Source organism: Punica granatum, chromosome 2 (assembly GCF_007655135.1).
Source record: "Punica granatum isolate Tunisia-2019 chromosome 2, ASM765513v2, whole genome shotgun sequence".
NCBI lineage: Eukaryota > Viridiplantae > Streptophyta > Magnoliopsida > Myrtales > Lythraceae > Punica > Punica granatum.
Window position 1 is genome coordinate 7,527,207 of NC_045128.1, and position 101,298 is coordinate 7,628,504.

Below are 101,298 nucleotides of genomic sequence, written 5' to 3' on the forward strand. Positions count from 1 at the left end.
GCATCACACATCAGCTCAAATGGAAGCTCCCAATCAGGTGCAACGATCACTGGTGCAGAAGTGAGCTTCTCCTTCAATAAATTGAATGCCTGCAAACAACTGTCATAAAAAACAAAAGCAGAATTTTTTTCAAGTAAATTACAAAGAGGTCTAGAGATTTTAGAAAAATCCATGATAAATCTCCTGAAGAAGCTAGCATGTCCTAAGAAGCTCCTGACTTTTTTTGCTGAAGTAGGTGGTGGCAACTTCTCTATTATCTCTACTTTTGCTTGATCAACTTCAATCCCTTTCTTTGACACCTTGTGACCTAAGACTATTCCCTCTCTTACCGTAAAATGGCATTTCTCCCAATTCAGAAGCAGATTAGTCTCCTTACATCTTTTAAGCACACAACCTAAATTCGTCAGACATGATTCAAATGACTTCCCAAAAACAGAGAAGTCATCTATAAATATTTCAATAAAATTCTCTAACATGTCAGAAAATATAAACATCATGCACCTCAGGAAAGTGGCAGGTGCATTACAGAGACCAAAGGGCACTCTCCTAAAGGCAAAAGTGCCATAGGGACAAGTAAAGGTGGTTTTCTCCTGGTCCTCGAGTGCTATATGAATCTGATTATAACCAGAATAACCATCAAGACAACAATAATAATCATGCCCTGCAAGTTTTTCTAGCATATGATCAATGAAAGGGAGGGGAAATGGTCTTTATGGGTAGCATCATTCAGTTTCCTATAATCTATATAAACTCTATACCCAATCACAATACGAGTCGGGATTAATTCATTGACCTCATTCTTGACCACAGTCATACCACCCTTTTTAGGCACTACTTGAATAGGACTAACCTATTTACTATTTGAGATAGGATAGATAATACATGCATCCAGTAGTTTAAGCACTTCTTTCTTTACTCCCTGTTTGAGAGTTGGGTTAAGTCGTCTCTGTGGTTTGCACTCAGCTTCCAATAATATCTTGTGAGTGCACATCAGAGGGCTGATCCCTTTGATATTTGCAATGGTTCATCCTATTGCCTCATTGTGCTCTCTCAACACGCTTATGAGCTATTGCTCCTGATCACTTGTCAAGGAAGAAGAGATATTTATTGGAAAAGTATCATCTATTCCAAGATGGACATATTTTAGATGGTTAGGATAGGGTTTAAGTTCTAGCACTGGTTTTGTCGCACTGGTGCCCAACTCTTCATAGTAGCAAGCCTTGATTTCTGACACCTTCTCCACAAATTCTTCCTCAGGTTCATCATCATCACTCCAATCATCTAGATCCCTAAGGACTGATTCCATTGTATCCACACCTGCTTTCTCCTCTACAGACTCAGAGATAAGCTCATCAATAATATCAATGGTGTAACATGATTTGCCATCATCAAATTTCTTTATGGCATCATAAACATTAAAAGTTATTTGTTCATCCATAACTCTTAAAGTGAGCTTACCTTGTTCCACATCTATTAATGCTTTACCTGTCGCAAGGAATGGTCTGCCAAGGATCGTGGACACCTCTTTGTCCTCCTCCATCTCCAGGACTATGAAGTTGACTGGAAATATGAATTTGTCTACTTTCACCAGGACATTCTTGACAATGCCCTTTGGATATTTGATACTCCTATTAGCGAGTCGCAAGGTAATATGAGTTCCCTTGCATTCTCCAAGTCTAAGTTTCCTGAAAGTAGACAGAGGCATTAAATTTATACTTGCACCTGAATCGATAAGAACTTTCTCAAAATGGAAATTCCCTATAGTGCAAAGAACAGTGAAACTCCCCTGATCTCTTTGTTTGCGTAGTAAGTTAGGTAAGTCCTTCTGGAGAATCATAGAATACTCCCCTGTAAGCATCACAAGCTCACTCCCATCAATCTTCCTCTTTTTAGTGAGCAGATCCTTCATGAATTTGGCATATGAAGGCATCTGCAGGAGTGCTTCTACAAATGAAATGTTGATTTGCAGCTTTTTAAAGACATCCAGGAATTTAGCAAATTGGGCGTCCAGCTGCTATTGCTTCAATCTTCCTAGAAAAGGGATAGGAGGAACATACGGTTTCACCTCTGGTGACCTCTGCCTTGGTTCCTCCACCTTTTGCTTCCCTTTGTCTTTTTCTGGACTCTTCTCCTGGGTTTGAGCTTTTCTGTTGACTGTGTCCAATTCCTTGCCATTCCTCAGCATTATAGCATTGACACCCTTGGGGTTCTAGACTGATTCTGCTGAGGCGGAACATTCTAAGTAGGGCCTGCCTTCTGGAATCCAGGTGGCGATTTTTTTGACACTCAGTAAGAATCATAAATGTGATTTACACAGTAACAAAAAAGAGAAGGGCTTGGGTGAAAATGTTCTTTTATTAATTAAGAATAGTTATTTAAATTATTGTGTATTTATTTTACGCATCATGCTTTTGTATAATAATTATGTATTATATAATTTTTAATTAAATGTGTGGTCCGATCCATCGAACCCCGATTGGACCCATCGAACCCGTGAACTCATACCTCGACTAGTTCAACATCCGGTCCGGTTCTAATAACACTTTTTCTGAGTAATATCATTTTTTCATCCATATTTGGTATTATAATTCATTTTTAATTATTCTGAATTTGTTATTATATGTACTAATATATGAATGCTTTCAATTTAAGAATATATATAATTTAATGAAGATTTCAATTGTGATGTCAAAATTTTTAAAAATCCATCTAAAGTTCACCACTTCAAACAATTACCTGTGCATCTCATGGACAAAAAAAAACTAGTAATAAACAAGGAAATGACTTATTTACATTTATTATATAAAATAATTGCATTATTTGAACAAAACTAATTAAGAGTTCTAACCTTAATGAATCTACCGAAAAGAAAAAAGTGTTCTAACCTTAATGAGATAAACAAACGAATGTAATGGCTTATTATGTTATTTATTTTGCTCTAGGATCTTTAGAAACCCAGCATTAGGGTAGTAACAGTTGCTCTTGAAATAGGAAAAGTGGTCGTGAATTCGATCCTCATAAGTGGTGTTTGTAAAATATCCAGTGAGCCTACAAGCGATTGGTCCATCTCAATCCAAAGGCTCGATCTTATAAACGATATGAAGAATAGGCTACGAGCTTGCGCGGTCCGCGGAAATATAACCCACTCTGATACCATATAAAAATATCAAGTGAGCTTATATGTGATTGGGCTCATCTTAACCCAAAAGCTCGAGTTGGTAAGCTGTGAAGCTCAATCTCTTATAGAAGCATAATTTTATATTCTATTTTTCTTGGGATTAACTCTCGACAATTGTGGTTCCTGTGCCATTTTAATTTCCCTCTGTATAGACAACTAGATTCATGAGCCCATCTCTTACTGCTGGAAAAATATTTACGAAAAAAAACCTATATCCTAGCTAGTACAAGTCTATATGTTTATTCTACAAATTTACCTCTTTAAATTTAATTTCCTTGTTAGTCTCAGTTCGGTGCAAAACTACATGCTACTGCATTTATCTTCGTCTTGTAGGGCGCGGCGAAAGTACAAGATTTTGCATATAAATATAGATGGCTTCCTCTTAGCATCATTCACCCTTCATCTTCTACAAGTTTCTCCTTGAAGATTCGCCTTCAATGGCTTTCAATGACACACTGAGAATTCTTCTTCCCTTCTTGTTCTTGACTCAGTGTCTCCAGAACTTTGTTCGAGGAGAGCCCCAAGTTCCCTGCTACTTCATCTTCGGAGACTCGCTTGTCGACAGTGGCAACAACAACCAGCTTAACACCCAAGCCAAGGCAAATTACCTGCCTTATGGGGTGGACTTTCCTGAGGGCTTTACTGGGCGGTTCACCAATAATCGCACCATCACTGATATCATAGGTTTCCTTTATTTCATGATTAAGCTTTACATATATATATATTCGAAGGTTCTGCTTCATCTGATTTATCATCATTTTACGAATTACTTCTTGAATGCTATGTGCAGAGAAATATTCGAAATTTGTGCAGGCCAACTTTTGGGTTTTGAAGATTTCATACCGCCTTTTGCAAATAAAATGGAAGATATAATAAGAGGAGTGAATTATGCATCAGCTGTGTCGGGGATTCGGGATGAAACCGGGAAGCAACAGGTACATATAGTAGTTCAAAATTCATAATTTATGATCAAGTTTACAATTCTGCTTAAATCATTAATTTCTGAAGTGTAAATAGGCTCTGGTTGTAGGTCATTAAAATTTGTTTTATTACTGCCAAACTTAATTAATACTTTCGCTTGCTTCTTCTTTTTTTTCTTTTTTCTTTTTTCCTTTTTCTTTTTTCTGCAGGGTGATAGAATACCCTTGAATGAGCAGTTAAGGAACCACCTCATCACAGTATTACGAATCACTAAGATAATGAAGAGTGCATCTGCAGCGAGACAGTACCTCCAAAAATGCATATACGTTGTTATAACTGGAAACAATGACTACATTAATAACTACTTCGTGCCGGATATCTATCCAACCAGCAGATTATACACTCCTCAACAGTTTGCAGACGGGCTTGCCAGGCAGTACTCCAACCAACTCAAGGTGATTTTTTCCCCTTTTCTGTTCGGAGCAAGTTATTTTGCCTTAGATACTTGTTACTCTTTGTTTCTACATGATTTTTTTTTTTCATTTTGGACCCATATATGTCCTAGTTAATGTAGATGGCATACAGAACCATAGACGTATTTCATAATACTCGTTTCTTTTCATTTACTTGATAAACTTTGGATTTTGTAGGTGATATATATACATTCTTTTTTCAGCTATTGGCAAAAATTTTGCCGATATTAGCAAGCAATTTTCCAACATAAATCGAGAATCTTATATTTTCTGTGCTTTTGCTTTCTTGAGCTTTTCAGTTGACATCTTCAAAGCTATAGTTTTTCATAGATCGATATTCACCGATTAGTTTCTCTGTGAAGTTGTGACCCCAGATATTCTAGGGCCATATGGGCAATTTACTAACTATCAACTATTGCTATTCATTTTTCTTTTTCGATCACAAAAGAGACCCATGGCAAAGTTGATGCAGTAGAAGACGTGGCAAATCGGTATCTCGAGAAAAACAGGTTTTGACGACCCTATCTCGAGGGAAACAACATCTGGAGCCAAACAGGAAATTTTAGGGTCTCAAATAGGCAATTTTATATTATTTGAGAGTTTTTGCAATTTTTGGAAAAAAATTTATTTCTTTCGTTGCAATTCCCTAAAATAGTTTATTTCCTTTGTTGCACTTTCGTTTCTTCCTATTTAAGCGACGTAAGCCCTAGGGCTAAAGAGAGTTGAGTTTTTTGGGATTATCAATAAAGTCTTGGAGCTATTGTGCTCTTTCACCCAATCTCGGATTTGATTTGAGTTTGATGCATATTTCTTAGTATTCGTAGAATTAACAGGTTGTAGAAGGTCGTTGTCTGATATTTGTGCGCGAATCAACATATCGTAATTAGTTTCGCTGCGTCAGTCAAACAACAACCTTCTACAACCTGTTGATTCTACGAATACCAGGAAATAGGTATCGAACTCGAATCAAATATGAGCTTGGGCGAAAGAGCATGGTAGCTCCAAGACTTTATTGATAATCCCAAAAAAACTCAACTCTCTTTAGCCCTATGGCTTACATCGCTTAAATATGAAGAAACAAAATTGCAACAAAGGAAATAAACTAATTTAGGACAAAGGAAATAAACTATTTTAGGGAATTGCAACGAAAGAAATCAACTTTTTCCTAAAATATGCAAAAATGCCCGACTAACATAAAATTGCCTGTTTGAGGCCATAAAATTTCCTATTTGGCTCCACATGTTGTTTCCCTCCAGACAGGGTCGTCAGAATCTGTTTTTCTTGAGATACCGATTTGCCACGTCTTCTGCTGCATCAAAAGTAAAGGAAAATAAAACGTAAAATAAAATGGCACAGGAGGTCTTATTGATGAGAAATGAACACTAAACCATCTCCGCTGCATATCTCATATCCATTCAATTTTATCTCTTAATTTCTTTGAATTGGTTGATGCAATATGTCAGGATCTATATTTCTCTGGAGCAAGAAAGGTGGCCATATTTGGTGTTGGGCTGATAGGGCTAACACCAGAAATTATCGGAAGATTTGGGGCTAACTACTCAATGGTGAACGATGCAGCTCAACTATTCAGCAACAAGCTGCTTCCCCTTGTCAATGACTTGAACAGCCATTTAACCGGTGCCAAGTTCACTTACATAAACACCACTGGAATCACGGTTACAAGCAACGATTCATTATGTATGTGGTGATGATTCTTCTAAAAGTTATATCAAGTTGGTTATAATTCTGAGTTCACTTCAATTATTGCTTTCTACTGCATTTAGCACTCGAATTGGAAATACTGATCGGATTTTATTGATTTAAAGTGATGCAGCCACTGCTCTTGGTATCAGTTTCTATCTTTTGGAAAGATGTATCGAATTGAAAGTACTGACCAGATTATCTATTCATTTGGTCTTGTTAGCTCTCTTGAATACGCAGGATACATGCTGCCCAGTGGTGCAGGATCTCGGCACATGCGTCCCTGGTAGCACTCCTTGCACTGACAGAACACAGTATGCATACTTTGATGGTTTCCATCCTACAGATGTGGTGAATGAAGGCTTCGCAGGAAGAGCATACAATGAGAAGTTACCATCAGATGCTTCGCCGTATGACATTAGTCGACTTGCGCGGCTCTAAAGAATGATTCAGAGCTACTTCAAAGTGTTATACATATACGAGAATAAGCCCCAAAATAAGGAAGCCACTCTATGTCAATAAGAATAAGTGCATCATGTGAGACCAGAATAAGGTATATGGTTTGCATTATCGTATCTGTTGAGCGTGTTCCACAGAGCTATTATACAATTGTATAATGCAAGTCCTACATTGCATTTCAATTTAAATTTGGCGAAACGCAGATGAGGGAGCATAACTGTTACAAGAATACCATATATATGTATATATCATCTTATACACCGAAAGACCATGCATATACAAAAAGACAATAACTTATTTAATATTGTCAATCCAATGGTCAGGCATACAGAAAAAAGATTATAAGTGCCTACTAATGCACATCCTAAATGCATATGATTGCAAATGGTTCCCAAAAGAGATATTGTTTCCAAACAAAACAAAGTTCCCAACAAAAGACTACTGATATGACCTGGTTCTACACTGCACTGATATTGTTTCCAAACAAAAGAAGAATCGCCAATTGACTTGCTGAGACTACTCTTGATCTTTGTGAGTTGGTTTTCTACTAAATGAGGTTTGAGTGCTGATATGCTTGCTGGAGTTGGCAGAAGATTCTTGACTTGAAGAACCCATCTTCTTCATCATGCTCCTAGTGACCCTGCTTGCTGCTAAATGAGTATGCCTTGTGACACATTCTTGCCCATTCCATAGAAAAGTTGCAGGGTTGATTCTTGCAAGAGCATTTGGTGTTGGAGAAGAAGGCACTAGTGGAGACAAGGCACTCCTGAATTGGGGCACTTGCAGTTGAGGAATCACAAAAAGTGGAACAAATGATCCAATAAAAGAACTTGCAGGCCTGCGTGGTGGTGGTCTCGTTGCCGGTGGAGCTGGGAAGCTCACATAAGGAGAAGGAGTAGATGATGCAAAAGCAAACCTTGGTGGCCTGCATGGTGGTGGTCTTTTTACAGGTGGAGTTGGGAAGTTAAGACTGCTTGATGGTGATGGATGTGATCCTGTAGGTACATCATGTGGTGTGAAATGAGGCAAAGTTGGTGCTACTCCAAAGCTAGGAGTTGGAACAAACATTGGGACTTGATCTACATACTTCCTTTGCACCTCAATAATGTATATGTATTCAGACTTGTGTTCCAATACTCATTCAAGCTGCAAATAATAAAATATATGCATTTTATTAGGGATTTTTACCCCAAATGGCTCATGGTTTACCCATTTTGTCAAATCTATCATATGTTTTTTTTTGGTCATATCGATCACATGGTTTACTTTTTGCATCAAATCTATCCCGACGTTATCTTTTCTGTCAACATCTAACGGCCGTGCTGACGTGCAAGTGGAGAGATAGTGAGCCACACTTGCCACGTGGGTGCCACGTCAGCACGACCATTAGATGTTGATGGAAAAGATAACGGTGTGATAGATTTGATGCAAAAAGTAAACCATGTGATAGATTTGATGCAAAAAGTAAACCATGTGATAGATTTGACAAAAAAACATATGATAGATTTGACAAAACGGATAAACCATGGGTCATTTTAGATAAATTCTCCTTTTTTTTAATACCTTGTCATGTGATAGTTTGATCTGTTCTGGTCCTTGGCCTTGAAAACCACTTAACCCATCGTCTTTGATAGATATTCCCTGAACAAAATCATGTTAAAATGCATTTATACCAATCAATTATACATATTAAATTCAATTAGACATAATAGAATAATACATTTTCCTCGGATTATTTTTTGTCATCTTTCCTTTCTTTCCTTTTACTGTTGTGTATTTGCACCTCCTACTGTTATGCCCCTTGGCACCTCACTTTCTGCATGTTTGAGGCTTGGTCTTCGTGGCCTTAAAAAGATTCCCTGGCACATCTTTGTTCTTTGTTCTTTTCTTCTTAGGTCTGCCACCACCACTGTTGTATGCTGTAGGTAAGATAGTCTCTTGGCCAGTCTTTTTCCATTGATCTTCTCTTCTATCTGGCAGAATGAATGGCATATATGTACTTTGCCATTTCTCCTTGGGTAGTATTGGCAGACATAGAGTTCATGGTCTATATTGTTGTGCTGTACACATGCTACTGCATGTTGGCATTGAATCTCATAGAGGTCCCATTCTTTACATGAACAACTCCTCTCTTTCAAGTTCCCCAAATACTTCTCATGTTGACAGAAAATATGTTGTACCTAAAACATTGTTTCATCTGGATCTCCAACCCAAAATGCATGCCATGAATTATTGTCTATCTTGCATTGCTTTAGCTTGCTCTGAGCAACAGGAGCGATAGGATCCTGATACTCAGCTAACTGGTTCATGCTTTTATTCATTTTTGTCATGAGATATGTCCTTATATCTTCTAGCATTGTAAGGATGGGCCTACCTCGAAACTTGACAATAGTCCTATTAAACTGCTCACACGTGTTGTTGAGCAAAGATTGATTCTTGCTTCCTATACTAAATGTTGTCCTTGTCCATAGGAAAACATGCGGTTTGCTGAAATAATCATGAGTAGCCACATTTAGTGCTTTAACCTCCCAAAAATTCTTTTTAAACTCCCCCACTATCTTGAATCTTACACAATCTCACACCTTCTTTTTCAAATCCGCGTTGGGCCAATGTTTCCATACAATGGCCTCCAGGTGCTTAACACAGAATCTGTGATTAGCTTTTGGGCATAGTTCATGCAGTGTTCCTTTGAAGTCCTTACAAAAAAATAACATAGGCAAGTTAGAGAAATAATCAAATCTACATTGAATATTAGAATAACATTGATAAATGAGCCAGTAGTTACCTTATGCATGTCAGAGATAAACTTCCATCCATGTACACCTGGGTGTCCTATATTCTCAAAAAGTCTTGTAAGAAAAATAGACTTAGCCTCATTTGTCTCTTGTTCCACTACGGCATATGCAATCACATAAAATGCATGATTTGCATCATGAGTGACCATTGCTAGAAGCTAGCCTCCATAATATTCTTTAAGGAAGTACACATCTAGACCTTTCAAAGGTCTGCAACCTCTTAAGGCCCCTCTCTTGGTTCTATCAAAGCAAATCCACAACTTGTCAAACATTTTCGGGAAAGAAAGATCTGGTCTCCCAACTCCTAGCTGAAGAGTAAAACCAGAATTGCTTCTCCCAAGTTCTTCACAATAATTCGAAAGTTTTGCATATTACTCCTTCTCAAATCTTTCTACTGCTTGGCAATATGTAAAGCTATATACAAGTTTATTTCTAACAACTGAATATGGTATGTGTCTACCATGTAGGCATGCGCATCAGTTATAGTAATCTTGGGTGTAATTCTTGGCCTATCCACAAGCTTATTTGCAATTCAGTTCCTAAATGTTTGAGGAACTTTTAGGCCCCATTTGTTTTCCCGAAATTTGATTTTAACTTTAACTTTAACTTTAACTCAACACACTACACAACAAAAACACACGTTTCCCAAGTCAAATTTATAACTACATCTCATTTGTCTTTTTTCACAATCAAAATCAAAATCAAAATCAAAGTAACTTTAACTCTGAATCCAAACGGCCCGTTAGCTTTCTACTACATTTATGGTTGGGATCAAAATACTTGACTTGGTAAAACCCACAAGCTTCTACCCAAGAACATACAATCTACCAGTCACACTTTTCATTAGTGCAAATGATCCTGCATCTCTATTTGTCATTTTTCGAAAATTTTATTGGTCTTCGTGATGCAGTAGCGTAGTCCCTTCTTAGTCACATCCTGGTTGGGGAAAAAAATGTACAACTCCAAGTAAACATTACCAAATGTTGCAGCTTGATTAAACTTTAGAGGCTTCAACTCTTACTCATCATCTTCATTACCCTTGAGGTTGTCAAGCTCTTTAGTGTGGTATTCCTTTTCTTGCTCAGAAACTTCCTCGGTTGCCTCATGAACCCTCTAAACTGGTATTGCATAGTCATCCCTTGGGCTTTAACCAGTAGATTCTTAGGCCTCTGATTATAAGCCATCCATTTATGCTTTTTCCCACGAGAACATGCTGCCTTGCTAGGTTCAGCTTTTGCTTTACTCTTCTCCAAACCAAACATCTCAGATTCAATTTTGGCATCATCATCCCCATCGCTCTTATTATTATCCTTATCACTGTCATCATCATCCCCATCATCCATACATGGGAAGGGACTGTTTTCACAACTGTCAAAATCATCATCATCACTATCTGACGCAGCGTACACGCGAGTAACCTGTCACAGACTCGTTGACTCGCACACGAATATCGAAATTACGACCTTCAATCCCTATTGATTCTTCGAATTCCTAGGAAATTGGCATCCAACTCGAGCAAATCCGAGAATTGGGCAAAGAGCACACAAGCTCCAATTTTTATTGATAATAAAAAAAAACAACCATTTCAGCCTTAGGGCTTACAAAGCTTAAATAGGGATTAAGAAAACCTAAATTGCACAAAAAAATAAACTTTCCTAAAATTGCCAAAACACCCAAATAACGATAAAATGCCCGTTTGAGGCCCTAAATGATGGAATTCACCTAAAATGTCGAAATTTCACGGCCTTTGCTCCCAAGGTCATTTCCTTCGAAATAGGGTTGTCAGAACCTATTTTTCTCCAAGTACCGACTTGCCATGTCTTATGCCGCATCATTCTCCCATGAGTGGAGAGAATTTGCCCTCAAATTTGCCCTAGGAGTCCAGAAATAAAATTATCCACACAAACATACACATCTTCCATACTTGATCAGAAACCGATGTCAGCCCATGCTTCAGAATGGATGAATGGAAAAAATTCCGACTCAAGATACTCTACCGCAGTGATTGGTTCGATAGAGACATCTGACATCCTCGTCCTCATCTCTTGATTCGTGGCATGGTACTTCTCAATTTCCTGCTCCAGCCTCGCCTCCCTCCTATCTTTTCTTCGCGAGTCCATTCTCTTGTCGATAGCCTCCCAGACCGCATCAACCTCCTTGTCGCCCTCATCATTAAGCAAAAAGACCCACGTCATTCCCTTCAAATTCATCGAATTTTCAATTCTCGTCATAACCCTTGTCATCTCCCTCATCATCCTTGTCAAAATCGGGCTCTCCATCGCCTCTCGCCATGAAAAATGCGTCATCATACGGATCCTCTTCGGAAAACAAAGTCGTGTTCCCTTCAGAATTGGAATCATACTCGATTTTCTCTCAATTAGGGTCAGAATTCAGATTAGGGTTTCTCTGATTCTGATTCTCCGTAAGTGCAGCCATCTGCTGTGTTAGCTGCCCCAGCATATGTTCCATCCTCTAATCCATCTGATCCAGCCTCTGCTTCAGATGTCGTAGATTTTCACGGTCATGAATATCTTTCACACGATCCCTCCTCTTGGGCGACATGGTTGATCAAGATCAAACCGTAGGCTTTGATACCAATTGACGCAGCGTACATGCAAGTAACCTATCATAGACTCGTTGATTTGCGCACGAATACTGGAACTACGACCTTCAATTCCTATTGACTCTTCGAATTCCTAGGAAATTGGCATTCAACTCGAACAAATCCGAGAATTGGGCAAAGAGCACGCAAGCTCCAATTTTTATTGATAATCAAAATAACAACCGTTTCAGCCCTAGGGCTTACAAAGCTTAAATAGGGATTAAGAAAATTGAAATTGCACAAAAAAATAAACTTTCCCAAAATTGCCAAAATTCCCAAATAACGATAAAATGCCCGTTTGAATCCCTAAACGATGGAATTCGCCTAAAATATCGATAAAATGCCCGTTTGAGGCCCTAAACAATGGAAGTGGAAATCTGTTTTGAGTAGTAAGTTGAATAAGTTGGATTGATAATTCGATATAGTATTTTAGGAGCTGAGTTTTGTAGAGGCAATTGGCTTGTCGTTACTGTGGTGCTGGAGTGTTTTATAGTTATTTTAATAAGCTAAAAATTTGGAGTTGTGTTCATGAGATGATAAGAACACTTGTCATTTGCTTAAAGTTGGTTGTATGAGTTCACTAAGGCAACGAATTGAAGAAGTTACATGTTTTTGCTTGAGGGTTAATTGGGTATGGAGGCCAACTTTATTGGGTTGCTGCTTAGCTGCTTATTAACAATTGAATATCGAGCCTCTTCGAATTTACTAATTCAAAATGATTATGAGATAATAACATGTTTTAATGAGGAATTGAGGAGTAAGGAGAACTGAGTAATGATTGGTGGATAATAAGGAGTAGACAGTGGGATGAACCTGTGTATGGAAGTAATTTTAGCTTTAATAAAAATGGAGAAATAGTTAAAGGGACTAGCATGCAATGTCATTATTATGCATATTATCTTATTCTTATGTGGGTGCTTGTGATTAATAGGAACAAGAGAGTTGAATTGATGTATATTTATGCTTTTATTTTGTATATTATCTAACATTTGTGCTTGAATATAAATAGGGGTTGAGGAGACCGAGATTATACAACCAAACAGCTCGACTCATTGAGTTATCATTTTGAGGGGTCTTTGTGAGTACTTTCTTTCATCGTAAAATGATAGTAAATATTTATATGTGTTGTTATAGAAGTGGAGGTGACTAAATGATTGAGGAATATAGTTGATATATGCGTTGAGTATGCTAGTATTATTGTGTGATTATAGCAAAAGGGGCACAAACGGCCGCTGGACCCGGCGGAATAGCAAAAAGGGGCACGAACGGCCGTTGGACCCAGCGGAATAGCAAAAGGGGCCCGAACGGCCACTGGAACCGGCGGAATAGCAAAAAGGGGCACGAACGGCCGCTGAACCCGGCGGAATAGAAAAGGGGGCCCCCTTATGAGATATGATGATGAAGATAGGCGTATAATTTACTTGAGATTTGTTTGTTGAGTTAGTTGTATGAACGGATTAGGTTGGTATTAGACTCGATATTGCGTAGAGTATATAGATACATATATATATTTGATTGACTGTGAATTATGAGTGTATTAATTCATTTTACTTTGGAATATCGTACTCACTGAGATGCAGCTCACCCCCTGCATATATTTTTCCAGATGAGCTAGAAGATAGACTAATCGCATAGGATATCTTTTTGAATAACGGGGATTAGCGCAGAGGATCTTTTGCAGTAGGGCCACTCCTAGTATAAGTAGTAAGTTCTTATAGAATGTTATAGTTATGTTACGACCTGAAACTTTTGTTTAGTCGGGCTAGTGATATGGCTGTAAGAAAGTACTCCTTGAGAGTTATATACCTATCAAAACCTGCTGAATTGGTTATATGCCTTTGTATAGGTTGCTGAATTGGTTAAATGTTTTGGGAGGTAGAAAGCATGTTATAAATGAATGGTTTATGTGATAATGGATATCGAGAAAACATAGGGGAACCTTTGCTGAAATTTCGGGTCGTGACATTTTTGGTATCAGAGCAAAGGTTATAGGATTCTGTAGACTTAGGGTGCCTGATCCCCGTTCTTTTTTATTAGTTGCGGTCTCGAGACAGAATATATCATATAATTGTGTCTGTTAAATGCTTGATTAACTAGTGTTTTGCTTAGGAAAAATTTGCAATGGGACCCAAGCGTATGGGTCGGGATCGATATAGGTACCGTGCAGTTTAGGGTTTAGCTGATCCGAATGCACCACAGCCTATGATAGAAGATCAAGTGTCTCAAGCTCCTCAAGAAGCTATTGCAGCTCCCATCGAACAAGATCTGCCAATCCATCAAACACTAGCAGCGATGACTCGCCTAGTTGAGCAGCAAGCGCAGTTAATTGAGCAACAAACGGCTTTCTTTCAGAGGCAAGCAGCACAGAGTGCATCCACATCTCAGACAGAGCTACAATTGACACCATACAAAAGGTTTAGGAAATATGGTCCACCTAATTTTTCAGGAAGTTTGATCCCATAGAAGCAGAGAATTGGATAGTTGGAATGGAGAGGATTTTCTCAATCATGGAGGTTTCAAACACCCAACGTGTGGCACTTGCATCATTTATGCTAGAAGGGGATGTTCAGTACTGGTGGGAAGCTACCCAGAGATGACTGGATCCGAACTCCTTACACGTTATCACTTGGGTGGAGTTTACACAAGCATTTTATAACAAGTATTTTCCAGCCTCTTTTCGACATACCAAGGAGCGAGAATTTCTGAATTTGAAGCAAGGGGAACTCAGCGTAGCTGAATATGAATTAAAATTCACCAAGTTGTCACGTTTTTCCCCTACATTGGTAAGTGATAAAACTTCCAAATGCAGTAGGTTCTTGGATGGATTGAACCTCAACATTAGGTCACACCTTTCAGTTTGGAGATCCCATTATTTTATGACCTATATAATAAAGCTATCATCACTGAAGAGGACTTACGAGAGGAAGTTTCTTAGAGGGAACAAAGCAGAACTCAGCCTAATAGCCCAGTTGTAGCGGGTTTCTACCGACCCCCAAAAAGAGGCGGGTTTACTCAGAGTTTCAATAAAGGGAAATCAACCTATCAGCAAGGTCCGCAATGGTCTCACCAAGATCAGGGCATGACAAGTCAGAATGAGCGAAGTTATGGAGAAGCCAATCCTTCGAGACGTTAGAATTGTCAAAACGGTGGTTGAATTCATTCTGGTGTTTTCCAAATACAATGTGGAGGTTTTTTTCATTGTGGACGTCGTGATCACTTGAGAAACAATTGCCCGCAATTAAAAAGTGAAAAGGTTACTTGCTTTAGATGTGGCATGAAGGGACATGTGCAGAGGGACTGTAGGCAGCCTACAATATCAGCATCTAGTAGTGCTAATGTGGGCAACAGGCCATTGACGATGAGAGGCCGTGGACAGGTGAGCAGTAATAAGAGTTTTCAAAGCCGAGGGGGTGGATCAATGGTGAGCTCAGCAGGCCAGGCTAGTAGACCAATAACGCAGGGTAGAGTGTTCACCTTAACGAAGCGAGATGCCGATGCTACTCCTACTGTAGTAACGGGTACGTTAAATCTCTTTAATAAGCCCGTACATGTACTTATAGAACCAGGTTCCACTCATTCATATATTTCATTATCATATGCTATGCATTCTAATAGACCACGAGAGTCATTAGATAGTTGTATGTCTATACCTACACTGACCGGGGAGAGCGTAGTGGTTGGGGAAGTGTATCGAAGTTGTATGCTACAATTAGAGGATAAGGAGATGTTAGTAGATCTAATACCCTTAAGTATTTGGGATTTTGATGTTATCCTCGGGATGGATTGGCTTGCCTCTCACCATACTTCTGTGGAGTGTTACAAGAAAGAGGTTATCTTTAGAATACCGGATGAGCCCGAATTTAAGTTTCATGGAGATCAGTTAAGTGTTCCGTTTAAGTTCATATCCTTCCTCAAGGCAAGTAAGCTATTGAAAAAGGGGTGTGAAGCATACTTGGCATATGTAGTTGCTACTGAAGTTGACTCACGGAAGCTTAGTGAAATTCCAGTGGTTTGTAAGTTTCCGGATGTTTTTCCGGATGAGTTCCCTAGTCTTCCTCCTGATAAAGAGATTGAATTTACTATCGAGTTAGAGCCTGGTACTGCCCCTATTTCTCGCGCACCGTATCGTATGGCCCCGTCAGAACTCAAGGAATTGAAAGTTCAGCTGCAAGAATTATTAGAAAATGGATTTATCAGGCCTAGCGTGTCTCCTTGGGGTGCTCCAGTTTTGTTTGTAAAGAAGAAGGATGGTTCACTCAGATTGTGTATATATTATTGACAGCTGAATCGGGTCACAGAGCGTAATAAATATCCTTTACCTCAGATAGACGACTTGTTTGATCAGCTCCGAGGTGCCACTGTCTTCTCGAAGATCGACTTTAGATCGGGATACCACCAATTGAAAATAAAGGACTCTGATGTGCCCAAGACTGCGTTTCGCACTCAGTATGGACATTATGAATTCCTTGTGATGCCTTTTGGGTTAACGAATCCTCCTGCAGGTTTTATGGATTTAATGAATAGAGTCTTCCAGCCATATCTTGATCAGTTTGTGGTAGTTTTTATTGATGATATATTGGTACACTCGAGAAACAAGGATGAGCATGATGAGCATCTCCGAGTTGTGTTGCAGATTTTGAGGGAGAGAAAACTTTATGCCAAGTTTAGTAAATGCGAGTTTTGGTTAGATCAGGTGGGATTCCTCGGGTATGTGATTTCAGGTGATGGTGTATCAGTGGATCCTGCGAAGATTGAAGCTATTTTGAATTGGAGTCGTCCTACAAGTGAACAGAGGTGAGGAGTTTTCTAGGATTAGCTGGTTATTATCGAAGATTTATAGAAGGATTTTCCCTTAATGCTGCTCCTCTGACTCAGTTACGCGAAAGAGTGTGAAGTTTGAGTGGACAGATGAGTATGAGCAGAGTTTCCATGAGCTGAAGAAAAGGTTGACTACTGCCCCAGTGCTTATTATTTAGTCTACTAATGAGGAGTTTGTGATATATAGTGATGCATCCCATCAAGGTTTAGGTTGCGTCTTAATGCAAAATGGCAAAGTGGTGGTTATGCATCTCGGCAACTAAGGAACCATGAGAAGAATTATCCGACACACGATCTTGAATTGGCAGTAGTAGTGTTTGCTCTCAAACTTTGGAGACATTACCTGTATGGAGCAACATGTGAGATTTATATAGATCACAAGAGTTTGAAGTATTTGTTCACTCAGAAAGAACTCAACTTGAGACAGCGGAGATGGATGGAATTAATTAAAGATTACGACTGCACGATCAACTATCATCCAGGGAAGGCAAATGTCGTGGTAGACGCACTGAGCCGGAAATCATTAGTAAGATTAGCAAGTATGTGGAGTATTCACAACACACTTATTAACGAGTATAGGTCATTGAAAGTTAAATTAGAGACGACCGGATCCGGGGCATTGATGGCTATCTATGATGTGAAACTAGTGTTAATTGATCGAATTCGAGTGGCGCAACTAGGAGATCCATTTTTAATAGAGATGAAAAACAAAATAAAGGAGGGCAAGGTAAAGGAAGGCAAGAAATTTGAATTTCTCTTGAAGGAGGATGACACACTTATGTTCGGGAATCGGATCTGCGTACCTAACGATATTGAATTAAAGAGAGAGATTCTTGCACAAGCCCATAGCTCACCATATGCGGTGCACCCGGGAAGTACTAAAATGTATTATAATTTGAAGGGAAGTTATTGGTGGAACAACATGAAAAAGGATATAGCTGAATTTGTTGCTAGGTGTCTGGTGTGTCAACAGGTTAAGGCAGAACATCAACACCCGTCCGAGTTATTACAGCCTCTTTCGGTTCCTGAATGGAAATGAGAAAAGATCACCATGGATTTTGTTTCGGGACTTCCTCGAACACGAAGGGGGCATGATTCTATATGGGTGATAGTTGATAGACTAACAAAAACTGCTCACTTCTTACCGGTTAGAGCGACATTTGGTGTTGATCAACTAGCACAATTGTTCATTAAGGAGATTGTGAGGTTGCGTGGGGTGCCAGTATCTATAGTATCAGACAGAGGCTCCTATTTTACTTCAAGGTATTGGAATAGTTTTGTTCGTGCCATGGGTACGAAGCTGAATTTGACCACTACTTTTCATCCTGAGTCAGACGGGATATGCTAAGAGCGTGCGTTACAGAATTTCAGGGCAGTTGGGATGACTATCTACCTCTGATGGAATTCGCCTATAATAATAGTTACCAATCTAGTATTGGAATGGCTCCTTACGAGTCACTTTATGGTCGGGCTTGTCGAGCACCTTTGTCCTGGAATGAGGTTGGAGAAAGGCAACTCACTGGACCAAAAATAGTTGACTTAACAATTGAAAAGGTCAAGGTTATCAAGGAAAGATTAAAGACGGCTCAAGGATGACAGAAGAATTATGCGGATAAACAAAGAAAAGACCTCGAGTTTCAGGAAAGGGATCGGGTTTTCTTAAAAGTATCACCATGGAAGGTTATTATGAGATTTGGCAAGAAATGAAAGCTTAGTCCCAGACATATCGGCCATATGAGATTTTGGAGCGCATTGGGAAGGTGTCATATCGGTTGGCTCTACCCCCTGAACTATCCCATATTCATAACGTGTTTCATGTGTCAATATTGCGTAAGTATATACCGGACCCATCCCATGTTCTGAGTTATCAACCGGTGGAATTAAATGAGGACTTGACATATGAGGAAGAGCCAGTGGAGATTTTAGATAGGAAAGAGCAGGTTCTTCGAACCAAGAGAATCCCATTACTGAAGGTGTTGTGGAGAAGTCATACGAGAGAAGAGGCCACTTGGGAACCCGAGGATTCTATGAGAGTTAAATATCCATATCTTTTTTCGATATCAAGTAAATAATTTCGGGGACGAAATTTTTATTAGTGGGGGAGATTGTGAGACCGGTCAACCGAAGATGCACATATATATATATATAACATATACAAATACATGCTTACGTAATATACATGTAAATTATACACCATAAATTTTTGTGGCTGTAAAAAAATAAAAATAAAATAAAAAGAGGGGTAGTGAGGGGCCCCACGTGTACTTCATTCTCTCCCTCAGTAACCCACCGCCATTGACCTTTTCTTTTCGATTTCTTGCTGTGTTCTCTGCTGAAATAGTTGAAGGAGAGAAACAGAGCAAAACAGAGGGGGAGAGAGAGAGAGCTAAGGTGCAAAGTTAGAGGAGAATTGAGGGAAACGAAGTAAGGAGAGTCAGGATTTGGGAAACAAACCTCAAAATTGAAGCTGAAACTTGCAATTGCGTAGATAAACAACATGGTTTGGTATGTTCAAGCTGAAATACTTGTGTTGGTTGTGTTTGTTTGTCTTATTTCTATTTGATCTTTGGATTATCTTGCACGTGGGTAATATAGATTGTTTTATGTTGAATTTCACTTAAGCAACTAGAGGAGTTTAAGTTCCTACGATTATCTATGCCTTCTTGAAAGTATATTTATATATATATATATGCAGGCGTATATATAAACATATATATGCATATATCTTGTTCTTTGAGCCAATTGCAAATTATAAAATAATTCCCAATAATGCCAATTCAATTTCTAACTTGGGGAGTGTTCTTGCATAGAATTTTTTCGTAGGATTAACTGAGGTTGCTTACTGTGAAGTTCAAGGGAAGTGTTGGAAGTGGAAATTGTTTTGAGTAGTAAGTTGAATAAGTTGGATTGATAATTCGATATAGTATTTTAGGAGCTGAGTTTTGTCGAGGCAATTGGCTTGCCGTTACTGTGGTGCTGGAGTGTTTTATAGTTATTTTAATAAGCTAAAAATTTGGAGTTGTGTTCATGAGATGATAAGAACACTTGTCATTTGCTTAGAGTTGGTTGTATGAGTTCACTAAGGCAACAAATTGAAGAAGTTAGATGTTTTTGCTTGAGGGTTAATTGGGTATGGAGGCCAACTTTATTGGGTTGCTGTTTAGCTGCTTATTAACAATTGAATATCGAGCCTCTTCGAATTTACTAATTCAAAATGATTATGAGATAATAACATGTTTTAATGAGGAATTGAGGAGTACGGAGAACTGAGTAATGATTGGTGGATAATAAGGAGTAGACAGTGGGATGAACCTGCGTATGGAAGTAATTTTAGCTTTAATAAAAATGGAGAAACAATTAAAGGGACTAGCATGCAATGTCATTATTATGCATATTATCTTATTCTTATGCGGGTGCTTGTGATTAATAGGAACAAGAGAGTTGAATTGATGTATATTTATGCTTTTATTTGGTATATTATCTAACATTTGTGCTTGAATATAAATAGGGGTTGAGGAAACCGAGATTATACAACCAGACAGCTCGACTCATTGAGTTATCGTTTTGAGGGGTCATTGTGAGTACTTTCTTTCATCGTAAAATGATAGTAAATATTTATATGTGTTGTTATAGAAGTGGAGGTGACTAAATGATTGAGGAATATAGTTGATATATGTGTTGAGTATGCTAGTATTATTGTGTGATTATAGCAAAAGGGGCACGAAAGGCTGTTGGACCTGGAAGAATAGCAAAAAGGGGCACAAACGGCCGTTGGACCTGGCGGAATAGAAAAAAGGCCCCCCTTATGAGATATGATGATGAAGATAGGCGTATAATTTACTTGAGATTTGTTTGTTGAGTTAGTTGTATGAATGGATTAGGTTGGTATTAGACTCGATATTGCGATAGAGTATACAGATACATATATATATTTGATTGACTGTGAATTATGAGTGTATTAATTCATTTTACTTTGGAATATCGTACTCACTAAGATGTAATTCACCTTTTGCATATATTTTTCTAGATGAGCTAGGAGCTAGACTAATCACACAGGATATCTTTTTGAACAACGAGGATCAGCGCAGAGGATCTTTTGCAGTAGGGCCACTCCTAGTATAAGTAGTAAGTTCTTGTAGAATGTTATAGTTATGTTACGACCTGAAATTTTTGTTTAGTTGGACTAGTAATATGGCTGTAAAAAAGTACTCCCTTGAGAGTTATATACATATCAGAACCTGCTGAATTGGTTATATGCTTTTGTATAGATTGCTGAATTGGTTAAATGTTTTGGGAGGTGGAAAGCATGTTATAAATGAATGATTTATGTGATAATGGATATCGAGAAAACATAGGGGAAACTCTGCTGAAATTTCGGGTCGTGACAAAAGCCATCTTGCGGCATGATCTGTTAAAAAATTCATATACAGACAAAAGATATAGATAAAAAAAAGTGGTTTTTAACAGAACACTCACCCACTCCAACAAATAACAAGTAGGGGACAAAACTCGCTCATGCTCCATAGCAGAAAGCACAGAGTGCGCTCTCAAATCACAAAACAACAGTGCATAAGCATTAAAGGAACACAACCACCGCATTGATAATAGCAAAAGTACCACAACCTAGACCCAAGAAGAATTAGGGACCACAAGCACAACTCCTTTATTCATTTTAGCAATAAAAGCTGAAAATGAACATGGATACTTCACTAACCTTGAAGCACAAACAAAGTGTCATATAACATATATCTTCATTTAAAAAGAAGCTCTAGATGGGAGACTAAAGTTTACACACGTTTATATATATGAAGTTTTTGCTTTAGCTTCTCGTCCCGCTTGCGCTTTCTTAGGTTCATTGACTACCAAATATACTTGTTGCGAGACATTGAGCACTAATGGCACTTGTGTTCCGTATGGCAAGTCATGTGCTAACAAATCAACATTTATTTTCTTTGATGGTGTCCATCAGACGGAAAAATTTAATCAGATCCTTGCCGATGTAGCATTCAATGCCAAGTACCCTCAAGTCGTTTCTCCTTACATTTTTGAGCAACTCATGGGGCTATGTGTACATCATCGGAAAGTCGAAATTTCAGCAGAGTTTCACCTATATTTCCCTCGATATCCCATTATCACATAAACTATTCACATAAAAAAACCGGTTTTCCATAAGTTTTCCAAAATATATAACCTATCTAGCAAGCTCTCACATATATACATACATTCCAAAAGAGTCACATCGCTAAAACAACTAACCAAAAGTTTCAAGTCGTAATATATTCAGTACATTCTATACAAAAATAGTATTGATCAACTAGCTAAGGTCTAACTGCAAAAATCCTTACGCTGATCCCCGATATCCAAAAAGTTTTCATGTGCTACTAGTCTAGCTCTTAGCTCATCCGAAAAATATATGCAGGGTGTGAGCTGTATTTCAGTGAACACTATATTTCAAAGTAAAATGAATTATTTTTAAATAATAAATATATTTTTAAACGACCAAGTATTCATATAGATAATATTAGCATATCCAAGTCCGTCATTTAATTCACTAACACAACATATTATACAATACATATTAGTAAATTCATTCTTAAACAATCAATTATCTTTATAACCATATAATAATATTAAAATTAACCATTAACTCAACACTACTTAACACTCATATACTGACTAGACCAAGCTCGAGTAATAAGACGGCTTTCACAGAATAACTTCAGACAATCTCAACAATCATCACATCTCCAACAATCATACCAGATAAACAATATACAACACAACCAATCAATATAGCCATAGGGTTGCATTTCATCACAATAGAGTTGTGTCGGTATCGTGACCCTGCACATCTCAAAAAATTATTCACATATCCTCATAAACATATCTCATAAGCGAGGCCGCTTATTAACCTCTGGCGGTAAGAGTTGACATTAATTTATATTCCGCCGCGTCTAGCTGTTGATCGGGCCCCTTTTTATATTCCATCGGGTCCAGCGGTCGATCAGGCCCCTATTTCTATTCCACAGGTCTGGCTCTTTTATAATCCGCCGGGTCCAGCAGTCCCATGGCTATAGTCAAGCAATAGCAGTATACATAAGCACATACCAAATCACATTACAATGTTATCGCATAATCATCACATATCGCATACACAATCACACTGCATATTTCAAGTCAAAATGAAACATAACAGGGCAATATCTCTCAAATATTTTCACACAGCCTAGCAAAACCCATTTCTTTATCTCTAACTATCATCATATTCTTCTTAAATAATTTATATAACTATAATGCATCATTTCACAGGGAAATAAAGTACTCACAGAACTCCCGAGATATAGTCCTTCGAATCGAGCCTCCCGAATGCCAGTATGCAGTTTCCTTAGTCCCTAGTAAAAGTAACATAACGAGAAACCCAAATTGACAAACATATCGTAACCTCGTATCATTCAATACACATCTTTTACCAATAATTCTTTCCCCCAAATAATTAAATCATAAGCAGAATCTTTGGTCTTTCGCATGAATAAATTATTAACAAAATTGCCTTAAGATATAAGTATTCGAACCTTGTACCCACTAAAGATTTCTAATAAGAAATTTAAACCCAATTCCAACATGTGCAAACCAAACAACCATTATATTCCTTCTCACAGGATCTATAGAGCAGCCTCATATAAACTGTTGTAATAATGAAACTTGATTCCAAGATCCATAGCAAAATGATCCCTACAGTGAAAAGAACCTCAAAGCAATCAAAAATAAGAAAATCAATGGTTTTTCATGCTCCTTAAAATAATGGCAACCAAATCTCCTAATGTCGGCTCCTATCTACTGACAAACAGGACAATTTAATAACTCCTGAACAATCATGAGAGGACGCCATCACATATGCACAATTCACAAATAAAGTAATACAATAACAAGCAATACAATCAAAACAACAAAACCAACCTATCACTGCGCAAGATCACTGAGAAAATCGATAGTTAAAGTAAAACCCTTATAATTGGAACTTCTGCACAGATATGGCCCATTTGCATTGATGCAAACCTTACAAGGCGAGTGTTCATGAATTTTCATTCTAGAAGCTGGACGATTTCTCATCGTCAGAAAAAAAAAAAATGTTCTTGGTTAATTATGTGCAGAAATCTTACAAGTAACTGTCAGAGTGTCCAAAGAATTAAATATGAAAATGTACATAAATTGAGTTGCTAATCACTAGCAGAAAGATTTTGGCGAGATTAGTACTAGCCTGCTTACTAAATTTTCACCTCAATTAGCCATCAATCCACAACTCCAAATTAACCCATTTCTCTAATTTCCCAAATTCAATAACTTAGCTAGCTCAATCACTCCCAAGGAACAATAAGAACAACACAATTGAATGAAAGAAGGTGGAAGAAAAGAATCAAGTATCAACCTAAACATGCCTATACTTGGCTCCAACTTGAACTCTAGCATAATTCCCTAGTTCTTCACTCCCAATTCTTAATCCCACGAACCAAATACTCTTACTTTCACAAGAGCACAATCAGATAAATTAAGCTTTAGCAAGAAAGATCAACAATATCAATTCTTCCTAACTTAATTTTCCAATGATTAAGAAAATTCGTGGCCCCGAGCCGTGTTACCAAGCTATCTAATTCAATAAACTAACTCGATGCCACCAAGGTAATAGGAATACAATCAAATGAAATCTTAAATAATCAAAATCACCATCTAGAAGCTAGTCGAGAGCAACCAACCTCTTCCTAGTGGATTCCGATTTCCCTATCTCAATCTAACATCAATCTTCCCTGTCTCGTTCATCTCTTTGTTCGGTTTCTCCACCCCTGGCCTTCTCCTTTCCCATCCCCTCCTCTTTCATTCCTCTTCCTCTTCATCGAGCTTCAGCTCACGCTCAAGCTATGCACCCACTCGCTCTCTTCCTCTCTTTGTTGTTTAATCCCAAACCGAGCTCTCTCTCTCTCTCTCTCTCTGATGCGGTAGAAGATGTGGCAAATCGGTACCTTGAGAAAAATAGGTTTTGACGACCCTCTCTCGAGGGAAACGATTTTCGGAGCACAACTCACTACCTTTGGTTGTGAAAAGACAAGATTTAGACCGAATTCCATCGTTTAAGGTCTCAAATGTGTATTTTTATTTTTATTTAGGTATTTTTTCAATTTTAGGAAAAGTTTATATCTTTCGTGTAATTTATGAGTTTTAATTCCTATTTAAGCTTTATAAAATCCTAGAGTTGAACGTTTTGTCTTTTGATCGATTAATAAAAATTGGAACTTTCGTGCTCTTTGCCCATCAAGTTGGATGCCAACTTCCTAAGAATTCGAAAAATCAATAGGGATTGAAGATCGTAATTTCGATATTCTGCGAAATCAATGGGTCTGTGACAGATTTTTTGTATGTACGCTACGTCATTCTCTCTCTCTCTTCTTCGACTCCCCAGCCAAAAACAGAGGAAAGGAAGAAAAGAAAGAAACAAATGAAATGGAGATATGGCGGTGGAAAAGGGGAAAAGATTGTGGGGGCTACGTGGAGCCCATGCTCCCCTTTCATTTTTTATTTATTTATTTAAGCTACAGCAACATGTGTATAATAAATGTATATATATATATATATAAGTATGTAAGTGTACGTGAATATATGCTATTTGAAATAAAAGAAATATCAGGTCTCACATTTTCGAAAACCTAGAGAGCCTACTTTGCTAGATCGTGTCCCGAGGAACAGTCCCAAACTCGAAAAATAAGAAGATTCATGTGCCTGATAGAGGCACTTGACTGCCTGATGTATGCAAATTTAGCTAATAAGGGACATTTTACTTTCGATATATACATCTAGGTCAAAGCCAAAAAAAACAAAAACAAAATAAAATAATAACTCCTGCGAGAGTAATCTATGTAAGCAGTATGTATCTCATTAGTGAACTATGACAGAAATGAAAGTTGGGCAAGTTTCAGCAGTTGTAGAATTTCATGTAATTCTATAGAGCTAGAAAAGGTTTATATCATGAAAATCAAATATATGAAAAGGCGAGGGACATTTTACCGGTTATTAAACCAATCTAATTCCATAGATAGGCTATACAGACTAATAAAGTAAGGACTTGGTGTTGCCCTCCTGTTACTCACGTCCCGGAAAGACCAATATTTCCATTAATTTTATTCCGCTAAAAACTCATTAGAAATTATTTGGGGATTAATTATCAGTTTAATAATACTTTTTCCACTCTCGAGTGAGTTTTACTATAGATATAAATAAACGGGAAGAAGAGAAGAAGATGAAATTTGAGGACCTAATCCGGGAAGAAACTAGAATTTCCTCTGAGTTGGGAAACTACATATATAATGCATCATATATGCTTCTTTGGTGAGGGCAAAATAATGACTCAACATCTTTATTACAGGTGCAACACCTTAAGAATAAGTACATGAAAATTGACCTAATGAATGAATGAAAGTCAATTTTTTACTTATTCATGCGTCCAAACTCTCCCATATTTACATGAATGAGTCATTTTTTGACTTATTAAAACTCTTCATTAATTATTAAAGTTTTACATTCAAACACCACCTACCCGGACTGATCCTTGGGACACGATCAAGCAGTCCCAAGGACAAGATCTTTGCTCGATCATGTCCCAAGGATTAGTCCCTCTATGTTAAATTACGGGAAATGTGAAGAATACAAGAAAAATTTAATTATGGAATCATTTTACACGATTTTATTGTGTTTGGTAAATATATTAGATTACATGAAATATGAGTGACAATATAATATATGGTTTATTTTTATAGAGATAAAATGAGAAACTCACGGTCTTTATATGAGAATATCAAGTGTTTCGACTGTAAAAATTTTCGCAACTACACCCATAAAACCTAACCGGAGAAAATGATTTCCTAACCACACTCGTAAAGACTTTACGTTCAAAGGACGTAAAATAAGTGGTAATTTTTGGATTTTTCCGGCAATATCCGGAGAATACATACCTGGCATATATATTTGGATAGGGGGATTTGGGGTTCTTTCGATTCCGACTGTGACGGCCTCAATTGCGTCATCGAGGGGGATTGGTCATCTCCAGCCTAGGGTGTCGAGAAGACCTATTGCTGACCATAAAGTAATAGTCGCAAGTACCCTTACTTTTTATCTTTACATTATTTTTTAGGGTCAGGTAGTAAATATCCATTCACTCGCGCTGTGGCGGTGGTTTTTTTGGTCGTACCATCACGAACAACTTACAAAAGAACAATTTTGTGGCAAAATTACAATAATGTAATACAATCGAATCCTCAAGCTAATGATTGACTCTCTTTTAGATACTTGAAATTCTAATTACTTAAAAGGAACGTGAAATTCCAAATTAACCTATAGCCTAAAGTGAAAAAAAGAATCAATTCCATCGAATTTTGTGATGGCGAGGGCCAATTGATGATTTTATCATAATGTACAATTTCTATAAGCATATATAGAAAGGTTTCATTAATGAAATGGTACAAAGAAACAAAGCTGTGTAGAGCACTCGATAGATTTCCCAGACAAAGTGGCTTCTAATTTGCCAGCTTCTTGTTAATTTGATGGATTGGAAGGTAAAACGATTTAAACGGTTACAACTCCAATTCGAGAAAGTAATAATGCCATAGTTTTCGGTTTGTGTAGTATAACCAACGGAGTGAAGATCTCTACTACTTCTGGTGGAGCAAGGCCGAGCCAAACAATATCTAAATAGAAATATAATATATATCATTAAAAGCATATAAATTAATCTTTTCATAATTTATTTCGAAAGAACTATAACAAAAGAATTTCTTTCATATTTTATTGATAACATAATTTTAACAAATTACAACATAATTTTCATAAATTTCTTTCATATTATAACAAATTATAACATAACTTTCATAATTTTTTCATAATATAAAAGATTTCTTTAATTTTCATAAATTATAAAAAATAGTTGAAGATCTAAATTAAAACAAAAATTTATAACAATACATGAAAATATATGAAGTTGTAGAGTGAAATGTAATTAAAATGAAAAATATACCTGCTATTGTGTTCTCTGCTGTCCTCTACTGACTGCATCTGTATTATGGAGAGAGGCCGATCGGATCGGGTCAAGGGATTTTGACCTGATACCGACAGCATACCGAGGGAACCAGTCCCTTTGTGCTGCCATTTTCTTTTCTTTTCTTTGGTTATGTACCAAGGGAATACCAATGCCGGCTCCCCTCGGTACAGTATCGATGGCATCTTTCGTCGGTACCACCATATATCTCGGGATTGATGGCATACCGATGGCATACCAACGAAATTTTACCGAGAGAATCGTCCCCTCAGTAAAATTCCGTCGATACGAGCACGAATTTTTGTAGTGCCAGTTCTCCCATTCATAAAGGGATCTTCCGCAACATAAACACAAAATCCACTCTACCCTTGTCAACACTAATTTCATATCGATGATGACGACTTGTTTATTGAGATAGAGACGGGCGAGAAGATGTGAAAAGACACGTCTAATGTCAGATACGGGAATTGGATCTATTATCCTCAGTAACATGAATCCCTAGCTAAACTAGATTTAATCATTTCGCCCTTATATCTCTCCCCTTATCTATCTAATTTTTTGATGTCATTCCACATATCAAACACGTTTTGTTCATTCAGGTCTCCTTAGCCATTTACTAAACAAGATTTTTATCCTTCACAAAAGAGATACCCTTGGCTTTGCCCTGTACCGCTGCCATTCACCTACACATTCCAAACCGAGGGATCCTCGTGGGAATAAGTGAAAACATATCAAAATTCTTCTATATTTGATGCTGATCCCGAAATGCACCTCACAGGCGCGAATATTTAAGGCTCATCAGCAAACTTATATAACATTGAGATTTAAATTTGTACTTGGCCTTTAATGAAACAACTCTTTCGATTGGAACTCTGTTAGTTAGATGGATAACTGCAACTGAATAATTGCACTAACAGATGGGATAATTTCTTTTTCTCTTTTTTCTTTTTTTTTCTTTTTTTTATCTCTCTCTTTTTCATATACAACCAAGGCGCATGGGCCTCGAGAGGATAGAGGAAGGGAATATGGCAAATTAAAAGGGCACATATAGCAGCACTGATGAAATACGAATGCAGGCGCTCTTTACCTCAAGTCTAAAGCAAATACCTCTACAACGGAGCCCCCCTTTCTCAAGGTAGAATATTTTTTTTTCTTTTTGTTATAAGGGAGACCTATGTGCTTAATACAAAAAAATTAAATTAAAATTATAGTAGCATTAGTAATCCCACCACGCGAATTAAGTTTGAAATATCTAGATTACCAGATGAGGAACTGTGCCACTGCCTATACCCTTTCTTTTTCAACGTATAAGTTGATTTTAAGAATTTATGTTGTAATCAAAAAGGGTGTAGCACAATGGTGTAGTTCTCGCTTGATAATCAAGAGGTTCCACATTCAATACTTAGTGGGACTACCAAGTTACCTTATAGTTCCACTTTTTACTCCGCATTCGACCAATATATTCCTCCACTGCAGAAGGCGCAAGGCAAACGACTCAAAGAAGCAAATTATGCATCGGCTGGTTCGGGGATTTTAGAGACCACATCCCAATTACAGGTTATATTCAACAGTGAGAGATTCAAAATAGTTTTATGAATGTGTTGGGATATGTTATCCCACACGGAACATTTAAGGAATAAACCACAAACTTATATGAAACTTGGGTTCAACAACTTATCAACTTAAACTTTTGAGTTACAGATGGGCTCAAGTCTATATAAACTAAGAGGGAATTTTACATGGTATAAGAGCGGGGGCAACCAAAATTGCGCCTCATGTTACTCAAGCCCAAGAGTGGCCCGGTCCAGTTCCGAGGTAGCTAAAGGTGCACATCTAATTATGAACCTAAGTGTGGAGATCAAGGCTAAGAAACCACAAGCTTATATGAGAAGTTTAGGATTTTGGATTGCAGATTGGCTCAAGTCTGTGTAAGGCAAGTGAGAATTTTACGCAATGGAAACCCAAACAATTGTTTATGATATATCAATCTTGATAATGTGTTCTTTGGCATACTTTCGTTGAAAAAGAGATTAATTTTTGGACCCTGCTGAAACAGGGTCAGAGGACATGGCTGGCCAAGCTGCTATTGCACCACGATGAAGTGGTAGCATGCATCAATATGCTCATCGATAATAACGAATCGGCATCCACCTACCTGAATAAATGCATTTACACAGTTGCAATTGGCAGTAACGACAACATCAACAAATACTACAAGCCCCCGTGGAAGACACCATCAAGCAGCTCTTCACTCACAATCAATTTGCCGACCTTCTCCTCAAGGATTTAAAGGCAGACCTCCAGGTATGCAACATATAGTAGGTGTGACACGTTCCCTTGCCTTGTTGTTTGCTGAACTCCCCGCCCAATCATATTTATGGTCACAACTTAGACCTGATGTGATCTGTGTGAATGGGATGACACAATGACACAATATGCAAGAGTCGATAGTACGTACACCGGTTTAATTAGGATATAACTGGTGTTCTGGCTCAGGCCGAACTGAACTTCGAGCTTTGATTTATCTTAGTTTGGTAATAGCTGAGCAGGTTCTCTTTGGTGTGCTCCCAGCTTCTATACCCTTATCGAGCCAGGAAAGTAGCAGTTATGGGACTGTTCGGTGTAGGATGTACCCAGCAAATTGTGAAGAAATTCGTAGGGAAGCCATACTCGCAGAAGGTTAGAAATGATGTACGTCCAATTATTCAATGACTGGCTCCCACCGATGGTGAAGGAGTTGAACCAAAACTAAGCAAATCGAGATCTACCCTCCTGAATGCTTCTTCAGTATATGAAACTCTTTACAAGAAAGGTAAGCAACGCTTTGGTCTAAAAGGAAACTCTCATAGGCCTGGAAAGAGATAGCATGACGAATTTAAACACATCTATATGAGGTTTTTGCTTTAACTTCTCGTCTTCTACTTCCGCAGGATCACTGAATAATGAAGATAGTTGTTGCAAGACGTTGAGAACCATTGGCACTTGTGTTCCGTTGGTAGTCCATGTGCGAACAGATCAACATTGCTGTATATTGAATTGATTACATCCGACGGAAATATCAAATCAGATACTTGGCAATTGGCAGTCTAGATTTCGATGCCAATTTCTCCTTACACTTTCAAACAGCTGATGGCTCTATGAGTATGCGGGGGAAAGATTTTCGAAACCAGAGAGCCTACTTTGCTTGATCATGTCTGAAGGATCAAGCTCAAGCTATGAAGATAATGTGATTTGTGGGTCCGATGGAGGTGATTGATGATATATACAAATTTAGCCAGGGGACACTTTATTTCGACATCTATATCTAAGTTGAAGCCTAAAAAATGACTAATCTATGTGAGAAGTATGTATTTCATTGGTAAACTATGATTGAAATGAAAGTTGGGGCAAAATTTAGAATTTATGGAATTTCATGTCATCTGTAGAGCAGAAAAGTATGTATTGGATTCAGAAGAAAATTAAATATAACGAGAAAGCGAGAGCAGAGACATTGAGACATGGTTAATTTCATGGCATCGTTTAGTAAATGTGAACCATCCTTATATCCCCTAATGCAAGAAAGGAACGCCCTTTCTTTAGACTAGACAAGTGACGACATGAGGATTCTAACCGGAAATAAATCTTACAGTTTGCATCGTATACATCGAACGACTTCTCGTGTAAATTGATTGTTAATACCAAATTTGGACACTGCCGAGGAGTACAAGGATTTGAGTTGTTGTAAATGTTCCACTTTTTACTCATTCTCAGTCCGCTCAAATCTTCAATTTGCACGCCTATGGAATAGTAGTGAACCTTCTCTGCGTATCCATCTGTCTCGTCTATATCCACTCCGTGAATTAAGCTTTGTCTTCCCTCGTCTCTCCACCATATATACAGTTCCCTTCATCTCACGGATTTCAATTCATACTACCCGCTAGCTTAATTATCTTAGTCAGATGGCTGCCTTCAACCAAAAGCAAACCCTTGTCCTTTCATTCTTCTTCTTGATCCCAATGTTATGGAAGTACGCCCGTGGAGCCTCAAAGGCGCCATGTTACTTCATCTTCGGGGACTCCCTGTCAGATTCCGGAAACAACAATGCCCTCTTCACGTTCTCGAAAGCAGATTTCCCACCGTATGGGGTAGACTTCCCCTTGGGGGCGACGGGAAGGTTCACAAACGGCCGCACTATGATGGACTTTCTAAGTATGCTTTAGGATTTATGTGCTTATATGCCTTATATTCACGAATCTCAATCATATTCATCACAATGCATTAAGCATGAAAAAGATAGGTCGGTTTAATTAAGTTAAATCAAGACAGCACATTTTCGAAACTGTTATTTTGCCTCAAGTCGATCTTTAGATGTATCAACAACTTACGTGTTTTCGATGGATGCAATCATTGCATGTTAAGCAAAATGGAATTGTCTATTTTACATGTTTGACCAATTTATTCCATACATATTTGGCAGCTGAACTTATGGGGTTTGACCAATATATTCCGCCATATCATAAGGCGGAGGGCAGCAGATACTCAATGGAGTAAACTACGCATCAGGTGGATCGGGGATTCTGAAGACCACCACTGAAATACAGGTCATTATACCTATATATATATATATTCATATAATTGTTTATATTTATATATATTTATATAATTATTTTATTTATTAATCTTCCAAAGACCATGAGGTTCTATATTCAATTCTCGCCGTGTGACTACTTGCGCTTATTTATAGCTTTCAATTTTCTGATACTATACCTATTAGCCTCCCTTGTAATAAAGAAAGTAATTCCGATATTTTTGTTAATGGATACATGAAAAGTGGTAATACAAATAAAAAAAAGTGGTAATAAAAGACACAATCTTATGTAAGTTTTGCTGGTCGGGTTTTTGTGGACTGAGAAATTAATTTGCACGATGTGTCGAAACAGGTAGGGAGAGTATGGCTAGCTAGGCAGCTACTGCGCCACTCCGAGGTAGTAGCACGCATCAATTTGCTCATGGGCAAGAACGAATCGGCATCTCAGCACCTAAGCAAATGCATCTACACGGTTGCAATGGGCAGCAATGACTACATCAACAATTACTACGCTCCTGCAGAAAATCCGATCAGTCAGCTCTACACTCCTGACCGGTTCGCCGACCTACTCATCCGGGAATTGAAGACAAACCTCAAGGTATGCATTTTTATTTTATTACCGATTTCAATGGAAATGGATTCCCGTTATAATTTTCATCTTCTTCTTTGGTTGCTTATTATGCCACAGCGTCTACACTCCTATGGAGCCAGGAAGATAGTTGTAATAGGACTTACTGGTGTCGGGTGTTGCCCGCACGTCGCAAAGAAATTCGGAGGAAAGCCATGCTCCGAGAAAGTGAACAGCGAAGTCCAATTATTCAACGATAAGCTCACACCACTGGTGAACAAGTTGAATCAGAAACTAACCGATGCTAAATTCACCTTCCTGAACGCTACTTCAGTGTTTAACACTCTTTTGCAGCAGGGTAACTTACGAAACATACACACTAAATGTCCCTATAGATATTGTTTACCCTTTAATATACTGATCTAAATTTCATCATTATCTTTATTACATCCTCGAATGCATCAGACAAAGGGCTTAGACATCTATCAGTTGTTTTCCTTTAACTTTTCTTCCGAATTTGTCAGGTTCACAAAACTCCACCGGTTCTTGTTGTAAGATGCAGAGGAGTACGGGCACGTGTGTTCCATATCACACTCCATGTGCAAACAGATCAGAATACGTATTCTTTGACGGGTTCCATCCGACAGAGTCTTCGAATAAGATACTTGCAGATCTGGCGTATAACGCCAAATCCCCACAAGTTATTTCTCCTTACACATTCGAACAGCTCTTGGCGCTCTGAGTTCTCATAGGAAAAGTTTGGAAAAAAGAATATTCGTATCTCTCAGCCTTATAAAATGAGTTTGCTCGATCATGTCCTAAGGATCAACCTCAAGCTCGCTAAGAATAATAGAATATCTATCAGCTGCCTGATGTAGGAGACTGATCGTGTTTTCATCATACGCTATTAAGTCTGCAATCTGGATACTAACAGTAGAACCTTCTCTTTTTTTCGGTTGTTAGAATATGTAACGTAAGGGTAGATCTATATAGGCTGCTTTTTCTTTATTGATGCAGTAGTAATCGCAATTCCTTATTTTTCGGTTACAAAAGAGGCGATATCGATCCAATTTTATTATAATATTCCATCTTTTTGGTGAAAATTATAATGTCATGGCAGCGCTTGTTTCTATGTTTTTGGCATTCTGTATATTCATCAATTGTATCGCCAGATTAGTTTTTTCTTTCAATAGGAAAGGAGACAAGGTTCCCAAAAAAAAAAAAAGAATACCGAGCCACATAGAGCCGAGGTATGGAGGCCCAATAGTATCACCACGCGATCTTGACTACAATGTAAAAAAAAAAGAAAATTACATAGAATTATTTTACAGGTATATATATGGACTTTTTGAATGTTAATTTTCTTTTTGTTGTAACAACATGCCTAAACGAGATTAGAACAACGATAAATCAAAAAAGAAACAATACAAAATATACGTGGTAAAACCCTTAAGGCGAGGGAAACATACATGGATAGAGCATGAGTATCTACTAGATCGAAAACAAGAGGTTACAACAGATATCACACTCGTGTTTCCAAGCCCCTTAGAAGAGCCACTCAATTGATCTCAATTCTCACAAAACTCTAACTCTATAGACCCTAGAGCTTCAAGAGAATAACCCACGAACAACTCAAAAAGATTACATGTGATTTACCCAACGTAAATTGTCTTCTAATGCTTTTCCCCTATTTATAGATTAGAAGACCCATATTAGTACTAGATAAATATAATAAATATCTCAAAGAATATATCCTAGAATATTCATCTCTAAAGATATATCAAGACCATCTAGAAAGATATCGAGTTATAACGAAATCGCATCAAAACGGAAACCAAATCTCGCACGCCAAAATTTCGCTCGATGACCAATGCTGTAGCACCCTGTTCTGTGCTGAGGCACTCCAGCATCCTGTTATGTGCTGCAGCACTAACAGAGTGCTCAACTTCTGTACTCGAACAGTGCTGCAGCATCCCTATCTGTGTTGCGACATCAACTGCTGAATACTCCTTATCTTCGATTGACCTTTTGTCCTCCTTTCCAGGTCTTCAAGTCTTCGGGTCTTTCGGATCTTTCAGGCTTGATGCGAGACAGCTCTAACAAATCTCCACCTTGGCTCGCATCGAGCTGAACCACGATCTAGCTTCTCATATTTGACTGCTACATCACAGTCCTCACGGGCTCCGCCTTTACGAGATCCACCTACAATTTTGCATGTGCCGCTCAAGTCCAATCCATCCATGGCCTTTTCGGATGTATCGGGCTTCGTTGGAATTTCTAGAGAAATTTCACTGACCAAGAGACAAGTTGACTTTGACACAACTTCAGCATTCTCCAAAACCACTTGTTCTCTAAGCCCATTTTCTTCAGCGGTTTTGATTGCTTCCCTCGCTCGTCTTTTGCTCGCGAGCTACTCCATAGAGAAAGTTGCCTCCCCTCAAATCTTCCCATCTGAACATCCTCTATCACCATAGCTTGAGATTAAGGTATTCTCGAGTTTTCAAACTCCACCTTCTTCGAAGATGTTGCCTTCGCATAAGGCTCCACCTTCACTTGAGATGCGCTCTTACACAGCTTGGTCAAGTCAGTTACATCAAGAACGACATATCTCTTCACGAGGGATTTCGAGGACTTACTAACCATCGTGCACTCCTTGGACTGGTTCATCCTTCCGTGCCCGAGAACATCCAAGTGTTTTTCTTCAAGAGTCCACTCGATTTCTAACATAGATTCGGTTTTATCCTGCAAGGCAAACAGTCCTTCCAGCAGCACCCCTATCATCAATACAAGAGCATCTAACGAGACTTTCATGACTCCATCTTGGATACCATAAAGACTCCATAACAAGATCAAGTTTCTCCTTATACCCGAGACATGCCTAACATCTAACAATGTTACCTCACTACCATCATACATCTCAATTCTAACTTTACTAATCCCGACAATATCACATGTCTAACCAATCATAGGAATTCTATCGTCCTCTGTAGATCGATATATTTACAAATATGGTAAGAGTTACCCTAATTGAGAACCCATGGTGTGCCTGACCGATCCGATGCAATGAGGGTCTCATGTAAGTTTTGCTGGGCGGTTTTTCCCGGACTGAGAAATTAACTCGCTCGATGTGTCGAAAGAGGTAGGGAGAGTATGGCTAGCTAGGCAGCTACTACGCCACTCCGAGGTAGTAGCACGCATCAATTTGCTCATGGGCAAGAACGAATCGGCATCTCAGCACCTAAGCAAATGCATTTACACGGTTGCTATGGGCAGCAATGACTACATCAACAATTACTACGCGCCTGCAGAAAATCTGGTCAGCCAGCTCTACACTCCTGACCGGTTCGCCGACCTACTCATCCGGGAATTGAAGACAAACCTCAAGATATGCATTTTTATTTTATTACCGATTTCAACGGAAATGGATTCCCGTTATATTTTTCATCTTATTCTTTGGTTGCTTATTATGCCACGGCGTCTACACTCCTATGGAGCCAGGAAGATAGTTGTAATAGGACTTACTGGTGTAGGGTGTTGCCCGCACGTCGCAAAGAAATTCGGAGGAAAGCCATGCTCTGAGAAAGTCAACAGCGAAGTCCAATTATTCAACGATAAGCTCATGCCACTGGTGAACAAGTTGAACCAGAAACTAACCGACGCTAAATTCACCTTCCTGAACGCTACTTCAGTGTTTAACACTCTTTTGCAGCAGGGTAACTTACGAAATATACACGTGATTCACCAAACTTAAATTGTGTTCTAATGCTCTTCTCCTATTTATAGATTACAAGACCAGTGTCCATATTACCGGATAAATAACCTAATTATCTCAAAGAATATAGCCTAGAATATTTATCTCTAAAGATATATCAAGACCATCTAGAAAGGTATCTCTGAGTTACAAGGAAATAGCACCAAAACGGAAACTAAATCTCGCACGCCAAAACTTCGCTCAGCGACCAATGCTGCAGCTTCTTGTTCTGTGCTGAGGCACTGCAGCATCCTGTTATGTGCTACAACACTAACAGAGTGCTCTACTTTTGTACTCGAGCAGTGCTGCAGCATCCCTTTCTGTGATGCAGTATCAACTGCTGAATCGTCGTCCTTTTCTTCGGTTGACCTTTTGTCCTCATTTCCAAGTCTTCGAGTCTTTGGGTCTCACGGATCTTCCGGGCTTGATGCGAGACACCTCTAACATTTTTCATGTTGCAAACATGAAAAAAAAAAACTTTCGTAGTTATTGACATCGTCTCATCAAGGTAGTCCTCATTAAGAAAGTGGCTTAATTAGAGGACTAATCTTTTTCAAACACGAGGTATAGAGCTATCTATATCCTCTCCTCTTTCGTACTAGAATTGGTCGAGTTCCAGCAAATCCTGGGTTTTCGACGTCATAAATTGATTACTTTTTTTCCAGGTGAAAATGGTCACTCGGGCAAAGGTTGAGTCTATGAATCCTTTTGGGATGTGTTAAAGCATAGTTTGCCAACGAATTATCCACACTCATGTTCCCTTCTCGACAGACATGCTCCTCTGATACAGTCCAATCCCGTGAAATAATCGACTGAATGAATATCCCTTGTTAGCGCATCACTACTGCCAGCATGGCTTTAGTTCGACAGTAAAAAGTGCATGGTCATCTCAAAATTGACCTCGAGGATCAAATTCTGTATTCCGAAATTCCATCTGAGATCGAGTCCCATTCTCACTACCCATAGCTCGGCTGAGATGGAAGTTCCCAGCCCGGTGTTATAGGCCGCGAAACCTTCCAATGTTCTCCCATATTCGTCACGTACGAGAATGAGTCCCCCCGGCACTTGCCTTCCCCGGGTTTCCTTTGCCGCAAACATATTTTACCTAGAGATTCCGTTGCATCCCTGACATGCAATTCTATAGTGACACGTGGAGGATCTAGAGAGAATTGGCGTTGCATTCAATTATACTTCATCTTCAAAGCCATCCAATGTTCATCTTCCATGCCTATAAAATGGGGTCCTCTTTCTACCATATTTCTCTTCCACTCCATTCCGGAAATTGAGCTCCTTATCTATTTCAAGACCTCAGGTTCTATCTGCCCATATAACATTTCTATATATATATATATATATATATATCCATTCCCATATATGTCTTTAATTTCAGAGTGTGGCTAATCACCATGGCTAATTTCAACCAAAAGCTAACCCTATTTCTCCCCTTTTTCTTCTTTTTGATCTTGAAACTTCAAACCTATGCTCAAGGAGATCAGCAAGTGCCATGCTACTTCATCTTCGGAGACTCTCTAGCTGATGCTGGGAACAACAACATCCTTTTGACACTAACGAAGTCGAATTATCCGCCTTATGGGATAGACTTCCCCTTGGGAGCCACGGGACGGTTCTGCAACGGCCGTACTATCATCGATGTTCTGAGTATACATGCTATTTCTTTCTTTATAGAGATGGCTCACAGAATTTATTATGTTCATCATCACACGCATACATATATATATATGCTTTTATATCAAGGCATAGGTGTTAATCATAACTGCTTTGATTGATGATCGAGATTGCTCCTATCATCATAGTACACTACAAAACAGCAAGATGTGATTCGTGTAAATTCTTCATTAATGCAGCCGATCTGTTGGGATTTAAACAATATATTCCGCCATTTCCAAAGGCAATAGGAAGGCAATTGCTCCAAGGAGTGAATTATGCGTCGGCTGGGTCAGGGATTCGACAAGAAACTGGCAAGGACCTGGTTAGTGCTACCTTCTTTTCTTTGGATAAGTGGTATGCGTTCTATAAATCTAATAGCACCCTACCAGATAGTAGAAATATCTGTTCTGTGAATATCTCTTATTTTCATCTGCATTACCCATTGACTGGAAATCTGTGCTTCGTCCGGAAGCGGCAAAAATACAGGGGCAGAGGGTATGGTTGGCGAAGCAGTTGGTGCAACACTCCAACACAGTATCGCGCATTAATGGGATCTTTGGGAACAGCAGAGTAGCATCAGACCACCTTAGCAAGTGCCTCTACACAGTCGGCATCGGCAGCAATGATTACATCAATAACTACTACAAGCCAGAAATCTATGTCAGCGGCAATATTTATAGTCCGGAAGAATACGCTGACATACTCGCCAAGGAGCTAGAGACAAACCTCAAGGTAATCAATTACTAATTTACTTATGACTACATATATACAACTGTTAAAAGCACTTCTCCCTCCTTAACTATTGTGATTATGTGCTCTCACAGTCGGCTGAAAGTCCATCTATGATGCATTTCAATGTTACATAGCTTTATATTTTGATTGCTTCCAGATACAACGACCCATTATGATGATGATTTTTCCCTTTTCATGTCCTTGAATGACCAGCTTCTACACTCCTTCGGAGCGAAAGTGGTTGCTGTTTTTGGGCTGAGCGGGATCGGGTGTACCCCAACAGTTGTCGAAAAATTTGGAGGCCAGCCCATTTGTTACAATAAGGTCAATAGTGAAGTTCAGCTATTCAATGATCGAGTCCAGACATTGGTAAACCGGTTGAACAAGAACCTCAACGATGCCAAGTTTACCTATGTAAACATCACTTCAATCTTTGCTGAGATCTTACCGCAGATAGGTAACTATACAACTGCATTGATACCATACTCGCCAACAAGAAATTTCTCAGAACATTTAGTATGGGAATAGATTATGCATTCAAATACGTTCTGCAACTGTCTATGATGGTGAAGACGCTGACTAAAACTCAAAATGCCATGCTCTAATTTCTACGGAATTTGCGGATACGATGCTGACAATGATGATGCAATGTAGACCCTTTAGGACGTAAAGTATTTTGCTTCCGTATATAATTTACTCATAAAACTTATTTTGATAAATGTCAATTTGATATATCAGTGGCATAGGTCATACTTTCAGGGGTTATTATCTTTGTCTTAAATACCGATCTGAAATTTATTTTCCTTATTGAAGATCTCCTCCTTATTATTCCCCAGCTTACATTAATTTCACCGCGAGCTGCTGCGAGAGGATGAAGGATCTCGGCACTTGTGTTCCATTCAGCGCTCCATGTTCTAACCGATCAAATTACGAGTTCTTTGATGGTTTCCATCCCACGGAATCAACAAATAAGTTGGTTGGGAATAGAATTTTCACCACAAAATCTCCACAGGATATTTCTCCCTACACTCTTCAACAACTTATTGCGGCTTAATGTTTTGGGGAAGAATTCATTGATGCCGGAGATTGAAGGGAAGGGAAGAGCCTGAGAGAAATGGGGTTTATGTTTGTGTTCATTTGTACATATATGTACGTCTATGGCTAGTAGAAAAATTGCTAATTGAGTTTTTCTCATCGCTGTAAATTTCATTTTTCGGTAAATAGTCATTTCTGTAACTTTAGGGCGTATTGAACAATGTGATGTGTAACCGAATAAAAAAAGTGATATGATTTTTATAATTAAGTTGTGAATGACTTTTAAGGAAATTCAACTTTCTTAGTTGTTATTTTCTTTATTTTCTCTTTTCTGTTTTAGTTAAAAGAAAGGTTCATGAATTTACCCAAAAAAATTTACTGTAAAAATTTACCCAAAAAAAAAAGGCTCATGAGCCTAGTAAAACCAATAGAAGGAGGGAAATTAAGGGTAACCAAACCCGTAACCAGTAAGTTATAATTTATATTTTATACATAAAATTGCCTCGATTTTTCTCTTATTTTCTAATTGAACGGCAAGACAAATAATACATTCAGGCAGCAGTAGGAAGTTCAGTGGGTTTTGCTTACAAATTGAGGTGCCATACAAATGGCATTCAAAGATGCGATACTTCTTTATCCCCAGTTGAGGTCTCAAGTGTTTACAAAGTGCAGTACAGCGCCTTCGACTCGAGATAAGGAGGTCTGCGCACTAATTTAATTCTCACCAGTTAGACTTTCATTGTCCCTTTAATTCTCCTTTTCCTATTCTTATAAGCCCATGGGCCTCCCTTCCGATTGAAAAATAAACTGCGAAGAAAAAGAATAAAATTAGAAGTTAAGAGTCGGGGTTAATTCCATGCAGTCAGCAGTATATATACGGCAACAGTCTCTCTCTCTCTCAATAATAATCTCACAGCTCTCAGCAAATTAGGGTTAGGGTTTCCGGAGAGTGATAAAAGCACTAGATCTCCATATTATTAATGGCTGTCTTCACGTTCGTGTGCCGGAGCTCCGGCAAAAACTGGAGCGCAAAACAGGTCTCTGGGGATCTCGAAGCGTCTGCTGCGACCACATATGAGCTGCAGAGGAAGCTGGTCCAGTCGGCAGTCGCCACTGACTTCGCCAGCGCTGTTCAGTCCTCTTTCTCTCTCATAACTCCGACCTCTGCTGTCTTTCAGGTTAGAGATTTGTGTTTGTTTTTGAAAAGTTTATCAGGATCCTACCAGTGTTTTAGAAAATTCACCAATTTCCTCTATTGCTATTGATTCGGAAACGTGTTGGTTCGGCTGTAGAGGAGATTAATTCTTGAAGTTCATGTCCTAGAACATATTAGTTTTGTTATAGAGAATTCTCTGGTTTTCTAGGAAAGTCAGTTTGCTGTGTTTGGTTTTTTTCTTGGTGTAAATAGTGAACCTGATTTCTTATATTCCCAAGTTTTTCTTCTTCTTCCAATGAGGGACAACCAATGATCAACAAAAGTAACACACATGATTTACATAGTAAAGTAAGAGAAGAGGGCCGAAGAACAGGGGACGAGGGGTTTCACATTGTAGCAAGCCTTGTGCTTAGAACTTTTCCTATGTTGTATTTGGATTGAGGGGTTTGAAGGGTTTCGGAGTGGAGGGGTCTAGAGTAGGCGGGATTTGCAAAGAACAAACGATGAAGGAGGTATCATACAATTTAGTAGGTTTGGCAAGTTGAGAGTAATGAAGTGATGGACTAACAGCGGCTTTTCGAGCATATAAATCCCTCAGAAAGCTAGCTTTGTTCGGAAAATTTTATCAAGAGTTAGGAGGATTTGATACCCGTCCAACCACAATTAAAAACCCCTCCAAGGGGCTGTGGTTCCTCTGAAGCCCTCAAAAGCTTCACCATCCCAACCCTTCATAACTATCCAAATCTCTTCCTCTCTGAAGCCATTATGCCATATGTTCAGATTTGAAGGGATAGGTTTTTGAAGAATGACAAAAGATATCTAATTGGTGTAAATGAAATTCTATGACTTTCATGGAAGGTCCAGTGTTCGGTTTGGATCAAAAGTATATCACTCAATGTAAAATATAAACCGTTATCCCGAATTCTCTTATTGAACAACATCAGCAGAGTGCATCAATTTCTTCATATTGTGATTCATTGTAATAGCAAGGCAAATTTTCTTAACTGTTACTATACGGGCCTCTTAGTTTCTTACCAATTATGTCATGCGGTCTTTACTCAGTAGAAACATCAAATATCGCCATACTATATTTGGTATCTCACAGGGTCAATGCATCTCTTCTTGTGAACAGGTAATCATCGGCGGAGCCACTTTCGTTGGAGGGGGTGTGGCTGCAGCAGTTCCTGCTGCAGGTGAAGCAGCAGCAACTCAGGCTGCTCCTGCAGAAGAGAAGAAGGAAGAAGTCAAAGAGGAGAGTGATGACGAAGACTTGGGATTCTCTCTATTCGACTAAACAGCCCCAGCATGAATTTTTATATTGGCTTCTTGGTTTCATTCATCTACTTCCGTTTTGCATTAGAGTCATATGCTTGAAAATATTCTAGGCATCCATCATCAGTACATTAAAAATAAGGATTTTATTCAATCATTCCGATTACTTTCACTTATCATTTGGAACTTGGTGATGGATTTAGTCTCTTCAATTGCTGTCAACTTGTGCTTCTAGATATTAGAGACCGGTGTTTGCATTGGCAAACCTGATTCTTCTCAAGCAGATCAAATTCCGTGAAAGCATTCATATTTTAAAATTTAAACGAAAATTTTGTCCCATGGGCTGGATGATTCGGCTTTATTGTGGCAGATATCCAGGAAACCATTCGCACATGATCTAGAAATATAACAACACAATGATGTACTAGCCAAAATTGATTGAGGGAAAACTATACTTCCAATCTTTCTTCGCACGCTTTGTCATCATGTATATATATTTCATTACTTTTGTCTTTTCATCGATCGATCAGTTTTCCTATTAACGAAATGGCATCTTCAATAATAATTCTACTGTATATGATCGATGCATCATCAATATAACCTCGCTCCATCGAAACAAACCATGCTCTCGACCTGTAAAATAACACCTTATTTTTCTTCCCAGTATCTTCATCATCTTTCCCATCTATCTCTTACATCCACTGTTTCTCCCAGCTTTGTCTCTCTCCATGGACATTGGGGAATATTTTACTTCCATGCCAAATTCCAATTTCCAATCTAAAACTCGAAGAGTAAATCATAGAGAAAATTACAAACTTTCAGTTTTTCTTAAATTAACTTAAACTTCTTTTAACATATCGTCAATTTTCAATCCCGCCTTAAATCTATTATTCAGTCAGTTTTGTGGAACTGCCACATGCACAAAAAGACTACTGAACTGGAAGGGAAAACATCCAGAATGAATTAAAAAGATTAAGGGAAAAATTATAATTTAGAAAATGATACCATTCACCCAAAAAAAGAATGATACTCACCCACAACAAGTGGTTGGGTGCTTGGCGGAAATGGCCACCATTAATAACTTTTATATTAAGGAAAAATTGCACGAAACCAAGAATTAACACGAAAGACGTAGTAACCAAAAGTTGATGAGAAAAATAAATTTTTTCTAATAAAAATTTTAACAAAATGATTAAAATAAACATTGAAGTTTTTAATGATATTGGATGAAGACGAATCAAGGAAAAAGAATTAAACTGAAACAGAAAAACATCAAAGTTATAAAGATGTATATAAATGAAAAAGCAAAGGAAAAAAGACTGAAAAAAAAAACCAAACTTATAGGACAAATTTATAGTTTTTCCAAAACCATAATATGCTTTTCGCCTAAGAAAAAAATCACAATGGAGAAAATAGAAAAATAGTGAAAAGCATGGGATGAAAATTATAAAACTAAAGGAGAGGACCCAAAGTGTATGCAAAAGTATAGGCAAGTTTTCTTTAATATTCTTGTAAATTAATCTTGTGAATTTCATGTGGACATAATGTAATTTATTGCATTAGTTTTCATATTTTAAAATAAAATTAGTTACTGCATAAATTTGTCATTCGTTAAATGATAGTATATTCTTCATATCTTTAACTTTTATTTTGGATGTCAAATGATTTCATCTATCATTTTTGATACTCAATTAATATATAATAAGAAGAAAAATGAGAATTGGAGCAAATGATATGTATGAATAATATATACGATAGAGAAGACTTTTAAAAAATAGATGTTTCGTAGGACGTAATGGAGAAGTTTTCTCTATATTGAATCAATATTTTTTCTCTATATTTAATGATTCAGACACTCACATATTGGAAAAAAAATGTTGCACTGAAATGAAAACGAATAATACTTTGGAAACATGTGTTTATTCGCATAAAATTTATAAATGGGGAGAAAAACATTTTTTATTTTATTATTTTGGCCTTTAATCACTTTTGGTCCTATAAGTTTTAAAAGTACCGAATTAGTGCTATATGTTTGTTTCGTAAGGTAATTTTGGTTCATTCTGTAATCAGACTATAACGGATGATAACGTGAACACTGACGCAGTCATATAAGACCACAGTGGCAATTTTTTATGGCATGAATTTTAAAATTTAAAAGAAAATTCAAAATATAAGAATTTAATAAAGAAAATTTGATAAAATATTTAATTTTAAAACACAAAAATAAAAATGTGACCCAACCCCTTGTAGGGGTGCCCCCACCCCCGTGGATGAGGTCACCGGTCACCTCAAAGGTCGCCGGCGACCTCTTCACTGGTGCCCCCACCCCCCGGTGAAGTGCACCCCAACCCCGATAAGGGCCGAGGTCACTTTTTTTTTATCTTCTATTTTTAAATTTATTGTTATTATTTTTTTGTATTTTTTGATTTCTTTTAAATTTTAAAATTCAGACCAATAAGAAATGGCCACATGGTGTTATTTAATGGCGTTAGTTTTTATGTCAACATCCATTATCGTTCAGTTACATAATGGACCAAAATCAAACTGATGAATAAAACGTATAAGACTGATTCGGTACTTTTACAACTAGTAAGACCAAAAGTGACTGAATGTCAAACTTATAGAACAAAAAATATCTTTGTTCCAATATATATTTTTATAATTGTTTATTTATATCATCATTGTAAATATTCATATAAAAATTAGGCGATAACCCATGCGCTGCACATAACGTAAGATCCAATTGTATTCTCAAAAATTTTTTACGAATACTGCTTTGATTAAAAATGTAAAGGTGATTTTTTTTTGGGTTATAATTAGAAGACAAAAGATTAAACTTTAGAAAAAAAATATATTTCTATTTAAAATGTATGGTACTTAAACTAATATTATAGATTAATAGACAGTAAAAGATGATTGCATTTAATATATATAAAAAAAATAATCCACTCAGTTAAACATAAATTGACATTGAAGACAACAAATCTAAAAAAAAAGTATCCATTTATAGTTAAACATATAACATATAGATATACATACAGATGTTATATATTAATAATATGTGCATATATATATATATATTGTTTTTTTGGGAGGGTGTTTGCATGAATATTTGAAATCTGCATAGCTCCAAATTAAGACGAAACCAACACACAGCCAAATTAAATGCCCTGTTGATTCCACGAATGCGAGTGAAAGCTGTGAACTGTAAAGACTTGTTGCATGATATGAAATGATGTAGGGTTAGGACCAAATCACCGGTGTTCATAGAAAAGCGGGAGAAATTCTTATGTTTATTGTAATTTCGCACGCATCATGAAAAACCATCAATAGAATGGCAATCAAGAGGTAAATAATCTTATATCCATGTCGGCAATGGACCAATATGACAATCGTAAATTCCTTTTAGTTTTACTTTATCGATATAATTGCGGGAAATGACTATTTAAGATTTTATCGCAAAGCATGGAGGTGCGTCCAAAATAAAACTTTTCGAGACATCAGCCACTCCCACATCCCAGGTGATGGACCAAATATAAATGCATGGGCTACCTAAAAAATTGTACTTCAAGATTGACGTAAGGCAAAAGCTTGATTAAAATAGCATATTTTTTATGTAAGTACAAGTTGTGCCCGACCTTCTAAAATCGGATTTTCGATGTTTAATTTTTAGGGAAAGCTGTTTATGTCATTTTAAATGGGCATAAATGCATAACTTTGTTTAAAATATAAACCTCTTATCTTTAGCACGAGCACTGCGACACATCGCATTCGCACTAATCTACATATAATAACCCCACCCAAAACGCTATCATCCAACACGAACAATAGCTGACAATGAACCCACATTGCATGGTGGTATAATTTTTGTGTGATCCTTTTCATTTTAAAGTAATTTCACTAAACTAGAAGGTTGATCATCAATCAAATATTCAAAAATATTAGCCATTTTATTTGTTTCGCACTTAAAACCTGATGCGCGTCGCTCTTCCTTTCTTTTCTTTCTTTCCTTGTCTATTTGCAGTTGATCCTGTACATAAATCGTCAAATTGTTCGGTTATTTCCGTTAGCTTATGCTATCTTAACCTATTTCAATCTGACATCTGTATTTCCCAATCATTCCCCATGACAAGATCGCTAAAGAAGACACAATAAAACAAATCTGATGTTGAAACATGTCCACTCATGCTTTGTCTACGGCCTATCAGTATCAATGTTCCGAGCTACATTGTTTCAATGGTGCATTGCACTTTCATTTAGCACTACAAAGTAGGGGAAGCCACTTTCAGGTGCATATTGGGATTGGTTCCATTATATGTGTAGAGTCAACATTCTCTAATCAACCGAATCATTCAGACTGATATATGATGAAGAATCGTGTTGGAAATATTCTCTAAGAGAGAATATGCGATTGTTATACAGTAATCTCTACTTATATATGTACACACTGAACGCTTTGATCTTCCGACATCTACAAGAAATCTACGGATCCTGAATATCTATCCATTGGAATAGATTTTTAGTGGAAGGTTTTGTAGTGTCTATGGAAGCAAAAAGGATGGAAAATAAAATGCATGGAATACATAAATAAAATGAATATCAGATGAATCTGAATCATCAGATTTTAGAAAAAGTTATCATATCAGTCCAAGATTCACCTTTTTCAGGCCAAAGGTTTGCTTCCAGGCAGTAGACCAAGTATGAATATAAATCTAGCTTGAAACATAAAGTTGTATAAAGTGCTTCGAATTTGCAACAATCCATATCTTAAAAGAAATGTTCTCTTTCCAGTGGCAAACTCCATTAAAAAAAGGACCGACTTTTTTCTTTTCTTCGCGGAATCTTAAAGTAACAAAATGTAGTACAGAGACGCATATTTTTATTGGGTAATTAAAAGGTTTCAGATTTAATTCTCGTAAGTATGATTACGTGTCTATATTTTTAGCTTTCTATTTTTGTGTATTAGATTCATAAATCTCCTCACTAACCGAAAGAAAACGAATATCTTTCCATTAGAATTAGCTGGGAAAAGACATATAATCAATATTTTCTTGGAAATTTTTCCAAAAAGAGAAGCAGGTAATTCAGCTACATTCCTCTTCCACTCGTCTTTATAATTTGGAACATATACCTATGACACATTTGTTCATTGTCAGCATTTCCATCTTACTTTCATCTAATTCAATGAATTTCCAATGAACAAAACGCACATTTGGCCCTCGAAAATTAACCACTGTTATTCCAATGATGATCATTGCCAAGAGGAGCCTTGGAGAAGTACGACCGTGACGCCTGTCCACTTTTGGTGGTCTACTCACTTTAGTGGTGAGGCACGTAGTGCATGTCACTTTAATAAGCACTACAAATTATAATGAAATTCTTTATTTGGGTGACCCACCAATCAATTATCATGCTCTATATAATATAATATAATATTTTTCATGATTCTTCGATTTCCAGAAGATGATTGTTTAATTAATTACGGTTAAGTTGGTGAAAGTTTCATTATATGCAATAACACATGATCACTTAATGTTTAGAATTACAACCTCGACCTACACAAAGCAAAACAGATGAGGTGAAGTTTTTAGTCATTAATCATAGATACCATAGGACCATTAATCTTTGACTTCCAACTTTTACAAGTGAAAAGACATTAATATGATGCATACAAACATGTGTAATTATTATGAATGTCTATAATATCCTTCATTGCAGGGCATATTTGCTAGATATGTCTTTCACATAACCATTCATTTTGTTGAGTGTAAAAATGTTCCACGTGAAAAAATTTAGAAAAACTATAAGTTTATAAGAGATTGGGTATAATAATCCACCGGTACAAAATTTTCTATTCAAAATGAGCCTCTTCTTCTTCTTTTTTTTTTTTTGGGATAGCACATAGAATCTGTCATTAATGGGAAGAAAGTCTTACAAAAAAATGGACCACAAGAGACAATGAACAGGATCGGGCCTCACTGCTTAATAAATCAGTGAAAATTTAGTTACAAGGCATTAAAAAATACGTCTCATGTTAATCAGACCCGAATGTGAAAAACTAGAACTTGTGGTAATCAATCAATCCGATTCTCATATATATGTACGGTTTCCACACCCTTTCGGCCACTTATTATCACAGTCCCTTATTCTCTATTAGACCTATACACCTTTGTACCCCGAAAAGACTTGTTGATTAACTGGGTGACTGATTATTCCATAGGTGAAGTATTACATCCGAAATATTATGTTACCTCAATATATAGAATATCTGGCCAAATATAAAAAATATTATGTTACCTCAATGAGTAAAGGGTGCAATTTGAAGAGTGACTCCAAATTAACAACCTTTTTTTATGAGTCCATATTAACAATCCTTGTCTGTTAGATGCTAATTTATTGAGTAATGATCACTCGTGATTTGTATATTATTTAATAATATCCTCCTTAAAGTATGTGCATATTTTGTCACCTCGTGTCTACCTTTCCTTAAATCTTTAAGCTTTAAGAGATGCGCAATGATTCACGAAAGACTGTTTTTACTCTTCTAGTAATTAGTTCGTGGCTGCTAATAATTCGTCCTAAATGGGTTCACAGACATGTTACGATGTGAAAATCAAAAAGTTGTGTAGGATTCCACCATTTCGATTTCCTTTCCCTTTTTTCGTTGTGTGCAATCTTATAGTCAGAAGCTCACACTTAAAACAAAAGCTTTCATGAGACGGAAAAAGTCCGTCTAATTCATATTCAAGCTGGATCGATTCACTTAGAGGTGTAAAACTTTTCAAATCATGAATTTTTTTCATTCACGAAACAAATGTGAGACATTACTTAAGGCATAAATATGATTTTTTTTAGTCATAAAAGAGGCCCAAAGGTCTTGCACAACAAAATAAAAATTTAATAGCTAATAAAGGATACGAGTAATCCCACCGTATGACTATCAAATCCGGAACCTCTTTGACTACTAGGCGATAGCTTGCGTTACTACGTGACACTTATTTTCGTGAAAAAATCTTACATAATCCTATAATTCACAATGATGTGATGAGGAAGAATTAATAAGTTTGTTTCAATTAAGAATACTTATTACAAATCGAGTGATTAGCACTCACTATTCCATTTGTTGCAATTTAATTTGTGCTTTCTCACATTACGGAGCGAGATAAAAATCTCTCCACTTTCATATAAATATATTATCTTCGGTCGCCCACAGGAATCCACCATTCAGTATGACGTTTGCCAACTCAGCAGATTAGGCAAGTGTTTGCACTAATCATGTCCTGAAAACTGATCAATCTTTGATTTTCAAATAGGGAATATGGTTATCGCGTGAAAGTTCAATAGGACGACCCCTTGTGATAATCTCTTCCATATAAAGTATGTATTTGATTTTCTTTTTTTTATATATAAAAGAAAGATTAATGAAATTCCAAAGGATAAGAGATGGAGAATAAAAGGGTCCGGATATAAAAAGTTAGACGAAAAAAATTCCTTCTCATGTTTACCCGGAAAAGATTCCTTCTCATTTTATAATAGTATAGATACATATTTTGTTTATAAATAAGCTCAATGGCCTAAAAGAAATATAGGAGAAAGGGAAATAAAGGGACATATATATACTGTTCCACTTATGAAAATTGAACATGGGATCTCATGGTCTTAGACCAATGACAATGTCATTGTACCAAGCCCTTATATGGGACTTATCAAAGAAGATATAACACAGTGACGCGTGTTCTTCCAGTTTCAATACTTATATGGGACTACATATGCTCCTTTATTAGAATTTTATGATTTTTATTTCATTGTACTAAGTCTATCGGCCTCCCTTGCTATAGAAAGCATTTACTTTTGGGATTTCACTTGGCATGGGAAGACCCAAACCATGAAAACGGATTTCACCAAGCAACAGAAATTCGTGAAGCAATGGTGATACACCGTGACATTCATATATATCAAGATCATCATTACTCAATTGAGAAGGTTATATTATAGGCTCTTTTCTTGCATTTGAAGTTGGCTATTTTTACCTAATCTACCGCTCTCGTAGAAACTACTTCCTACAGTATCTACTAGGAGGAGTCATCTAAAGGGTTTAAGGAAAAGAGAGCAAACTCCTTTCGCATCGGATTAACCCTGATTGATAAATGCATATATAGCGAAACACTATATATTAAAATATTAATACCCTTTTATGGTATGCTTTTGGTTAATACCCATTTATAGTATGCTTTTGGTAGAATAGCATTAAATTAAATTTTGATGTTTGCAACCAGCGTGGGTTGATTCAAGCGGTTCGACGCTTGATCCGCTTAAGCAAGATCTCGGGTTCGAGTCCTTGTGAATGCATAAAATACATGCTGGGATAGCTTTATCCCTTAATGGATTGACTCAGCCCGACTGGAGCCTAATTGGGCTTCCGAAAATTTCTTTTTGATGTTTGCATTCAATAAGATGTTTTTTTCGGTGTGCACCCCGATATCCGACTAGTCTAGTAGAGTCAGATTGGCCCATTAAAGAGTAAAGCTATTCCATTGTTGATTTTTTCCATTCACAATATTCGAACTCGAGAATTTGCCTAAGAGGAACAAGTATCGAACTGCTTGAACCAATGTCGTCTTTTTTGGGTTAAAGAATACAGACTTACTTAACGAGTATAGCTAATATCGCATTTCTAATTCATTGAGTGTCAAGTTTCAACAATTTTACAGGCTTAAACTGTTAAGTATATGGAATACAAGGACCTCGTCAAGAAAGAATTAGAACGAGTTAAAGAACACTAACAGAAGACTTGTGTTAGTATAAATAATATTTACTAGCAGAAAATTGTGTTTCGTCAGGAATTTACTGAACATTAATAACAATTGTGCCATGCCATTAGTAGAAAGCATTATTTGGCTAACGGATCATCAAAGTTGTTAGTGTATAGCCGAGATTTCCTAATGAAACATAGCACATGTTAGCATATCTGGAGTTTCACTAACAGTTATTAGAACCAGTCTGTAGATGTAAGATAAACTAACAAACTTGTAACTATATATTTCCGTATGTGCGCACCCGAATTTCGTCTCGTTGGGGCACGCGTGAGCGCGCCTATGCAACGCGACTTGGGAGTGTCCACCTTTCTAGGGACGCGCGACGGACGCAAGTGAGAAGGAGTCATCACTTGCCATTTTACAACCCGAAAGTCAAGGGCCGGCAAGTTCCCCGGATCTAGGAGTACAGGGTACACCTAATTGCTAAGGCATATGGTCTGCGAAACCCGAAGTTCCGAATTTGGGGTTCTGTTACGTGCCAGCCTATATCCCGCACGCCCTATCGGTACTCTAGCTTGTCTAAGCTTGCCATTTTAATTTAATTACCGCTTAATTAAGTTCCGCTCATCTTACGCGTTTTGACACCGTAAATTCGAAGAAACACTCCGACCGTCCACTCTCCAACCGGGATTCTTACATGAATAAATGTACAATATAAACCCTTACATTGTTCTCTCAAATGAATAAAATACAAATTACAACAACTGAATCCCGGTCGGTTCGCGTTCGGTCATTATTCCACTCGTGCTCACCATGTGGTTTAAAAAGACTGAAATTGAAATTAAAGTAACGCAGGCTCAGAGAACCGGGGGTCAGGTCCAACCGAACCAACGGATGGCGAAATAGTCACATGACTCTCTTGATAGCCGTAAGATCGGTCGAGCTCCCGGGTCATATCCGGCCGCGACTTACTTTACCCGATCTAAGTCGTCTTCCACATAGACACTACTAGGAGCGAAGCAGTAAGTTGAAACAAGATCCGATTCCGCACTCGGGTTGCGGGCGCTAGGTCTGTGGGAACGTTGGACCCCGTGATTGACAAGAGAGGGTGTTGGACCCTGTGTATATCATATCCTAGGGATCCGAGCTCGACTTGCAATAAATAAACAGAAAACAGAGAGTTGTGTCTTTTAATGCCGTGTTTATGTGATTAGCCGATTCGTGTGGGATTTCGATCAAAAGCGTACCTAATTATTCACATGTGCACATGAACAAGCAAAATCAGTCACGACAAAATTTAATTTTGTTAATTTTAAGTCCGAATAATTAATTAAACCAATTTTGATGTGTTTAATCGATTTAATTCCCTTAAAGCCGAGTGAACATGAGATTGGTTCGTGTGAATTCGTTCTCGCTTCAAACAATCGGTTTTAATGTCGAGTAATAAAAAATGTTCCAATTCGTGCTTTCGTCAGTTTAATTAAAACACAATTATTATTTTTTTTTTGTTCCATTTTTTCTATTTCCCAATTTTCAATATTTTTTTAACATGACAATCACAAATTATCACCACAATCATCGAATTTATTCATAAATTGAGCCCTACGCATGCCACTAAGTCGGAATAATATACCTAGTATTGGTTTAAATCGAAAATTAAACGGTCGGATAGGCTGGAGGCGGTCTGCACAGTGCAGATCGGTTGGACGGGCGCTGGGCCGGCGAGCTGGGCCGAGTGCGGGCGGACTGGGCTGAACAGGCGGGAGTTGGGCCGCGGAAGGGAGCGCTGGGCCTGGAGCGCGGGCGAGCTGGGCTGGGCGCGCTGGAGCTGGGCCACGGAGGGGAGCTGGGCCGCGGAAAGCAGTGGCTGGGCCGAATCTGCGTGCGAACTGGGTCGCGCGTTCCGGGCCGAACCCGAGGCGAGGCGAAACGGGTCGGGCGTCTGGACTGGGTCGGGTCGTCTCGGTTGGACTGGGCCGAACGGGCTGGACCGACTCGACTGGGCTGGACCAACTCGACTGGGCTGGACCTGCACAGACCGAAAAGATGGGCCGAGCCCGTGAGAGGGAGAACACCGGAGAAGACGAAGTTGGGCGAAGGAGAGGAATCCGGCGGCCGCGGATTGCGGCTTCCGCCTTTGGGTACCGCGGCGACAGCGCGGGAGACGGCGACGAGCACCGCCTAGACTACGCCGTGCTCGGGATGGGCGTCACGAGGCTCGGGTCGGTTGGGATCGAGGGGAATTTCAGGTTTTGGCGAGGTTTTTTCGAGTTTTCCGGCGAGGGATTTCCCGAGTTCAATTGTCGAAAATCGGGGGAATTGAGAGGGGGAAATAGAGGGATTTTGCTCCGGGGAGTGTCGCGAGTCCGTTCCCGGAGAGAAATCCGAGCGAGAGGGAAAGATTTTCGAGCTTTTGAGAGAGATCCGAACCGGGAGTCCAGAGAAAGAGAGAGTGAGAGTGAGATCGGGACCGTGAGGGCGAGATAGCGGCCGAGGGAACGTGCCGGGGAAGCGAGCGGTGGCGTGTCGGGCGAACGTGTCAGTAGTGGCAGGCGGTCGCGGTGGGTGGGCAACCGCGGCGTGTCGGAGATGGCAGAGGGATGTCAGTGAAAGAAGAGGAGAAGAAGAGGGGGGAGAAGAAAAGAGAAGGAAAGAACGGCGAGGCGAAAAGGAAGAGGAAGAAAAGAAGAGGGGCGAAGTGGAAAGACAGAAAGAGCAAGGGCGAAAACGAAAGGGTCAGAAAGTTCTGACCCGCGTTAGAAAATTCTAACCCGCCTCAAACCGGTCTGACGCTGATCTGACCGCGAGAGATTTTTTTTTTTTTAGATTTAAGAATTTGAATTTGACGCGCGTAAGGCTCGAAACGTCCCGTGAAGCATTTTTCCTAAAAAAATGTCAAATTAAATTAAAAATGCCCCTCGTTTAAAAATCGTGAATGCTTGGGCAATTAATCAAAATACTTCCTCCAATAGTGCAAAATGACGATTTTACCCTCCTTTTGCTAGGGGACCAAAATGGGGTGCTGACACCGTAAGTAGATGAAATTTTTTTTTAGTGAAAAAATACCTATGGATCTAATACAATGAAATAAAAATTCTAAATATCTAATAAATAAGTACAGATAATCTCACCTGAGTATCAAAACTGAAATATTTTGATAACCAGGCTAGAGTATGAGTCACTACCTCCACTATATTGCAATTTAAAGTTCCCAAGTGAGACAAGGACTTAGAATGTCAGATAAACAGAAGGAAAGCACGCCTGGTCAATTATTTGTCCGCAGCATCCATATTATAGCATAGGATACAGAAGCTGGCTTTTTCGTATGACGGCCTACTTACGAACCTTTTGAAGCAAATCTGATCAGCTCATTATTATCCATAATTTGTGCATAAAGCTGTTATATGTAGCTCAAAGAGCAAAAGGACCGGGGTGAAAACTGAAAATCCCTCACATAGTTTATCATAATACATGTGAAAAGTTATCAAACGCATTCATCAGCTCGTGAGATGTTTTGCGGATCACACGGTTCCCTTGGCAACAAAACTATGCATTCTTACAATATAGGTAGATTGAGATTTTCTTCTTTTATTTTTGGTTGACCCGTAGTGTTCGGGCTTCGCCGACAAATCTTCGAGGCTTCGTGAAAGTCCGGCAGAGCACGGAGCGGGTAATCAAACCAAAAACGCTTCTATTATTTCAGAGGGTTTCGAACTCGGAATTGGGTGAATATATGAGCTCATCGTTAACCACTAGACTAAACCCCTTGGGGTTGATTGAGATATGTTTATTTTAAGCTAGACACTGCATCCGCACTCTATTCAACAGGTTAGATGGAAAAAAAATACTATTAATAATGTAGTGAGCTAGTTATTGATATGTGTTCGGAATCGAAAACTAGAAATTAGGGTTGTCCTGATGATTAAAGAATATGTCTATAAAGGGGAAGCTCTAGGTTCAAATCAGACTCCGGACGACATGTAAGATAATATTTTCTATTGGGTCACATGCACGGCTTCTGGCCAGACTTAACTGTCGCGTGGACTTGCAGGGTGTTCACATGGACCGTAGGATTAGTTGGGCAAAACCCAAACACTCATGTAATCAAAAAATATATATATAGAAAAATAGAAAGTATCTCATATAATTTTTTTTTGTTATAAGGGATCCCATGAGGCTAATACAATGAAATGAAAATCCTAATAACTAATAAAAGGGGCATGGTTCGTCCCACTGCGTATCAAACCTGCTTGTCAAGTGGGGATGTGCGTCATTGCGCTACACTCTCTTTGATTTAAATATGATATGATCTAAAATAAAAGATGAATTGAAAGAGAGTGTTGTCTACTTAATATTATTTTCCTGCCTCTCGTCCTACAATGGGTCAACATCTCCAATTTTTACTATCTCCTCTCAAACTTCCAGTATGACGTCCGATCACTTTATTTTTGTTTCTTTTTCAATTACCATCTCTAATTCTTACTTTTTATATTTCTTACCTTGATTTTTTTTATCTTCCTCTACCAAATGAATCCATTCATGAGCATATTGGCGCACGATATGCACGAGAAATTACTATATTATATATATATATATATATATATATACACTAGAAGCGCTTTTGAGATGTTTCTGTTCGCAAACTCTCAGCTCATGGTGATTTGCCTCATCGCATGCTCAAAAAATTGTATCGATCCATCTCCGCCAATTAATTTCCCTTTCAATACATTGTGCTCATGCCCAGGGTTTGGTTAGCTCCATCCCTCGCGAATTCGGAGAGGAAGGAAGCTAAAGAAGGAATAGCAACCTTTTTGTAATATCCATAACTCGTGATTGAATGTCTTTTCAACTACTCAATCGTAATTATTATAATTAATCATTATATTGAAAAATGAAACAAAGTTCTCGATTTTTGAATGGATACTAAATATTTCTTGAAAATATGTAAAAACAAATTCATAAAGTTGAATAAGTTAAAACATTTCTCCATAAATTTAAATATTATAAAAATCTAAAGAAAAGATGTCTAAATAATTACAACACTTGTCCATAAAAGTTGAACATGTTCAATTTTATTTATTTTTTACATGTTCTCGAAATGCGCAGGTTTTGAATCTAGTTATATAATCAAGTGGAGACATGATGGGCCAAACTAAATTATCTCAAAACGTTCACATCACTGAATAAAATTTTCTTATCTTTCAATTTTAAATTTTTGTAATGATTTTTAATGAAAACTATTATTTGTTATTGTTAGAAAATATTTCATAATAGGATCCGAGTAAAATAGAATGTTTTCTAATTTTTGATGACGTATTATTAGTTACATAATATCTAACTAGAGTCTGCACTCATGCTACGCTCAGCAATTGAAAAGTGCATTATTAGAAATTTACAAAGAAATGGCTTATTTGATGTGCCGGTGAAAATTTAAAAATAAAGAAAATGAAAATTAACTTAGTGAGAAGAGAGAAGTGTACTATAAAAGAATTCGTTTTACAATTGTAATTAAATGCTCCATTTTTTCCTCCTCCAATATAATTAAAGATAATTAGTGTAATTTTTTTTAAATTCAATTCAAAAGTAACTTATGGGGGATTCTAAATCCTTCTACCATATATTAGTATAGATAGATCATGAATTTTAAAATTTTTAAATTGAATGAATAATATTTTTTTCAGTGTGCATTCTAGTATCCAGAAACCCATCGGGCCCTGACTAATCTAGTTTGGGCCGGGTCACCCACTAAGGAGGTAAAGCTCTTTTAACATGGATTTTTTTTATTCACAAGACTCAACCGAAGATCTTACTTAAGAAGAGTAAGCGCCGAACCGCTTGAACTAACTCATTTTGATTGATTGAATAATTTTTCAGTAATATAAATATTATCGATCGATATATAATTTTCTGATAATATATATAGTTATTATACAGGCTATCTTTAGGAGGAGATAAGAGAGGGAAAAGAGGCATAGAAAGTCCCGTGGATAGAATTCGAATTTTAGAATCCTATAGTGCTATAGGCTACTGTACATTGGACAAATTTAATGAATAAAGGAATAGAAGCATAATCTCCTCTTATTATATGTTTTTAGGCAGAAGGAATATTCTCCCCTTATCTATATTTTCGGTTACAAAGAGGTTCATAAGTTTAGTACAATAAAAATTACATTCTCCCTTCATTCATATTCTCCCCTCATTATAATCACTAAAAGGGCACGAGTAACCTCACAACAAATATCGAAATTGAAACTTCTTGATTACCCAACAAAGACATATATCACTGTATTACACCCTCTTTAATTCCCTTGCCTTCTAATAGACTATTTGATAACAAGACGAATCGGAAAATCACACCCCTTTTGTATGCGTTATTAAGTAAATGTCTCCAACTCCAAAAAGAGAGTACAATCTCCTGCCATATTCTCATACTCATGCGTGGGAAGTATCGTACAACATGTAATTTCTTTTTTACTTTCATTATTTTGCAGAAACACAGTATTTCTCAAAGAAAAGACGATTCTCTCATACTAATACGAATTATATTTCATACTTCATGTAGTTTATTACGATGCTCTACTGACAAAATACTATAATTGATCCTCTATAGTAAGGAGTGGATCTACAATATAACTAGTGGAGTCAAGTGACCCCACTCAATTTTGAAAGATTTCATTAAAGTACCCATATTTTAATTTCACTTCAGACCATTGGCGTTTAAAAATTTTTAAACAATTGTGGTGTAAGATATAAATTAAATCCACTTTCTTTTTCCCCTCTCTCATACATGGCAAGAAGTGAAAGACTGCGGTCATTGCCAAAATAGAAATAAATCCCACAAATCTCTATCTCTAATTTGACAATCGTAAGATATTTTAATATATTTACTTCTTTGTGATTGTATTCTTTTACCTATTTATTTGCTGTAATTAGTATATCTATATGAAATTAAATTATCTAGATAATATTTTATAAGATAAAATGTTTCATAATTTGTACTCATTAACTTCAAGTCCTAGAAACATCACTATCTGTAGTACTTTGACTGGTCATGTACTTGCATTATTTGACAAAATTACTCAAATTCGTGAAGGAAGGCACGTTACTTCGGCCATATTCTCGTACTCATTCAACTAAAATTTTCATACTACATGTATTTTATCATAGTAGTGAATACTTCACTAATAATGTAATGTAATTAACCCTGTCTACTACTTTAAAATGTGACGAATTATACTCCGTTTATTGAACCTAACATACTCTTGTACTCATACATGCTAAATTTCGATAATGTGATGCAATAGCATACATACCCTCACCTATGAAAAAAGAGGATTCATGTTTGATTTTTGTCAATGAGATTCATTGTACCCTTTAATTGAACTTTTTATTTCTCTTATTAGGCTCATAGCTTGTAACCGGAAAAAAAGCATTTAAAAGGGTCTCCAGTGCTAAATGTATTTTACTATGGTACTCACTAACAAATAACTGCCATTAACCCACAGTTAGTACGTTAACATGTGACGGATTGTACTTGACCTTTAAGCAAAATAATTCTAACTCATGAAAGAAAGAACGACATGATCCAATCACAACTTGGCACTCTTATATGCTAAATTTGATACTACATGTATTTTATTGCCGTGCTGAATGCTCTACTAGCAAAGTACTATAATTAATCTTTATTAGTAATATGATATGTGACAAATTATACTTGCATTCTCAAGCAAATGTACTCAAACTCATTATACAAAGTACGACATCCTACTGTACTCCCATACTCATTCAAGCTAATTTTCGTACAACATGTAATTTTTTTTAACAGAACGGAATGCGCTATTAACAAGATGCCGTAATTAAATCTAGGCAGTACCTTGACATGTAATGGACAATACTTGCATTAAAAAACGATGCCCAACTTTGACACGTCGACAGATTGTCGCCCTAGAATTTCCCGAGATTTTGGTTGATTATGAAATTGCCCTTGAATTTCGGATCACAATGCAACATGCTCCCCAAAAATCAGTTTTGGGAATAATATAACCAATAAAATTCAGTGAAGTCGATCGTAATTTGTCTACCTGAAGTTTTAATTTCATAATCAAGCCCTTAAATTATGCATTTTCCGAAACTACGTATCACCCTAAATTCATTTTTTTTTTAGTAACAGAGAAAAAAATATTTTTCTAATAATCAATTTACAATTGTATCTTGCACGTGTAAGTCCCTTTAGAAGGAAGAAACTATTTGTTGCAGTGTTTCTTTTCTAGCTTTATTGTATCTTGGACCTTGTTTAATGTACGAAAGTCGTCTGACGAGTCTATGCAAGAGATAATATAAGAAGATTATAGTTTATCCATAAGGATTAAAATATGATCAAGTTTCTTAGAAATAGTATCAAAATTGTTTAAGATTCTTTTTTTCAAAAAAAAATAAGTCGCATAAAATTTACATAAGAGTATAGGCACGAAATGACTACAAATAATAGCTATATTTCTAATAAAAAATATATGAAGTCAAGGCGAGAATGTGAATTGGCTGATCAGAAAGAGTAGATGGCCAATTAGAAATTGCAAAGTTTAAGGGACAAATGGCAACCCAGTATAACTTTAGGTTTATAAGGTAAATTGCCTAAATGAAATGGGGAAATTGCACGCTACCCGAAAATCAGGGGTTCCTTTGCAATTTTCCCAGGAGATAGCAATCACTGAGCTGGCGCCGGCATAGCTTTTCATCTCAAAACAAAAAAATATCGAAATTTGTATATCTATATATGTAAACTTAATGTGTCATCATTCTGCATTAATTCATATAAAACAGAAAATGTCGTCCAGCATTGACCCAAAGAAAAAGTACAGAAGATTATGAAAATATCGGCTGATGGCAGAAAATATCCATATCACTTGCACGTAATTGATCGTATTTCTAATTTACTATATTATATGTGTCTTGTGTAATCTCACATGTTATTATTATAACAATTTCTTATATATATCTTTATGTAAGTCAATTTATTTCTAATATTTCTGTTAATCCATGCTTGTAAGATAACAATGAATAATCAAAGTCCACTCTTGTTGACATCGACTAATTGTGCATCCAAATTATATAGACGATATTTATTCCATGTATTAATGACATTTCACTTTCAATCTTAAAAAAAAAAAGAAAAAAATACTGCTCTTGGCTTACTTTTGCGGGATTAAGTTTTGGGAAAAAAGACAAAAACCCCCTTGTACTTTGGGGTTAGGACAAATCGCACCTTATTCTTTCGTTTGGGACAAATCGCACCCTGTTCTTTGCTACGTCAGACATAGGGAGTTACGGCGTCAAATTATTTTTCATTTTCAGTCCACATTCTTTAGCCTTTTAATCATTTTGGTTCTAAATCCTTTTCTTTTATCATTTTTATCCTCAACTTTCTATTTTGTTTCATTTTAGTCCTAAAAGAAAATCGAAAGGGGAGGAGGGGTCGGGGCTGCCAATAGGCGATGATTGGTAAATCATCCCATTTTAGTTCTACGAATATACATTTGTATGGTCAACCCCACGTGAGGAAAAGCTAGGTGTATATATATCCCTACTATTGTCAGCTAGGCATTTTCAGTTTTTAAGGTCATGAATAAGTTGTTGGGGACGATGAAGGCCTTCGAAAAGCACGGATTTGGTGAAAACGGCACCAACGTAAAAACTCAGAACTCTTGATCATTGGAAACTCGAACAAGAACACAAAGAGAAAGGGAGAAAGACTTCGAGTCATGGATTAACACTTTCCGAAGAGAATTATCCACTCCCTCATATAGCTGCTAAAGGGCTGTAACAGGATCCTCTAAGGATACAACGAAGCTTAAGAGGTTCGGACTAGCAATAACAGAAACTCACGCATCTCACTCTATTTCCGAAAGAGATTAATTAATTTCGATTGTTACTTTTGGCATAAAAGCCTTATATATATAGAAACTCAATGGATACAAATCGAAAAGACGTGGCTTTATCATTTGGGATATGTCCACAAGGAACCTTTTGATATATACATATATGTATTCATGTACACTTTGAACAACATGTCACTTGCATGCACAGGGAGGTCAATCCGTTGCCAAATAACCTCCCTTCATTGGAACGGTCAGCACTGTTGACCGCCACTTATATCGTACTAACGGTCAAGTGCTTGCATTATAAGCACCACTTGATAAATGGTGTCTGTTAAAGCCATTTGACCTCGGTATGGAAATAACATACCATATGCAAGATATTACGGTCACGAATTACATCAAGTAAATCATCGAAATACAATCCACACGGATTTGCAATCTAATTTTCAACATTCCCCCACTAGATCGTCAATTCCGGAAATTTCAACACAACGGTCAAGCATAGAGGAGTGGTATCATTAGATTAAACCCTCCTTTAGTGTAAATTCTCAAAGCAAAGACAAACTGAACGGTAGTTAGTCGCTTAAACCATCACACTAAAGTCAATGGCGGAAAAGTCACCCACTAGACCGTAAGACTCAAGCAAGAGCTTTGTTTTTTTAGCACCGTTTTGGTCATGAGCTCATCCCATTTTCATGAACATGTACGAGAGATAAAAACCTTTGAGAAAACTCCTTGATGAAGCAGCATCACTTGTTGTCCATGTAAGTGCACTACTCAATAACTTATACCGTATACCAATCCATTAAGAGTTAGAACTCATCCTCTAAAATTGAGCATTAAATCCTCATTCTTAGTGCACATTTGCCATTAGATAACTTGTTATCACCCCTTAAATCTCGAAACTAACTTTTAGCTAGTATGAAGTAGGATCTCATTATTAATAACGCGATTAATAGTTTTGTTCAATTTTAGCAACAGCACCTATACCAAATCTTTCGACTAACCCGTCATCGATGAGATCACTAAATTCTCACAGGTCTTATCATTTCAAACTCACGTCTCAAATTAATATATCTAGACCCTAAATGTACACATAATAATTATATTTGGGACATGGTCAACACCCTTGTCAAAATACACGGAAATAGCAACTTATGTTGTGGCCACGCTTTATCTCACAAGAGATCTCTTTAGCATTTCCTTGATATTAAGACTTCTGTAAATTTCACGCGAAAAAAAAAATTCCACCGAAAAAAATAACCACTGTTTGGCATCCATTGTCCAGGTCCTCGTGGCCATTGTGACCCCCACAGATAACAAACCTCTATTTTATCCCTTTAAAATATCGTTGCCACTCAAACAAGCATGCGAATTTCACCGGGTAAACGACCAAATAGCAATGAAAAGAGAGTGCAGCGCAGTAGTGTAAGTTCTCGTCAGTTGTTCTAAAGGTCGCATGTTTAATACCTAGTGAGATTATTCGTGCCTCCTTTATTAGTTATTTAGAATTTCCTTGTCGCTCTATTAGATCTTAGGGCTCCTTTGTAATAAAAAATAACCACCAAATAGCCCAAATAAAATTTACAATCTACTAATCTCATATTCCAAATATTTTAAATATAAAAACTCGTGCTTACCTTGTCCTTCGGTGGTGTACTTGTTTTTCACATCTCCATCGAAGATTTTGGTGCCACCAAACTGGTCGAGTTTCACAAACTCTAAGTTCATCAACTTGGGTGCGGTTGTCTCCTCCAAAACCATCTCAAATGGGATAATTCTCTTTGATTGTTGGGGATGAAGGTCTTCGAGATGCACGGATTTGCTAAAGACAGCACCAACGTAAAAACTCACAAACTCTTGATCACTTGGCAACTCGAACACGAAGAGAAAGGGGAAAAGGCTTTGAGGCACAGGTTAACGCTTTCCGAAGAGAATTATCCGCCCCTCATGTAGTTGCTAAAGGGTTGTGATGGGATTCTCTCGGGATACAACGAAGTTGAAGAGTTTCGGACTAGCAATGACAGAAACTCACACACTCTCTCTCTCTATTTCCCAAAAGAGAAAGACCACAATGCTCTTAACCGAAGTTTCCTCATATATAGATTTTCTATATATAATAACTTTCTATTTAATGAAACTATTATATCTAATATAACTATTCCTTAAATAAGTCCACATATATGTTGGATTTGACTTCGGGTGTGTGCACCCGAATTTCGTCTCGTCGGGGCACGCATGCACGCGCTTATGCAACGTGGCTTGGGAGTGTTCACCTTCCCAAGGACGTGCAACGGACGCGCGTAAGAAGGAGTCGCCACTACCTATTTACAACCCAAAGGTCGAGGGCCGGTGTGTTGCCCGGGTCTAGGGGTATGAGATACACCTAGTATGCTAAGGCAATGGTTTGTACGGAACCGGAAATTCCGAATTCGGGGGTTCTATTACGTGTGGCCTATATCCCACACGCCCTTTCGGTACTCTAGCTTGCTAGGCTTGCCATTTTATTTATTTACCGCATGATACACGTCCGTTTTGACACTGTAAATTTGAAGAAACACTCCGACCATTCACTATCCGACTGAGATTCTTACATGAATAAATGTATATAATAAATCCTTACATTGTTCTCTCAAATAAAAATACAAATTACAACGACTGAATCCCGATCGGTTCGTGTTTTGTCATTATTCCACTCATGCTCACTGTGTGGTTTTGGAAAAGACTGAAAATTAAATTAAAATGCACACTCGGTGTATGGGGGCATTGGACCCCGTGATTGACGGTTAGGGGCGTTGGACCCCGTGTGAATCGTGTCCTAAAGGATCGAGCTCGACCCGTATAACAAACAAGTGCAAAAATATAACAAATACCCATAAATAAACAAACAATTGGGTTTTGTTATTACCGAATTTACGTAAGTTAACCGATTATTAACCGGGATATCTTAACATGTAAATCCTACCTTAAAACAGACAAAAGCGGTGATGGAGAGGGCATATAGCATTCGGCGTTATTTTAGTAGACCCGACAAGCACGATGTCTGTAATCAAGTCTCAAATGTGTGGGTTGTTTTTAAATTATTCTATATCGTGACAATGTGGCTTTTATAGATTAAGAGTGTTTTCACCTAAAATCCGAAACCTAGCCCTTTGCTTGACTATTTGTCCATGTTTGGTTAAACCGAGTTTGAGATTAATCTATTTTTCGTATTTTAACCCGTTCTAAACACAAACTTAGGGAAATGGAAGCACGAAACACCGCTAGGGTGTTGGCGGGTCAAGAACCGGTAGTCATGCCCTTGAACTGAAAAATATGTGTGTGTATGAAAAATCAAGATTACGTGACACGGACTATCGAAAGTCAATAGCCGGTGTAGACCAATCCCTTGGATCCATCGGGGTTGTGAAGACCCCGAAAGAGCCGAGAGACCGGTCTCTCCGCCCGGAAGTGGTCCAAAAAGGACTTGTGTACCTTGATTTGAGCCGCCTCAAATTAGGCTTAGACTTAAGTCAAGATATACGAGTACTCCCTGGATATCCATGCTACGCGTGACACGTATCTCGGTATTTTTGAAATTGTGGATTTTAAAAAGGGGCATGGCCAACAGTTTTTGAACTATCGACGCGATTACAGATTATTGACCGGTTCGTGCAATTCATTTTAAAGAATCGAGTGATTCGTTTTAGCCAAGTTTAACGTCATGATTGCCCCGTATGTGAAATTTTAAGTTAATTAAAAATTTTCCAAACGCTTTAGTTTCTGGGTTTCGAGTTGCCGGGACGGTCATTGGTGGACCGCCCCTAGAAAACTCTAATTCCTGAACGTCTTGGGGTTAAATCCACTTTTTAATCAACTTTACATGATTAAACCGATTCATGTAAAATTTTAATCAAAGACACATTCAAACATTCCAAGCACACAAATATTGGCAAAATGATCACAATAAAATTAATTCGTCGGTTTTAATTCCAAGTGATTAATTAAACCGTTTTGATATATTCTTTGCCTTAGAAACTATGGGTCTATGAAGCGATTTATTTAAATCTAACGCATTTAACTTATAATTTATCATCCAATCAAAACCAAACATGAAATACGGTCGCATATGATCATATATCACTCATGATCATAACACACATCTCATAAATTGCTCAAGAATCAAATTAAAATAATTTTGAAAGAACAGAGACTAATTTGGAAATTCGGCTAAAAATTCCGGGGATTGATTTGAGACAACTTGAAAAGTTCCCGGGACTACTCTGGAACGTTTGAAAAGTTCTGTGGCTGACTGGGAATTAAAAATGGCATGGGACCTGATTGAAACAGATTTGAAAGTTTGGGGCTGATCTAAAAAAAGCGAAAAAATGTCACAGGGACTGAACTGAAATAAATTTAAAAGTTTTCTGGACCGGTTAAAATCATCAGAAATTTCTATGGCTGAACTGAAAATGTTGAAAATGGCCCGGGGCTTGATTGAAACAAATATTAAAGTTCGCGACTGATCTGAAAAAGTGAAAAATGTCACAGGGACTGAACTGAAACAAATTTAAAATATTTCCGTCTGGTTTAAATCGTCTGAAAATTCTGTGGTTGAACTGAAAAGTGTTAAAAGTGGCCCAGGACTTGATTGAAACAAATTCGAAAATTTAGGGCTGACCGAAAAATTGAAAATAGCCGTAAGGACTGAATTGAAACAACTTGAAAAGTTCATAAAACCGGGTTTTTGGTTTAACTCACGAACGTTTACTTCACATTACATCATTTAAATAAAACTTAATAGGGAAATGAGGCCCTAATCATGATACTAAGGTCAAGTATCATACCTAGCCTCAGGGAAATGAAAATTTGGAGGTCGGGTCGGATGGTAGAGGGTCGGGTACCCAGTTCGGTTTGGCAGACCCGACTTGAGGGAAGAACGCCCAAGAAGAGAGTTGACCGACTCAGGTGGCTCGAGTGGACGGGGGAGGCACGCCCGAGAGTTTCGAGCACCGAAGGCCCCTGCGCAAGGCTTGAAACAGAGTTGCAATGGCCAAAACCTGAGGCAACCAAGAAGCACGAGGAAAACCGTGAGAGCCACAAGGTAACCGAGAATGGAAAGGAGGGAAGCCGAGTTGCTTAGATGACTAGCGCGGGGAGTGGCGACCCTTGAGAGGTTGCTGGACCAAACGGAAGCAGAGATGGGGTCACGGGTTGCCAAGCTTAAGGAGTGTTGGAGGCGGTCAATGGACTTCTCCCTCGGGTGGTTGTGAGCTGAGGGAGTAGAGGAGATGAGTTTCGCTCGAGCTAAGGAAGGCAAGCTGAGGTGAAGCCCGTGAGTTGAAGGTGTCTGGAAGCTGGAGTGTCCGCGGGGTCCTCGAGAGGAGCTGAGGTGAGGGTGACTGAGGGCCTTCGGACCAGTGGGAGCTTGGGAGGAGTTTTAATGGTCCCGTACCTGTGCTGTGGGAGTGAGCAGGCCGAGAGGAATCGAACTGGTGGTTTTTTTCTTGGTCCCAGGTGAGGGTTCCTAAGTGTGTCCCTGAGCAGGGAGCAATCCGAAGGAGCTGAGGGACTTGGGGCCAGCTGAGAGGAAGGTAGGGAGAGTTGCGGCTGAGAGGAAAGAAAGAGAGCTGCGGGTGTGTGTGTGTAGCTAGGAGCTAGGGTTTTTTTCTTTTTATCCTTGGTTGGAGAGGCGTGCTAGGATTTTTTTTTAGTCGAGGGGAAGTCGGGGACTGTCCGGGACCAGCTGAGAGCTGAACTGGGGGAGCTGGAGAGAAAGAGAGAGAGTTTTGACTTAAAATATATATAATAGTTGAATTTGGCCCCACCAACATGCCATACTAAATTTTTCTTTAATTTTGTACAAAAAAATTGATGATGGTCTAAAATTGAAAGAAATAGTATTGTTAAGTATTCTTAGATAGTTTTCAAAGAATGTGGTATATTTGAGACTAACGTCAATTCTAACGTCTAAAATATAAGTATTAGTGAATATATATACTTATATGAATTTTTTTAGCACATCGAATATTACTAAAAAAAATATTGATCAGCATCGCATAATGTATTGGAATCGGTACATGCTAGAGACTAACACCATTTGTTCCTCTTAGAGAATAATTCCAGGCATCCTTTTGAGTTGTGTATGTACTCATAGTGATTTCACTGTGCCAGTGCACTCTTAGACATACATTACTATATATGGAACCCATTCCCCATGGCAATTCATATGGTTTGTTTATATTTGCTCGTATCTTATCCTCTCACGTTAACATTATATTCTCCAAATCTCTTGATGTCATGAAAAAGAAAAAAAAAATAGGAATTTCGCAAATGGACAGATGAAAACAATTGGAAGAGATTGATTATTCCTCAACCCCCATTATTGTCTTGTCAAATGATACTACGAGACTCTCTCATGTTCTTCCCAAGCTGTAACATCAGACTAGGGATGGATCGAAGAGGCTGGGGTTGGCAGTCGCCCCCTTCTAAAATTTTAACATTATATCAAAAATTATAAATTATTCTATCATTTTTAATGAAATTATTTATGTTTGTCCCCTCGACCAAAATCCTGAGTCAGTTCCTGTATCAGACGTAGCACTAACTGTTTTATATATTTGTTTTAAATTTACTTTTGCTGATCCCATGAATAATTCATGCGTCCAAATATTTATATAATAATGTGATACGTATCTTCACTATGAACTAAAAGGGATAAAAAACAAAAAAAAAACAAAAAACAAAACAGAAAAGAGGATCCTGATCTGTTCCCCCGAAGTCATCTTAACCGTTTAAAATTTTAACGATGCATAATTGAACAAAACCCAGGTCGACCTGGACGCTATCAAGAGGTATCGTAGCTTTTTTTTCTTTTTTTTTTCTTTTTTCCCGGGAAGTATCATTTCAAGAATAAGTTTTTTTCTGCCAAAGTTTTTCCTTTTTCCTTTTTCATTTTCTTTTCTTTTTTCCGATATCATGAATTTGAAAGTGATGAAGATAAAAATTGCTGACCACTCTGGCCAAAAACATATCTTACTGGCTACTAATAACTGATTAAGGAGCTAATGTTACATTTCAGGATTCAAGATTGATGTCTGAAAGAGATTCGACCACACCCCCCCTAAAAGCTCTCATAGTGTGAATGTTCTGCATTTACAATGACTCGAGCTCAAGATCTTACTTAAACGGAACAAGTGCTGAATGATTTGAATCAACCCAGTTTGATCTTTCTTTTCTTTTTCTTTTTCTTTTTTTCTTCTTTGTGAACTTTGGTTCAAGCCAAATAGCAGTTACAAGCCAAATAGCACTAACGGATTTCACCCAAAAAATGGCATTAACTGAATCAAGGGGACGAGGCTAATTGGGGCCTCTTAAAATTCCGGATATTTAGTGATGCCACAGCCAATGGCATTTCACACTAGCTAGCCTCGTATTCAGGATGCACCTGCCCTGATTATCGAGTGGAATAGCAGTTGCATTATTATGCCACTGAAACAAGAAATGACGATTACAGGCATATGACATACTTTTGAGCATTATGTGAAACAGAACTAGCACATGCAATATATATATATATATATACACACATAAATATAAAGACATTTTTTTTAATTTGTTCTAGGCAAATGGACCCTTTAAATAGGGCCCAGCAACAAATGGAGGCTCGAGTTCAGGCTTTGGGAATTCAATTTTAAGGAAATTAAATCTAGTTTGCTGTCGAGGCTCGAAATCTACCGCCATGAATGCTAGTATCTTACTGTGAAAGTGAAAGGGCCATTTCTGAAAAGATATCTAGAGATTGACATGCGATTTGAAACGTCACGTGAGGTGCTTGTGAATTTTTTTTTTGTGCTGTTAGTATACAGAAGTTCAGTGGGTCCCAACTAATCCAGTTTGAATATGATCGGCTCACTAAAGGATAAACGCTGAAACATTTGAACCAATCCATATTGGTTTGTGAATTAATCCCGCACATAGGGATGCATGCTACAGAAGTAGTTCTTAGTCAAGCTTTAAAAATGTGAAAATACTTTTCAATGTGCATCACCTAATATCCAGAAATTTAATGGGTCTCAACTAGTTTAGATTCGAGCTATCTAATCATGAAATTTCTTCATTTACAATACTTAAATTCGAGACCTTGTTTATATGTTGTTTGATTGAGAGTTTAAAACGTGAAGTATATCAAGTTTTCATTTATGATTTACCATATTGGAATAACTGAATACTTTAACTGCAGTAACTGAATAGAAGGAGCTGCATCTTAAAAGATTGACTGACTTGGGCTGAACTGGTATTTGATTGGTTTTGCTAATGGAAATCTATGAAGATACAATAAATGAAAAAAATGGTTGAATTTTATAGGTTGTTTTTTAGTGCATGTATTGAAACACTATATATTAAAGGATTAATAACCTTTTACAGTATGCTTTTGGTTAATACCCTTTTATAGTATGTTTTTGGTAGAATAACATTAAATTAAATTTTTTCAGCATCTTTCATTTTATAAGGTTTTGGTTAATTACGAGTCTTATAAATGGAAAACAAATCACGATTGAGAGGGTTTTACTCCTTAGTGGGGCGTCCCGACTCGAATCAGGATCAACTGAGGTTATTGAGCTTCCCGATGCCAGGTGGCGGTGCACATCTACAAAAGTAATTGAATATAATTCTATTCTGCATCAAGCACCGTGCACAAATGTTAGCAGTTCCATTGCAAGGACAACAAGCCAGCATAGTGTTCAGAAAAAGCTAATGAAAAGTACTTGTACCAACAACTAATTGGATGGTTAACTTGAGTGTGCCGCAAAGAATGTTGCGTCCGGCTCAAATTCAGCCCATTACATCTCATATGCTGCAATATTTTTCTCAACCCGTATAGAGGTATCGGACATAATCTTTTATATTGACGAACTTATCACATTACAATGATGAAATCATCTTTTACATCATTAGCTAAAATAAATCTATTAGATGAGAGATATGCCCAATTACAAATTCCAAGACTAAATCATGAAGGATCTATCATGTTGGCATCGAACGATACAATAGTGAGCTAGGGAAATTTAGACTAGGTCAACATTGAGGGTTGACCGACAGAGATTTTCTTCATCATACTATACGATAATTTAATCTCAAGATAGATTTCAGAGCTCCTCAAAAGCACCTAACTGGTCCAATACATTACTAGCGATGTATAGTATATTCTCTTCCCAATGGGACGATCATTCTACACACAATTTAAGTTTGGAGATACGTTCTGGACCTTGTTCATAACGGTTCGAGCCGGAATAAGGAGACGGAGGAAGAGGATGACAAAGAGAGGACAGACATAAAGTTAAACAAGGAGGAGGAGAGGAGGGGTGCAAATTACATCACACATTCTTACGAGACCACCCTTTCATGAGATTTAAGAAAAGTTAGCACAAATGCCTACAAATTACAAAAGCATATATGTCTAGTGAATGGATTCGCATGTGGAGTCCATTATTCTTTATTGTCCTCCATCCCTCCCTCCTTCCTCCTTTCAAAACTGATTCAAGATTCTCCACCACTATCCTTTCTTTCTTAGCTCATCGCCAGTATCCCAATTAATCTGATTTAATTCAATTCAGTATCCTATCCTATCATTCTTTGAGCAAGAAAATGGTATTTTCCTCCACTTCTCCCACAATTTCTGACTTTATTTTTCCTTTTTCTTTTTTAAAAAAAAAATTGAGGGAAAAAGAGAACTGCAACTGCCCCTCTCTCTCCCCTCCCTCTTTAAATATGACTCTGCATCTTCCATTTGTTGAATCACCACATCACAGCCCAACCTCAGTCCTCTGTTTTGCTCCCCTGTCTCTCCTCTGTTTTCATTGCTCTGAACAAGGAAGAAGGAGAAGCTCCAGGGGCTTCTCTTCGTAACAGGGTGAAACCTCCGTCTTCGGCCTCATTGAACCCAAATGGATTTCCCCTTTTTTGTCTCGGGTTTCTTGATTTGCTTGCATTCGAACATTACGCGTTTAGTCTTCCATTCTCACTAATTCTGAAACATCATATTAGCTATGTGTGTCTATCTGCTCATTCAGGGGGACATTTTTATATTTTTTCTTAAAAGTGGACCAAACCGATGAAAGACAGAATTGTTCTTGAGATTTTGAGTTGTGTAACATCTGTGTTCAAGTACTCATCTCTTTTTCTCTTTCATTCACATGATTCATGCTTATTTTCAGTTTCCCTTCCAGAAAATCTGTTAAGAAGAAAAACCGAAATTTCCTTTCGAACACTTTCGGCAATCCCATTCTCAAGATCATGCACAATTTGATGAAACAATCCGCGAAACCTAAGACATGGCCAGTTAAATAGAGTCGTGTCCAATACCCGGTTCGAGATCAACCCTTCAATTCCCTCAAACTCTTTCTCAGTTCGTAGATTCTGCTCCGACTGGAAATACTTATCATCTTCCATTAAATAGACGTAATTTTTTCACTATCAGGTACAGCAGGACAAACAAGAGCAAGGAGGACAACAAAAATGGATGAGCAGAAGAAGGCCAGTAGATCAGAAGGATCTGCTGCCGCGGCTGCCAAGAAGCTGCAGAAGAGCTACTTTGACGTGCTGGGACTGTGCTGCTCATCGGAGATTCCGCTGATAGAGAACATTCTCAAACAGCTCGATGGGGTCAAGGATGTGTCCGTCATCATCGCATCTCGGACCGTCATCGTAGTCCATGACAGTATCCTTGTTTCACAGACCCAGATAGGTAACTATTTGGAAAATGACTCAACTCTTACTTCTACTATCTTTTTTACCCCAGTTGTTTTGTTGTTCAACCATTTTTTTTTCATTTGTTTTATTTTTTTCTCTTGTTTATTTTCCTTATCTGTTTTTTAGCTAGTAGCCATTGCATCCACATTGGTTTCTACCTTGGTCCTACATGGTCAAAGGAATCTCTAATTATTAACTTCACTAGGGTTTAACTACAATTTTTTCTTGTTTTTCCTTTTTTTTCTTTAGATAGGTAATAAATATAGTTATAATATCTCAACATGAGAACTTCCCCAGAGACCAAGTCACGTAGAAAAGATGAAAAAGTGATTCTCATTTTCCGGAAGGAAAATCGTACCCCTCGAAGTAGATCATGGCAACCGCGCCTGTATGCACAGGGCATTTCGATCGGCAATGATGACCGGTTTCATCAATATGTATATGTCTTAGAGAGAAAATGAGGGAGGTGGTAGAACACTCTTTTTCTTATTTTGCACTTTTTTCGGTATGAACTCTAGTATTCGAAAATCCAATTGGACCCCTACTAATCCAGTCGAGACGGGGTCGGCCCACTAAGGGGTAAAGCTCTCCCAGCGTGAATTTTCTGCATTCACAAGGACTCGAACTCGAGACCTTGGTTAAGCGAAATAAGCGTCGAAACGGTCGAACAAACCCATGCTGGTATTTTCTTCCTTTGCACTTTGTTAGTTCAAAAATACATCCAAAAAAAAAACTATTGTTAATTTTATTGGTTTTTTTTTTTCGGCCATAAGAATTTATCAACTTTCTTTCTATGTGTTCATTTTGGACAAAGAAACAAACCTTAAACCGAAGGTTTTGGGAAAGTCGATGTGTCGTAGGCCTATTATGGCTAATTGATATTGACTTATGATATATACGGGTCCAAAATGTGATCGCCACTGTAAAATGTGACGATTACGATTCATTGATGTTTGTTAAAGTTCCCATTTTCATGATTGAGAGAGGTTGTCGCTTTCACAACTTTGTTCAATTTGCTACGAAAGTATTAAAGAGTAAACTAAAGTCGGTGGACACGAAACAGGTCGATAATCCTCTACGTAGCGGATCAAGCAAGTTCATTTTGCTACCGTGCTCCGATAAACAGCATCCTCCTTCTTATACTTATTATTGTCGTTATGATTATACTATTATTGTTATTATTATATTATTATTGTTATTACTAAATAACTTTTTCTTTTTCCTTTTCCTTTTCCTTTTCCTTTTCTTTTTTCCCACTATTTTTTAATTGAAGGGCACATAAGCATGCATTATTAGTTGCTTTTGCCGCTTTTGCCGCTTTTCCTGGCATTTTCTTGCAAAATCTGTGGAGAAAAGTTAATTGATACGTTTTTTATGATACGTATACATATTTTTCATGTGAGGAAACATGCCCACCATCTGCGATTGCTGGGTTGGAAAGAGTAAATGGACAAATCCAGCACCAGATAATACTTTTCAACAATTATTAATAAATATGAGTAGTCCGACGCATTATGCGAGTACACGAAAATATTAACAAAATTTAATTTTCTTACATTATAAATTGTAATTCATCGGGAGGACTTTTTTTAGATTGTTTAATTATTCAAGTTTTTTTTTTAAATAATTAATATTTATTTGAGAATTTTAAATTTTTTATTTTTAGTATAATAATTAAAAATGATCATAATTTTATATATTATAATGGACGATAATTAATATTAATATGTATATTATATTATAAAGATTGATAATGTAAGACGAAAAGTAAACTTAAACTATTCACAATAGATATGTGTCTGCGGCAAATCAAATTTATTCACGTAATCTTGATTAGGCGATATCTTTTTCTCTGGGTATATAATTGATTGATAAAGATTTAATTAATTAGAAGATTAATTCCGTGGGTCGCTTTTCCTTTTTATCTTTTTGTCCTTTCCTTCTTTTCACCTTTCTTTTCCCTTTCCCTCGAATTTTCTGTGTTTTCTGAATCGCAGTGGGAAAGACAAAAAGAATAACTTCAAAAATGAATTTCAAGAATATGTATCGGAAGTATTTCGACTTTCGAGAATGATAAATTTTAGAGTATATATATTAATTATATATTCCAGAGAAATAATATATCAAAAAAATGTTCCATTAAAGATTAAGATTTTTTTATATTAAAAAACAAGTATTTTACCTCTTTCTTAAAGTTAGCTAAAAATGAAAGTTGTATGACTTTCAAAATAATTTGAATTGACTATTTCTTTTTTCTGAAGGCTAAATTATGATTATTTGTTAATTTAATTGAAGTTTTCCTTCATAATACTTTTAAAATTTTGAAATATAAAAAGTAATTTGCGAAAATATGAAAAAAAAAGTTCATAAAAAAGGAACCATGGAGAGGGAATGACAATTAATTGTAGACATTTGAATTTCTCTGAGTTAGTATTGATTCTTAACATATTGGGCAAGCGAAACATCAAAATCGAGCCCTTACTAACATATTGCATTGAGTGACCGTATTTATTTCACTATGGACAGTGAACGCACTGAACCAATCTAGGCTAGAGGCGAACATCAAGATGAAAGGCGATGGAAGCCACAAGAAGAAGTGGCCGAGCCCTTACGCAATTGCTTCCGGTCTATTGCTCTTACTGTCATTCCTGAAGTACGTATATCGCCCGCTGGGGTGGCTCGCCCTCGGAGCCGTTGCTGTTGGCATCATCCCTATTGGTTTGAGAGCCATGGCGGCCATACGGAATATCCGGCTAGACATCAATGTCCTCGCCCTCATTGCAGGTAATTCGGAAATTACTTCTATATTCAGAAACCGTGCTATCACGTCCCACCTGTGCTATATCAATCAGCTCGTTTCATGTTTGGTCGATTGTCCCATATCTAAAGTTTTGTTACCTTACCTTATCTTTACTCCTCGAATATCCCAGAACTTACAAATACTTTATGGACGGACCAGATTTGTTGGACCCGCATGGTTTGAGTAATTAACTTGATAGTTTAAGGTCTTGTGAATGAAGAAAATTCTTAATTGGAAAAGTTTTATTTTCTTAGTGCACTGATCTGGCTCAAACTGTATTCAATAGATAATTGTTTCCATTTCTGTCTTCCAATATATGACTTTCTTTTTTTATTTGTTTTTCTATTTATAAATTAAATTCATAATTTTCACCAATGATTGTCTCAAAGTAAAGAATTTTCTGACTTAATATTAGTAAACATGCTTTTCTACTTTTCTATGAAGAAATAAACTAAGAAATGGAATGGAAAAATAGAGATGGAAATGAAAAAAAAATCATTCCTCTAATTAAGTAGATTTTCCATTATTATCCCCAAAAAGGTAAAAGTTGATATTCCAATAGAGATAGTTACTATAATTGTGGACATGATTCTGGACATTCATCATTCAAGGATAGAAGAATGCCATGTTCATCAAATATTGTGTGAAAAAAAAAAAGAAGTGAAGATCAAAGAAAAAAGATTTTGAAGCAATAAAGAAAACTAGCTTCTGTTATCTGTACTTGCCCTTCTGCATGCACAATGTTGCATTTTTTCGCAAACTTCAATAATTCCTTATTTAAAAAAAAATTGTCTCGATTTTTTAATCTTATAAAATTTGTTGATTTTTGAAAATAGATAACAGAGGAAATAATGGAAAAGATATTTTTTGTGAATCTGAGGATTTTAATATTATATGGAAATAATAGGTTTCATTTTAGGAAAAATGGTGACGGTCGTGAAAAGAAAATTTCTCTTAAATAATAGTATAAGATATAAGATAATGGGGAGCAAAATTAGAAATTTGTATAAATTAAAAGGAAGTTTAATGAATAGGAAATCTGTACATCATAATACTTAATGCATCTATATTATATTTGGTAGATGTTCCAAGAAATAAATACTCCTACTGTAAGTTCCCTACCATATTTCATGATATTTTATTCCATATGTGTATCTGTAGTTTGTAGCAATAAAAAGGCGTCCCATGCACATATAGCCGGCATATGGTTACTATCAGAAAGAATTTACGAACACACATACTTCTTCTTTTTAATTATTGATCAAACATAAAACAATTCATTCAGAAATTCATTCTACCCAAAACGTTATTATGATAATAATGAAAAAATTCTGTTGAATCATTCGTTATCCGAAAGCAACACCATACAACCCACTATTACCCATTTAATAACTAATAAAGGGGCACGGATAGTCTCAAAAAGTATCAAAGCTGAAATCTATTGGTTATCAGACGAGAGTATGCGTCGCTGCGATACACAATCTTTTGATTCACAATGATTTATTCTAAAAGGTTAATTTTGTTAGATTCAACGTGATATTTTATTACTAACAATTTATTATATCACTAACATATATTCCTTATTTTCTACGCGAAGAATACTGAAAATTCCCCCCCAAACGTCCCCGGCTTCCGCAAGTATATTGGGCCCTTTCTGTCTTCTCTGTACCATGAATGCTTGCATGATCGTTTTCCTCTGCCAATTGAAACCACACACTCTTTAGGCGTTCTTTTTGGCGGGGACCACAAATTTCTTGCTTCTTCTTTTTTTTTTTAAAAAAAAAAATCTTTTCTTCTATTAAAAAATGTCATATGCTGTCTAGAAACTCAAGAATTCCATATTTGTGATGTTAAGTATGAGACTCGTCTTCATTTAATAAGGTTAATCTTTTAGACCAAATAAGAGGTGTAGAAGTTCAACTTTGTAGTCTCTTGATTCCGAGTCAAATACTTTATCACTGCAACAAAAATCACCTTTTTTTCTACGGAAAAAGAAAAACCCACCTTTTTAAAAAAAATTCCTAGCTTTCGGTGCTTGCCTTTTGAAACTAGCAGCCATTGGATGCGATTCTAATCGGTTGGGGCCCAGTAACTTATTGAAGCATAATAAAACACTCGAAATCAAATCGAAGTGTGTGGAAAAATGGAGATTCGTGTGGTCATTCTTCATCCCGTCTCTATGAAATTCTGAATTCGATTCTTGTTTTTGGGGTTTCTCAGGCCTCTCCCCGTTTCCCAGCTCCATGCTCTCATATGCCTTAGCTTTTGAGCTTTCCTTATAACCAGAAAACCAAAAGGAAACGTCAATCAAAGCGTGTGGGTTTGAATGGCAAGTCGGAAAATTAATTGTAACATAATTTAATTAGTTTTTATTCCATCTACTCCTTGCACACTAATGTACGTATCGGACACAACCTCAATTCTCTGGACTGCTTCGGTCAGCAAGTGATAGAGAAATATAACAGTCTCTTCATCATTATTATTGAAGCCATAGTTATCTATCTGTAGTCCCCTTTTCCTTTTTACTCGTGCAACTATGAACTACCTAATCCAAAAGTTACCGAGAATAATCACTAAAAATTCGTATTTGTCCCATAAGGATGCACAAATGGCTCCTCGAATTTATCGGAAATCTTTGGGTGTCGGATTGATTTTGTAACCACAGGCTAGAAAAATCTCGCTTTGTGTAAAATTTGCACAGGAGTTTAGCAGGTCGAGGTCATGGTTCTGGTACCTTATGTTCATCTGATTGGTAATGTCTTAGATGTTTTTCATACTTGTGACAGTGACTGGGACGATCGCAATGCATGATTATTTGGAAGCTGCAACCATTGTGTTTCTGTTTTCGATTGCTGATTGGCTCCAATCAATGGCCAGCCACAAGGTATCAAACTTTTACTGCATACGGCTTTGCCGGGATCCTAGGGGGAGCGTCTTGGTCAGTTTTTAAACATACTGATGCTAAAGCTACCATGTAACGCATTTCAGATACAGCCTCTTCGGAAATATTTTTTGGAAGTTCTTTTGAAACATGTTTCTGCTCGAGTTTAATATAATTATGTTAATGCATTTGTGCTAGGTACAACTGTACATACCGAAGTTAGTTTTTATATGACATCTATATACCGTGCGCTATGTCATATATTTTCACAATTTCTACTCTAAAATTTAATTTTAACAATTAGAAAAAAGAGTTCTTTTAGTATTGATGCAATTCTGAACAGATCGTTCAGTGTTATATTCCGGAAAACATCGTCAAGAAATCCGAGTTACTGTTGTTTTAATCAGGCAAGAGCTGCAATGTCGTCTTTGATGAGCGTAGCCCCACAGAAGGCAACAATTGCAGAGACAGGAGAAGAAGTAGATGTCGATGAGGTTAAACTGAACACCATTTTAGCTGTTAAGGCCGGTGAAGTGATTCCGATTGACGGGATCGTAGTTGATGGAAAATCTGAAGTTGATGAGAAAACTTTGACGGGAGAGTCTTTCCCAGTTTCCAAGGAAAGGGACTTCTCTGTTTGGGCAGGCACCATGAACCTCAATGGTATTCCTCTTTGTCTTGTCCGTCTCTAGACATCTTTCACAATTCCGTGAAAATATTGGCATCTAAACAAAGGCATTGCTGTTTTATGTTGGATGACGACCTCGACTTTTTGAGCTTGATGATTGATATATAGAAATATACACAGTTTATCAGTCGATTATAATAGGTGATCATGGAATTCTTGGTGTATGTGTCTGCACTCAGATAGCTGTGACCTGAACTTTTGCAGGATACATTAGTGTAAGAACCACTGCCCTGGCCGAAGACTGTGTGGTGGCAAAAATGGCAAAACTTGTAGAGGAAGCCCAGAGCAAGAAATCGAGAATTCAGAGATTCATCGACAGGTTCGCACAGTACTACACCCCTGGTTAGTCAAACCGACATCTTTGTCTCGTTGAAACTTATGTTTCCTACGTAACAGTCTTGGTTAGTTTAGAATATTTCCAGTTCTCTGACTTCCCTGATCTGAGAAAATTGTGTCAGCAACTTATATGCAGCTTTCCAGACACCGAAATCGTCAATTTGTCATGTTTCTTGATTTTCAGCCATCGTGTTCGTATTTCTATGCGTCATGGTGATTCCCATTGCTTTACGTGTTCGGAATCGAGACTACTGGGTTGAACTGGCTTTGGTAGTCTTAGTAAGCGGATGTCCCTGTGCACTGGTTTTGTCCACCCCAGTGGCCACTTTCTGTGCCCTGACAAGAGCAGCGAGATCTGGCCTTCTGATTAAAGGCGGAGATTATCTTGAAACTCTTTCTAAGATCAAAACCGTGGCGTTCGACAAGACTGGTACTATTACAAAAGGCGAGTTTTTGGTGACAGAATTTAAGGTACTCTGCACAGAAATAAGCCGCGACACACTTCTCTACTGGTAAGATCAACGAGACCATTTCTTTCATTTGAGAAAGAAGATGGCACTATACATAAAAAGTAACTCATGAGAGGGATACTTGCAGGGTTTCGAGCATCGAGAGCAAGTCTAGTCATCCATTGGCAGCTTCAGTTGTGCAATATGGCAGGTCCTCTGGGATTGTACCAAAGCCAGAAGACGTTGAGGACTTCCAAAACTTTCCTGGTGAAGGGATCTATGGAAGGATTGATGAAAGAGATTTCTTCATCGGTAACAAGAAGATAGCCACCAAAGCTGGCTCTCAAATTGGTAACAACTGATATTTGTCAATTTCGTCCTTCAGAAACCCCCTTTATTCTCGTGTTGCACGTGAATCTCAGATCCATTTTGTTCAACCAGAATGGTCCGATAGCTTAACATCCATTGTGTTCTTAAGCATTTCGTTAATGTCTTCTCACCCTCTGCACATTTTACCTTTCTGCAGTTCCGAATTCAGGAGGAGACAATGCAATGGGAGGGAAAACAGTAGGATATATATACTTGGGAGCAGACCTTGTTGGCATGTTCAGTCTGTCCGATGAGTGTCGAACAGGGGTTATTGAGGCAATTAGAGAGCTTAAGTCGAGAAATATTCGAACTGTAATGCTAACAGGAGATTGCCAAGCAGCAGCAATGAATGCACAAAATCAGGTGCATATTGTTTGATTATTTATCATCTTTTTTAAGAACTTATTTTAACAGCAATAGTTTAGACTTTATGTGATAATGTTTGCAGCTAGGCAATGCCCTTGACCAAGTCTATGCTGAACTTCTCCCTGAAGACAAGTCGAAAATCATCCAACAACTTCAAACAAATGGACGGACCGCCATGGTGGGAGACGGTATTAATGATGCGCCGGCATTGGCAACTTCTGACATCGGCATTTCAATGGGTATATCAGGCTCTGCACTTGCAACTGAAACCGGGCATGTGATTTTAATGTCAAATGACATCAGGAAGATACCAAAAGCCATAAACCTTGCGAGGAGAGCCCACAGGAAAGTGACTGAGAATGTCTTCCTGTCTTTCCTCACGAGGGTGGCCATCCTTGCACTGGCTTTTGCCGGCCATCCACTTGTTTGGGCGGCGGTTCTGGCTGACACAGGAACGTGCCTACTCGTGATAATGAACAGCATGCTCTTGTTGCGAGGGCAACACAAACATAGGCATGTGCAGAAGTGTTCCAGACAGTCATGTGGGGCTCCAAAAGAGCAGAGATGCATTTGCGATGACATCTCATCGGATCAGAATCATCAGCAATGCTGCAATGAGAAAAGCTGCACTTCTTCAGTTTTACCTCCGGTCCACCCTCATCACCCCCATGAGTCAAAGGGCAAGGTGCAACAGAATTGCTGTGAGTCGACAAAGTGTACTTCCAAGCAAAGATGTACGGGACAAAAAGTTTCTTGTGAGCCAAGAAGCTGTAGTTCTGTCCAGAAAAGTGCCAGAGAGTGCCATCCGAGCCAGTTCACCACAAGTGAAGGTGAGATTATCGAGATTCCAAGCTCTGGTAGGAAGCAAGGGTGTTGCACCGGCAATAGCACCGCACCTAACCGGGCCCAGTCTGAATCTGGGACTATTAACGCTGCTAACCATTCCTCGGAGAGTGCCCCGAGCTGTTGCTCAGGGAACAAATGCTCAAAGTCCCCAACCCCAAAGACCAATGTTGTTCACGCCGTAAGTGATGGCATAGGCGATGCAGACCGTTGCTGTTCCAGAAACTGTGACACGGTGAGGGGAAAAGCCATGACATGCTGTACCACCAATGATCTGGAGAAAAACCTTCACGCCCCTGCATCTACATGTAGGCCGATTCATGGGGGCCACTGTGATCAGACCCATTACAGTGACGAGCAGAGAACTTCATGCGGGTTGCAGGGTTGTGCTAGTCCAGGACCCCACTGTGAAAGGGACTGTAGTTTACCGAATGAACTGGGTCCCCATCACACCGAGATAGCGACAGCTCTGCATGCTTGCTGCAGTCTGGAGAACAGAGAGATTGGCGGTTGTTGCAGGAGCTACATGAAGGAATGTTGCAAGAGCCATCATGGCCATTTGGGACATCATGGATTCGGAGGATGCTTGACTGAAATAATTATTGACTAGGAAAATTGGGACAACAACAAAATAATTAGTAGTATTTACTTTTTTTTTCCCTTTTCTTTTTGAGCAATTAAGAATTTTGATGATATATGAAAATGGAATCGTGGCAACAAAATCATCAGTGAAAGGAAAAGATCTTCTCATGTCGCATAATTCTGGTAAATTCTTGTTTTGGAAAGACATTTCAAGTACTAATTAATTAATTTACCTAAGAAGATTACTTATGGTCTGGGAGAATAGTGACGTACATATATCATATGACTATCAACCGATTGGTGCCAGGGGAATAACTTAAAGCGACTTCATCCCGCCAAGTTATCCTATTGTTTGAATGAAATTAGAGTTGTTCACTCAATTTCCGTAGCCACAACGATGCTCTCAATGGATCTCGATAAGCTGCTCTTGCAGTCATGGAGGTATGGAGGCATCTCTGCTTACTTTTTTTCTCTAGTTAATCACATATATTGGGTTTCTCGGCAGTGGTTTATTGATGAAGTATGTATACGTTAAACATAGTGCCCGATGACCATAACCCGAACTCGGATAGGAGCCATTTAGCATGCCCTTAACTGCCGATGATAGTTTTTCTCATTTCCCTGGCAATGTTACTTGGCTATGTAAACTGGCAGAACCACCATTGACGGTCCCATATGCTCAGGAAATTCAATAAGATGGACTGAAACATCCAGCTTAAAGAAAGGGTGATTTCTTGGTTGTGTTGTGCCGTGCTCCTAATTTCCCGGCCCCATTACCTTAATGACCAGTCCAATAGTCCACTAACAAAAAAAAAGCTGAGCCAATTTCATTGGGATAAATTGGTGAAGGAGAGCCAATGACATTGATATTACTCGGTGAAGGATGGTATAGTTGTATCCTATTGAGGGATCGTCAATATTACTTTGGCCTTTGTCCTTTCCTACATATTTACGGCTATATTCTTAAACCAATCATAGCGTCCTTAGAATCTCAGTGTCTAATTTGTACATTCTTTAGCTGTCATCATCAACCTTGATTGCTTTTGACCTTTAACACGACAAACATCCCTCAGTGGAGGAATCCGAGGATCAGGGATGATGCTTTTGTTAGCTGTGTCTCAAGGACATGGAAAAATCGAGTCTTTGACTAGTGTCTGTCTGAAACCTGTTAGTTGGTTGTCTGTCAAGTAACTGTCTCTTGACAGTTTAGTTACTTGTGTGTCTGGTTTGAATTTCAAATGTTAGCCGTAGGTAGCAGTTACTTTCTGCTTGTTTGTGTCTATCATGTTCAGTTAATGAAAGTTCTCTCTTTATTCACCCCCACTCTTCTCTTTTTCTCAGTCTGTTCTCTGATTTTCTGCAAATGTGCAGTAAGTGAGTGATTTGAGTGTGTATATTCAAGCACATCTGCTTGAATCACTGTGAGTAAAAGGGAATAACAGCTTTTATGGCAAAATACTTACCAAAATATGTGGAATATTCTTCCCAAATTGATACCTGAACCGTGCAAATTGCCTCTTCACTACCCGGGATGATTAAATCCATGATGTGGCGTGCAACAAACACATGAAGTGCGATTCCCACTTTAATTCGATTCCCCCCTTTTCTCTTTGCCGTCAGCAATTGAGATGGACATGACTGTGCTAAGCAGATGGATATAGGCTTCCTTCTTAAACAGGTACCCTTCATTAAGTAGAACTCCATTATGTCTAAGGAAGGGAAAAAGGGCTTTCAATTGAGCAAGCTTCTGAAACATGAAATAACCTGCTACTGCTCTGCCTCATAATGTCAATGCCGTTGTGTATATCTTGTCTTCCGCATAGAGAACTGTGATGTGACAAATGCGGTTTTTGCATTCAGGACAAGGGCTAGGAAGGAGGAACTAATGGATGGGGAGAGGGGGAGACAAGAGGGCAGGACCAGTTACAAAGCTGCAGATGAGCCACTTTGATGTGCTGGGGATCTGCGTTCCTCAGAGATTCCCTTGGTCGAGAATATTCTGAAATCGATTGATGGGGCGAAGGATGTTTCTTTTATTGTTGTCTCCAGGACAGTCATTGTGGTCCATGACAGTCTCCTCGTCTCTCAGACTCAAATTGGTATGAAGGGAAAAACCATTTTCCTCTTGTTTTTGTTTTTTAAGCAAGCAGTACATTGTCGGTGTTATGTTATATTTCGTGGTTCAGTGAATGCGCTGAACAAAGCAAAACTAGAGTTCCGAAGTTCCGAAGTTGATGAGAAAACTCTGACTGGAGAGTCTTTCACAGTTACAAAGCAGATTGATTACTCAGTTTGGGCCTACACCATCAATCTGAACGGTACTCTCGACATATATGGATGTTGAGAACTTTCAGTCTTACCTACAGTCTCTGCAGTCTTGAGAAAAGAAATACAAACTTGTGCCAAACTTTGCAGGTTATATTAGTGTGAGAACAGCGACTCTAACTGAAGATTGTGCAGTGGCTAAAATGGCAAAGCTAGTCGAAGAAACTCAGAACAAGAAGTTGAGAACTCAGAGATCCATCGATGATTTTGCGAAGTTTTACACACCAGGCATTCAGTTAAGAAAGTACCTGTCAGCACCCCATTTTGGTCCACCGGCTCTAGGACAGGACATCAGCAAGGTTCCCGACTAGGACTCCAGAGCTCTAACAAAAAATGGCGAGGGCAACATATGAAATTTTGTGGCACACACGGTTGGTCCCGAAAAGTAAGACACGAATTATCAACATTCAAACCGAAGGCCGTAGACAAAAAGGAACTCACATCTCTGTATTGTATTCTTCGGGATCAAGGAAAAATGTCAGAGAGACCAAAAGGCTAATGAGAAGTTCTAAAACATGTCATCCCCAGGAACCACTGGTCTCAGCTCTGTTCTTTCTGCTTCGCGCCAGCTCTGGTCACAGGGTTGTGTACAAGACATCCTTTCCTCCCTTCCTCTCCTACGACACGCCATCCCTCTTCCTTCTCTGATTCCTTTTTTTTCTTCTTTCTTTTTCTTCCGGCAACTGTGGAAACTTGCTCTGCAAAAAGCCTACCCGATTCAATCCCATCATGCGCCTCTCCATGATCTTCACGCAAGCCAACCTGCAACTCCCCTCTGCTTACTCTATCCTCTGCAGTGGCCATGCTCTGAACGCCCATGCTCCATCACGCTCTGCAGTTCCTACCTTCTGCAGTCAACAGCAGCACGCAAGAGCTCCATCACAGCCAGCTTCTCGAGCTCCCGGGCCTTCCTCCTTCAGGATCATCAATCACCATCCATCCCTCTCCATTCCTAGCGGCTCAACTGACAGCTCTGGACCTTTTTCTCAATTCTGCCATCTCTCTCTCTTTCTCTTTGGCTAGGGCCAACAGAAGAAAAGAAAAAAAAAAAAGGGGGAAAACAGAAAGGAAAAAAAACTGAAAAGAAAAATGAAAAAGAAACCTTCAGCTGACCCGAGGAAAGGAGAAGAACCTTGAGCTGGGCTCTGTTTTTTTTCTTTTTCTTTTCTAGGATCGAACCTCACCCCTCAGCTCACGGACAGACCTCACTCCTCACCCTCACCTCCATTCTCCCTGAGCTCATTCCCGGTTTTTCCTGCAGCTGAATCCCCTCAACCCTCAGCTCACTCCCTCACTGACTCCCCCAGTTCGCTCTCAATCTCACCCCCAGCTCAGCTCCGACGAGCTCCCACAGCTGAAACAACTGAAACCGGCTTTCCCTCAGCTTCCGGACGCCCTCAGCTCGCCTCCATCTCACCATTCCCTCAGTTGACTCCCGGTCAACTCACTCAAGCTACACGTTCATCTTTCTGCACTGCCGCCACTACCGCCCCCGCCTGTCATTTCCAGAATTCGGTCCAGACCTCTTTCACTGCCCGTGTCAGAGACATTCCCTCGCAAATTCAGACTGCTCATCTTGTTCTGCCAATAGTGCCACGCCGCACTTCATTCCCATACCGGCTCAAGACCTCGCTATTGATCACTGCTTGTTGCATCTCACACTCCGACCTTCAATGGCAATTCTCTTACATTGTTGTCTTACGGAATCTACCGTTCTCAACCGGTATTTTGCCTTGCCTTGACGACTGCATACATCATCCTGATTTGTTCTCCACCTCCTGCTCCCAGACCAGCAAGAACAAAAGCTAAGTCTCCCTTTGCTGTCCCACTCTTCCTTTGATTTGTTGCGTCTCTAATTTATACCTCGTTTTTCTCATCCGTTTCAGCTTGGAATTGAAAGAATATCGAAGCTTCCCGAGTTCCTCCCGATGTAAACACACGAGAGGTATAAATCCCGACTTAGCGGCAAACATAGGGCCTCATTTCCATGTGCTAATGTTTGTTCAAATGGTGATAACATGAAATAAGCGTTCGTGAACCATGTCGGTGAATGGGATTATTCCAAACTCGATTTTTATAAAATTTTCAATCTGTTTCAGTTCAGTCCCTGCAACTCTTTTTTCCAGATCGGCCCTAAACTTTCAGATCTGTTTCAATCAAATCCTGGATCATTTTCAGTATTTTCCGCTCAGTCACTGAACTTTTCAGACGATACAGACCGATCCAAAAAACTTGTCAATCTGTTTCAGTTCAACCCCTGCAACTCTTTTCACTTTTTCCAGATTAGTCCGAGACTTTCAGATCTGTTTCAACTGAACCCTGGGCTATTTTCAACATTTTCAATTCAGCTACTGAACTTTCTAGATAATTCAGATCCGTCCAGAGAACTTTCCACCCATTTTCCGTTCAGTCCCTGACGTTCTTAACAAATCCAAAATGGCCCCTAGCTGACATTTCACATTTTCAAAGTTGTCCCTGACTTTTTAAGCTGTTCCAAATCAGCCCCCGGAATTTTAACCGAATTTTCAAATCAGCCCAAGTCCTTTTGAAATTATTCAATTCAGTCCTTGGACATTTTTTTAAGGAATAAAAAAGGAGGATTTCCAACTCGTCCTACTTGGGTCCCCGACCGACAATATGCATGTCCTTTTAATACGTTTTTGTCTTGCTTTTATGCGTATGTGGCATGGCTATGTGTGTGTATGTTTCTCTACTTCCATGAGTCGGCGTCGTTTTATCGATTCCGTCAATATTATGTTTGTGTATGCTTACATGCTTGCATGCGTTTCTCGTGATCATGGCGGTGCCGGCTTTGTAAAATATGTGTTATAATCGTGACTGATATATGATTGCATGCAACCGTATTTTTTTTGTTTGGCATTGATTGAATGATAAATTATATGTTAAAACGCATTAGTTTTAGTTAATGTGTATGGATTTGGGTATCGGTGACTATCTCGGGCCCACAAGTTCCAAGAGTGTATCGGCCATCATTGACCGGTCATCCTTGGCCTTCGGGGACCAATCTTTGTCTTCGTGTCACAAATCGCTTCATAAATCCGTAGTATCCAAGGCATAGGAGGGTAGTTACTAAAAGAATTCCACATATAGGGAAAGGGACGTGTAACTAGGCTAAATAAATCATTCGGCTTTAAACAAAAAGCATAAATCGAAAAATTACCAATAATCGCGTCGATAATTTAGAATGGGCTTATCTATTGATAAAACGCGAAATTTGACTAATCACACACTTGGCATGGTTGAAACGAGATCAAATAGGCAAAAAGGAATAGGCTTTGGGTTTTCAAGTGAAAAACATGTTTTTGGCATAATTTGTTAACGCCGCACTATCGCAGTGCAGAACAATCTAAAACAGACCTACACTTACTTAGTTGGCCTAGTACTGCGCCTGCCCATGTCTTGTTTATGCTAGGAAATTGTTTGCCAAACAATCCCGGTATATAATTGGCTAATCACGTAAACTTGACACTTCATATACAATTTGTCTGTTTTCATCTGTTTTTGTCCGTTTGTGCATGTTTTTATCTGTTTTTGTCCATTTTCATCTGTTTTATTGCGGTTCGAGCCCTAGCCCATAGGATATGATGCACATGGGGTCCAATTCCGGCCATTCACAACAAGTGCACGCAACCCGAGTGCGGAATCGGGACTTGCCTCGACTTACTGCTTTGCTCCTAGTAGTGTCTATGTGGAAGACGACTCGGATCGGGTAGGTAAGGCGTGGCCGGACATGACCTAAGAGTTCGACCGATCCCATGGCTATCACAAGAGTCAAACGACTCTTCTGTTATCCGTCAATTCAGTTGGACCCGACCCCCGGCTCTCTGAGCTCGCGTTGCCTTAATTTCAATCTCAGTCATTCAAAATCACGCGGTGAGAACGAGTAGAATATTTGGCCTAATGCAAACTGACCTGGTCCATGTACTGTGTCGCGTTTGTATTCTGTATCTACTTGAGAGCACATTGTAAGAACATCTCCTATATATTTATTCGGTCGTTGTAAGGACCCCGGTTGGTGAGTAAACGGTCTGAGTGTTTCATCAAAGTTACGGTGTCAAAAGAAGTGAGGAGTGTGCAACCTAATTCTCGCGGTAAATGAAGTAAAACGGCAAACCCTAGACAAACAGACTACCGAAAGGGCGTGCAGGATATAGGCCCGCACGTAATAGAACTCCCGAATCCGGAATTTTCGGTTTCGTAAGACTAATGCCTTAGCAACTAGGTGTACCACGTACCCCTAGGCTCGGGTAACTTGCCGGCCCTCGACCTTCGGGTCGTAAAATAGCAAGTGGCGACTCTTTCTCACGTGTGTCCGTCACGTGTCCCCACAGGAAGGTGGACACTCCCAAGCCGTGGGATGAAGCACGCATGCGGACCACGACGAGATGAAATTCGGATCTGCACAGGTACGAAATTAGAAAGTTTTGTATTTGGAAGGATTTATGGGACACTTCCTGTCATTCTTTGCAGTGGTTTTGGTCACATCAATAGCCTTTGCAGTAATTCCTATGGCTACGTAGGTCCCTGACCGAGACCGCTGGCTTCACTTGTCATTGGTAGTATAATTAGTATTACTAAGTGCATGCCCATGTGCCTTGATCCTGTCCACGCCCATAGCCACTTTCTGTGCCCTAAGATAGGCAGCAGAACACGGTCTTCTGATCAAAGGAGATTATCTCGAAACACTCGAGAAGGTCAAGACTGTGGCCTTCGATAAAACTGGCACAATCACAAGAGGTCATGCTCTCTATGTCTGAGTTTTGGTCCGTTCACGCAGAGGTAACCTTGAAGACTCTGCTCTACTGGTAAGACTAGCATTTATTTTTCTACGAGTTAGTCTTTTGGATTGATTAGGCCTCGTTAAAACTAACTTTTAACTTGAAAATGAAGGGTTTCGAGCATTGAGAACAAGTCTAGTCATCCACTGGCAGCTCATCTAGTACAATATGCGAGGTCCTGCAGTGTTGAACAAAAGCCAGAGGATGTTGAAGATTTCCAAAAATTTTCCGGGTGAAGGAATCCATGGAAAGATCGACGAAAGAGATGTCTTCATCAAGAACAAAAGGATTGCCATCAGAGCTGGTACTGAAATTAGAAAAGCTACTAATCTCATATATCAGTATATAGTCCTTTGAACTCATGAGATACTGTCGGCTCCTCTCTTACATGACAGTTCGTGGTACTTTTCTTCTTTTAATCTCTTACAGATCCAAGTTTATGCGCTGATGCAAAAGAAGGGAGAACTGTTGGGTATGCATACGTTGAAGCAACCCTTGTTGGAATTTTCAAGCTCTCAAGAGAATTGGAAGATTCCGGCCGCCACAACTCCAAGAGCGAGCCGCCATTTCAGTGGGTTGTAGATGTACTTGAGGAGGGACAAAAGAAGCAGCACCCAGACGCAATGGCATAAGTGCTCGGCCACTTCATCTTGGGATCAAGACCTTCTCCGCTCCCTTTGATACTTGCCTCTAGTCTTGCTTTGTTCAGCACATTCACTGAAATCACAATAAAAAACATAACACCGACAATGTACTTCACGCGTAAGAAACAAAAACAAGAAAAAAATGGTTTGTCTTTTTGTACCAATTTTAGTGTGAAAGCAAGAACCGCCATTAACAGTTCTCTATGTGGGAGACAAGATATACACAGCGCATTGATCTTACGAGGCAGAGCAGTAGCACCAGCAGCTTAATTCATTATTCATGTTTCAGAAGCTTGTTTAATTTGAAGTCGTTTTTTCCTTCCTTGCGCTTACAGAAATAGTGGAGTTGTATTTAATGAAGGGAATCAGTGCAAGAAGCTATTCATGTGAGCTCTTTCGCTTGAAGGACACTTTTCCGAACTGATGTTACCAAAGCAATCGAACGGCTGAAATCACTAAATATCAGGACTGCAATGCTCACTGGGGATACTCAAGAGGCTTCCATTTATGTACAAAAACAGGTCCTACTCTACGGTCATTGGGAATCACATTTTATTAACCGATCTCCATTTTTCAGTTTTACTGTCTTTTGCATTTTTCAAAAAAATTACATCTTCATCGAATTATCATTGACATTTACATTTTGTTTAATATGCAGATAAATAATGCTCTGGAGCTAGTATATGCCGAGCTTCTACCCGAAGAGAACTTGAAAATCATTGAAGAGCTCAAAAAGGATGGACTGACTGCAATGGCGGGAGACGGCATAAATGATGCTCCCTTGTTGGCTGCTTCGAACATTGGCATCTCAATGGGTATATCAGGTTATGCGCTAGCAATAGAGACTGGACATGCAATTCTCATGTCAAACTACATTCACGTAGAATCACGCAATCCCACTTTCGGCGTTGGCTAGGTGAATCTCTTACGAGATTAGGGTATTGTCAGGCATGCCGGGGTGCAGTCCCAATGATTGGTAGCGAAAACCACTAGCCGACCTCACCGAGCTAGAGCGCAACTCCACAGCTCGGAAGTCCGTAGGTCTAGTCGACACCTGGGTTTAGGAGAGATGTCTTGGAGTAGTTGACGATGATGTTCAGACGATTACGCTGCTCGAGGATTTGGTTGTTAGGATTCTCCCCAAATACGAGCGAGTGCTAACAATACAATGACGCCGAGAGAGACGGCTAGAAGCCGGTCTTTAGTGTAGCTCACGGCTTGGATTGGCTCGTTAAGGATTTGGATAGCTTCACGGCTGAGTTAGCCGGAAGTGGAATGAAGTACTGGATCTCGGCTATTAGAAGCTGAAAATAGTGAGCTTGGGTCAGGACCTTAACTCATGGATGACCTCCTTGATCAAGAACCAAGTTGGGTAGAAGGATATGCCGATGGATTGGCGAGATTGCCTCGGAAGGCTATTGCATGATAAGGAAAATAGTGCGGGTAAGATAGATATTGAAGTGCGGTGCAATAAAGTAAAGATAAGATAAAGGTGCGTGGCGTAGAGCCGTTTTGTGGTTGATATCAGGGGTGGGGAATATCAATAGACAGACTCAACTTAAATAGGCTAACACATGAGTGCCGCCCAAGACTAGGAAAATGAGAACCTAGCAACCTAAGCAACTAGCTAATACCTAGAACTATGTAGGAAATGTCTTCCACTTATTACCTAAAGGGGAAATTATGTCATATATCTCATGGTTTAACCTTTTTTAAAATTTATCTTATACTTTAAAAATTGTCCAATATATCACATGGTTTACATTTTTCTCCAAATCTATCCTGCCGTTATATCTCCATCAATGCTTAACGGTCTTGCCACTGTAGCCCTTTTTATTCGGGATAGATTTGAGAAAAAAATTAAAACAATGTGATAGATTTGTAGCCTACTAACGTTTCATTAACAGAAAATATAACGCCATGATAGATTTGGAGAAAAATGTAAACTATGAGATATATTGGACAATTTTAAAGCATATGATAGATTTGAAAAAACGGTTAAGGCATTTGCAGACCACCCACTTGTCCGAGCCGCAATCCTGGCTGATACCAAGACATGGCTGGTCGTGATCCTGAATAGCATGTTCTTACTATGGGAGAATCATGGAGATAGACTCAAACAGAAGCATTGTAGAAGACTTCCTGCTCCGGTTGAAGAAAAAACAACAGCTGATTAGATCTCATCGGGTTAGAATCGCCGCTACTGTTTTGCCTTAAACAATTGTGGCTCTGGTCTCTCCTTGTAGATGACTCATCTCTTATTACTCAAGCTCAAGTACCCGATAGTGAAGGATGTAGGGGTTATTGCAAGTCGGGAAAGTGTCCTTCCGAGCTAAAGAGGTCACAAGAAAAGGTTACTTGCGAGTCAAGATGTTGTCCCCACAAGCAACCTGAAACAAAGCCAGTTACTTGCCGGTCAAGAAATTGCTGTCCTGAGAAGAGATACAATTAGAAGGCAACTGCTGATGAGATCTCGTTGGGTCAGAATCGCCATAACTGCTGTGGTGTAAACAATTGAGGCTCATCTCTTGTTCCTCAAGCTCAAATGCCCGACAGTGAAGGACAGAGCATTTGTTGCAAGTCCAGAAAGTGTCGTTCCGAGGAAAAGGGCTTACAAGGAAAGGTTGCTTGTGAATTAAGATGCTGCCCCTCCGAGCAGTATGAAACAAAATCTCAGACTCAAGGAGCATCTGTTCTGGAATCGAAAGCGCTAAACTGATAGGCATAGGCTGTTGCTTCCGAGGGAGATGCAGCATGGCAAATGATAATGCTCCAGCAGTCTATGCTTCTGGGTATATGGAGGAGAGTGACCTCAATGCACGTGGACAATCAGTTCTGGGACACACCGAACCAATTCAGCATGACAGTGACATCGAATCCACTCTTGCTCACGAGAAGATCACACTACTGGTGATGACCAGTCAAGTCCGTGGGTGTTGCAAGAATAGCTGCGAGAAGGAATGCTGTGGAGGCTTTTGCTTGTCCGGAATAGTTAACTGCATCGGTAAACGTAGTTTAAGCAGTTTAGTTTAACCATTAAGCTCAGAGAAGGCTAAATCTTTTCCATTTTCATATTACCGTTAGACTGACCTTGGAATATTTGGACTAGGTAAATCATGTTACTCCTTTGCTTCTTTTCAAGTAGTCTACAAACCTATACTGACTTTGGAATATTTGGACTAGGTAAATCAGTCTAATGGTAACATGAAAATGGAAACATGTGAGCCTTCTGTGAGCTTAATGGTTAAACTAAACCGCTTAAACTACGTTCATCTATGCAGTAACTATTCCGGACAAGCAGAAGCCTCCACACAGCTGTTCTTGCAACACCCACTGCCTTGGCAGGTCTTCACCAGCAGTGTGATTTTCTCGCGAGCAAGACTGGATTCAATGTCCCTACCATGCTGAATTGGGCAACTGTTCTTGCCGACACAGGGACGTGCCTACTTGTGATAATGAACATGATGCTCTTATTGCGAGGGCGCTACAAACACAGGCATGTGCAGAAGTGTTCCAGACGGTCATGTGGTGCTCCAAAAGAGCACAAATGCATTGCCAGTGACATCTCATCGAATCAGAATCACCGGAAATGCTGTAACGAGAAAAACCGCTATTCTTCAATTTTGCCTCAGGTTCACACTCTTAGCCCCTGCGATGCAAAGAGCACTGCACGACTGACTTGCTGTGAGTCGATGAAGTGCATTTCCAAGCAAAAACGTGCGGAACAAAAGGTTTCTTGGGAGCCAAGAAGTTGTAGTTCTGTCCAGAAAAGCACCAGAGAGTGCCATCCGAGCCAGTTCACCGCAAATGAAAGTGAGATTATCAAGATTGCAAGCTCTGTATGGAAGCAAGGGTGTAGCACCGGAAATAGTGCCGTACCTAGCAGAGCACACAGTAAAACCTGTGGCTGCTAAGGCTACTAACAATTCCTCCTAAGAGAGTGGCCAGAGCTGCCGCTCAGGAAAAAAAATGCACAAAGTCCCCAAGCCCAAAGACCAAAGTCGATGATCATTGTAAAGCCGACGCGGACAGTTTGCTGTCCTCGAAGCTGCAAGACTGTGAATGGAAACACCGCGATTGCTGCTCCACTTACGATTTGGAGAAAAACCTCCAACTTTTGAGCGTTGAGATCTACTTGTGAGTTGACCCATGAGGGCCACTGTGACCGGACCAAGTACGGCGACAAGCAAAGAACTCCATGCGGGTCGTGGGGTTGTCTTAGTCCAGGACTTTATCAGTGTGAAAGGGACTGTGGTTTACCGAATGAACTGGGTCCCCATCACACAGAGACAGCGACGGCTCTGCACGCTTGTTGCGGTCTGGACTCTGGAGAACAGAGAGATTGGCGGGACTGGCGGGTGCTGCAGGAGCCACATGAAGGAATGTTGCAAGAACCGTCACGGCCATTTCGGACATCATGGATTTGGAGTATGCTTGACTGAATTAATTATTGACTAGGAAAGTCAGGCCAACAACAAAATAATTAAATTAGTATTTTTCGTTTCAATTTTTCGAGCAATTAAGAATTTTGATGATATATGAAAGTGGAAACTATGGCAAAATAATCATCAATGAAAGGAAAAAAGTTCTTCTCACATCTTATGATTACGTCCTTTCTTGATTTCGAGATAGAATTTAAGAATTAAATAATCTACTGATAAGATATTTTAACGGTCTCTGGCAGAACGATGACGCACGTATATGGTTTGACTATATATAAACCGATTAGTTAAAGGCACTTCATCCCGCCCAAGTTATCTTCTTCTTTGAACGGAATTAGGGTTGACTTTAATCTCCATAGCCACAACGATTGCCTGCGATGGATCTCGACAAGCCCCTCTTGCAATCTTGGAGGTATGGAGGCATCTCTGCTTACAGTTTTCTTTTCGTTGAAGTAATCGGGTTTATTTTGAGTTCAGGATCATCCCCGTTAGCCAGGATTGTTTAGTTATTTGATATCGGGCTCTAGCGATTATTATCTGTCAGTCTTTTTTCGGGATAGTAGTTGTCTTATTGGTAGACTGTACCAGACTGACCACAGATTCAAAAAGCCGAACTCCAATAGGAGCCATTTAATATGTCCTTAGAAGCTCGGTGATAGTTTTCCTCATTTCTCGGCACCATGTCCTCTATAGAAACTGCAGAACCACCTCTACATCCAAGCTGATACAGCTGCGCTGGACCTCCTACGATACCAAAACTTAGAATCTACGCTCCCATATGCCCGGTAAATTCAATAAGATCGTCTGAAAGGACCATCTTAAGATTGGGTCATATCGTGTTCCCTCCCTTATCTTCTCCTGCCCATTACCACTTTCAAAAGCATTTCTCAGTCCAGTAGTCCAGTAACAAAGTAATTGCCAGGCTGATCCATGCCGATGACATGGATATAACTCGGCGAATGATGGTACTATTGATTCTTATTGCGGGATCCACGATATTATTTTGGCCTCTTCTTTCCCACAAATCTACAGTCACATACTCGGAACCACGATTATATGCATATCAGCTTGATTGCTTGTAAGAATTGGCATGGTAAACATGCCTCAATGGTGGAAACAAGATCACAGATCATATTTTGTTGGCAAACTCAGCAAATGTGCAGAATATCGTTCCTGCAATAATACCTGAATCGTGCAAGTTGCCTCATTGCTACCCGGCGCTGGGACTGTTAATTCCATGACCAGAAAGACTTTAGCGGGAATTCAATTTTGTTCCGGATTTTCAAGACTTTAATTCTTATGAGGGAAAATTGACATTTTAAATTGAAAAAGCTTCTGAAGCTTGAAACTGCTTCCACTCTGTCACAGAATAAAAACCTTCAAAGAAGGAAGTGAATGTATTTTGTTTAGCTTCCCAGTTAACTTTTAGTTAGGGAACCGGAAACATTTAGAAACATAATGTATCTAATACATTTTCTCGTTTTCAGGACAAGGACTGGGAAAAAGGAATTATCGGATAAGGAGAAAGGGGACAGTGGGGGAGGACCAGTTACTAAGCCGCAGAAGAGCTACTTCGATGTGCTGGGGATCTGCTGTTCCTCGGAGATTCCCTTGGTCGAGAATATTCTGAAACCGATCGATGGGGTGAAGGAAGTTTCGGTCATTGTCGTTTCTAGGACGGTCATTGTTGTCCATGACAGTCTCCTCATCTCACAGACTGAACTCGGTAAAAAGAAAACATCCATTTTCTTCTGGCCTTTTATCTTTAATTAGCGTGAACTAAATTGTTCACGTTACTTCTTGGTTTTTCTCATGATTTCAGTCACTGCACTGAACAAAGCAAGACTAGAGGCAAGCATCAAAGGGAGTGGAGAAGATCTCCATTCCAAAAAGAAGTGGCCGAGTCCTTATGCAATAGCTTCTGGTGTGCTGCTTCTCTTGTCCCTACTCAAGTACATGTACGACCCATTGAAATGGTTCGCTGTTGGAGCTGTGGCTGCCGGAATTTTCCCAATTGTCTTAAAAGGACTGGCAGCCTTTCAAGGTTTGAGGATTGACATCAACATCCTCGTCCTTGTTACCGGTAAAAGCCATTTGGTTCACGAAATTTGTGTTGGTTCGGCGAATCCAAATTATCCCAGAGCTTCCATTTCATCTTCTTTGAATTAACTCATTTTGTACTTTTGACAGTGATTGGGACAATGGCCTTGAAAGAGTACATAGAAGCTGGAACAATTGTGTTTCTTTTTACGATTGCTCAGTGGCTTGAATCAAGGGCTAGCCACAAGGTAACCAGTTGCTTCCCTTCTTTTCTCGAGAGACTACGAACTTCTTCCAGAGAACCTCGAACCTCATTTCTTGCGGCATGTTTGTTTGATCATCAGGCAAGTGCTACGATGTCTTCTTTGACGAGCATTGCACCACAGAAGGCAACAATAGCAGAGACTGGAGAAATAGTTGACGTTCATGAGATTCAAGTGAGCACTGTTGTGGCTGTGAAGCCCGGGGAAGTGATTCCCATTGACGGGGTTGTAGTTGATGGAATTTCTGAGGTTGATGAGAAAACTCTGACTGGAGAGTCTTTTCCAGTTGCCAAACAGATCAATTCCCTAGTTTGGGCTGGCACCATCAATCTGAACGGTAATCTCACTTGGAATTCACCTTTCAGTTTTCATTGAGACTCTCTGCAGTTTGGTAAAAAGCATACAAACTTTCACTGTACTTTGCAGGTTATATTAGTGTGAGAACAACGGCTCTAGCTGAAGATTGTGTAGTTGCTCAAATGGCAAAGCAAGTCGAAGAAGCCCAGAGCAAGAAATCGAGAACTCAGAGATTGGTCGATGAGTTTGCAAAGTTTTACACCCCTGGTACTTACTTAAATATGTATGGAATGTGCTCCGAATATTAGAAAGTTTTACATTTGCAAGGATTCATTGCAAAACTCCTTTTGTTCTTTGCAGCGGTTTTGGTCATATCAATTGCCGTTGCAGTGATTCCTGTGGTTCTGCGGGTCCCTGACCAAGACCGCTGGCTGCGCTTGTCATTGGTCATATTAGTAAGTGCATGCCCATGTGCCTTGATTCTGTCCACTCCTGTAGCCACTTTCTGTGCCCTAACAAAGGCAGCAGAACACGGTCTTCTAATCAAAGGAGGAGACTATCTCGAGGCACTCGGGAAGGTCAAGACTGTGGCATTCGATAAAACTGGCACAATCACAAGAGGTGAATTCTCTGTGTCCGAGTTTCTGCCTGTTTATTCAGAAGTGACCTTGAAGACTTTGCTCTATTGGTAAGACAATAACATCAAGAATCTATGAGTACGAGTTAGTCTTTTAGCCTCTCTAGAATACAGAGAAAATGAGAGTAAGTATTAATATTTTTAACTTGAAAATGAAGGATTTCAAGCATTGAGAGCAAGTCTAGCCACCCATTGGCAGCTCCACTAGTACAATATGCGAGGTCCTTCAGTATCGAGCCAAGGCCAGAGGATGTTGAAGATTTCCAGAACTTCCCTGGTGAAGGAATCCATGGGAAGATTGACGGAAGAGATGTCTTCATCGGGAACAAAAGGATCGCAATTAGAGCTGGTTCTGACATCGGTAAGCAACTCATCTCATATGTTAGTCGATATATAGTCCATTGGACTCATGAATTACAGACAACTCCTCTGTTACATGACAGTTCTTATACTTTTTCTTCTTTAAATCTTTTACAGACCCAAGTTTACTCACTGATGTAAAGGGAGGGAAAACTGTTGGCTATGTGTACGCTGGAGCAACCCTTGTCGGAATTTTCAGTCTCTCTGATGAATGCCGAACTGGTGTTACTGAAGCAATCGAACAGCTGAAGTCACTAAATATTAAGACTGCAATGCTCACTGGAGATACCCAAGAATCTGCAATTTATGCACAAAATCAGGTCCTCCTCTATGTTCATTATGACTCGCAATTGAGTAACTGATCTTCATGTGTCGATTTTTTTAATGTCTTTCACATATTGTTTTATTTGCAGATACATAATGCTCTAGACCTTGTCTATGCTGAGCTTCTACCCGAGGAGAAGTTGAAAATCATCGAAGAGCTCAAAAAGGATGGACTAACTGCAATGGTGGGAGATGGCATAAATGATGCCCCCTCATTGGCAGCTTCCAACATCAGCATCTCCATGGGTATTTCAGGTTCAGCACTTGCAATAGAGACCAGCCATGTCATTCTCATGTCGAATGATATCGGGAAGATCCCAAGAGCTGTAATCCTAGGAAGGAGGGGCCAGAGGAAAGTCATTGAAAATGTCATTTTTTCAGTACTAACCAAGGGCGTGATCCTTGTCCTGGCTTTTGCAGGCTACCCGCTCGTCTGGGCGGCGGTCCTGGCTGATACCGGGACATGCCTGGTCGTAATACTGAATAGTATGCTTCTCTTACGGGAAAACCGTGGAGATGGGCTTGGGCAAGAGCGTTGTAGAAGATCTTCTGTCCCGATCGATGAAAACCCAACTGCTGATGAGATCTTTATGGGTCAGCATGTTTGTAACTGCTGTGGCGTAAATAATTGTGGCTCTTCTGCCCATGTAGAGAACTCATCTCTAATTGTTCGAGCCCAGATACCCGATAGTGAAGGACAGAGCGATTGTCACAAGTCCCAAAAGTGTACTTCTGAGCGAAAGACCTTACAAGAGAAGGTTACTTGCGAGTCAAGATGCTGTCCCTCTGAGAAAGATGAAACAAAATGCAAGTCAAGAAACTGCTGTACCGAGAAGAGAGGCAATGACAAGGCAACTGCTGATGAGATTTCGTCAGGTCAGAATCGCCGCAGCTGCCATGCCGTAAACAATTGTGTCTCCTCTGTCCTTGTAGAGAACTCATCTCTTATTGCTCAAGCTCAAGTACCCGATAGTGAAGGACAAACGGCTTGTTGCAGGTCGGGGAAGTGCTCTTCCGAGCAAAACAGCTTACAAGAAAGGGTTACTTGTGAGTCAAGATGCTTTCCCTCTGAGCAACATAAAACTAAATCGGTTACTTGCCAGTCAACAAACTGCTGTTCTGGGAAGAGAGGTGATGACAAGCCAAGTGCTGATGAGATCTCGTTGGGCCAGAATCACCGCAAATGCTGTAATGTATACACTTGCAGCTCTTCTGTCCTTTTGGAGAACTCATCTCTTAATGCTCAAGCTCAACCACCCGATAGTGAAGGACAGTGGAATTCTTGTATGTCGGGAAAGTGTCCTTCCAAGCAAAAGAGCTTACAGGAAAAGGTTACTTGTGACTCAGGATGCTGTTCCTCTGAGAAATATGAAGCAAAATTGGTTTCTTGCAAGTCAACAAACTGCTGTTCCAAGAAGAGAGGCGCTGAGAAGCCAACTGCAGATGAGATCTCATTGGGTCAGAATCACCGTAATTGCTCTGCTGTAAGCAATTGCGGCTCTTCCATCATAGTAGAGGACTCCTCTCTTATTCCTCAAGCTCAGATACCCAATAATGAAGGACAGAGCATTTGTTGCAAGTCAGAAAAGGGTCTTGCCGAGGGACAGGGCTTACATCAAAAGGTTGCTTGTGAGTCAAGAGGCTGCCCGTCTGAGCAATCTGAAACAAAAGTAGTTTCTTGCAAGTCAAAAAACTGCTGTTCTGAGAAGAGAGGAGATAAGGAGCAACATTCTACTGAACATGTTATAAGCTCTTGTGAGGCTACAGATATCTCATACTCGAGTAGTGTCCACTCAGGAAGCAAAAGCACTGAATCGGTAGACACAGGTTGTTGCTCTCGAGGGAAGTGCAGCAAGACAAAGGGAAATGTTCCATCAGTCTATTCCTCTGTCCATTTGGAGGAGAGCAACCTTAATGCACGTGGGAAATCAGTTCTGGGACACATGAAACTGGTTCAGGGTGGCAACGACATCAAATCCGGTCAGGTTCAAGAGGAAACCATACTGATGGTGGAGACCAATCAGGTCAGTGGGTGTTGCAAGAACAGCTATCCGAAGGAATGCGGCAGAAGCTGCTGCTTGTCTGAAATAGTTACCGTATAGATGAACTTAATTTAACGAATTTAATTATTAAGCTCAGAAAAGGCCAAAAAGGTTTCGATTTTAATGTTACCATTAGATTGATGTAGCTGGTCCGAGTACTCCTAGGTAAGTATTGGTCTGTATGTCTCCTGAAGAAGTGACCCAAACAGTCCCTATATGCCCTTTTCCGTAAACAATTCACTTTCTTCTGTCTCTGCTCACGAGTCCGTTTTCACCCACTTCCCCTCCGTCATGCTCGCCCGTCCATCTTCCTTGATCTCCTTTCTTGTAATCATCACAGCAGTATCTCGATTCACATGAAGAAGGAACTATGCCAAGTCCAGATTTTGTTTTATTAATTGCATCGGGTGATTCTACCAACAATTATCATCACTTATATCCAAGAAAGAACAGGCACAATTTCAAAACTGATGGATTTAACTATTTTTCATTGAGACGATAAGGTGTCCATAATCTATTAGATATAATTAGACTAATCATCGTTCAGACAGCTCGGGCCGGCCTTCTAATGCAGGAAGGGACACAACCTGACTTACTTCTTATAGTAAGTGGTCTACCTGCTGTCCACGCCAATTTTCTTTCCTTAAAAAAAAGTCAGAAAATCGACCCAACATGGAAAGATCGTCATATTCTCTTGCAATAGATTATTCTTCCATTCTCTTCACCCTTCTTATTCCTCCTCCGAAAGTGATTCTATTCCCACATCCCAAATTCAAACATGGAAGCTGACCAGTTATGCGTCTTCTCGATAGAACTGGGGGCTATGTGTCTGATGATTAGCCAATGTTACATTGACCTCATCATGGAGTGAATCATTCCTGAAGGGATAAAGTGCAAAGGGGAGATTAGATTGATTCCCAGTATAATTCTAAGGCTAAATGGCCTAACTAAAGCACCCTTGAGAGAACAATTTTGCACAGATGAATGCATCAGCCATGTGCTCAGGCAATAGCAAAATATCCCGGTGTGACCACTCAGTACGTTTTAGATCATTGGACGTCAAGGGAGAACATTTGATTTCTTTAGTTCCATTCTGATAATGAGCCTTACGTGTTCAGTTTCTACTTTTGGTACGTAATTTTGGAGTGGAACAGAACCGGGACTAGCACGATCAATAGATGGTTGATCCAATGACGAGTTATGAAAGGCCCAGACCTTGAATAAAATCTTCCAGAAATGTCGAAAGAGCGAAAACGAGATGGAAAGAATATATGGAGCAAAAGTAGGTTCTTTTTTCTTGGGGTCACTCCCTTTGTGTGGCTACATGCTAAAAATTGTGCAGCATTCTTCCATTTTTTATGAACAAAATCTTTCATTTTTTAATTATTGCCAGAGAGGATTATGTGTGGATGTAACTATCAATTGAATCTCCTTTTACCTTCCATTGCTAAATGGGCATTTCCTTTGGCTATATATATCTCTCGACATTGTCATATGGGGCATAGTGTGAGCCGAAGAGAAACATGGCACTTTGGTTGTTCGTTTTCTTGGTATAAGAGCTTCGCATGAAGAGGAAGAGAGCGGAACGCAGCCAAGGATGACTTGCCGGCAGTCGCACCGCGTTACGGTACTTAACTTATCATATCACACGAGAAGAAAATATCGGCTATCAGAAA

At 38.8% G+C, this 101,298-nt stretch overlaps 6 protein-coding genes, 2 long non-coding RNA genes and 1 pseudogene across 9 annotated transcripts; 7 read left to right on the forward strand and 2 right to left on the reverse strand.

Moving 5' to 3' along the window:
- The first annotated feature begins 3,593 nt into the window (after nt 1-3,593).
- On the forward strand, nt 3,594-6,866 carry LOC116197673 (GDSL esterase/lipase At5g45670-like). The gene is made up of 5 exons (XM_031527870.1): nt 3,594-3,862; nt 3,992-4,113; nt 4,309-4,554; nt 6,036-6,270; nt 6,497-6,866. The coding sequence occupies exons 1-5, from the start codon at nt 3,616-3,618 to the stop codon at nt 6,712-6,714; spliced, it is 1,068 nt and encodes a 355-aa protein (XP_031383730.1). The 5' UTR covers nt 3,594-3,615; the 3' UTR covers nt 6,715-6,866.
- Nucleotides 6,867-22,633: 15,767 nt separating this feature from the next.
- LOC116197677 lies at nt 22,634-24,883 on the reverse strand. The gene is made up of 3 exons (XR_004155080.1): nt 24,699-24,883; nt 23,274-23,339; nt 22,634-23,018 (listed from the first exon to the last, which is right to left on the reverse strand). It is a non-coding gene; the product is annotated as an uncharacterized LOC116197677 (long non-coding RNA).
- A 7,046-nt stretch (nt 24,884-31,929) lies between these two features.
- LOC116197675 (GDSL esterase/lipase At1g29660-like) lies at nt 31,930-34,289 on the forward strand. The gene is made up of 5 exons (XM_031527871.1): nt 31,930-32,212; nt 32,481-32,604; nt 32,944-33,189; nt 33,280-33,517; nt 33,684-34,289. Exons 3-5 carry the CDS (start codon nt 33,013-33,015, stop codon nt 33,899-33,901), a joined length of 633 nt encoding a protein of 210 aa, XP_031383731.1. The 5' UTR covers nt 31,930-32,212; nt 32,481-32,604; nt 32,944-33,012; the 3' UTR covers nt 33,902-34,289.
- A 4,020-nt stretch (nt 34,290-38,309) lies between these two features.
- On the forward strand, nt 38,310-40,619 carry LOC116197330 (GDSL esterase/lipase At5g45670-like). Its single transcript, XM_031527440.1, has 5 exons — nt 38,310-38,569; nt 38,776-38,900; nt 39,065-39,310; nt 39,524-39,767; nt 40,147-40,619. Exons 1-5 carry the CDS (start codon nt 38,317-38,319, stop codon nt 40,362-40,364), a joined length of 1,086 nt encoding a protein of 361 aa, XP_031383300.1. The 5' UTR covers nt 38,310-38,316; the 3' UTR covers nt 40,365-40,619.
- Nucleotides 40,620-41,228: 609 nt separating this feature from the next.
- LOC116197348 (60S acidic ribosomal protein P3-like) lies at nt 41,229-42,952 on the forward strand. The gene is made up of 2 exons (XM_031527465.1): nt 41,229-41,523; nt 42,634-42,952. The coding sequence occupies exons 1-2, from the start codon at nt 41,326-41,328 to the stop codon at nt 42,793-42,795; spliced, it is 360 nt and encodes a 119-aa protein (XP_031383325.1). The 5' UTR covers nt 41,229-41,325; the 3' UTR covers nt 42,796-42,952.
- A 21,332-nt stretch (nt 42,953-64,284) lies between these two features.
- Nucleotides 64,285-67,263, reverse strand: LOC116194634. The gene is made up of 2 exons (XR_004154471.1): nt 66,551-67,263; nt 64,285-66,443 (listed from the first exon to the last, which is right to left on the reverse strand). It is a non-coding gene; the product is annotated as an uncharacterized LOC116194634 (long non-coding RNA).
- Nucleotides 67,264-71,152: 3,889 nt separating this feature from the next.
- LOC116194633 (putative inactive cadmium/zinc-transporting ATPase HMA3) lies at nt 71,153-81,627 on the forward strand. Of its 2 annotated transcripts, none has more exons than XM_031523484.1 (10): nt 71,153-71,296; nt 71,864-72,130; nt 74,662-74,919; nt 77,722-77,819; nt 78,224-78,479; nt 78,709-78,846; nt 79,025-79,352; nt 79,438-79,640; nt 79,816-80,021; nt 80,107-81,627. In XM_031523484.1, exons 2-10 carry the CDS (start codon nt 71,902-71,904, stop codon nt 81,475-81,477), a joined length of 3,087 nt encoding a protein of 1,028 aa, XP_031379344.1. In that variant the 5' UTR covers nt 71,153-71,296; nt 71,864-71,901; the 3' UTR covers nt 81,478-81,627. The 2 variants fall into 2 exon arrangements, with proteins under 2 accessions (XP_031379344.1, XP_031379345.1); XM_031523485.1 differs by having other exon boundaries at nt 71,172-71,751.
- A 219-nt stretch (nt 81,628-81,846) lies between these two features.
- LOC116193598 lies at nt 81,847-90,133 on the forward strand (annotated as a pseudogene).
- A 3,827-nt stretch (nt 90,134-93,960) lies between these two features.
- LOC116194592 (cadmium/zinc-transporting ATPase HMA3-like) lies at nt 93,961-99,992 on the forward strand. Its single transcript, XM_031523441.1, has 10 exons — nt 93,961-94,071; nt 95,147-95,385; nt 95,482-95,742; nt 95,850-95,947; nt 96,044-96,299; nt 96,389-96,526; nt 96,620-96,947; nt 97,055-97,257; nt 97,374-97,576; nt 97,670-99,992. The coding sequence occupies exons 1-10, from the start codon at nt 94,037-94,039 to the stop codon at nt 99,680-99,682; spliced, it is 3,774 nt and encodes a 1,257-aa protein (XP_031379301.1). The 5' UTR covers nt 93,961-94,036; the 3' UTR covers nt 99,683-99,992.
- The last annotated feature ends 1,306 nt before the right edge of the window (nt 99,993-101,298 follow it).

Excerpts from the sequence above, each read along its gene's own strand:
- LOC116194592 (XM_031523441.1), top strand. The coding sequence starts at position 94,037 with ATGGATCTCGACAAGCCCCTCTTGCAATCTTGGAG. Across the intron at positions 95,386-95,481 it reads CATCTCACAGACTGAACTCG|TCACTGCACTGAACAAAGCA; the intron begins GTAAAAAGAAAA and ends TCATGATTTCAG. Across the intron at positions 95,948-96,043 it reads AATCAAGGGCTAGCCACAAG|GCAAGTGCTACGATGTCTTC; the intron begins GTAACCAGTTGC and ends TTTGATCATCAG.
- LOC116197675 (XM_031527871.1), top strand. The coding sequence starts at position 33,013 with ATGGGCAAGAACGAATCGGCATCTCAGCACCTAAGCAAATGCATCTAC. Across the intron at positions 33,190-33,279 it reads AATTGAAGACAAACCTCAAG|CGTCTACACTCCTATGGAGC; the intron begins GTATGCATTTTT and ends ATTATGCCACAG. Across the intron at positions 33,518-33,683 it reads TAACACTCTTTTGCAGCAGG|GTTCACAAAACTCCACCGGT; the intron begins GTAACTTACGAA and ends CGAATTTGTCAG.
- LOC116197673 (XM_031527870.1), top strand. The coding sequence starts at position 3,616 with ATGGCTTTCAATGACACACTGAGAATTCTTCTTCCCTTCTTGTTCTTG. Across the intron at positions 3,863-3,991 it reads CACCATCACTGATATCATAG|GCCAACTTTTGGGTTTTGAA; the intron begins GTTTCCTTTATT and ends AAATTTGTGCAG. Across the intron at positions 4,114-4,308 it reads ATGAAACCGGGAAGCAACAG|GGTGATAGAATACCCTTGAA; the intron begins GTACATATAGTA and ends TTTTTTCTGCAG.
- LOC116197348 (XM_031527465.1), top strand. The coding sequence starts at position 41,326 with ATGGCTGTCTTCACGTTCGTGTGCCGGAGCTCCGGCAAAAACTGGAGC. Across the intron at positions 41,524-42,633 it reads CGACCTCTGCTGTCTTTCAG|GTAATCATCGGCGGAGCCAC; the intron begins GTTAGAGATTTG and ends TCTTGTGAACAG.
- LOC116194633 (XM_031523484.1), top strand. The coding sequence starts at position 71,902 with ATGGATGAGCAGAAGAAGGCCAGTAGATCAGAAGGATCTGCTGCCGCG. Across the intron at positions 72,131-74,661 it reads TGTTTCACAGACCCAGATAG|TGAACGCACTGAACCAATCT; the intron begins GTAACTATTTGG and ends CACTATGGACAG. Across the intron at positions 79,641-79,815 it reads CAAAGCTGGCTCTCAAATTG|TTCCGAATTCAGGAGGAGAC; the intron begins GTAACAACTGAT and ends ACCTTTCTGCAG.
- LOC116197330 (XM_031527440.1), top strand. The coding sequence starts at position 38,317 with ATGGCTAATTTCAACCAAAAGCTAACCCTATTTCTCCCCTTTTTCTTC. Across the intron at positions 38,570-38,775 it reads TACTATCATCGATGTTCTGA|CCGATCTGTTGGGATTTAAA; the intron begins GTATACATGCTA and ends TCATTAATGCAG. Across the intron at positions 39,311-39,523 it reads AGCTAGAGACAAACCTCAAG|CTTCTACACTCCTTCGGAGC; the intron begins GTAATCAATTAC and ends TTGAATGACCAG.